Source organism: Cydia pomonella, chromosome 10 (assembly GCF_033807575.1).
Source record: "Cydia pomonella isolate Wapato2018A chromosome 10, ilCydPomo1, whole genome shotgun sequence".
Lineage (NCBI taxonomy): Eukaryota > Metazoa > Arthropoda > Insecta > Lepidoptera > Tortricidae > Cydia > Cydia pomonella.
This window is the reverse complement of record NC_084712.1, coordinates 504,657-648,835: the sequence shown is the minus strand read 5'-3', so window position 1 is coordinate 648,835 and position 144,179 is coordinate 504,657. Positions and strand designations below refer to the sequence as shown.

The following is a 144,179-nucleotide window of genomic DNA, read 5'->3' as shown; positions in this document are numbered from 1 at the left end:
ACAAGTGTGATACAGAATCAACAGTAGAGGATACAGGCATCACTTCACGCCTATAATATCGACTGAAAGTATTTTCCGAGCGCCAATTACCACGCGCTAGAATGTCGTCTACAGGGAAATTGTCCACCCAATGTTTTGATGCCACAGCAGAGCGAATGCTGCCCGGGGATGCAGTAATGCCTGCTTCCTTAAACAAGCTTTTTATCCATCCCGAAATGATCGTTCGGGAAGCACCTTTAACATCACCTCTTAGAGTAACAAATAAATCATATATGTTGGCTAACTCACGCCTACATTTCAATAAGGAAATAGTATGCTTCACCCAAAACACAGGATTCAAGTTTTGACCGTCAGGGTTCTGCAACAATTTCCATCCCGATTGCCTATAATCAGCGCAATCCGTCTTAGACCCAAATGTCGGCCAAAAAACAATAGCATCATCAGATTGCACAAAGTGTTGACAATCAATTTTCAACAATGTCAAATCATGAATTCGTCTGCCGGAACAAAGAAGCAGTAACATAGCAGTGTGCCTAGATGATTCGAAAGGGCTTTCTAAATTAACTTTACATTTATTCAGATGATCGAGAAGAATTTTAATATTCCAAATAGGTGGTTTTTGGCCAATAGGTTTCTGTAAAGCAATTGATTTAAGGACATGTTTAACAAGAATGTGTGAACTTAATAGGCCAGAATCCTCAGTATTACATAATGTTGACACTACTGACTTGTAAAGCAATATAGTTCTGTACGAAAGTTTATGTATCAAATGAAGGTCTGACAAATATTTAGCTACGTCTGAACCTGATGGCTTCTTATAGTCTACCTTATGACTAGTAGCCCAGACCACCCACTTCTTCCACGCTATGTCGTAAGTTTTTCTGGTAGACGTACGCCAAGATTGTTCGAGCAATTTTAATTGATCAGAATTCCAGTCAGTTAAGTTCGCTGACCACCCCCACACTTCCACACTTCTAGGACCATGTCCTGAACTTTCGGTGGTGCCAATCCCGTCGTGATGTCGATCAGGAACCTTTCCAGGGACCGCAGAGTGAATGGAGCTGCTAGAGCGCGTGACCTGATGTCCGCTCTCCAATAAACGCGATCCCATCGTGGTACTACTAGCAGATACGTGCCCGTTGCTTGGTTGAGATGGGCTAGTACTTTCGGCACCAGGTAAGGAGGTGGAAACACCCAGGCCAGGTTGTAATTCCATACGTGTGAAAAAGCGTCGTGAAATAATGCCTTCGGATCGTTTGGTCCAGTGAGACGTAGTTTGTCACTACATGCGCCCTGTGAGACGCAAACAGATCGATTTGGGGAACACCCCATTTTGAAAAAACTTTCTCTAAGGCCCCCGGAAGCAGATGCCACTCCGGGGCCTGGCGAAGCCGCGACAGGTGATCTGCATGGCTGTTGTATTTTCCCGGAATGTGAACTAAGTTCAGATGGATGCGATATTGCTCTAGGATGCAAAATATCTGAAATGTTAATTCCAGGAGTGGATTCGATTTTGTTCCGCCCTGATTGCGTAAGTAAGCTAGCACAGTTTTGTTGTCGCATTGGACAAGTACTGTAGAGTTGCTCAGGTACTGACAGTGACCTTCTAATACCCTTTGAACAGCAAGCATCTCTTTCTGATTGCAATGTAGCATTTGCTCCGATTTTGTCCAAAATCCAGTCAGAGCTAGATCGTCTAATTGGGCACCCCAGGCCAGGTCTGACGCATCTGTTGTTAAGAAGTGCGATGGTGGGGGCAGATGGATTGGCGAAGGCATATGACAATGATGCAACCACCACATCAAGTCCTCCTTTACCCTGTCGGGAATGGTATAAGTCCGGCTTGAAAATCGTGGCATAGAGTTGAGAAGGTTTAGTAGGGCTCGGTAGTTCAACCTCCCCTTTTGAACCGTAAAACTTGCGAAGTTTAGAAGTCCCACTAACCTCTCTAAATTTTTCCGGCTGGTTTTCGCAGCGGAAAGCATCAGTTGAATTTTGCCTATCAAAATAGCGATCTTTTCCTCTGGAAGTCGTTTCTGGTTTCCCCAGGCATCCCACCAGACGCCTAAGAATACCAGTGCTTTTTGGGGAGTCAATTGAGATTTTTGATAATTGATCAACCACCCTAGTGTTTCTAATTTCTTTACGACCACCTTGACATGCCTGGCCAGTGTATTCTTGTCTTGGTGAGCAATAAGGAAATCGTCGAGGTATACTATTATCCTTATATTCATGTCCCTTAGAACCTGCGCTACCCAATTGGTGAAGGTCGCAAAGGTTTTTGGCGCAGTGCTGAGCCCGAACGGTAAGCAGGTCATCTGCATGAGCTCTTGGCCGTAGATAAGGCGTAGAAATCGCCTGTGTGGTGGGCTTATCGGCAGATGGAAGTACGCCTGGGACAAGTCTACCTTGCATAACCAGTCCTCCGGCTGAATGAAATTTGGCACGCGGTGCACGTTTATCAATCCAAAATTTTCGGCCATTACATACCGGTTTAAAGCCTTCAAATTGAAAATAGGCCGGGGCGAGCCGTCGCTTTTGGGCACTATAAACATCGTTGATATGAAACTGGGAGACGGATCCACAACTTCTAGCACACCCTGTTCCTTCATTTGATTGATGATCTGCGTCATCTCGGCAGACTGCGGGCATTTGAGGTTGTTGCCGCAACAGTTTGGATAAACCAGAGGTGGCTTCTGAAAGAAGGGTATGCGATACCCCTTTAACATCCGTAACACGTGGTCCGGTGCGTTCATGTTCTCCCATATGTTGTAAAACTGTGCCAGCCGACCAGCCCTGAACCTCGTGTCAATATTTACCTTTCTTATTGTATCTGTACCCCGTGGGGGAAGCTCCTCGTTTTCGAGCGATTTTGGGCTGATGTTGGGGCCTTTGCTGGTATTGTCTCGACCGACGTCCCCGAAAGGAACCGCTTGACCCATTCTTAAATGCACTGTTACATCCTTGCGAAGGATAGTTATGATTGTAATTACCCCGCTGGGGAAGATATGGCTGCGCGGCAGCATTTTCTTGGCAAGCATGAGCATTACAAGAATTGCTTGCATGTGGATGATTGCAGTAGCCCTGCGAGGGCACTTTATGAGGCACTGCTCCCTGCGAGGGAGCGCCTGTAGTGGCCTTAAACTCATCTGTTTGCGAAACAGTGGTCTTTTTGAGTGGCCAGAAACACTTACGAACTCCACCATGGTGCTCAATCTTAGCGGTAAATGCTTCGGTGTTGAAAAGCGACGAACTGGATGGCGGTATCTTGCGTATAGCCGCCTTAAGCAAAGGCTCCTTGATATGCTTCGTGATTCCATTTCGTCTCATGTTTATCACCTCGGCTCTGTGTCCACAAACCAGTTGTAACATGTCTTCGGATACTTTGAAAAGGTCGCCGCCCAAAAGGACGCTACTTACCTTATCGCGGAAGCTTTCGTACGAAAACTCTCCACCTGACTTAGTATAATCAAGTATTTCTGCCACTGCAGCGTGCAGGGCTTCTTGTTGTTTTATCAAACAAAACGTAAGGGCGCCATACGCTTTGTCAGAATGCACCAAATGAGGATAAGTGTCGTACTGTTTAACCTCTTCATTAACCTCCAAATCAGTGTAACCTGGAGACCTACTATAGATTTTCTGAGTTTCGGAATAGCGAATGTCATTCCAGCCCTTACTATCGAAGCGTTGCACCTCGCACAAAAGTTTAATTTGCTGTTCTGTAGCTTCAAGAATTGTTGGTTCCTTTAATTTGGTACCGAGGCCCAAAACAAAAGGTTTGGATGGGCCCGGCTGAGGTTCCGCTTCGGTATAAAGTTCTCGACTGACATTGTCCGAAACTACGGAATATGCATCACAATCATCATCACGAGTGTAATAATTATCAGGATTAACAAGTGCTCGCAGCTCGTTTACTTGTTTAGTTAATGTATGGAGCCTGCGACGGGACTTTTTTCGGCCCCCCTTTTTTTGCTGCGATAACGGCACTTGCGTTTCGAATCCGACCTGGAAGAGTCTGAGGAACTGGAGCAGTCACTATCACTACTGCTTGACTCACTCGATACACGCTTATGTTTTGTTTTCGAGACATCCGGTTTGTCCTCAGGTTTTCCTTCTACATCATCCATAATCTACAATACAAACAACAATAAGAATCGAACGGTAAAAACCGTTTAAATAATTATAATTTTTCCACAAATTTGAAGGGTAGATTCGAAACTCTTTGTGCAATGGAGTAGAAACAAAGTAACAGCTACTCGAAGATTACTTACGTGAATAAGTTGTCACAAATAGGTAACCTTTTACTAGATACTTGCAGGTAATGAGCACGTAACTATAAACTTTTAAAATTAGATATTATGCTTGTACTTGGAGCTATAATTTTAAATAACTAATTTAACCAAAGTCGTACTTTTTGTTAGCACCCTTTAGGCGGGCCAGGGCAGATTCGTATTGAGACAGTTTCGTTTTTGGGCCCGAATCTGAGTAAGCCCGACTCTGTAGAGGCCAGATTCGCCATAGGTACCTTTCTGAACAAAACAATATCGACATACGACTTATGATATAGAAGTCACTTTCTTTTTAAAACAATTTCTGAGTAGGTCAGATTCGTATATGGTCCCGTGACATGACAGTAATACGTCTGATTGGTAATAAGTTGGGATCGGATTTATGCAGTTTCTTATCTCATCCGATTAGCAACGATTCGATTAAAATATTAAGCAGATTCTTTTAATGATGAATTCTGGAAATAACGCTTTCTTATTAGGACAGATTTTATGTATATTTAATTTCGAAAAGGCCAGGTACAATCAGCAGATATCTGAGATACTGGCCACTTTAAGATTAAATATGATAAAGTAATTAATAGATAGTTCTTAATGACAATGTCACAATGGTTATGTTATTTTCTGACCTACTCAGAATCCGGCATTATGAGAATCTGAAGAGCTAGGAATTTGAGATCTTAATAACCTGACATCTTAGGAACTTGGATAACTAATAAAATGCTCTATACATTATCGAACTTACTCAGAATCAGAATTAAATAGAAACTGGCAACATTAGAGTCATACTTACTCAGATTTTGGCCTAAAACTCAACTGGTTTAATACGAACCCGTCTTGCCCCGCCTAAAGGGTTAGCACGACCTATCGCGGCGGGAAACGAGACGCCAATGACGAGCCATTCTGGGATTTCATTTAAGTAAACCTCATCCCCACTGCCAGGTGGTGGTCCACTAATGGTGGGGGAAAAGAGCGAAATATAGCCATACGTTGAAAAGAGATAGCAATACAATGGCGGGAAACGACGTGCCTCTCTCAATTAATAAGCTTCGAATAACGGTCAAGTCAAATTAATTATTTATTAATTTAAACTTTATTGCACAATACATGAAGAGTACAAATGGCAGACTTAATGCCAGAAGGCATTCTCTACCAGTCAACCATGAGCCAAACCGAAAGATCCTAATTGGTGCAGGGTCAGAATACAGAGTAAAATGACAAAAAAAAAAAACACAACACAACTTATGTACAAAGTCTCATTCCAAACGCCACAGTATTAACGGAGAAATTAATGAATTACGATTTAATACTCCAGAACAGCCTGTATGAAGATACACGGTTAATTAAAGTGTATGTCATGTTACTAAGTGTCACTTTCACTTTCACTTTTAAGGTTTTACACTACGGAAGACAAAGGGTACATACATATTGACTTTAAAGGGAAGGAGAGAAAAGGCGATTTCGGGTTTAAAAAAATAGTTGTCGTCAGTCGCACTATTCGTATTCGTATTCATAAAAGAATTCGTTCATTATTATTTAGATATCATAATGAATTTACATTCAAATTTTTGTAAGCTGGTTCTATGATTAAACATAAATGTTATTTCGGTAATAAATACGATACGGTATCAGCAGCGACGGACGATCGTATAAAACTAATCTTTCTAATATCTACAACCTACAGAGAACTATTCTCAAAACAATAGTTCCGAAAACTATAAAAGTAGCATGTAACAATAACTACTCAAACCTCTTTGAATATTTTAAGGTGCTTCCCGTACAAAATATAGTTAAATTGTCCATTCTTAAAGAAGAACACCTACACATCGATAAATTAAATGAATATCACAGAAACAACAGATTAAGAAGTATCCCTAATAAACCCATTGATACTACCATCATAATAATAATGTCTACGGAACGAGAACTAATAATTTCATACTTAAAAAAATAATAAATAGCCTTCCGAAACACATACAAGATTTATACCTATCCAACTCTAAATTATTGCTTAATTAAAAAAGTTAAAAATCATTTCTTATCAAATAATTACGACTGTATTTTGTAAACATATATTTGCTTTGTTATATAAATTAGTTTAATAATTAAGCCATTCATGACTTTAGCAGTAAGTAGACATGGAACTCCGCGAATATTTGAAAATTTATTCGAACTTTTATAATAAAAAAATAATAATAATATATTCCATTCCATCATTATAATATCATTAGTCATGTTTTTAGGCATTGGCTATCTGTTCATCAGAGCGAGAACCGGAAATAATAATATTGAATTGTTTAATACTCATTATTTTCATTTTGTTAAAGTTAAGCTAGTTTATAGTTAGTTTTTAAGACATATATGGTTTTTTTTATGCCTGCAATAAAACATTTTATTATTATTTATTATTATTATTTGTATGTCTTTCCATATCTCGGGACCATGGGGTCCCGGACCTTTGGGAGGCATGCGTGGGGCCGAAGCCAACAGCGCAGAGGCCCTTTTAGACAAATTTGATGTTATGTAATACACCAGCTAGAACCCATTCACGGGTACAAATAGATACCCGTAAATCGGTCCCAGCTGGTGTAGGGGCTATTGTAAATAAAGTGGATAAGAGGGCCGGTTATGGTGTTGAACTTTGGCTGGTCAAAAGATTGGGCTATTGTAAAGAGGTCCGGACACCTGCCATAACAATGCTTAAACACGTTATCGAGGCAGGCGGTGACTTGCCGCTGACTAGATGGGCCCCTGAAACTGCCGTCGTAAAGACGACCAGGAGCAACACCGGTGTGAGCGGCTCAGGGGTGTCGAGAGGTGTACGCCGCTTTCTACCCAGTGGCTGATAACAGCCACTGTGCCAACTTGCGTCTTATGCATCTTTCACTTCCACCCCCGGAGCATATAGCTCTAACGATTCCCCTCTGGACAGCCAATGAAGGCAAGCCAGAGCTGAGAGTCCTGCGGGTCCCCTTGGGGTCCACTCCGACCGACAAAGACACGCCGGAGACGGAGACCCTGACCGACTCTCGGGAACACTCGGGTCCGTGGGGTCGTTACTCCCCAACAGCTCGCCACAAGCTGCCCTGCGGGCTTATTATTATTATTATTAACTGACTGTGCATGAATATATTTCTATATATTTTATTTTGTATTTTATCAAACTTTTCACTTGTTTTCGATAGTTCTGATAAATAGGTATTTCTTTATTTCTCCTTGCTTTGTTTGTACATGTCTCTGTTTAGCCCGGTAGTTGACTGGTAGAGAATGTCATTTAAGACATGAAATCCGACATTTGTACATTATCTTTGGATTTTGTGCAGTGTAGCTTAATAAATAAATATTCAAGTAATTTTAGTCATTTTTAAAATATCAAATTCCAGTAATGGAACCTGTCTAGACATTTCATTAAGCCCGTAATTAATAAAAAACACTCTACTACCAAAAAAGTTAAAGAAACTTAAGGAAATTTCCTCCGTAAACTGCTCTTGGCGTTTGTTACAAATTCAATTGACACCGATCAAATGTCATTAGCGAAAACTCCCGGTTCTTAGCGGGGCATTAAACTTGTTAGAATTTATGAGGCCCTGGTACTTCTGATACAGTAGCGGTTGTGTCAAGGTCGTTTTATAACAATAACAAACCAGATTTAAAATCTAAGACAAACACGTACGTATATATAAAGCCAAACGCACTAAATCTAACTCAAAAAATTAACTACTTACATTTTATATACTATAAACCCCATTCCGACCTCCACCCTGACTAAACGTACCAAAAATACGGCATTTTCGCGCTGGATGGCAAGCGATATTTGTTGGACTAAGTAGGAGCCTGGACGGAGATCGCAACCCTTATCGTGTAAACGCCGCCCCAAATCTCTTACCAACTTTTTCGCTTCCAAACACCGTTTGAAGGGCCCAGACGTTTCCACCGCCACCGGAACAGTCTTTTGAGTGCTTGATCCTCGCGGCATTTTCAGCGGCCTCGCCTGCGGCTGCAGGTGCAAATGTACTCGCGCAGGTAGCATCCCACAGTAGGCAGCGATCTTTGGCCCATGAAACCAGCATCAAGCTGGTAAGAATCAAGTCTGGGCGTTTGCCGACTGTATGACTTAAGCCTTGAGGCTCCAGAATGCAAGGCACGTTCGCCGAGTTGAAAATTATGTATCCAACGTACACTGACATCAGAATGATATTTAAATCATGTTATTTATTTATCCTGTGTATGGCCCGGGAAAAAGTACATAGATAACTAGGTTAGTGTCTGTAAGTCTAGAAACTAAAAATATTAATAACACATAGGTAATAAAATACACAAATCATTTTTAACTCATTAACCCATTATAGGCTAGCCATATGGTACCAGTATGGAAAAATGATAAAGCTTTAAATGACTTAAAATTATTTCAAGGACAATATACACCGTGTTTTTTTTTATTTGCGTTATTTTCGAGGGTGCATTCCTGAGCTTAAATTAAGTAACTTTCTCAAAGACACCGATATTCTAATTAACTCCATTTCGGAAATAATCAATCATTATTTTTTATCTTATAAGGCCCTTACGAGCGTGTATACTTGCCTTAGGGCCTGTTTACTTATTGATTAGTGTTTAGTGCGAGTTCATACATTTGCTACTAAACGTAAGTACTATCTCGGACGATCGACGTTCGAAATGACATTTACAGTACATATGGGGCTACTTTATAGCACTAGTGCGAGAAGTAGCATATTACGTTACTGTGTCGAACATTTAAAGGGCCATATGTACTGTAAAACGTTGTACGATACATGTGCGAATAGGTAATTCGCAACTCGTGTCGATTTAAAACACTCCCTTCGGTCGTGTTTTAATTTATCGCCACTCGTTTCGAATTTCCTATTTTTCGCACTTGTATCGTAATGTACTATTATATGTCACAGTTTTCAATTGTTTGGTTGAGTTAAATGTAATGCCCGTGTTACAACAACGCTATATGCAACATTTAGTTACTTTTTATAAAAATAAAAATAGTATAAAAATAATAATTTTTTTTTTTAAATTAACTATGCCATTTAGTTCCCTTAAACGTACTTACCGATACCCCGAAGTTAACGAAATTCAATAAAAACACGGTGTATAAGAAAATCATCAAATTCTGAGACTTAAAAAAGTTCAGTCTATAATGGGTTAAGGTTCATCTAAATTATAAATTTACAAAACAATTCAAACATAAGCATTAAAGTACCTTTCAAAACTTTATTTTAATGATAGGGATTTCTATCTGTGATAATTAGAAATATAAAGTCTGGAGTTGTGAAAGCCGCGGGAATAATAGAAGCAAAACTAGTTAAATGAATGGGACTAGTCTTATTACCGATATTAAGGTTCTTTAGCTTTTCTCAAAGCTTAAAGCGGTGGCTTTAATGAGCTTAACATTTTTCTTCAAATTCTTAGATTCTAGTGTTTTACAGTTTTTTTTATGATTTTGTTAATCGTTATAGCGTAGCGTTGTAGCGTAGCGTATACTCATACTTATTCTGTATTTTAATGTATGTTACATTTTAGGCCTCTATCAGATTGGCGATTTGCAAGCGAATTGAAAGCGAGGCGAGCGCATAAAGAGTTCGCAAATCGCCAGTGTGATAGGGTCTTTAATGCAAATAATTAGATTATTTGATGTTAATTAGCCCGTATAATTCCTGTGAAAAATATAAATATGATAAAAAAGCCTTTAATTTTCATATTTTTTTTAGGCCTCTATCAGATTGGCGATTTGCAAGCGAATTGAAAGCGAGGCGAGCGCACAACGAGTTCGCAAATCGCCAATCTGATAGGGCCCTTAATGCAAATAATTAGATTATTTGATGTTAATTAGCCCGTATAATTCCTGTAAAAATATAAATATGATAAGAAAACCTTTAATTTTCATAATTAACAAAAAACGCTAGAGGCCCCATCCGCAACCACCTTAATCACTAGACGGAGCATATATCATAATAGCGGTCACCACACATAAGCGCTTCCGTGCGGTCACAAACTTAATTGTTGACCGATTTACGGTCCAAGCTAATTTGGGTACCAATACTAACACTATGACATATCCTAATGTAAACCCGAACCCAACCCAACTCGTTAATGTAAATGGTAAATATATGCTCAACAATTAAAGTCCATGACCGTACAAATTTAGTGCCTATGGGAGCGGGACCGCACTCACAAACACGTCCAGTACTCATCTAAATTATTATTTTTTCCAAAAATGAAGCGTTAGGGGTGTACCTAGACTGTTATAGTATAAAATGGTGTATAATACAACTAGATTATTTTGCTCAGACCGTAGCATTTTGCAAGTAAAATTGCACCTACAATTATATGTGTGGTGACTTCATGCTCTTTGTAAAGCCCGACCAGAAATATATGTTCATTGTCAAAAGGCCGCTGTTACATGTATAGGGTGACAGTTCAGTTTAGTACGAAAAATTTAGTTCAAATGAAATTCCGCAAAATGGCGCGTGATCATATATTACTGGTCAGGCTTTAAATATTTCATAGTTTGGTGTCTGTGTTCCCCTCCATACTATTGATAATGTCGCAATAATAATAAGTATATAATTACAAAAAAACTATATTTTATTTTCTTTCTTTACTTTTTTAGTAATACTTCTTGTACCTATACAGTTTACACAAAAAATATATCTAATTTCTGATTTGTGGCGCCTACAAAAATAAACTAATACCTTCATAACAAAAGTTTGCAACAAATAATTCAGCATCAAGTGTTCGTATTATAAATATATATATCTATAGTTTATATCTTATATATATTATAATCAAAAGTAAGTACTAATAAAAAAACTTCTTATAGCTTTCGTGATTTAGACCGAACCACATAAACTCGGCAGACGTTTTGCATAAACAACGAAATAATCTACGCATCACAGACCCAATACACTTGTAAATGTATCCAGGTTTACTGATATTTCTTTATCTATCTATTCTTTTAAAATAAGTATATAAGTATATTTCTTACCTACTAGGAAGACCGAACTTTGTTGTCATATGCGTACTCAAAGTTTATGAAATAAATCATTTTCATTCTCAACTACAAATGACATAACTTATATCATAGTATTTTATACAATCGTTATATAATGGAGAGCTTTTACAGTCGAGTACCGTGTAAGGCCGTGAAGCTTGCTGATACTATATTTTACACTTTTCATTCACCATCCACGTATCATATACAAAGTGGATTTTTAAATGCGTTTATTACACCTTATAAAATAAAAGTCCCCTACCGCGTCTGTCTATCTGTATGTCCGCGATAAACACAAAAGTCACTGAACGGGTTTTCATGCGGTTTTCACCTGCCAATAGAGTGATTCTTGAGGATGGTTTTAATGTATAATTTGCTAAGGTTTACCTGTGAGAAGCCGGGGCGGGTCTCTAGTCCAAATCTATTACCGAGATCACTGAGTTTTTTTTTTAATGTTCAATAGCTATGGTTAATTTATAATACATTGTATACAAATATTTTCCATAATACTAATATCCAATTTGGCGACCGGTCTAGCCTAGTGGGTAGCCCTGCCTATGAAGCCGATGGTCCTGGGTTCGAATCCCGGTAAGGACATTTATTTGTGTGATGAGCACAGATATTTGTTCCTGAGTCATGGATGTTTTCTTTGTATTAAATTGTTTGTATATTGTATATATCGTTGTCTAAGTACCCACAACACAAGCCTTCTTGGCTTGCCGTGGGACTTAGTCAATTTGGATAAGATTGTCTTTATCAATAAACGAATTAAAAAATCCAGGGAGGAAAACGGTGGACTTCGTATCACTTACATCTTAATATAAACCATATGTATTTTAGAGCATTATTTTCATCTCCACATTACGAAGTTTCACTTCTTCCGCGCGGAGGGACTTCACTCACAATTTTTTTTATTGGAATTGACATAATGTATATACAATTAAAGATTGTAAATTAGTTTGTTTTCATTATTTGCCATTCCAATTGAACTCCACTTAAGCGTGTGGCGCGGCCGACATTTCACAGGTCACGCCCGTCAAGCTGTCATAGCAAATAGCACCTGTTTATAGGCCACCTGTCAACCAGCCTGCAGTTTGAAGTGGCCACGCAATATTACTCCTTATGACCGTTGAATACAGTGTATACTCATAGAGAAATTAACAGACGTGGAATTTTGTTGATATGATTTTAATATGATTTATTTAGTGGAGTGCCCTCATTCTGTTTGTATTAGTGGTGACATGACGTTAATGCATTGAATATTTTGAGGTTTAAGTGTTTAGAGTGTGAATAAATAAGTATTATAGCACATTATTAAATTATACAAATTGACTAAGTCCCACGTCCCACACAAAGCTCAACGAGGCTTGTGTTATGTCAACATTTTATTTACAATAACCATATACATAAAGGATATATACAGAGGATGACTATAACAATGCTAAAACATCTATGACTCAGGCACAAATATCCATGCTTATCACACGAATAAATGTCCTTACCAGGATTTGAATCCGGGACCACCGGCTGCATAGTGTCACTACCCACTAGACCAGACAGGACGTCAAAAGTGTGGAATGGAAGAAACGTGAAATTAGTTAGAGATCGTCCTAATTGTACTCGTGCAAATGCGCGATCAAACATATTGAACTCGAATTGATGTCGTTATTGGTCGCGCGATAGGCAATTAGCACACCCTTATTTGAGTTCAATAATGATATTTGATCGCGCGTTCGTACGAGTAAAATTCGCGCGAACTTGCGATAATCGCGTAGTCACGTTGTATTAGGACGACCCCTTATGCTTTAAAGTAAAAAATAAGTATAATGCGCGTTTTACGTCACAACGGCTATATATTTTTATCACAATAATGACCGTTGGGATTAGGGTCGCTGTTCGCTGTGTTAATAAACTTTAGGACCGACTGCATCGTAACTATCTAGTGCAAAATGAACGCAATCTCTTTCAGCGGTACATTTAATTCCAAGTAATGACTTCTTTCCTAAACATCGATATAAAAATAATGCATTTATTATAGTAACACAAATTTAAGCCACCGCGTTCCGTTACATACCGGTTTTTGATCCGATTTACTAGCGTTTCACGTATAAAAAAAATATTGTTAAAAAGTGTGTGATGTACCCTTTAAACGCGAGTCTGACTTACCCCTTCGGCCGCGTACGCAACCAGAGCTTCGTAACCAGATGCGATCGAAAACTATTTCTGCCTTGTACGAAACCGGTTGCGATCAAAAACTAATTTCGTCTTACCCGTAACCAGTTACGATCGAACACTTCTCGTTCTTATACGAAACCAATGTCTGGGCCATCTAGCTATAGGTTTTTTTTTTCAAATATTTTGTCATGATACTCATGATAATTTCTTATCCTGAATGTCAGTGCTCCATGTATCTTAAGCCAGTGTCTTTTAAGGAACAAGGTTACATTGTATTTGCCAACAAAGTATTTGAATATTATCAACTGGTACAATTTTTGTGTTCTGATTTTTGACTAGATATATAACGCGTACAGTACTTATACTGTATAACAAGGTGTATAAATATAATCTTAGCTGACTTTATCAACAGTCGACAGGTTTCGTACAACAAAGAAAAGTGTTCGATCGTAACTGATAACTAGTAAGACGGAATTAGTTTTTGATCGCAACCGGTTTCGTACAAGGCAGAAATAGTTTTCGATCGCATCTGGTTACGAAGCTCTGGTTGCGTACGCGGCCGAAGGGGACTTACACTTGGCCGGTTTTATTTTTTAATTAATATGTGTCGATCTTATTGTGAATGACATGTATTTGGACATGTTAAATTAAATGTTAATTTTCAATAAGCAACAAATGAATCTCAAATTCATATACGTGTAATTGAAGAGCAAGCAGCTGGAACGTCAATCAAATGGGACAAATTTAATGTACACTGCGCCAAATTGCAGGGTTCACAGATTCACCCGATTCAATAGAGAGCCGTCGGGCGCGAGTGCACTGAGTTATCGGAAAGGATTCCGTATACATTACAAGTTACTGGCAAAAATGTTGTGATACACCTTTATTACTGACTGTAATTCTTGTATACATGTTTATCAAGTACTTCTCGAGACCTTTCTAATGAGCCTGTGTTTGTGTTCTTTCATCGAGAAATTCCTTAGGCTATAGTCGTTCGATTTGAAGCTGCCCCGAAGCGGCTAATCTTTTATCTATTGGTAACTAAAACCGCGCATGCCACTACCTGCAAAAAAGGGTAGTATAATTCTAATTGGCACCTGAGCGCGGGCTAGTCCAACGCTCAAAAAACCAATGAAGGTGTGCTCTCCGATAACGCGCCTTTGTTACGCATATCGAGGACACTTTTTAGACTGGTTCGGTAGCGTTCGACTCGCCCGCACTCAGTAACCGTATAGGGACCACACAAGAAATCGCAAATTATTTTTCCATTTGTTCATTTTGAATCTTATTTAAATTACCATAGGAGTTAAATAGCCGGTTAAAGTGACCGGGCCCTTTTTTTGCAGGTAGTGGCACGCGCCGTTTTAGTTAACAATAGACAAAGGATCAGCCGTTGCGGGCCAGCTACAAATCTAACGACTATACCTACCGCCTGCATCAATTGCATCATCTAATCAGCTCCATGTTAGCATATTATTGCATATAAGTCCATACTCCAAATTTCTACCAAATTAGATATGAGCGAAAGTGACAGGTACAGCGACAAGCGATAAAAACGCAACCATGCTACCACTGCTGGAAACGTTGCAAATTATAGTAACAAGATTTGAATCAAACAGATACAAACAAAGAAACATACATATACGCAGTGAAGCTAAATAAAAGTATGCAAAAACTAGCAGCTCTGTGAGGTATAGATCTCGCAAACCCCCATCGCTCGGTCATTTAAAACAAAAACTAAAAAATCTAATCGACATAAGAATTTATAAGTACAGTTATCGAACCAGTACCCCTAGTGTAACTAAATTCGATTTCCAAACGTGACGTACGCGTTTGCGTTTAGTCTCATTTTGTATTGGATTTCGAAAGAGCGCGCCAAGCGGGACGTTTTGGAACCTTAAAATCCTATACAAAATGAGACTTAACGCAAACGCGTTCGTCACGTTATGATGTCGATCAAAGTTACACTAGGGGTACTGCTGACCAAATTTCACAAGAATCCGTTTAGAAAAGCGACAGGTAGAGAAGAACAGTAAGATATACGAAAACATTTTTGCCTAAGCTGAAATGACGACCTTTGCTATTCGGTCAGTCAATAAAGTAAAATAATCTAAGACGTGAAAAGAAAAAATAAATGGGTGCTTGGTACCATGTCACAGTGTGTGTGTTCACTCCACTTAACTAGCCAGACTTATAGAAATGGCTTGAATTTTGTACTTATAAACATTATATTGATCGCATAATTTATATAACGTCAACAGAAGTGAATAGAAACGTCTGGGGTGAATAGGAACAAAAAAAATGATTTACTTGACAATTTCTTAAAAATACTCACACAAAATGTATCATACAAAATCTACAATTTTCAATCGAAAAATACAATTACGGTAAATTTGGTAAATTCTCTAATCATTTTTTCCAAAAAATGTAACCGTAAAGTTAGCTCAATGTAAGCATGACTTACGACAGTTGAAACTCGAAGTATGGTACATTTTAAAATCATAATATATTAAATTTGCCAAACGGTACGTTTAAATGAGGCACTCACTGTAGTACCTTAATCTAAGTTATATTGTATTCTTCTTCTTTGTCCAGCCCATTTCCTTGTTCAGCTGGGGTCGGGCCTCCTCGTACGTCGGCGCCAGGACAGTCTATCCTGGGTTGTCCGCGTGGTCAAGTTTTGTGTCCTCGTCTCCCTTTCGACATAGGACCACCAGGTTGCTGGTCTTCTGCCTCTTCCTTTGGGGTTACTTGGGATGTTCATAGCCTTCCTCACTGTGTAGTTTTCGTCCCTTCGCAAAACGTGACCATACCACCTCATTCTACTCTCTTTGAGTTTTTCGGTAATAGGCGCTACCTTGAACGAGCCGCGTACATATTCATTGCGAACTTTATCGAGTCGCGTGACACCGCCCTAAGTTATATTGTATTATGTTATGATATAAGTATTTGTTGTTAATTAACAAGTAGCATACGTATAAGTGATGATGTGTTATTGCACTGAAACCTGAAAATTGTTAACTTAATTTGTTCATTCAATGCCGTTTTTACGGATCTCTAAAGTCATCAATAACGAACATCCGCGAATCGCGCAAACCGATTCGGCGCGCAAATACTGTGCCCGAATAGGCCGCGTTCAGTGCGCAGAGCAGAACAGAGGGGCCATTTTGTATTTTTTTCTTTTTAACAGCCTACATTGTGTCCCACTACTGGGCAAAGGCCTCCCCTGTTTTCCGCCAGTCGTCACGGCTTTGTGCATGCTCCCGCCAGTCGCCACGAAATAAGTCCAGGTCGTCTCGCCATCTCGTTTTTGGCCTTCCTCTGCCTCGGGTGATCTGTATAAAATAAGAAATTTATACAAATAGGGAGTATTACTGCAATGTTCTGCCGCCAGAGTGCAGCCCTGGCACCTTTTGTAAACCATAGAGTAACATACATATTGTGCCCTAAACTGTTTTTTGACAAGTTTTTACAAATAATAAAATATGACATTGATGCATCAAGGCAGTTTGTTTACAAAGAATCTACCGGGAAACGTGAAAATCGAAATTTAGTTATCTGCCTCTTCATCGCTCGAATATGCAAGAGTGATAGAGAGGTTAAATAACGTTTCGATTTTCTTGTTTTGCGGTAGACCCTCATTGTGATGGATTGTGATAGTGGCATCCCCTACACAGAGTTGCGCGTAAAATTCCCTATTAGTAAGTGACAACCGGTCTGACCTAGTGGGTATTGACACTGCCTATGAAGCCAATGGTCCTGGGATCGAATCGAATATTTATTTGTGTGATGAACATAGATATTTATTCCTGTGACATGGGTGTTTCCTATGTATATAAGTGTATTTATCGGTATAAGATAGATAGATAGATAGAATACTCTTTATTGGCATACCTCAGTAAAAAGATACAAGAAAAATAAACAATTGATTAAATGTAGAGGCAGACAACAGGCGGTCTTATCGCTAAAAAGCGATCTCTTCCAGACAACCTATAAGTATATCTTCGCCTAGTACCTATAGTAGGTCGATTTGTTTAAGATTATCCTCAAAATATTCCCCCAGATTGTGCCAAAGGAAACCTTTGGTCCAGAGAAAGTCGTATTTGGCATTTTTATGTAGTATAGACACACGACTACTATGCTTTTAGATTAAAACTAATATTAACATTCATGAAGCCACGTTATCTCTGTCTATGTCGGGTACCTCTCGGTCTCAGTATAATATTTTTATTTTTAGAAGAACCCTGCATTTTAAAATTAGTTTATTTATTTCTAGATTTAGTTTATAAGTTTTTGTATAAAGACACATAAGTTTTTTCAAATGATTAACTGTATCATCATCTTTAAAGTCTGAGAGGGTCTAAAACGTTCGGGAAAAACAGCTTTTTTCTGTGAACACAAAATAACGATTTGAATACATATTCTAAGATTTTAAATATTTAAATTTAAAGAATAATTAACTTTCATACCTATGCGTTAATTTCATGATGTCTACAGAAAAGACGCATTAACTTAACTATAGTACTATAAAAAAGTTTTTTACCCGATAGAATTTTGCAACTATATAGGAAATGCACAATCAGCATACTCATTTTCCATAAAAATGGACTCTAAAATTGCGTATAATCTTTAAACGTTTGCGTTAAATTCTAGATGATACAGCTACATTTCCACTGAGGAGAAAATAAGTGGATATGAGAGAGAAGACGTGTGGGATTCGTGGGACTCAACCATTGCATTAATTGTCTCCTCCGCTCCCGCACGTCTCTCTTCTCCGCCTCAGGAATAACAGATTAAAGGATCAAGTGACCTTTCTGTCTCATAACTAACCTATGTACCGAACATCGATTTTCTAAAAAATGAATCGTCAGATACCGGCCATCGAGCAAATGCTGCGACCAATCCGATTTGTATCTGACACTTTTCATACATAACCAATCAAATTGAGTTTTATGCTGACGTAGGGTGATGTCTATATGTATGATTGTCGGATATTTTATTAATAACTTTATAAACGTAGGTAATTGTCTGATTATTTTCTAACGTTAACTTGTCTAATGAATAATTTAGGAAATTGTGTAATCCCGACCATCATTAAAAAAATTACTTTTAATAAGTTGTAATAAGAGTCTCTTTTAGGAAATATCCGCCACTTTTTTATGTTTTTTTTTTTTCCTTTCAAAATACCTGAATACATTTTACTAAATTTAAATATTATTTTAATTCATCCCTTACAACAATTATTGTTTGTGCCAATGATAACAAGTCTCTTTACGGTGTTTTTCTTTACTGAAAAGCGACTGATGAATAATTATCAAATGTTATCTGCTGGTTACTACCGCTTCGTTTCTTATAATTATTACTAAGTAGAAACACCGGACCTTATTCCGCTTTTGGCTTCGAAACGAGTGTGGAATTTTCCCCATTAAATGTTAATTAAATTTCTATTTTCTTATATCATTTACACGACCTTCCTTGTTTATTTAATTATATTTTATAATTTGCTGTTAGCTCTATGTGATATCCGCAAGGATAAATTATAGGAATAATCTTGTTTCTGGTTTAGTATCCCATCAAAAACATTTGCATGTAAAATGTTGCCAAGACGAAACCATAAGGCTCACACTGTCAAAAAGTTATTAGATCTCTTGTAGAGCGAAGCTTCAACTCCACAAGCCTTAATTTGTCAAACCTTATTCAAAATATATGGCTTGGCTGTTATGCTACCGTCGCATGGGCGTAAGGTGATTGTTTTCCTTCCCCTTTACATCCTTACCGGGTGATGATAGGGTTGAAAACTATTCCATATCCTTCCCCATAACAAAAACTATCTACGTACCAAATTTCAACTAAATCGGTTCAGCAGTCATTGATTCCTCATACAAACCTTCCTTTTTACCCCTTTGTCTTTCAAGTCTTTGAATTTTTTCGTTGTTTGTGTACTAATACTATCCCACATAACAACACAAGCCTTATTGAGCTTACTGCTGTGGAACTTATTTATTTACTTATTTATTTATTTATTTGCATACCGAATTTCAGCTTCCTAGGACTTCAGGAAGTACCATAAGGGTTCTGATGTATCAGTGAGCGAGTGAGTGAGTCAGAAAAGAAATCGGGGATTTTTGGATATGAACAAAAAACTAAAGCTATGCAATTAATTTTTCTTATGCGTATTACGCTGTCTACTATTGACATAATATCCTGAGAATGTTGTTTACCCTACTCATAGTGTTGTGTTCCTGCCGGTGAGTAAGGTTGCCAGAGCTCAACGAGGGGGGGCGGGTTTAGGGTCGGCAACGCGCATGTAACTCCTCTGGAGTTGCAGGCGTACATAGGCTGCGGAGACTGCTTGCCATCGGGCGGGCCGTATGCTTGTTTGCCACCGACGTAGTATAAAAAAAAAATCTGGTATAATCCGAACTCAAGTTATGAGGGTTAAAAAAACGACGAAGCGCTTCGAGAAAAGGTAGGTAGCGCCCTTGCGCTTTGCTCGTCTTGGCGGGGGCCCCACATATTTTTTATATTATCTAAAAAGTGTTTGTCATAAGCATGATAATTATTTTATCTGCAATCGCCCACTGCTGTGCATAGGCCTCTTTTCGTGTACGCCACTTATCCCAGTCCTGCGCTAGTCTCATCCAGAAGTGTCCCGCGTGTTTTCGAACGCCATCCACCCAACGAGTCAACGGACGCCAGGCGCTTCTTTCATCCGAAAGCGGCCACCAATCCGTCAACGTTTTGGTCTGTCAGGGTTACGGCAGACCAGCGCAAGGTATCTGGCGCTTAGGTTACATAGAAATAATAAATCACCACGTAAATAAATACATTATTTATAATATGCAAGAAAATCAGTACACATGTCAATCAATGAAAAATAGTAAGTAAGAATAGAACACGTCAATGTCATAGAGGTAAAGCGGCCAGCAAGAAACCTTGCTTTTGTTATGAACCTCAAGATGGTCCAACTGCCATCACTCTGCCTGGCCACATGTCCCGCCCAAATCCACTTTATATTAGTCACATCACGTTACACGTTTCATACTGCTTATTATGAATGTACATCTAGATGTATGAAGAACATTTGTCTTAATTTATGGATTTTCTAGTGCTTTAATCTAGGTTGATCTATAATGAGCGTTGGATCCTAAAAGAATTGTTCTTTTTTCAAGATTCAGGAATGTACCGTCACGTCTGAAAATATCGATACGAAAAATGTGCCAAAAATATGTATACACTACCTTAATATATGGGCAATAAAGTCGTGTTTACATATATTTGGCACTTTTTTCGTATCGATATTTGCAGACGTGTACAGTCACGGATTTTAATTGTTGAGCCATTTACTTACTTATTTATCTATAAATGTTATCTATGCGCTGTGGATTTAGATGATGGTTGTATTTTAGTACTTAATTTTCGTTTAATAAAATATTATGTACATTCTTTTAAATAAAACTATAAACTAATATTAAATAAGCCGAAAACACGTCTAATACTATTAGCGAACACGCGTACTGATACGTGGTGCTGGTTGTATTTTACGGTATCATTTCCTTGTGAAACTAATGCTTGCATGAGGTGTGCTATAAAGAGTTGATAGCCGTACTAGCGGCAGTAACAGTATTAGCGGGCAGCGCTTCTCATTTCCTACTGTCAGCGTGAGGCGGCAGCGGCTCCAATGCGGTGCACAACTGCGATTGGCTTCATAGACTTATACTTCTTAGTTGGGGGCTATGTCGGGCTCCTAAGTTTATATTTTATTGGCTATATTAGTATTCGATTTGCATAGGTGTGCTTGTTATAAAGAGTTGATAGCCGTACTAGCGGCAGTAACAGTATCTATTAGCGTGCAGCGCTTCTCATTTCCTACTATCAGCGTCAGGCGGCAGCGGCTTCAATGCGGCGCACAACTGCGATTGGCTTCTTAAACTTATACTTCTTAGTTGGGGTCTATGTCAGGCTCCTAAGTTTATATGTTATTGGCTATATTAGTACTCGGTTTGCATAGGAGTGCTTGTTATAAAGAGTTGATAGCTGCACTAGCGGCAGTAATAGTGTTAGCGGACAGCGCTTCTCATTTCCTACTGTCAGCGTCAGGCGGCAGCGGCTCCAAGAGTGGTGCATAACTGCGATTGTCTTCTTAGTAATACACTTCTTCGTTAGTGGTTATGTTAGGCTCTTAAGTCTATATATGTTTTTGGCTACATTAGTAGGTACTCGGTTTGCATAGGTGTGCTTGTTCTAAAGAGTTGATAGCTGCACTAGCGGCAGTAATAGTGTTAGCGGGCAGCGCTTCTCATTTCCTACTGTCAGCGTTAGGCGGCAGTGGCTCCAAGAGCGGCAACAACTGCGATTTTCAGTCGCAGTAATGTCGCGTGACAATACTGCAGCAGTAATGCTGGTGTAGTCAGAATCCAAACGTTACCTTATTGTTGAGGTATTGACTTTTTTCAATATAACACTTTTTTTTAGGATATACGGTGTTATTAGTGCACTTTTATTGTACAGAATAGCGAACTCTAACTATCTCCAAATTTTTATTTCGTTCCAAAAAATTGACAATAATACATAAATAGGCTCTACTTCGTTGTTTCGTACTATGGGCCCAAATCAAACAATGCTTATAAGATGTCACACCGATACGATACTGATATGTCAGTGTCAAAAGTGACATTTCTTCAACCAAACACGTAACTTTTGACTCAGATCGGAATCAATTCAATAATATATGGTACTCTCAATATAATTAGGGGAGAGCGGGGCTAGAAGTTACCGAGGCAAGTTGTTAACACTCATACACATATACCGGGGAAATAACTTTGTAAGGAAGAGAGATAGCAGTATATTTACGCGGAGCTTTGGCAGCAATTTGGATTACATTGGCTACGGTTGGGGTCTGTCTCCAGCAGCCGTCAAAATGTAGTAGATAATGAGTGGGACATTTTAATTATGTAGATCGAAAAACTTACAGAATGTATAATGATGGTGGGATACCAGATACTTGAAGCTCGAAGAAATGTAGCCTTGGTACGGTTCTTTCCTCGTTTCAGGTTTCGTTTCAAAAGCAGGTAGCTCGTTTTAAAAAATTTGGTAACAAAAGAAGAAAAAAACGTGAAATATGTTGCAAGAAACATTTAAATTTGCTACATGACGACAGAAATAATTCATGCATATTTTATTCGTGCAAATCATAAAAAGTAACGTTTGTCAGAATCTAAATAGTTATATATTAAAGGAAAGCTATGTTAAACTAATAATTTACAGACATAATCGACATACAACTTGCCTCAAACGTGGAACAACATGCCACAAAACGGGACTAACTGTTCTTACTGTCACTAACTGTCAAAAAATTCCTTCTATAAGAATATTGTTGAGATATTAGTAGAAAATATAATACAAGGAGAGATGATAAATATCGCCTCAAAGTTTCGGTATAAGAAAAAAAAAAAAACATTTTTATATCAAAATAACCTGTTATTTGAAATTGGGAACTTCTAGCCCCGCTTTCCGCTACTTCAAAGCTTTTTAGGGTTCCGTACCCAAAGGGTCAAACGGGACCCTATTACTGAGACTCCGCTGCCCGTCCGTCTGTCACCAGGCTGTATCTCATTACCCGTGATAGTTAGCCAGTTGAAATTTCTACAGATCATGTATTTCTGTTGCTGCTATAACAACAAATACTAAAAACAGGATAAAATAAATATTTCTTTCCAATCTCGAGGTTCTCATCCAACCACCAAAGTTAAGCAGCGTCGCGCGGGGTCAGTACTTGGATGGGTGACCGTTTTTATAGATAATGGTATGGAACCCTTCCTGTGCGAGCCCGACTCGCTTTTGGCCGGTTTTTTTTATATGTCATTGCGACTAAAAATCGCACGACTGCGCCAGCTCTAAGCCTCAGTTTACGAACCAGCTGTCATGTTATAGATTTTTCTAAAGGAAATATAATGAAATAGAGCAATAAAATACAAAGACAGAGCTTTGATACTTTTGTAGGATTAGACAGCATGAATTTTGATGTGAAATTGTAAAGCAAAGGATATTTCTAACTATGGTATTATTACTAGATAATTTTTAGTCGTAACTACATAAAGAATTTTTGACAACCGGTCTGGCCTAGTGGGTGACCCTGCCTATTAAGCTGATGGTCCCGGGTTCAAATCCTGGTAAGGGCATTTATTTGTGTGATGAACATTAATATTTGTTCCTGAGTCATGGGTATTTTCTATGTATTTATATATTATATGTATCGTTGTCTAAGTACCCACAACACAAGCCTTATTGAGCTTACTGTCGGACTTGGTCAATTTGTGTAATAATGTCCTAAAAAAAAACAAAATCCCTGCTATTATTACAAATGCAAAATTTATCTGTATGTTTTTCTGTTATATCTTCACGAATAAACCGCTGAACCGATTGAGATCAAATTTGGTATATAACTAGATAAGATAGTTTAGGCCCCAGAAAAGACATCATAGTCTTTATTAATCATCATTATCATCAGAATGTCGCGTGATGTATTTCAACGATGTCCGTTATCGTCATTAACGAGTTTTAGTTGACAGTGATTATGAATAAAATGTTGCCAAAACGAAACCATAAGGCTCACACTGTCAAAAAGTTATCAGATCTCTTGTAGAGCCAAGCTTCTAACTCTACAAGCCCTAACTTCACTAACTCTACATCTTAGTTAAAATATGTGGCTTAGCCGTTTCGTTACTACAAAAAGTATTGTATAATCAAAATTAAAATTAAATTGTGAATAAAATGTTTCACCTTACGCCCACGTGACGGTAGCGAAACGGCCAAGCTATATATTTAGACTAAGGTGTAAAGTTTTAAGTTAGGGCTTGTATTTTTTTTTGTTTTTTTTTTTTTTTTGCTGCAAATACACACAGGCAAACAGAGAAATACATAATTAACATTTTTGACATTTCGAGCCTTATAGTTTCGCCTTCGCAACATTTTACATGATTTTTTTTTTGATGGGATCAGTTTTACTTGACAGTGACACGTATTGCTGCAGTACTTTTATTTAACCCCAGTTATTTTAAGTCCTCATTATGTGAAATTATAAAAGGCCTTATTATTTATTAAATCAATATTTTCATTTACTTAATCCAATTATATATAAATTATATTTTCTGCATAGTTATGCTCCAATATGCCCCAATCGTCCGTCGTAGTAACAAAGCGTAGCTGTTTCGTAGCAACGCTACGGCGTAGCCGCTTAAACTCTTAAATGACTCACGATAGACCGGCACGGGGCCGGGCCAGAGGGCCTACCGCGAACCACGTTCGACGTGTTGCCTCTCTGTCGCACTTGTAAATTCTTACGTAAGTGTGACAGGGAGGCAACACGTCGAACGTGGTTCGCGGTAAGCCCTCTGGGCGTCCAACACTTCGTTTTCTATGACGGGTGATCGGTGATCACGCGATTTCGTCTACAGAATACAAAGTGTCAGTCGCCCCGGCCCAGCTCCGGGCCGGTCTAATGTGAATCATACTTAAGTTCGTGTCATCCACGATGACGCGCATATTTATCAAATCTAACTTTTAATAACATGAATCATGATAATACGAGTCAAGGCATGCATATATTTTTTTGACGACCGGTCTGGTCTAGTGGGTAGTGACCCTGCCTACGAAGCCGATGGTCCCGGGTTCAAATCCTGGTAAGGGCATTTATTCGTGTGATGAGCATGGATATTTGTTCCTGAGTCATGGGTGTTTTCTATGTATTTAAGTATTTGTAAGTATTTATATATTATATATATCGTTGTCTAAGTACCCTCAACAAAAGCCTTATTGAGCTTACTGTGAGACTTAGTGAATTTGTGTAATAATGTCTTAAAATATTTTTTTTTTTTTTTTAATATATACAATTTTACAAAAATGAAATGTGTTTATCAATCAAGATTATTTAGGTAATTCTAATTAATTAACTATGAATTTGCACAAGTATTAGATTGCGTTTGTTCAGAATGAATATAAACACAAAACAATTCATAAGGATAGAATGACAATATCAGAGTTAGAGTACTAATATTAATAAAATTTGGAAGTGTAAAGGCTCTCCAAATATCAAAATGAAATTTTTCGTTTCAGGACTGTACCTCCGGTGTCCAAAACGTCTTCTCGCCCGCGCCAATAAATGTACGCACAAGTACGAGCAAGACGCACGATAACTAAATAACATTATTTTGAATATCATCCTGATATCAATTTACGTTCGAATTTACCTTTTAGTCGTTGATATGACCGATACAAACATATTTTTTGACTATTTTATTTGAAATAATGTGCGTAACATATTGCCATACATATAAGAACTCTTCCCCACTGACCAGTTTTTGCGGGTACGCTCTGCAGGATACCATTTTACGACCGGATTCGAAGAATGATTAAGACACGTTTAAGATCTTGGAAAGATTTTTAAAAGATCAATAACTAAACGACATGTCAAAATTGACGTTTATTTCGATTCCGCTGTGATCCCAATACGATCTATCTACGATATTTCTAATGTCAAAGTGACATTGGTTGCCCGAATCGAGCTGTTTCTGTCAATTATACGACATACAAACGATATCTAAATGACTAAACTTATCGTTATCTTATCTTAATCGTATCTCATTCTTCGAATCGAGCCGTTAGTAGTATAAGTCCTTATATACTAACTTTCACACGAGAATTCTGTTTGCGGGACACGACTACAGAAAACTGGACGTCAATGGGCAAAGAGCTGATAGCGACACTAACTCAGGCCCAAATATGATCTTATCAAGCTTTAAAAACATCTTTTTATCCACATATTTACACAGATAATGCAGAATTGTTAAAGAGTAAAGACAGTCCGGGAGACACTGAGATCTAATTACGCTTCCCCCCGCAGTCGCGGCTCGGAGGCTGCGCGGACCGCACGCCCGCGAGTGATGTGAGCAGAATGGCGGTGCTGCTCGTGTTCGGTCTTTTCGTTGGTGAGTTTTTAAAAGAATCAAGTTTGAGGGTTTGAACAGTGAAAAAAATGGTTTTTTGGTGGTAAGATGAGTGTTGGATTGTCCGGAAAAGGGATAGTGATTACGCATTTAGAATTAAGGTTTGAGATCCTTTTTCAGGTATTTCGAAAGTGAACGGCGAACAACTGATAATAAAATAGAAATATTAAGCATTAAAAAAGGTAAAACTTTAGGAATAAATTAGAAAAATTGTTTTACTAATGTCTGGTAACACAAAAAGCATAACATAAAAAAGCCAATTAACACAATTCAAAAATTCCGAATACCGAAGCGGTAATGCCTTGCATTAATTTTTATAATGTTAATAGTGAAAAATTTAATGCTCTTGCGAAAATCAAGTATCTCACCTCGAAAGCCCCGGTAGAAAATTCGTGCATATATTGTTTTTTTTTTAAAGTTAATAAATGACCAACACAACACAAACATTGTATTTTATTATATTGTACAGATTAAGCGAATATTTGGCGAGGTTTATTCGATTCAATATAATGAAGGAAGCAGGAGGCTAGTAAGATTACGGACTTCATTTTACTCTCATATTATTTGCTAATGTCAATATTTATCTTGCTCGCATTTGTAAAGGTATTGGTGCAAGATTTTTTATTTATTAAGAGGTTGTCAATACCTAAAGCGCGTACACTGTCTATTTGTATCGGAGTAAATGAGATAGCACTGTCGCATGTTACTGGGCCTGGGCAAGGGAATAATAAGAAAAATATTTAAATAAAAAAAAAGTGGATTATTAGTGTAATATTTTACTCAACCACGGTTTAGATATAAATGTTTTGAAATTGTGATTTTAATTGCAGACCCATAAGTCAAAACAATAAAGACATAAAACCGTTTAATTGTGATTTTAAGACCAATCTTTGCAATTATTTTCTATCGAGCCGATTTCGTTCAATCATGTATCGAGTACAACCACGGTCTTTGAAATATAATTAATATGAACATATATTTTTCTTACTTGACTAAAATAAATAGTCTTTCTTAAAAAACTGTTTAAGTAACATCAATTTCAAGGACATTGGGTGTTGACAGCCTCTTAAGGCATCTAGAGTTCAACCAAGCTAAGTTGGCAGCGAATTTGATAGCCCGGACGGTGCAAGTGTTAAGTTAACGAGATAATTTCATAGAAGTTTGACGTATAAAATAACATTTGAGACGTTTGGGCCTCAAAATTGCTGCATATTATCTTGGTATGACTCTAATTCCTTCATTAAAATAATATTTATTAATGAAATAAATATAAATTAATTAAATATTAATATTTATTAATTAATTATCAATAATAATTAATTAAATATTAATATTAATTAATTAAATATTAATATTCATTAATTTAATTAATTATTAATATTGACTGATTAAATATTATTAAAATAATTTGCATGCATATTCAAATTGTTAATAATTTCATTTTTTTTTTAATATTTTTATTAATAATGACCTATTGATTTATGTCCTATCTGATGTAATCAATATTTATTTTTTCTCGTACAATAAAGTATTCACTTAATATTTACTAAAGGCCTCCTCCATTTGACTCCACATTTCTCTGTCTTGGCCATATTGTCACCTACCAGTGTGGGATAGTCGCAATTAAATTACGATTAAAAAATCGTGCCTATTCGAAAATAAGAAAAGAGATAACCCATTCGTATTCTTCGGGCCCCTCCCCAGAGCACCTACGCCCAAATCTACAGTAAAGGCCCGATTCGAAGAATGATTAAGACACGTTTAAGATCACTAAACGACATGTCAAAATTGACGTTAATTTCTATTCCGCTGTGATCCCAATAAGATCTAGTTACGATATTTCTAACGTCAAAGTGACATTGGTTGCCCGTATCGAGCTGCTTCTGTCAATTATACGACATCCAAACGATATCTAAATGAGAACTTATCTAAACCAGAACTTATCGTTATCGTATTCTTTGACGGCCCGATTCGAACGTGCCTTAATCATTTTTCAAATCGGGCCATTTGGTTGAAATATCGAGTTAAGTCTAAAACACCTCCCCCGAGTAAAAGTCCTTGAAATAAAACCGCGCGTCCAGAACAGAATAGTAAAAAAATCGCTGCTCAGAAATAGGTACTCGTATACGCGTCAGATTAACGTGTAGTATGTAGTGTATTATAGTAATTACTTGTTAAAAAGTGTCCATTTCAATACTCTGAGGATTTCAGTGATCCGTAAGCGAGTGGCAGGGTCAAAAAGTAAAAAAAAAACCGTGACCTTGACTTACTTAAGCGCGGTCGAATTTTTTATTTTATTTTGAAACGAATAATGCAAGAATGACGAAATAAAAAATCTGCCGATTTGCACAAGCCGAAGTAGCAAAATACGTTAATTTTTACACTTACTAAAATTACATTCAGCCTTCGTTGTGTAACATATTATTGCAGGTGACTTTTGTAAATACTAACACCTTTTAATAGCTTGATTTAAACTTTATCTTATTCTTGAAATATCTATTGTTGTTCCTTTTTCTAAATTGTATGCTGTTTTACTTTGTTATAACATAACCTCATTATCTTTGATCATGAATCTCTTACCTTGTTATTGTAATTAATAATTATATTTAAGGGGAGGGGCACTGTTTATCCTAAATCACAGGTTCGCCTACTTAGGAAACAGACCTTCTGGTTTACTTTTAAGAATCCTTTTGTACAAGTTTTGCTTATGAAATTAGTTTTTTAAGAATTCTTTTGTACAAGTTTGTTTATGAATTAAAATTAAATCTATTTAAATCCAAAGAAAAAAAAAATCAAATCCAAATATAATAAGAATAATAAATAATTAATTAATATTTTGTACTCACTTTCATGCAATAAAAATTATGAATTATGAATAGTAAGTGTAAAAATAAATTCCCGTTAGTGATATTGTACCTAAATCTATGACGACTCAATGGATCTAGTTGATGTATAGTAAACTGCAATAATCTGTTACACAACGAAGGCCGCAAAAATATCTAACACGACCTTATTTGTAGCACCATTAGAGCGTGTCACATATTTCTGCCTTTCTTCTACTTCTTCCTCGCGTTGTCCCGGCATTTTGCCACGGCTCATGGGAGCCTGGGGTCCGCTTGACAACTAATCCCAAGATTTGACGTAGGCACTAGTTTTTACGAAAGCGACTGCCATCTGACCTTCCAACCCAGAGGGTAAAACTAAGCCTTGTTGGGATTAGTCCGGTTTCCTCACGATGTTTTCCTTCACCGAAAAGCGACTGGTAAATATCAAATGATATTTCGTACATAAGTTTCGAAAAACTCATTGGTACGAGCCGGGGTTTGAACCCGCGACCTCCAGATTGCAAGTCGCATGCTCTTACCGCTAGGCCACCAGCGCTATATTTCTGCCTTTGAAAAGTAACATAATGGGAGATGACTGTACAATACAACTACACAACTATACAACATAACTCTAAGCCATTTAGTTTCCGACTAACAGCGAGTAAGGGATAATATATCAAGGGTCTGCCTGAAAACCAGCGTTGTAGTAAATACACTGCAACACTATGCTGAGGCAAGCTCCTTTTTAACACTCATGAATATTTCTCCCTCATATATACAACTCAATTTCTTAGTTTTTAAGTCTGAATTTAAGGCTTATTTGTATTAAATGTCACTGTCTGTTAACTCTGCCATTTCATGTGATGTTGAATAAAAATTTTCTATGTCTATGTCTTCTATGTCTACAACGATACTTCCTCGGATAACGACGCCAATAAAAAAGTAAAACTGTTGACCCTGCAGGGCATATCTGAGGGCCTACCGCGAACTACGATCGACGTGTTTCCTCCCTGTTACACTTACGTACGATTTTACAAGTGCGACAGAGAGGCATCACGTCGAACGTGGTTCGCGGTAGGCCCTCTGCAAACTGAACCTGATTGGCTTTAGGCCGGTTTCCTGTTCATGTTGTCCTTCACCGAAAACCGTGCCTATTCGAAATATTAGTAGTATCATTATACTAATATACTACATAGATTACATATATAGATAAATATATATATATATATATATTATTATTTATTTTCACAAATAGTATGGTACATTTTAAACTTGTGTTAGGTTCGCCAAACTTACGTCTAACGGCGAAATGAGGCAGTCAATTTCAACGTTAGTACCCTGTACGTTTCTCGATATGTAAATAATCGTATGTGTGACCAATATATATAAACCTATGCTAGCTCTTTGAGTAACAAGCACGGAATAATGGACCCAGCGCTAGTTTCAAATTTGATAAACGCCGACCAACTTCCTTCCGACTGTTAATCTTTGATGGCTCTCTCCAAGTTTCGCTTGTGAAGTTTGTCCGGATAACTTTACCTTAGCTGTAACTATGGGACGTTTACTATTGCTGAAATGGACAGCAACGCAAATTTTTGGGTCAAACGCGCATGTAAATAACACCCCTAGAGTTGCAGGCGTCCATAGACTACGGTGACCGTTTACCATCCGTATGCTTATTTGCCATCTACGTGAAATTAAAAACCATTTCACAAATTGTAACTACGTACAGGAAATCTTATTGCAATAAATATATTTTTATTTATTAAAAAGTAATTAAATGTAGGGCACAATAGAAATAAACTACTTAACTTATCGATTAAATAAAACTAATTATTGCAATTGATTAACTTATAAACACATACTTATGTTTTATATTAATTAAAAACTGATTGTTAATTTAATTATAATACAACACTGTAAAAAATTTAGTCGTAATGGTTGAATTATGATTTCGTATATCAAACTGTAATTGCTTTCATGTATGGGCTCCCAACTCAACTATAATATTCATAAGCAAACGCTGTAGTCAACTATAAGGAAATTGGCATACCATCCATTGGTAAAGACACCAACGCGTGACAATTTCATGAGTAATATCCATATAATAATATTATGCACGCGTTGCTTTCTTTTGTACTACTGAGATATTTACCTAATTACCTTTAATCATTTAGGTTTCATAGTAGAATAAGTGTTATTTTAGATGACTCGTAGAAAAAGTAGGTATTGTTTACATTAGAGATATAATCAAGCTTACATTACTAATATTTCGTACGAAATAAGTATTCTGTAATGTGGAATTTGTATCTTTGTTGTATAAAATTGTTTTTTGACTTGTACCAGTACGCTACCAATAAAGTTTATCTTATCTTATCTTATCTTATCTTATCTTTTCAATCTCGTACTTTCATTAGGCCACTCAGCAAGCTTTGTGGCCTAAACACGGTACTCGACTAAAAAGCTCTCTATTACAACACGGTTGTATAAAACAATAACTATAGGTACCTATAAGTACCCTAGTGCAGGGATCGGAACCGGTTTTTTGGAAAAACTTTGAAATAAACATATATTTCGGTTTATTTTATACTCCAAATATAGGACTCGGTTGTGTTTTTAGATAACGAATTCGTATTATTAGATTGCCCAATTAGAAAGGAAATAATTAACAAAGAATGAAAAAATACCGTTTTCGTTCCGATACAAAAAATACCGGTTTCCGATCCCTGCTCTAGTGTTTGATATCCTTCGAATCTTCGTCAAATCTTTCATCATTCAGTGATAGTTAGAATTTTATAATTTTTATTTACTAAAACGGGATTTAGTTGCGTATAGTTAAGTTTTTTTGTTTTTCCAATTACTTTTGAGCGTTTACACTGCATTTACTAGAGTTAGGACCAAACCACTGGATTGAGCTGCATAACCCTATCTACAGGTCGTCGTTTCCAATCCGTAAAAATCGTAAAATCAGCGTTAGAATTTCGACTTGAATTTCTATAACCATTTTGTATTGTCTCATATTGTTTATAATCTAAAGGTAGACAAATATGACAGAATCGTGATATCTATTTGATTGAAATATGAATAATCAACATAAATTTACAAAAAATATAAGTAAATACAATGTTTAGAGTGTAACAGGCGTAATCTGATTTTAATAAAAGGTTTAAAATTAGATCAGATCCATATCTAATCCAGATTTTAATCAAATTAAATTAAATTTAGTTTATAGTCCATTTAAATGTATTTTTTTTCTGAATTGAAATAATGCGTTTTTATATTCCTAGATCTAATTCTAAAAATTCTGTCGACCGCCATTTTGGTGATAGTTCTTTGTTTAGCTCATTAATTTTATTTGGCAAGTTTGGCCTGTTTGCTGAGGTCGCCGTCATCGAAATCGATGTGGAGGACTATATATATATATATATATATAATTTTATTTAAAGTGTAATTGTATTTTGAGTTAATTTGGGGGCCTAAAATTAATTTAAAACCACCAACCACCAAACCCACCAAAGTGTACCAAACTGCCGCGCTTCCCCGTTTGAAGTCACATGAAAACGCTAGAAATACTTTCTTCCGAGTCCTACCAGCATAAGTGCCAAACAAAAGGCGCATTTCCTTAGAACAATCAGCAACTCACATTACGACGATCGCTCCAATTACAAACTCGGCAAAAAGAATCTAATTCAATTGCCGTGAAGTTCCGAGTGTCAAACAAATATTTTAAAACGTCTTATGTTACTAGAAAACACTTGTTACTTCAGCCGTCTTCAAACCGGTTGGAAGAACTGGAGATTTTTCGCAATTTAACGGTTAACGACACTCGTTTAAACAATTTGGATGTTGATGTTGTGTAATTTTCGAATTTTGTTTGTTCGGCAATGGAGTTAGAATAGTTTTCGTACACAATCTTAACATTTTACACAATTTTATAACACAGAAACGATTATTAGAATTATTTTCGCATCGCAATTTGACAGTTAAGGAGGCGGGAGAAATTCTCGAAGTAATATTATTTATAAAGAAATTATTTGTAAAGAAAGCAACATAAGAATAATACTGACGACTAATTGTATGAACACATCTTCCAAAAACATTGAGAACTTCGGCCTTGTAATTATGAATGAATAATTTGAACTAAAAATATCAGCAGAGACTTCGTAAGTTGATAATTACAACCTAAACTTTTTGGCCTTTGTATGGAGGGTTTTATTACTCAGACGACCCGCTTCATAGAAAAAAAACAACGGGTTGCATTCCGGGAGTGCCGGCAGAAGTGAAAACTTGAATATTAACGTTGTGCATTTTTGATATTTTGGAGAAATTGAGTAGCAGTTTTATAAAAAGAGATAATTCTCTATTATACCTACGTTTCAAAAAAAATTGAGTGTGGAAGATATTTTCTAATGCGAATTTTAGTGTTAAGTAACATATATCATATACAGAATAATTCATGAGACGTGAGCACAGCAGGACTACAGCCTACACAATCAGTAAATGTTAATGAATCGTTCACCATTATATTAAGTTTAAAGGGTATAATTTGAGTATCAACAATCATGGACATCCAACAACACAAAGATACAATACAACACAATTAACAAAGATTAAACCTCTTTAACCGTTATGACAGCACTTTAATTATGAAGAAAATAAAATGGCACACGAGAATAAGATACAATGTTTCAAAAGTAACCAAGCTTCAATTACATTAAATTGCACGTCACCATGATGTCACGTCTTACGAATCTTACGAATTTTCAATCTGTCGGTCATGTGACCGGTCGCGAGTTTAACATTTTTTCCTCATCACAAAAAGTGCACAGCGCGCTAAAGAAGTTTTCACTTTAAAAATAAACCTTCTAGTTTTACCTAATTAGAACACGATACCAAATATTATTACTTTAAGACGGAAACACATTATTAAATCACGGCGCAACCCGAGGGAACGCGTCGCGTCGGATGTTCATTGTGTGATTCTGGCGATAGAAAATAGTACAATTTGATTCGATTCAACACGCATTGCGTTTCATCGGGTCGCTTCATGTTTTCATAATGTCTTTCTGGCTTTATAATGTAACATAGCTGATTGGCGATGAGTAGCCGGGGTAGCTAGGATAAACCAGGGCCAGTTGCCAAGATGCTATTGGTCGCTTCGTCGCACCTGTCATGATCAGGAAAAACATGATCTTTTCCAGGACACATTATTTAAGTCCCTTAATGGAATTGTCTATAAAAATTCACTTAACTATTTTCCAAGTACTACAATGTACTTATTGGTATAAGCGCGGTTTATTTTAATTAATTACATTATTATTCGTTCCTGATATTATCTCCAAAACGCCTACACGCATTATTTACTGCCTGTTATGTTGGTATCGTTTTGTTTATATTTTAAGTAGGCTTTCCTGTTAATATTTGAGGTGGGTTTAAATTGAATCCTACAGCCCACGCTTACTCAACAAGACGGAGATCAAAAACTGTTGACTTAAATTATGTCTGTCAAGTGAGGGCAATTTCATAAGAATAATATACCAATTTAATGGGATAAGTAATTATCAGTGACGAGCTTCTGTTTTCCATACGGTAATAGGAAAAACAGCAACTGCACGAAACAGTTTGAAATGCCATTTAAATTATTTTTGAGTTGCTTTCCAAATGTATCCATAATCCTTTTTACTTTAACTCGATTAGTCTTGTAACTGATTCTATTATCTTATACCTTTAAACGAGCAATTCTTGTATATATATATATATATATTTTTTTTTTCTGTGATCTCGGAAACGGCTCTAACGATTTCGCTGAAATTTGGTATATGGGGGTTTTTGGGGGTATACAATCTATCTAGATTATTCTTATGTTTGGGAAAACGCGTGTTTTCGAGTTTTCATGCGTTTTTCTTTCGACGCGGAATATGGTCGCTAATTTCGTGTTGCCAGCCACTGTCCGTCTGGTCCAGCGGGTAAGACGCGGACTGCTAAACGAGTGTTACGGGTTTGAATCTCGCCCAGGTACTATTCATTATAGTAGTGTCAGAATAGAGATGACTCACATTAGATCACTCACTTCGTTTTCTATAACGGGTTATCGGTGATCACGTTATTCTTTCTACAGAATGTGTCGGAATGTATTTATTCATATTAATACAGCATAATTGTTAAAACTAAAGCAATGTGACATATTAAATCTATATAATCTAAACATACCGGGTGTTTCCCGTTACAGGAGCAATCAATTAAACTGTAGGTTGAACTCCTCAAACTCACTAACATTTGTTCAGCAACTAACTTATAAATAACTTATGTTTTAATTTTTATTACACATTGAAGTTGATTCTAAGACGCAAAAGCGTGACAAGCAACGTCAAACACACTGATGTCAGCGTACAATGAAAATAATATTAAATTTGAATGAAAAAGCTAAAATGTAAAGATTTCATAATTTTTAAAAGTTGTTAATCAAAAGCTATAATGTTTTAGGAGCACAATATATGGTTTAATTATTTGCTCATGTTAGAGGAAACACCCAGTACAAGTACATTGAGAAAGTGTTCAAACTAAACATATATAATAATAGTATTACTAGTGAATGGTGACAGATGTCAAACAGAGGAGGGACAAACATCCATCTTCTCACTGAACCTTAGACTAGAGAACTAGCATACTGGCAAACTATTGTTTTTATATTTTTACAGTACATATGGTGCTACTTTACCGCACTGGTGCGAAAATTAGCATATTACGTTACTGTGTCAAATATTTAAAGTGCCATATGTACTGTAAAACGTTGTACGATACGTGTTTTAGTTTATCGCCACTCGTTTCGAATTTCTTATTTTTCGCACTTGTATCGTAATGTACTATTGTAGATAACTTTTTAGTCTTGTCAGAGAGTTGATCATTTGAAGATTCATTTTGAATGATTCCCTGTATTCATTTTTCTTTAAGAAACAATACAAACTTCATGAAAAATATCACTACACCTTATTAAACGAAGTCCCCCGCCGCGTCTGTCTGTCCGTATGTCTGCCTGTATGTTCGCGATAAACGCAAAAACTACTGAATGGTTTTTCATGCGGTTCTCACCTACCAATAGTGTCAAATCCTCAACACTTAATGTGTTAAAAATTTGTGTAAATGGGTTAAAATATGACGATGTTTGCTAATGATGTCGGAAAAAACACTCGTCGAGGGGCTTTATAACATAATTAATGTATCGGCGCGATTCAAAGAATGATTAAGACATGTTTAAGATATTGGAAAAATCTTTAAAATATCGATAACTAAACGACATGTCAAAATTGACGTTTATTTCGATTCCGCTGTGATCCCAATAAGATCTATCTACGATATTTCTTTTTTCTTTTTACGAGGAGTTGCCTCCAGTGGGAGGCAATCGAGCAGACGGATCACCTGATGGTAAGCGATTTAACGTCTAACGATTGATTGATTGATTTGATTTCTACACGTGGAGAAAAATTTAGTAGACACAAGTAAAAAATATTAATCATTAGTAAAATTTCAGTGAATCCCAGGACAAGGAGATTATACTAACGGTTATAAACCAGTTTTACTAATAGTATTTACTAACACCAAAAAAAATTCCTCTTTGGAAAAACAATACTGTTTACTTAAAAACAAGCAAACTTTTATTTGAATTCAATAATGTAACATACTTGCTTTTAACATTTGTCAAGAATAGTTTTTTTTTTTATTTCTAGTAAAATTTTTATGGGTTTTATTATACTTGTTACTAGGAATTATAAAAGAAAGTCATGGAATTTATCAAGCCGAGAAGTTTTATCTAGTGTATTGTTTCTTGATGATACGAATCCCATAACTAAAATTCACAATAGTTTGCTTGGAAACAATAAAGCAGCACTATTATTTTCAGTAATATTTTTACTAAAAATTACAAATCTATAGATTAATTCATGGGATTCAGTAAGCTGCGATTTAACTTCAAGTAACCATAATTGCAATGTACAGATATGGCCGCACCTGATCCTGATCCAAGCGATCCAAACGCTATCAAAACACACTACTTACACATATTTAGATCCCGTAAGGAACGATCACTTACGTGATCTAAATTTGCGTGGCTAAACACACACACACACACACACACACACACACACACACACACACAGAGATATACACACTTCTAGATTATTTCTAATATTATTATAGATTATTAGAAATATTTCCTAATCTATGTGATTGTGTATTTATACATAAGTTATAACTTTCTTTACAGTATGATTATAAATAACACCCGTCTAGATATATACCTATTTTAAGTATCAACGAAAAACTCTTGGACAAAGAATCCTATGTAATATATTATAAGAAATTATGTATTAGGTGTAAACTTAATAAACTTATCTTATCTTATACCATTGTGTTATCAGTGTACGTTCAAAATGGCCTGTAACGCCTTTGCCGTAAAACTAAAGGAACTGTTCAAACAAGGCTTCAAGGTTATATAAACATTGGAAACTACAATGTTTACATCATAACAAAATTACTGCTTCTTTAACGCCTTTGTCTCGAGGGAATTGTTCAACTTAAGAAATAAGGATTAAAAATATAAAGTAAGGGGAAAATGCGAAAACTCGGTAAAAAGCAAGACTTGCATTCAAGTCTTATAAGAGCTACTTCAAACATCGCGTTTAAGGTGTCTTTAAAATATTTTTCTGTAGCTTAGCCGAGTAGCTACCCTAGGAATATGTTGTGCAGAAGTTTTATTTTATGAATTATAACACTTATTTTTTTTCAATCGACAAAATAATAATTATCGAAACTAGGCAGTTTCGATTATAATCAAACAAATATTTATTTACAATAACAATACACATACTGGATATATACAGATGATTACTATAACTAGCTTATATCTAAAATAGGCCCTTGCGGCATTGTACCAAGGATGCTGGCGGCATTTCCTCGTAGTATCGCAATACTGATACGTTGTGCGAGGAAGCCGCCAGCTCTTCGGTCACCAGTTACGTCAACCAGACGTTTCGCGATTTCTCCAAAAAACTTGTGCGCGCTGCGACCCCATGGACCTAGAGTTTCAAAACACACACAAAAAATAGACAATAAGCAGCTATTCTACATTGTATCCTAATATATTTATAACTGTTTACTTTGTTTAGATATCAAGAAAAAAAAAAGAAATAAAATATAATTTGCTTAAATATTTGCGTCGAAACACAAACCAGGAGTTCCATAATTCGAATATCAAAACTTAATTTATAATTGATATGATTTCACTTTAAATCTCAGTGTGCGAGCAAATACATTAGAAATATCATGTGTCACCCGTGTACTAGATATTCTAACATGTTGGATACTTGTACAAAGTAGGCCTGAGGCACGTTTTAAGTATTTTAGCTATAGGTACATATTATGTTTTGACTTTGCCTTTCAGTGTGAGGCGAAAACGTGTTTGACGGAACCCAGCGTAATGAGTTTTTTATGTTGGTTTTAGATTCCACTCGAAAACTTCGTGCGGTTTTATTTCAGTTTTCAAAAAACCTGTTTGACGAATATTATTGCTTGTAATAGAGATTTTCAAACCAAGTTTTCATTTCAAAGTTTAGTAGTTTCGAAAACTTGATCGCATTTTCTTTTTTAAATAAAGTAATGCAATTTATTGAGGAAAGTTTTTTAGATTCCATGTAAGCATGTGCTAATATATACCTATTAACACTATTAACACATGCTTTATATAGAAACAAACGGATGGACCTGAAATATTAAAGGGCTGTGTACACCGGATGCGTGTGCGTAGACGTGCATGTTCGCGTTGTAACATACAGATCCTTACGAGAGATGGCACACTGCTTGCGTGAAATGTACGTGCACGGCTTTAACAAATTAGCGCACACGCAGCTAGTGTGATCTGGTCATAAGGGCTTAACGTTAGTACGGAACTATGAAAAAACTTATTTACAATAAATAAAATAATGGGACAAATCGGCCGATACCGCCATAAGCTCAATTGATAAGGCTTGTGTTGTGAGTAAGAGGATAACCATAATAATAGATATAGAAATCATCCTTCAGTCAGGAACAAATATTCGTGGTAAACACACAATAAATAGGTACCTTTATCAGGATTCGAGCCCCGGCCTTCTAGCTTCGTAGGGCGGGTCACTAACGGCTATGCTAAGACGCAATAGGATAGTTTCATCTGTTTTTTTGTGAAAATAAACTATTTGTATTTGTATATTTGTATTATTCCTCACGTTGTCCCGGCATTTTGCCACGGCTCATGGAACCCGGACAACTAATCCCAAAATTTGGCGTAGGCACTAGTTTTTACGAAAGCGACTGCCACCTGACCTTCCAACCCAGAGGGTAAACTAGGCCTTGTTGGGATTAGTCCGGTTTCCTCGCGATGTTTTCCTTCACCGAAAAGTGACTGGTAAATATCAAATGATACTATGGGCTCGATTCGAAGAATGATTAAGAGATGCTTAAGATCTTGGAAAGAGATTGAAAAGATCGGTAACTAAACGATATGTCAAAATTGACGTTTATTTCGATTCTTCTGTGATCTCAATAAGATATTTCTAACGTCAAAGTGACATTGGTTGCCCGAATCGTGCTGCTTCTGTCAATTATACGACATACAAACGATATCTAATTGAGAACTTATCTAAACCAGAGCTTATCGTTATCTTATCTTTTCTGTATTTCATTCTTCGAATAGGGCCGAATTTCGTACATAAGTTCCGAAAAACTCATTGCTACGAGCCGGGGTTTGAGTAGTTTGAACCCGCGACCTCCGGATTGCAAGTCGCACGCTCTTACCGCGAGGCCACCAGCGCTTCTATTTCATCTATCAAAATTAAATTATTAAAATACGTTATTTATATAGTTTTTTGACAAGAAATACAAATAAATATTGGTATAAAAACATGAGATTTATTTTTAATTCAAAATTATGATCGAAGTTTTATTATTTGTAACGACGGCGAAAAGTTTGCACTGCATATATTTGACGATATTCTGTTAAGTTCTTGGTTGACTTTTTTGGTTGAAGAAATGTCACTTTTGACACTGACAGATTATTCATCGGAGTCAGATAGAATAACTAAAACTCGAATTGGCCTGATAGTTTCTTTGTTACTACTATTATGACGTCATGATAATGGCGGCTGCTGTTTCTATGTACATATTAGTTTTGGCATGGATTATCTATTCAGCCATGCTATGTATCAGACGCGGGCGTTTTTTATGAATGTAATGTAATTTTATTAATGTACCTATAATATAATATATAAGAGCCGATTTTTGGTTTACTGACGATATTTTGTCAGATTACGAGAACAATTGGTGGATATCTAGAATTCTCTATTCTGTGCAATATAAGCGCAATTTCACCGTAAGTACTTAAAAAATCTTCCCCTGAGTTACGAAAACTTATGATACTATCGGAACTCAACGAAAAGTGACTAAATTTTTTTTTGGGACGTCCAGAATGAGGAGCTCTTTATACAAACCAATTTCATACAAATCTAAAAAATAAATTGGCACAAATTTCATTTTTGATACAAGTTCATCGCTGACTGTACCTACTTTTCTTTCCACAAGCAACTCTCATCGAGGCAATTCTAACAACCCCAAACACAATTAGTTAGCGTCGTTTTATCCCAGAGTTCCCATTGTCACCTCCTGTCTCCACCATTAGATCAGCTCCACGTCATCATAATATCTACTTCATTGCCGCAAGAAAAGAAACAAACAGCGAAAAGCTATATTTCCAAGTTCCGTAGAAGATCAGAAACCTTCTCTTCACAGAAGCGAGTCAAAGTATAAGGACGCTCGAAAACTAATCTCAGCGATATAACATTAGCAAGTCGAGCAAGTTTTGACAGACGGACAGACAGAATCCGCAATAGTTGCTTCGTAACATCTGCGGGCTACAGAAAATACGGTAAAGTTATGTGTCAGGTCGCACTGGTAGATTCTTTGCGATGATTGATAAAGTAAAGATAAAGATGATGATGAGATGAGATGAGATCAGGTGAGATCGTGGTCAAACGCTTGCCTATCGTTATAAAAAAAAGATAGTTTATTATTCAAGTAGGCATATTACAATGCGCTTATGAACGTCAAATAAAGCTACACCGGCTCTAACCCTACACGTCTGCCCGAGAAGATTTAAATTCCCCCTCAATTGGACGAGGGTATCCCATTATGGACCGGCAAGAAACTCGGCGGGACACATCTTTTCAAAACATTGCATCTTACTTATAATTAACATGCAATAAATAAGAAAAATAAAATACCTACAATTCAGATTACTATACAAATCATGCAATTACCTACAGTAGCTACTATTCTTTATAGAAAATTGATAAAAAATATGTATAAAGAAATATGAATAGATGAATATGGTGGGACAATCTTTCACAAATCGACCATCCCAGCAGTAAGCTCAATAAGGATTGTGATGTGGGTTAGACGACGATTTATATAATTTATAGATGTAGATAAATAATTAAATAATATATGGACATTGAAAACATTCATAATTCAGGAACAAAAAACTCATTTAAGTCTGCGTAGGTACAGTCAGCATCAAAAGTAGCGGATGAAACAACGCGTCAAAAGTATCTGATATTTCGGATAACTTTTCCAAATATATATATTTTTTAAGTCGCGTTAAAAAGTGTATTTTTTACAGTCTTAGATCTTCTATATTACAGACATCACTTTTTGTTCAGCTGTTACAGAAACTTATGAAGCGTTGTTTGATCCGCTACTTTTGATGCTGACTGTACGTATATCGTCGACTAGTACCTTACATTGATCTATAAAAGATACTGATTATTTAATAAATTTTATTATAGGATCGGCAACGCATATGTAACACCCCTGGAATTGTAAGTGTCCATAGGCTACGGTGACCGCTTACCAGGCAGCACAATTGTTTGCCAGCGACGTGGTATAAAAAAAATGATATCATGTTTTACGTAGAGGCGTTGAAAACTTAAAATTCGCTCGACCAAAGCGTGTAAAACTATAATCTCAATTTAAGAATTCGGAAATATAGTGAAACTCTCTAAGCTTACATATCTGAGAGGTAAATATAGATATCGAATTCAATCGACCGATCAAATATCGCTATATAACGGGTAATTAACTCGCATGGTATTCTCACACCGTTTATTTAGCATCGTCCTTTTCTCGTAAGTAACAATAGCTGTGTGATCCCTGAATTCTGTAGACTCAGCATTGTTGAAGCTCAGTGCGTGTCTGGGGATCGTATTCTTCTCAATGCTCGTTAGAGAGAAATCGGGTCAAGGTAAATCACTGTTGATCTAAAGTTCTTTAACATACGTACCAGTATTATTATAAATGCGAAAGCAGATCTGCATATCTGTTATATTCCACGCGCTCGGTTGCACTAACAATTTTAGGAATAGGTTGCTTTGCTGAGGACAGACAGAGGAAACAGACAAGAAGAAATAAATAAATTTAAAATTTAAGAAAATCAGAAAAATAGTTGATTTTATATTAATCAAAACTATTACATTAGTATAGTTCGGGACATCAACGATGACGCGCAGGTTTGTCAAATTTAATCTTCGCCTTCGTCTGCTTCGTCTTCGTGAATGACACGATCTATATTGATGCCATGATACAGTAAAATACACATAAAATGGTTCGACTCGCGCATTGCAGTCGCATTTAGCGCGACATATTTCGAATTGTTCATGTGTATGTTTTTTATGGCCCGATATATATTTTTTCGTTAGGTTTGGATATAATTGGTCTGGTTTGAAGATTTTTATTCTGGGGGGATAGTTAGGAAATCACAACTTGTACCAAAACAAATGTATGTAAATTTTCCGTTGAATTACAATACTTACATACCACATTTTTTTTGTAATTCAATGGAATATTTTTAGACATATGGGGAAATGGCGCTTAAATTGTACAGAATAAAGAACCACCAAATTCATCAAAATCTGTCAGAAAAAAATCGACAACGAATTAAAAATAGGCACTAAAATCAATGTGACTCCTTTGGACCCGGGTACGTCCTTAAACTACGTCCACAAGAGAGGTATGGGCATTGTGAATGTCATCTCGCTTTGTGTGGTAGGGCACAGCACAGCGGATGTCATTCCAGATCTAGAGCAGAACCCAACTGGGGAAGTACCTCCACCTTACAGAAAACCGCAGCCAAATAACACTAGACCCTACTCATAGTGTTGTGTTCCTGCCGGTGAGTAAGGTTGCCAGAGCTCAACGAGGGGGGGAGGGGTGTTAGGGTCGGCAACGCGCATGTAACTCCTATGGAGTTGCAGGCGTACATAAGCTACGGAGACTGCTTACCATCAGGCGGGCCGTATGCTTGTTTGCCACCGACGTAGTATTAAAACAAAATCTTAAATCCGTACATGCGTAAAATGTGATAATCATAATGGCCCTTTCGTTTCGCTTAATTTTAGTCCCTTTTCCCTACACGTGCCCAGAAGAGATGATGTTTTCACAATGAATTACTCAAATAAAAGGGATCCTTTGTTCCAGTGGCGTTTTCCTCGGTTACATTTTATCAGGCGACGGAATCGTCAGTTTTCGGCTGTTTCAATGTATTTGTCTAAATCACAAACAAGAATGTTGTGAAATATTATACTTTAAAACAAACGACAGGGTCAGGTGCGCCGCAACAAGTCGATTATAGCGAGTAAATACGAGTACTTTCACGTGAACAATAAAATTATTCGCTTAATCGTAATTATGTTTTTTCTGAGAATTCAGAAAAGACAAATATTCATTATTAATGAAATAATAGGCAAGATACAAAATTACAATTATAGTACACAATTGTATTTTTTTCATAGCCACTCACATGATTCCAGCAACTAAGGTTTCAACATTTCGCACCTCTAAAATGATCGTTGCAACTCGAGTTGCGAACGGAGTGTATGCGGTTTTTTATTTCTTATCTGTGAAGGGCTGTACAGATATGGTGTAAACATTTATTAAAATACAGAATACCAACGTGACAATATTTAAAAAATGTTTCAACCACATAGACATAACCACAGTATTTTTTATCTATGTTACTTTGCAAGTTGTTCGGGAAAGTGCGAGTGTTAAAAGTTGCTGCGTGTTTTAAAATGCCGTAAGTATTCAAATTTACATATTTCTGTTAGTATTATATATTAAATTACTCCGCGTTTATTGGTCTATTAGATTAAAACTATATTTTAGACCTACTTAATATTGATGACCATAAAATCTCACTTCAAACCAATAACTCTGTAGATTTTTGGCGTGTTTCCTATTTTAATGCCCTAGATTTCTATGATTACCAAATATATCTTGAGCAACCTATAGTCATTAAATAGTTCGATTATTAAATTACATTAATAAATAATAAAATGCATTAAATCACTGTGTATTATCCAGGATTAGCGAACAAACCATGTGACGGAAAATTGTAAGTACAAACACAGCAACTGTGGTTGCTTAAAGCATTTTTGCACATCGTAAGGCATGTGGTACACTAGACGTTGCATACGCGTTTTGGGGTGTTTGTTACTACTTACTTATAATTTCTATTTAGTAATATTTCTTATATATATTGCCCGGATACCTGGGGTAGCTTGCCGTTTTTCGTCTGGCAGTGAATGTGTTAAAAGTTCCTATTTCTGTTGAACATCTGCACCGCGCGACTGTTGTGCTCCGCCCTAAATAGGTAGCCATCTTTGTTTTTGACATGGCGCAGGTCAGTTTGCCGGCCGCCGTGTTGTTTATTTACGTTTGTAATCAGTATAATTTTATGTGTTAATAGTTACTATTTACTTATTGTGCTTAATTTGTTGTGAAGTGTATGTTATGGTGCATATATTATACGCGTTAGTGTAGTTATAAGTTAGTTCGGTTGTTGGTGATCGGCCGTTTTAAAAACACCAAAGTTTAGTAGGTATGCAAATACTCTTTTGTTATTTTAAGTTATAAAGCCACTATCATTGTCATAATTACATAAATTATGTATTTTATTTCAAGGTAATTAGTGTCCTAAACGGTTATTTACTATATTTTTGTACTTCAGTGTCTAAATTAGCCACAAAAAAATCACGAATATAGCACATAGTTACACGCCAGGTGGAGCAATTCGAAAGTTCCTTATCAGAATTTGAATCAGTTTTACTCTGCAATTTTATAGGTGAGCTATCAAGGTGTTTCATATCAATTAAAAGCTTATTAAGTCTTCTTTAAATTGAATTAAAGATATGTTATCGATTTAGATTTTTTATTAAAAATAGTTATCTACTATAACTCGGAAATTATTCCTTTGGGTAAACTTCGTGAATTTTTAATAATTATTTTTATTATAACAGCAAATAGCTAAAGTAAGAAAATATTTTTTTTTGTTTCTTTACCATTATAAAACCGAAAGAATCATTCCAAATGCTTAAGCAGAAGCAAAGTTATCGATTTTTGAAGATATCACGACACTGTGCCGTCGTATCTGCGAAATGGCAGAGCAATTCAGGGCACCTTTCGTTAAAATCGGAATCATGTGAGTGGATAGGGTTTTACGTTATTATAAGAATTTCCGCGAGTTAGTAGAAAAGCCGGTTATCATGATTTATTTAACTTACTTTTTATTTATTATTTATTTTTTGTCTATAAATCAATTTATACTAACATGCAAATAAAAACGCAATCTTCTTACAATATTATTTAAGTAAATACAGTTAAAGACAATGCAGAAAAATTACAAAATGATGACCAATGGGCGAGCGCGGCGAAAAACTTGCCGAAAAACATTTACCCTGCAGCAGCATTTACTTACTTGGACTCTGTTGCCTAGGTAATAGGGGTGACGATACAGTTTCTATTTGCGAGTTCCTGTAATTGGCTCTGTACTACTATCTAAAAAGTTTAATGTATTTTTTATAGCTGTTGGAATTCGTTGTACAAATAAATGAAAATATCTCAGTTCTGCAGTGGATTTCCGGTTGGTGCCCATAGAACGAAATAAAGCACATAACTATCTAATGACCTAACTCTCATTTCTGTTGGTTTTTGGACCAGGCTCCATATAAAGTTGCCCATGCTCCTTTGGGAACAAATATTTGTTTTATTCCCAAATTTACTATTGATTTCTGTGTAGGTCCTATTGAACCTTTTTGCTACGATGTAACCTTTCTTTCTTTTCTTAATATAATAAAAAATATGAAGGTATTTATTGTAAGTATTTTAAAGCAAATGTATATCATCTTCTTCTTTATTCGGCATGCCCTAACAGACGTCGGCGACCACCTTTGCAATCTTTCTCCTGCTCTGGGCCATACTTGCCAGTATTTCTGCGTTATTCACGTTCGTCCATTTTATTATATTGTCAAGCCAGATCAACCTCCTTCTTCCCCTTCCCCTCTTACCATCAAGTTTTCCTTCCAATATTAGTTGTAGTATATTATATTTGTCATTTCTGTATATATGTCCAAAATAAGATATTTTCCTTTTTTTCACCGTAACCAAAACCTCCAACATTTTCTTCATTCTTTCAAGGACTTTCACATTCGTAATTTTATCGGTCTAGGATATTTCTTTAATATCATATTAGTGTGCAATTGCTAATTAGTGGATCGTTCACCAAATGCGGTTGCCAAAGGCATGGAGTTGCCAGGCAACCGACAATGTTTGATGCGGTGAGCGACCCAGAATTGAAGCAGTATAATTATGCCAAAGCTAGCATTTGTATTTCAGAAATAAACCATGAAAAACAACATAATTACGCGTGTATTTTTTACACCGCAAACTGAAACGAAGCGTAGGTTTCAGTGCTATGAAATGATTTTAATATACATTTTAATTTAGTTCTCCTGTAGAACAGCCAGATAGATAATACTAAAGCAATTTTGGTTAAACAAAGACGCTTCGCTCACGCTGCGCACTCGCTCGGTCAAAAATCAAGTGGGTAACCCACAATCTAAAACGACTCCAGATAGAATACGCAGCATACATTTTTGATTAATTTTGTGGCAGAGATAAAAAATGGAGGTTGTTATTTTGAGACAAAAATAACGCTTTTGGTTGGTTAGATAATTACTCAACTGAAAACCTTTTTTGTAGGGATGTGCCTAGCTTAATTTGCGATGCTTTTAAATACGAATAACTTAAATTATATAAGCATTAGTAATAGAATAACAAACTATTTAATTAATTCGTCTAAATATTTACCGTAAGAGTTACCTGCCCATTAATATCATTATTAAGATATTGGTTGAGAACTTAATATTATAAATATCAGGGAGACCGAGCTTTGCTCGGAAAACATATTGAAACTCAAAAATGCGCGTTTTCCCAGAGATAAGACCTAGCTATATCGATTTTTCACCCCCGAAAACCCCTATATAGCAAATTTCAACGAAATCGTTAGAGCCGTTTCCGAGATCCCCAATATATATATACAAGAATTGCTCGTTTAAACGTATAAGATATTAAGCGCAATTTTGTAGTTATGGTTGATATCTAGACCCTCATTTAATTTTGACAGTAAAACTACTCCATGGAGCATAACAACCGTAAGTGTAATTGAAAAGGTCAAACGTATTCATACTGCTTATATACATAAGGCTCTCCGAAATATGTTGAAGACGAAACGAGTTGAGTTAAACCGTGAACTATATTTAAAACCAACTTAACCTTGGATTTTTTAAAGTTTTCTCCCACACGTTATCAGAAACCCTCTATGTGAAGCGTTAAAAACTTGAAGGATTTAACAACTGGAGATGCCTTGTCTGTTTAACAACTGGAGATGCCTTGTCTGTAATTTAACAACTGGAGACGCCTTGTCTCTAATTTAACATCTGGAGACGCCTTGTCTGTAATTTAACATCTGGAGACGCCTTGTCTGTAATTTAACAACTGGAGACGCCTTGTCTGTAATTTAACATCTGGAGACGCCTTGTCTGTAATTTAACATCTGGAGACGCCTTGTCTGTAATTTAACATCTGGAGACGCCTAGTCTGTAATTTAACATCTGGAGACGCCTTGTCTGTAATTTAACATCTGGAGACGCCTTGTCTGTAATTTAACATCTGGAGACGCCTTGTCTGTAATTTAACAACTGGAGACGCCTTGTCTGTAATTTAACATCTGGAGACGCCTTGTCTGTAATTTAACAACTGGAGACGCCTTGTCTGTAATTTAACATCTGGAGACGCCTTGTCTGTAATTTAACATCTGGAGACGCCTTGTCTGTAATTTGACAACTGGAGACGCCTTGTGTGTAAATTAACAACAGGAGATACCTTGTCTGTAATTTAACATCTGGAAACGCCTTGTCTGTAATTTAACCACTGGAGACGCCTTGTCTGTAATTTTACAACTGGAGACGCCTTGTCTGTAATTTAACATCTGGAGACGCCTTGTCTGTAATTTTCTGTATAAAACAATCTGCCGATTTTTGTGAGGGAGGGGCACGTCAAATGTATGGCTATTTGTATGTTACGTACGTGTCCGATAAATATCAGTTCGTACAGTACATAATATGATCATTGCCCGAGGTTTTCGACAGAGGGGTAAGCTCTTAAAGGCGACTACAGATGTTAAATCCTCCAAGGTTCAAAAACAACAAGGTTTTGTTACAAAAATGTCTATCTGTGTGATGAAATCTATTTTATAATATGTTTTTTTTTTTCTATTTTATGATATTCAAGGTTTGAACATCTGTGAATAACAAAGGAATTTGATTTGATCTATATTCTTATATCAGTCAAAATTATTTTTTTTTTCGAAATGAGATATTCATATCGAACGATATAACGGTTCGGGCTAACTCTAATTTGTCTCTGACTTGAAAGCGAACTACCTACGATTGTGTGACATACGTGAAAAAATAATAATTTCTCACAATTTAACGTTCAGTTAATCTTTTTTTTTTTTTTTTTTTAGTTACATACATGCGTGGCATCTCGACAGTAGTCGGAGACGTACTAAACGCAGTGAAGTGCCGGCACTTCATTAAGGTGCGGTAACATTTTGTTAGAGATGGCGACTCTAGTACTATACCTAAATGTTTAATAAACGATTTTCCCTCATAATTTATAAACGTAATCGTTACTTAATCGCGTACGCTACGTGATATTCGTGACATGCGACAGAGCAACGCCGCAATGCCGATCGTAACAGGCGCTTAATGAACACATTATAGAGGGCTTTATAATATGAGTGTATGTAACTATACATAATTTGGCATTAAAATAGTTTTTTTTTATGTAGCACAAACTTACATTTTGTAGGAGTCACATAAACTATTTATTTTATATAAACTTTATTGCACACATAAAGAAAAATGTACAAATGGCGAACTTAATGCCAAAAGGCATTCTCTACCAGTCAACCATTGGGTCAAACAGAGACATGTATGTTGGTGCAGGAAAAAATAATAACAAATAATAAGGAAAAAAATTAAACCTGAAAAAAATTTAGCGTGAACTATGTACTTATTATACCTCCTTAGCCATTGGACAAACCCTGAAATCCCACGTAGGGTTACTTCTCAGGAATGCTCTGACGTTAATATTTTTTTAATTATACCAAAAGATAAAAAAATATTTTTTTCGAACACAAGTTATTTGCAATAATCGACAACAAAAAGAAACACACTGTGTTAATCTTTGGCAGTGTTTTTGACAATTTGTTCGAAATATTTGATTATGATGACATTTTTCAAAAGTCAGAAGCTTATTAGTGTCATAAATAAAAAAAGATAATCAAAAAGGTTGAAGAAGGTTCCATACTATTCTTTGAGGATATTACCTTAGGAGCTACTAACACATACAGGCTGTTCCAAAGTAAAAATTGGTAATTTGTTAATTTCTTCGAAACCGCTACACCGGCTGTTATGATACTTTCTACACTGGTTCTAAATACTCTAATGTATGTGTACCTTTCGGCATTGTCCAATGGCTAGGGACACACTGTATATCTATAATAAGTTATTATGCATCGTATGGTAGATATACATTGAGACAAGTGAATAAGCTTGAAGTATTTAGAACGCAACTTATGTGGTATATTTACTGTGACATTTAGTGATTTCTCACTACCTACCTTTTCACCCCTAAATACTAGCCTCAATCTAGTTTACCAACCGCTGCCAGCTTGATATATTACCCGTTTTAACTTCTACAACATTAGAGAAGTTCCAAGATAGATAGACCCCACTTGATCAAATTATTCGCGTCTTGGCTTCGCTTCAACTGGACCGCGAAGCGAATTCTTTTTGGTGGCTTTATTCGTTCAACGACGTGGTTATCTCCGCTGGTAATGAACACAGACATAATGTATGTATCTGTAAGTGGATCACGCAAGTCGCGTGCCAACTGCCATCAAAAATAGTTACCAGATTTGTGGTTCGAATTAACTATGGCTCAGGGCTCACATCATAACTGGTATAATGTACGTTTCTCTGCTAGACACAAGATTATTCTTAAATTTTTAGAGCACGTGTGGTAAGGGGCTGATTTTTAAACGCAATTTATAGGTATGTATTTTTTTAGTCCTATACCCTATAGAGGGGTTCTCGTACACCCTTTTTATTGTTAATTTTATCACATGTGTATTATTTTTATATTAATTTTTTTGTGTTCGAGAAATTGAAGAATTTTTTTTTTAGGTATATCTTAAAAAACTTCTTCTGAACTAAAAACGTATGGTATTTTCGTAACACAACCGAATATTATAAGTAATTTTTTTTTTGGCCAATCATCGGCACATATATAATTTCGAAATTGCATGGTGTATTAGTATATTATTGTATAGTTATATATAAGGGAATTTACCTTCTCACCACCACTATCTCACCATCAGTACCATCACTATCTCAGTGTTAGAGGTATATCTAGGATCCACTGCGTTACCGAACACCAGCAATAAAGACACTAGTTTTTACGACAGGGAACATCTCTGTAAATGTAACGCGTAAAAGTTTATCTACGAGGAGGGAAAACTCAACATGAAACCTACAAATGTTTTGTAACGAAATGGATATTGTTATTCTATTCTAGATATTATATAATGGACGCTCGATATTGGTCTGGTCTGTCATTGCCTTTTAGTTCGTGTAGCTACCGTTGGCGCTTGTTGCGTATGCAGCTGTAATGTTCAGCCAAGGTATGGTTGGACCGGACCGATACAGTGTTATGTTTACGATGCTTGATATAAAAATAAATCTTTACTTAATTTAGTCGTTATCTTTTATCTATTTTTTAATTTGTTCACTCTATATTATTTTATGTCTTTTTCCTTCTTGTCTGTTACCTTTCGTGATTTTTCTCACTTGATGGTCTCATCGGAAGATCAGCGCTGGAAGCCACCAGCAACATGCCGAGATGAGGCCATTTCGTGGCACTTTATACTTCCTTTGTTTTTGTTATATCATGTGTCTTGTTTGTGTCTACGAATAAAAAAATATTACATTCTATTCTATATTCTCGATAAATAACGTTGAAACTAGCCCAAAGCCTCTTGTGAGAGGCCTGTATTCATGAATTTGAGATATATCTACGAGTATATCGATGATTAAAATGGTAAAAATTTACCGATAGGATAATGGTAAAAATCTAATTGGCGTTGAAACTCTAGGTCCATGGGGTCCCAGCGCGCACAAGTTTTTTGGAGAAATCGCGAAACGTCTGGTTGACGTAACTGGTGACCGAAGAGCTGGCGGCTTCCTCGCACAACGTTTCAGTATTGCGATACAACGAGGAAATGCCGCCAGCATCCTTGGTACAATGCCTCAAGGGCCTATTTTAGATATAAGCTAGTTATAGTAATCATCTGTATATATCCATTATGTATATTGTTATTGTCAATAAATAGAATAATAATCAAAATCTAATCGTGATATTCTTGAGGTGTTTTCGACATTCTCGTCAAGAAGACTCTCAAATCGGTACAACCTACCATTATTTCCGTCCCTATACGTACACGAGGAAAAATTTATGGAGCGATGATTTTTTATATCCACTAGTCGAGTCGTAACGTCATGTTTAATGTAGCGGGAAACTAATAGACTGGTTAATTGGTACAACGTTATTACATTAAGGTAGTAATAATTCGAATTAAGTCCATATGGGATAACGGATGTAGGTTATCGTAGACTAGCTCCTGTCTACTACTTCGTCTGACGGCCCGATTCGAAGAATGAGATACGATAACGATAAGTTCTGGTTTAGATAAGTTCTCATTAAATATAGTTTGTATGTCGTATAATTGAGCTCGATTGGGGCAACCAATGTCACTTTGACGTTAGAAGTATCGTAGATAGATCTTATTGGGATCACAGCGAAATCGAAATAAACGTCAATTTTAATCTTTTAAAGATCTTTCCAAGATCTTAAACGTGTCTTAATCATTCTTCGAATCGGGCCGTGAGTAGTACTGAGCTAAACGCCCTACACATTAAAGAAAAAACAAAGTTTTGAATTAAGAATCTTTTGCATAAAAGTCGTCAATAACCCTCAAAATTCAAAATTTTATTCTGCAAGTAGGCCTCAAGGGCTCTTTTCAACCTCAACCCAGTTTTTATCTCTCAATGATAAAAAATTGATCCAACTTTGTATGGGGAAAAACATGGTACGTCCCTCCCTCGCAAGCCGCTCCCTCGCCCTTTATTCTGTTATGAAGTTGTAATCCATGTGTCAATTTTGAACTCATTTGCTAATGATGTAGTGGTTGCCATATTTTTTTTTTGATATGTGATAATCACACACAGATAAAAAAATACAAACTAACCCAAAACTAAAAATATCGCTGGCATATTTTTTACATATCTATATAAACGCCACTTGTAACCAGCCATTATTTACTCACAAATTACGTATAACCGAACACACATTCACAGACATATACTTACACTCGTACACAAACCCTCGGGACAGACACTCAGAATGATATATGGGCATATCGCGAGCCAGATCGCAGCCGAGATCACTTGCCACATTACTTAGATTAGCAGCTATTGTTACACGCATGGACTTTGTCACAAAGGAAAGGGAGGTTCTCAAACTATAATATCGTTAATTCTAGGGTTTACAGAACATATGAGACGGAAAAATATAATCTAAAAGCCATAAAATCCTCTTTTTTATTTTATTTTTTTATTTTATTCGGAAAACCAACAGCATAAATATGTATCAGGGAAGCCAATTACAGGTTTCCACAGACAGGATACAAAGGTAGTCATATTACAGGTTAGCACAAAATTAAAGACTTTACAAACGCCAAAACATGCTATGAGAAAAGAAAGAAGTAATTTGTTTCTTATTTAAATCAATAATTAAAATTAAACCTATGCTAATCTTCTGCAGGCAGGGGAGCAAAGAAACTAGATGCCATGAGGTTTTTAATTATTGCAGGTTTCATTAGATGTAAATCCAGTTGATCGTTGCTATGACACAATTCATTCATTGACCTCGGAGCTCGGACAAAGTATGAATTTTGACGATAGTTGGTTTTGGTCGGTGGAAGTGACAAAGGTAGTGTCTAGAAGAAGCTCTGGGGATACGAAAACTAATATTCATAACCAGTCACTTTCTCACTCATGTTATGTTAAGTTAGGTCGTGTTGTTCTCTCACTCTTACCGAGCGTATGCATGAGCGAGATGGATGTTTGTGCTCGGGACCGCGGATATCATGTTTTATGAATTTTCATTTATTCTAGGTAAGTTTTATAAAAAAAGAAATCGATAAGTTCTACCAATTAAGTTTAGTTAGTAATCGATAATAGCGAACTTCAAACAAAATATAATTTTGCTCACTGTTCAGCAAAGTACGATCCTTGTTTGAGCTGCTGAGCTGCTTATTGTCGTATCTACTTATATAGTAGTAGTAAACAGGATAAACATAAAAATAAATTGCGTTACATAATAGTAAAGTACACGGTTATTTTGGGCTTTATTTAATTTTCATGCTGACACTCCATGTTAATTATTGATAAACTGTTTCCCGCTTAAGTAGCTTTTTGCTTATTTTAGTCATTTTCCTCCTTCGTTCACCATTCGCCTTCGAGATAACTAACACATTTCTATTAACGATACAAATTATAGATACATTCCGTTTGAAATAAATTTATTTTAAGTATCACTTGTCTACTATAACAATTACGTTTAAAATTAAAAACATTAAAATTACAAAGCCCACGACTAGTTAAAATATTACACACTAAACCTTAACTATCTCATATCATAAAAATAAATTCCCTGAAGCCTAACATAATATATGAAATCATATTATAATATTAAACTAGGGCTAGCACCTGAGGGCGTTGGCGCGAACTTTGGCTCTGTTGGCCGTGGGCGGAAAAAGTTGAATGAGCAACCCTAACGAGGGTCGACCCTTTGAGTTGATGTCGTGAGTGAGCATGATATATTTCAAAGTAGACTGTTAGAAAGGCAAGTGTTTCTTGTTTGCAATTTTGCATGTGATAGATTATTATTTATCAATAAGGACTGTTTTTAGTACATTGTGCAACGAGGGGGGGTAAGTGAATAGTTTGCAATATTCTTACACACAATGTTTTTCATTACACTTGCGAAGGAAAAACTAAATTTTAAGCAAAATAATTCTTAAACACGTTGACATATCAAACATACGTGTCCGCCATTTTGTAATTTCTTGGCAGGTGAGGCATCGAAGGCACAGACCTATTCGGCATTCAGCCACGATTGAAAAGTATATAAAAATATTTTAAATGGTTAACAGCCATTTTTGTATTTGTATTTTTTAAAATATTAATCAATTTAAATAATTCTAAACATAAACAAAAATATTTAATTACAAACGTCAATAGTTTAAAAGAAAAACTCATTTATGCTACTTGGTTTGTATGAATAAGTGACATAATTAAAGATAAAAGCTATAACTCTAGGGAGTTATAACTTTTTTTTTCACAATCCATAACTCCCGCGGAAACAAAATAGGCCTTTGTCCTTCAGAATACCTACATGAAATAAAATCTTTTTCCAGCAAGTGTGATGAAAAAAATATTTACTGCCAGCAACCCGCCAGGCGTATTTTTGTTTTTAAGTGGAAAATAATTATTTGTTTTACAAGGGGGCAAAGTTGTTGTTTATTCACTCTCGATACCCGAGTAAGCGAATGATTCCATAATTGAACCTCGAGTGTAATGAGTGTTTTATAAAGTGAAGTCTTGAACGTGGCGATGTTTTTAGGCACGTAGGTTAAACAAATTTTCCCACCTACAAAATGTTTTGCCACACCAACGCGATGAAAAAACCAACTTTATAATATCAAAAAAACTCAAACCAAATTAAATCCAAATGTACGTTATTGAATATTAATCATTGAAAATCATCGTTTAAAAGTCAATTCTATACCAGCTAACATAAGGAAACAACTTTGCCACACATGTGGATAAAATGAAATTTTATGATCAGTTTTAGAACAATTAAGAGAGCCTTTTCCAGCTAGTGTTGTGAAATAGTACATTACGATACAAGTGCGAAAAATAGGAAATTCGAAACGAGTGGCGATAAATTAAATCACGACCAAAGGGAGTGTATTAAATCGACACGAGTTGCGAATTACCTATTCGCACATGTATCGTACAACGTTTTACAGTACATATGGCCCTTTTAATATTCGACATAGTAACGTAATATGCTAATTTTCGCACTAGTACGGTAAAATAGCACCATATGTACTGTAAAATACGTTACCGAATACACAAGTAGCGCGTAGCTCACGCTAGCCAACCTCTAAATCACACAAAAAAATTGCTTTTTCATACATTTTGGCAGTCTGACCTTGACATTTTCTATAGGAGAGTAAATTTTGTTTTCGCGATTTCGGGTTTGGTCCTATAGCAAAAGTTGCTCGTAAATTATTCCAGGTTACTAAATAAAGTAGAAGAGAGAGCTGGAAGGGGTAGACCTCGGCGGACTTTCTCTGATCAAATCGGGGAAATCCTGAAGAAAGCCCAGGTCAAGTGCACCCTAAACCGACGAGCGTGTATGAGGAATGTCATGAAATTGAAGGAAGCGAAAGAGGTATGTCAGGATCGTAGCAAGTGGAAATCCGTGGGCTCTGCCTACCCCTTCGGGAAATAGACGTGATTATATGTATGTATGTACTAAATAAACACCCTGAAAAATTAAATAAACTAACCTAACCTAACGACCATACAAAAAGTGGAGGAATATTAAATCTGTTGAGTATTACCAGCTCACGGTGTATAGACTTTAGGTTACAAATTAATTTACTTTAAAAGACACTGCACCTACTTAAACTTTCTGATATAACCCATTGGTTGACTGGTAGAGAATGCCTTAAGGCATTAAATTTATACCTTCATGTATTGTGCAATAAAGATTACATGTGCTACAAGGACGTGCTTAAATGGCATCTGAGCGCTTGCGCCTTCGACCCTGAGCATTTGGAGGAGCTTTCTGGAAGGAGGTCTTGTTGACGTTCTACCATCCATAACGGTGTCAAAAGTTTTGAAGATAACCGTGTCACTAGTCTAGACATAAAACCCCAGTTACGAAAATAGATACCTAAGCCCTCCTAAGTGTACACGTTCAACGCAGCTGTAGGGCTAAGATGGTCGGCTCTTTATTATTTGTCACCATGCCTGTCACGTTCTAACAACTATGTAAGCGCGAAAGTGACAGGCATAGTGACAAGTGATAAAAATGAAACCATGCTGCCACCGCTGTGCAACTTTATTGTCATGCGTACAATAGAGTATTTAAGAGCAATTTCGGCCTAACCAGGCACATTGGGGCTCATGCTAGGCAACGTCCATAATGTTTATTTAGGGTCGCCGTCATCGAAAACGACTATATAATAGAGATACAATAAAATAAAATAAATCCAGGGTCGTGGATTAAATTTCCAGCATAAACCATTTTCATTTTACAATGTCGAAGCGAGAGGTAAGGAAGTTCATAACAAAAACGCTAACAGGAACGTATGCATCAATGAGAAAGCACCTGTTGAATAGGTTCTCGACCTTGTATGGGATATTGTACTTCAACAAAGACATGATTCTATATGATTCTGACATCATTACACCTGTGACTAACGGCTTGATTCGAACTTTAATATACGTTAAAAATGTCCTAAAGATACGATATGGATTGAATATGTCAGTGTCAAAGCTGACGTTTTTTGTTTAAAGAAACGTCACTTTTGAGACTGACATATCTTATCCATATCGTATCTTTAGCAAATGTTAGACGTATATTACAGTTCGAATCGGGTCGTAAGACGAGTCATATTGTCATTTAAACACCAGAATAGCTTTATATAGTTATCACACATAACATAACATTACGTCTACGTTTGTAACTTAACAACAACTGTTTTCAACGGTCGTAAATTATAGTTGAGAAGGTTGAGATGCACAAATAAAGATAGAGGAAATAAATAATTAATTAAAAGAGAAGGTACATTATTACTAATTAATTAATCACTGATGACTTTTTCTGTCCTTCCTCTGTAAACCTCCAAGCACAATTTCTCAGGCTTTGAAGTGAGCAAAATATGAGTTTTTGGCAAAAATATCATTTTTGGTACAAGCTTTTATCGCTGACTGTATTTTTTTCCACAGGCAACTAATACTCATTGAGACAATTCTAAAAACCCCAAACACAATTAGGTTGCGTTGTTTCATCACAGAGTTCCTATGACTACCTCATGTCTCCATCATCAGATCAGCTCGATAGTACCATAATATTGCATTGTCACCCGACTTACATATGTATGCAAATTTTCAGCTTAATTAAAACAAGAAATATTACTTTGCTAATCCGCGAGAAAATAACGTGTTAGTCAATCAGTGCTAACCCGTTATACTTACTTGCGTATTTTTACATGCAATTAATGTTCCCACCCTCCCACCGCAAAAATAAATACGCAAATAAATATAACAACCCACCACCAAAAGTACAAAACTCTTTTCTTTTGAGTATAACGGGTTAGCACTGATTGACTAACACGTTATTTTCTCGCGGATTAGCAAAGTAATATTTCTTGTTTTAATTAGCATGGATTTCCGCAAAGTAACGCCTGATTCTATTAATTAAATTTTCAGCTTCATCGGAAACCGGGAAGTGGGTCAAATTTAACTTGCAAGATTTGTCCCATACATACTAACAGGGCAAGTTAAATAAAAGCTTGTAATGATACGTTTCTGCTTTAGACTACTGTACATTCTAAGCTCTTTTTTTTCTGTTTTTTACGATAAGAAATTAATAATTTCGTTTTAAATGGATGTGTTGTACAATTTTCATTTTAATTATTAACTTTCCATTCCATAAATAACGATATTTTTACCTAAACTGTAAGAAACTATCCTCAAGAAATTGAAGAAATACTACTGAAGTTTATACTGAGCCGTGATTTTTCCTCGTATTCGAAATGAAAAGTAGAGTGTTTAAGTCGAGTGAAAGGTACAATTTTATTCCCTTGGTTAACAATATACTATTGTAACAATTGTTTTACTATGAGGTCTGTATCTGCAATAATATGTTGCACAAGGAAGGCCGCAAAAATATCTGACACGATCTCATATGTACAGACATAAGAGCGTGTCACATATATGTGCGGCTTTCGAAGAGTAATATATTACAGGTGATTGTACCTTAACTACGAACATAAGCAGTATAATATATATTTGTTAGAATTACAAGTGGGGTAATGTTACCGATCAAAGCAACCGTGCAACCCTTCTCGAAGAGATCGATATCCCGGGAAGAATCCGGAATCCGTTCCCAGATCCCAACCCTTACGGGTTTAAGAAAAGCGATACAGGAGGGAAGCTAAAGCTTGTCCCAAGATTTCTCTTTAAGGAATAACGTTACGGGCTTAAGTGGAGCGGAGGTAAATTGACATGTTAAACACTATTTCGGGATTTTTATTTATATTAGTACTGTTATATTTGATGAAACATGGTATTACTTTTGCGAAAAAAACATAAATATCTGCGTTTGTGTTGTAAAGGTTATTTTACTTTTAGATGTTGAATAACTTCAACATTTATTCAGCAGATAAGCCACAAGGACACTTTTACACGTCAACATGGAACGAATACACAGAACTTATACTCCGATGTGGATAAGGAGGGATTCACACTGGTGGAAAGGAAACGCAAGGCGCGCAGGGCACCTCGTAAGACTCTGTGTAGCTCTGCGGAGCCGGTTAATTCTGGCCTACGAGTAAGGCGCTTTACGTGTCACGCCTACATTTATTCGCCGTGGCCGACGAGGTGGTGGAGTACGTTCGTCGGAAGACTGGCTACACGCTGAGGGTACAACAGCTTCAGTCGCGTCACTATGTGCACTTCAGTTCAGTTGTGGTGCGCGTACCGCGGCCGCTGCAGGACACCATCGCAAGCGCGGACTTCTGACCGAAGGGTGTGGTGTTTTGGCGGTTCCGGGGCTTCGCCGAGTCAGACGACGCTACGGAGCCACGCTGTTACGTCGTCGCCCAAATCCAATGTTTAAATTGTATTTTGTTATTATTTGTTTTATCTCGTATCTTTGTATTTTTTCTTTTTTATATGTTTTGTAGTTCGCAGTGCCTTAGTAGTAATACTGTAATGCTGTGTAACTAATTTTAATAATAAATAAAATACTTTATACATACAAAAAAAAGTACTTACATCAACAATATTATAAAATTACAGTCTTTAAATGTCCAATTACAACAGAAAACAAAAATAAATAAATATTAAATATTATAGGACATTATTACACAAATTGACTAAGTCCCACAGTAAGCTCAATAAGGCTTGTGTTGAGGGTACTTGGACATAATAATAATAAAGTAATAAAAATAATAATAAAAAAAACACAAACAGATAAAAAAGATCTAAAATTATGTAAATGTCTCTAAGTGTCAGAACTAAAAGAGTATATCGTTTATTAAATTATCATTAGACACATCTAGGTTCTCCAAGAGTGAAATCCCATATAATTAAAGCATTTATTAATATTAAATAAACACACGAGAATGGAATGAGGTGCCCGTGATACTTACTTCAAAGAGGATACAAGGTTATATATTACTCGCGACCATTCTATTAGGTTTATGTATTACATTTAAGCAAAAAAGTTAAAATGATTCTTCAATTGAAACAAAAAAAAATAACCAATACGCTGGCCCGATTCGAATTATGATTGAGACACGTTTAAGATCTTGGAAAGATAGATAACTAAACTACATGTCAAAATTGACGTTTATTTCGATTGCGCTGTGATCCCAATAAGATCTAACTACGATATTTCTAACGTCAAAGTGACATTGGTTGCCCGAATCAAGCTGCTTCTGTCAATTATACGACGTACTTACAAACGATATCTAAATAAGAACTTATCGTTATCATATTACATTCTTCAAATCGGGCTGATAATCTGCAATAATCTTGTATGAAAAACACAAATTACATAATTAATGATGATGTCATTACAGTTTTGATTAAGAAAACCTGCCTTTTGAACGAAATGTTTTATTGTGTGCAAAAAATGTAAAATTAACAAAGAAACTAACATCTTGCAGTTCATTATAAATGGAAAAGGTGCCCTAAATTCGCGTTTAGCATATAACTTTGCCTTAACTACTATTAAATCATAATTACATTAAAATAAATAAATAAATAAAATAAATATTATAGGACATTATTACACAAATTGACTAAGTCCCACAGTAAGCTCAATAAGGCTTGTGTTGAGGGTACTTAGACAACGATATATATAATATATAAATATTTATAAATACTTAAATACATATAAAACAACCATGACTCAGGAACAAATATCCATGCTCATCACACGAATAAATGCCCTTACCAGGATTTGAACCCGGGACCATCGGCTTCGTAGGCAGGGTCACTACCCACTAGGCCAAACTGGTCGTTCTAGACCGTTCGCAATGTAGACTAAAAGCGATATAGGCAAAATATTACACTAGTCATTTTGCGTTTTAGACCATCCGCGAATAACCGTTTATAACATGTATTCGTCCATACAAAACGAGAAAATGTTTTTTCACTTCTAAATATTTTCCATCTCCATGTTTTTTTAGTATGTAATTAACACAATGAAAAACTAGGTTTATAGGTTTTATTTTTTCATAATTTGCTAAACAAAAATTTTTTTTTCTTCAGAAAAGCGAATCCTATAAACCTAGACTAAATTATACTGAAACGATCGACATCAAAATCAAAGTGATTTGTCAAGATTAAGTTAGTGGAAACCGTTACCTCCCGAAATGGAATTTCACAGAAATAGCACCGTTAATTCGTTAGGATCGCAAAGTTATTCTACCCTCTTAAAGTTTACCGCAAACCGGTGGTAAACAGTTGTTAGAACTATCTTGAAGGTCCAATAGATTATCGATTCTATTTATATAATTAGAACAATATATTTTATTACAAGTCGAATAATAGATGAAAGCCTACCCACGAGCGCGTCGTCCTGACTACCGAAAGATAGGCTTTTATCTATTATTTAACCTCTTCATTCTATCTGACTTTTGCTAAAAAAATACAAAAAAATACATATCCATACAAAGCTAGGATCGGTTACTAATACAAGGTGTAACAAAAAAAGTAGAGATATGTTTAAGGACATATCGTGTTCTGATTAGAAAAATGTAGAAGAATTTTTTTTGACGCGTAATAGTTATTTGTGCAACAAGAGAGGAAAGTTGTTTTTTCGTGCGAGTGTTGATTTTGAGTCCTGAGTAAGCGAAAGATTCTAAGGTAGAATGTTGAGCGTAGCGAAGGACTCAAAAACACGAGATATAAAATAACTTTGCTCTCGTGTGACACATACAACTTTTCACCTCAGTAGTGAGAACATATTAAAGGTTAATAAAATTCAACATCAAGTAAAGTTAACCACATTTATTTACATTCATGAATGAAAAGCATTATCATTATGAAGAAAGCTTGTCTCACTCCCTGGAGTGAGGAAAGTCGCACTTTTGTCACTTCCTAGAGTGAGGAAAGTCGCACTTTCGTCACTTCCCGGAGTGACGAAAGTAGGCCTGTTCGAGCTGCTGAGGTGAAAAAAAACTGCATCTCTACTTTTTCCTAGTCAGAACACGATACCGAATATGCACTTAAACGGAACCCCACTGTTTTTGTTACAGCCTGTATTACCTACATCAGATAAAGTCAGTTAGAAAGTCAATTGGTAAGTAATTGGCAAACCGGTAAATGAAAACTATTTTCATGCATATTATTTGATATCACGAAACCGTAGTTTTTTTTAAATTCAGAGACAAACTAGAGTCGGCCCCAACTGTCATATCGTTCGATATATAAGTAACATGCAAGATTTGTTCAAATTGTTTCCAAATTGACCCATATTCGCAACTTAATTTCAACAGTTTCACTCCTTGTTAAAAACCACTGTCGCCAATTCGGCTTAACGAAACTTGTTGTGACTTGTCGGAGCTCCGTACTAACAAGAACACTGTTGACCTAATATGGACCTTAAGGCCTAGGGATGAGGATTACAAATTGTCAGTCAACAGTGTCTACCTAAACATAACTTAAACGCTCGGTTTTAAAACCCGGGTAACGTCCGAACACCCGGGTATTACCGGGGATGCCCGGGCTTGTGGCCGCAGCTAGAGTTGAGCTTTTATTTTTATACAAGTTGAATTTTTTATTTTCATTAGATTAGAGTAATTTTAAAATTACTTGGCTAGCGCGATGACCCAAAATGAGTCATGGCGTTTAACACGAAGCATGCCATTTTGTTCGGTTCTGCGTGGATGCACAACAGCTTTCGGAGATCTACCTCCGATATTTAATTATTTAGGATGACGGCGTCCAGTCGGTCGACCCAAGTATGCTCTTTTGACGGCCTGAAGCCCGATCATTCATACATACAATTGACATTAAGTAAGTAAATATTCCTTATTGCACCGCAAATAAAACAAATGTAAAAACAGATTTACAATGTAAAGAAAGGTAGCAACAGACGGACATTGTAATGTTTTGTGAATTATGTTGACTTTGAGACATTTATTTTTTTACAATGATGTGATTAATTTAATACAATTTTATGATACGATTAACAATAGGTTAATATTGTAATTATAATGTTTATTAACCAATTAATAAATAAATTTATTCAATGCAATTTAATATGAACCGGTTTTCTAATGGTGGTATAGGGATAATTTTTTACCTAATATTGGCATTTATTTTCATAGGAAGATATTATAATTAAAAGTACATATTTATATTACTCGTAACTTCCGGGAAAATAAATCTAAAATGATAGCACACAATGTGTGTGAGACGCAGAATAATATTAAATAAGATATTTTGATCATCTTCCTCGCGTCCCCATCACTAGCGACAGCCTCAAAGCTTAATCCTCTGTCCGTGTATCATTTGCATACACAATATAAAAACCCTACACATGGGATACTTCGATCCAGTTTTCACAATCCGACGTCGAAACATTAATATGAATAACATTAGATTTACAGCAGTCATGAAATCAGCTCAGTCAGCTCGAAAATACGAGGAAAAATGAGGCTTATTCTGCTTTTGACAATGTATTTATAACTAATCCAGAATATTCAGAGCTTCATATTCATTACCTGTTATTAAAATAAAATAAACGACGACCAGTTTGGCCTAGTGGGTAGTGACCCTGCCTACGAAGCCGATGGTCCCGGGTTCAAATCCTGGTTCTTCAAACACAAGCCTTATTGAGCTTACTGTGGGACTTAGTCAATTTGTGGAATAATGTCCTATAATATTTATTTATTTTTTATTTATATTTATAAAATCAGAATACGCCTTGAAGTAGAACAATACAGGCAATACATCTTTTTATATGATTTTATACAGGGGGATTAAGGAGATATGGACAGGATCAACCCTCCATATTCGGTAAATTATATTGTATTGATAATTAAATTTGACCTAACGAAAAAAAAAAAACAAATCAGGAAGAAGGTCTGATTGTTTCACTTCCATTAACATTTACTGAGTGTGTACTTGTGTAGGAGTGGTCCAGCTCGACGATAACCTCAAAAATAATAGTTGTTATGACTTAATCAGAAAATAGACTACGAGTATTACGGCGGAAATGTATTTTATTTTGACATGTTAAATATAATGTAAATTTTTAATGAGAAATTAATGAATCTGCTCTAATCTGATTAAATTGGAAGTATTCTGTAATTTTGTACCTTTTTATACTCATTCTTAATTCTAAAGAACTTTCGACCCAATTCGATCAATGCTTATAAGATGTCACACTGGTACGATACCGATCTGTCAGTGTCAAAAGTGACGTTCTTTGGTTGAAAAATGTCAGTTTTGTCATTGACAAATCAGTATCGTATCGCTGTGACAACTTTTAGGCATTGCTAGAATTGGGCCGTTTAGAGACAACTTTCGGGCTATGTCAATACTACGTCTGCCTGGCGCGGGCGTCCCAGATACCGCTGGAGTGCTAAAATACCTGTCTGCCCTCGGAATACCCAACTGGCGTGAAGTGCTGCAGAATAGGGCAAAGTGTCGCTCTTTTGTATCAGAGGCCAAGATCCTGTTTGGGCCACTGGGCCAGGGAAGTTAATAAGTAAGTATATGTATATGTGTAATTGTGAATGTATTAAATTTATATCTATATTTTTCTTAATGCTTCAAATTTGTAAAATAATGTAAATGTTATTTTAAAATATGTACCTAGTGTATATTTTTGTTTGTATTAATGAAAATTGTGTAATGCTATTGAAAAATAAATATATCTGAATCTGAATCTATGTCGGTATACTTTTTGATTATTCACGAAAATGTGTAAATTTGACGGAGGATGAGTAAGGTGTGAAAATTTATCAAGTTGCTTATTAAGATAAGATACATATGTGGTAAAAAACCTAAGCCCATTTTGATTTTACAAACAATGTAATTTCCATGTCACCGGTAGCAATCTCCATTACACCAATTGGTTAATGGGGGCGAGTGATGTTCAAATAAGACCAATTTGTTAAATTTGGATAGCTTTTAAAAAGTTTTATCCTTGAAATGTATTATTTGATAGAAACAATATTTAATAACAACGTTAATTTATTCATTTTCTTGTTTCAAAGTTCTGAGTTTTACAGCTTTCGTGGAAATTATGTTTTACATTGTAAATGTGACTTGTTTCTACCTAAACATCAATTGGATCTTGATTGTTAATAACTTCCTTGTTTCAATCTAACTTCAATAGACCCTTTACTTTAAACGCGAATTAAAATTTCAACTCAAAAACAAATTTCTTCTTGACAAAAACCGCGCTACCAATTTTGTCGTTTCGTTGACAAAATTTAAAATTCTCTCGCCTTGCGAACTCACTTACCTATCCTATATTATTTTCCAATAATGTCCTTCAGCACTTTCAGCAAGTTGTTATTCCCCCTGAAAAAAACGTGTTTAGCCCCACAAAATATTTAATGGTTGCTTTACGAACTTCCGCGCCTTTCACGGGCCATTTCTCTTATAAAATATTCATATCCTTAAGTTACCTGCCTCGTAAATTACTTGACTTTTATGCTAGCTGTACAACATCAAGATGGCGTCTCCCAGTAACCTACATATTTTATGGAGGAAGTTACCTACCTTCGGCGTAAAACCCTATATACTTTCCCATATGTGTATTATTTAAAATATACCAAAATTCACTTCTTTATAGCTTTGGTGGCATTGGAAAATTCCGACATCTTAAAACGGTAAAGTTTTAAAATACCTGAATCCCACAATGTATTTTTTTTTCTTAAACCATATTCTCAAACATTTTAGCTATAAATCGCCATATATCATATCACCTTTGTGTGTTTTTGTATGAACGTGTATAGAGTCCACGATATAGGTTAGTTTAAAGATTGCATATTTGACTAGTAGTTTTATACAAATATACGATGAATACTACAATCAAATACTGTGAATTACAATAGGCGACTCAGCATATAACTAAAAATTAATAAAAAAATGAAACATTTATTAAAACAATAAAACCTCTATGAAAAAACCAATACATGAGACCAATTTTTCTCATCGCTCGTACAAAGGACTTACTACTACATAGACTACTGCAGTGAGGTGGAAGTCACTCACAAATATAAGAAAAAAAATTATACCGTAAAAACATGGAGGTGTTGTATTATTGGCCGGTACTGTAGGTACTTAATCTTCGTCTTAATCTTAATCTTAGGAATCTCGGTGTCATGATGGACCAGAGTCTCTCTTGGGCACCTCAGGTGAGTGAGGTTAGTAGGAGGATGTTTGCTGCAATTGCATCGCTCCGCAGACTTCGAAATTTCTTGCCTTACGCCACTAAAATTGCGCTAGCTCAATCTCTCTTACTGCCCATATTAGATTATGCTGACATTTGCTATCTTGACCTTGAGCAGGATCAGCTGAATAAGCTTGAGCGCCTCCAGAATCTCTGTATAAGGTTTATATTTGGCTTGCGCAAATATGACCATGTGTCTCAGTTTCGTTCTCAGCTCAAGTGGCTTCCTATTCGTCTTCGCCGTGACTCTCATGTTCTTGCCCTCCTTTATGGCATTCTCTTTAACCCCGCTACACCACCTTATCTCAAAGAGCGTTTCAAGTATCTCTCTTCTATCAGATGTTCTCAGACTCATATTCTTGCTCCTCCCTTATCTACTTCAAAATTTTATAATAGCTCTTTTACCTTCCGGGCTGTTCGGTTATGGAATGCTCTGCCAGTAGAATTAAGATTAGCTAAATCTCTCCCCATTTTCAAAAATCAGCTGAAACTATACTTTCTATCTCTATCTTAAGTTGCCATTTATATATTGTATATGTGTAAGTATAAATATATATATATATATATATATTGTATTATATTATATTGTATATTTATTAGTATATTAGGTATTGTTTTAATACTTATATAAGTAGTATGTGTGTTTGTATTTAAGTCTCCATATTTAGCTCCTTGCACTACCTGTTGACTTTTGTATGAGTTCGAAATTTCCTGCTACCTAAAGGTTGTCTGGAAGAGATCGCTTTTTAGCGATAAGACCGCCTGTTGTTACCTGGTTCTATTTTCCATTAAAATTCATTTGTAGTTTTACATGTATGTAAAATGTATAATTGTTGGTGCAATAAAGAATATTTACTTACTTACTTAAATCTCAAATAACCGACATTAATGATGTAATTATTCTGATTTCATCTTTGTTTCCAGCAGACTCTTATCGGGCACTTTAAGAAGGAAACAATGTGACATTTAGACATTTTGGAAACTAAATATTTTGAAAATACAACTTGCTTACTTTTTTAAGTCGGTAAAATGATGGTTTTCCACTGGTTTTAATAATTCCTTTATGTAAGATGTAGGAATTACTATAATACTTCTTGGGGTTAATCCATGTTCTGATGAAACCAATCTGATAATCTGTTATTTAATCCACTAATCATGTTATGCGGTAACCGCCACCGGTAAAACATTCATTAGTATATAAAATGTGTTTTATCTATTATTTTAGTCAAAATTATTAAAGACAAACTTTTATCATTCTCATCTAATGAACGCTGCTTTATTATTTACTTATACAACATCCATTAAAAAGGTCAATTAATAATTATGTCACCCAGCACTTAACTAAATCTCGACATGCATTTCCCTTTACGTTTTTAGAAAAGTATATAGTTATGATATTTTTACACACCAACATGAAACGGAAATGCATACAAAGCTTTGTTAGGCCCTAAATCCTTCAAAGGAAAAAGGGTTTTCTCTCTTTATATCAATAAGGCGCTTACACCCTTGTTTATTTAAGTTCTGAATTTATGCAACATAATATATTATCAAAACGAACGCTTTGTAACGTCAGAAGTCTTTGTGACGTCAGAGTAGGTTAAGCGGTTTAAAGCTGCTCGGGGAGAGATACACACTTTGGTGGATAGCCTTCGAAATTGTGGCACTTTAGCTCTCTGCTATAATAAAATTTTAATATAAACTTGTGTGAATATTTTTTTCATTTTTACACAATGGGTGTAAAATGCTTCGATTTTTAGAACTGGATGCTTGTAAAAAATAGAGAGAGTTAAGAAAAAGTCAGTTTTATAGGAGATTATTATTACCTAAATTGTAGATACATACATACAAAAAAAATTGGTCAAGAGCATGTCAGGCTATGTCTAGAGTAGGGTTCCGTAGTTATCATTCTGTCAGAATAGGCTAAACGGGGGCTATTAGTAAGTATCATGTACTTTACAAGCATAATAAGGGAGTACTTACCCTAGCGCTTTGTACGTCTTATACTGAGAAAAGAAGGCATTGCAATAACTCTAAAATGGCTGGATCGATCATGTTCGCTATAATTTTTACTGAAAGTATTTACTAAGCTTTTATATTACGATTTTTTTATATTTTTTGGATCCATGTTTCGGAGGGGAGGACATATTTTATCAAAAATTGGTCGTTGGACTCGTTGGAGACCTGCATTGGTTTTGAAAGACCTATTCAACGATATCTCACTCCAATTAATGCGAAAAAAATATTTTGTATACATCACAATCGGTAGTCTTATCTCTAAATTTGAAAACAAAAACGGCTGAACAATTTACTTTGACTAGCACACGCTGTATCATGCAAGTAGACTTCTTAATCACTATATTCTTCTGATTGCAACGTCGTAGTTGTGATGGAATGGACTTATTTCAACGTGTTTTACTCGTACTCTAAATAGAATACCGTTCGTTCAGATCCATTGAAATCAACACCGCGTTAAAAACGCAACGTCGTCGGTGGGAATGAACGTTGTTTGAATGGTAAACTACCGGTGGAGTGACACTGTTTGCTCCGGCGACTCCGCCCTGCCATGATGCGGGTCGGGGAACGCAAATTTACCTGGATGCTTTGTTTAGGCGTTTACTAACGAGAAGGCCTAGCTGAGTAACAGTTGTTTCTGGAAATATCCAAGGCTTTAGTATAGAAATGAGGTAAATTACGTCGTATCCATCCTTAGCTTATTTACTATAGTAAAAAGTTATTGCAAAAAGTCTTCTTAGTGTTGGCTACCGTACTACAGTAAATAAGACAATGACATGGAAAATGTAAGTTACGTCTTTTTGCTATGGCAGTTTTCGCATAATGTAAAGTTCATTTGTTTTCTTTATGAGGGGTAATATGACCAAATAAATGACGCGGAACCTTGTTATCAGTAACTCAAGTATCAATTATATGATATGATATGATATGATATTTATTGTTAAATATTTACATTTACAAGTCATTTTTTATACAATTATCTTGTCACAGATTTTACATTGTATATCTATTACATTATTTGATTATTTACTATATTCATGATCATATATTAATGACTTACATAAATTTAAAATAGTTACATCAATTTGTCATGACACTGCCGTATCAGGTCTACCTCTGTTTTTATTAAAAACCATTTTGAGAAAATCGATTTTGAAGTCTTAACACAAATAAGCGCATACATATTACGTATGTTGAAACACGTAATATATATGTAAACAAAAGTATCATTTCTATATAAATGTACACCAACAAAGTAACAATAGTAACAATTGACAGCCATATACCTAGAAAATGTACAGGTTGTTTTTTACTGTGGGAGAAACCACGAAATCGTTAAAAAAAAATCGTATGTAGGTCGAGTTTTAATTTATCGCCACTCGTTGCAAATTACCTATTCGCACATGTATCGTACAATGTTTTACAGTACATACGGAATGTGTTAATTACCGCACTAGTACAATGATTAGCACATTACGTAGCTATGTCGAAAATTTAAAGGGCCATATGTCAGTACATATGTATGTAAATTTTCGATGTATCGTACGTTTTACAGTGAAAACTTACGATACATGTGCGAATAGGTGATTCGCAACTCGTGTCGATTTGAAACACTCCCATCGGTCGTGTTTTAATGTATGCCCCTTATTTGTAATTTCCTATTTTTCGCACTTGTATATACGTGATCTAATACCTCCTCTTGTTTCATGGAATAAAGTGAATCCCGTGAAACTAATGTAGTAGTAATAGAGGTAATACATAAAGTTAAGTAGTATATAAAACAGAATTGGTTCAACACGAATGTCGCTAGTTTGAGATAGGTCCTCGGCTACGCGTTAATGAAAAACATAGCTCGAATGGTTTTAAAATTGTAAAGGGAAACGCTAGAAAGTTTAACCAATATGGTTTAACTGCTTCGTGCATTCTACCACTCAGGTAAAGCTGCAAAGCTGTGAGTATCTTATTCCAATCGCCTCATCACAGTGTTCCTTTCAATAAAACAGTAATAGAAGATTGTGGCACAAGGAGGTAAAATGACATTTACGGCGTCATTTTGTGCCCTTGCGACTGACTCTTAAATAGAATCCTGAGGCGCTCGAGGTGGAAATAATTTTGCTACTATATGACACAACTACTTTTCACATCATCTATGAGGAAATTATTAGGTATGTTTCAAAATATCGAATTTAAAAATAATAGTGGGTATGCACGGAAGCCACTATAAAGAATTTGTAATCGATTAAGTGCATACTACTTGTATTTTCATATTTAATTGTTTTAATATTTTATACTGGCAATAAAATGTCTTAGGATAGAAAAGTGCAACTTTGATCCCTTCTAGCAGGGAAGAAAAAGCTCTTTTCCGAATAGGTGATGTGAAAAAGATCTACAAACCCAAAGAGCAGTTTTTATGGATCTTAAGGTCATTTGTATAGTCACGTCTGAAAATAGTGATACGAAAAAAGTGCCAAAAATATGTATACGCTAACTTCATATATGGGCAATAAAGTCGTGTATACATATTTTTGGCACTTTTTTCGTATCGTTATTTTCAGACGTGACCGTACGGTGCCCAAACATAAGAATCAACTTTTCGATACAATTAGTGTGGTAGCGTAGGTACTTAAGTTGGGACATCGACCGTACATTGCTTTGAGCATAATCTGTCTCAAAGCGATAGGAATAAACTAAATAAATAAATAAATATTATAGGACATTATTACACAAATTGACTAAGTCCCACAGTAAGCTCAAAAAGGCTTGTGTTGAGGGTACTTAGACAACGATATATATAATATATAAATACTTAAATACATAGAAATCACAGGAATAAATGCCCTTACCAGGATTTGAACCCGGGACCATCGGCTTCATAGGCAGGGTCACTACCCACTAGGCCAGACGTCAGAGGAATAGGAATACACCCTGTTGACTTTACTCAGCTGCATTAATATGCGTGCTCGAAGTTTCTGTTTTGTGCTCTTCCAAAACACTCTAATTAAAAACTTATTCGAGAACGAAATTAACAAAGCGCCGTGCACTAAATTCGTTTGTTAACGCGTTAATAATTAGTTCCGTTAATTAATTTGATGCTAATTAATTTAAATTGTTAAATGGAGAGGGATAGTTAATTAAAGCGCTGTATACACAGGCGACATAATTGAAGGAATATTTGTTAATGGACTAGGTAATAATGTACGAGTAAAAGCATGCATTTGAAAAAACAATAAGAAAAAAGATATTTTTTTTTCCTTTTCTAGTATCAGATTCAAGGAGTACTATTATATTCCTAATTTTTTATTGCATGAAAAGGAGTAGGTACAAAAGGTGTTAAACATTTACAAAAGTTCATCACAATCTGTCGAGATCCAGCACGCAATATACATTAATTGTACTAGTATATAATATAAAACTACGAACTAAATTTATTTAGCTATATCTGTAAAATAGCAAATTAATGAATAAATAACAAAAAAGTCATGAAAATAGTATTATTCTGGTGTTCTATTCAGAGAATAGAAAAGTTCCAACTACTTCCCTAAATATAAATATAAATTGTTTATTTTTGAAAATTATTCACATGGATACACTTTTTATGACCTCTAAACTAGGAAATGCCTGCCAAACATTTGTACATTTCAAATTATATAAAAATAAGTAGTTTAACAGGGCTTTAGAGGCTATAAATTAATTATGTCTTAATGATATTAATTTAATGATCACTGTTTTCCCAGTGGACATTGGACCCTTATTTGTTTTTTATTTGTTAAGTAATTACGATGCTTTAATTTGACAAGACATTCCACCCATAACAACAATTTTAACAAAAAAAAAAAAACCATAATTGTAGTGTTCGCTTAAAAATATCTTCACAGAATAATTTAATTTGTTGCAAAAAAAAACTCAAAACATTTATTCAGTAACTAGACCACAGGGACAAAATAACAAAAAAAATATAAAAGAGTATTACATATACGGAATCAATGAAATATTCGATAATTTATTAGAGATGTATACCTATAAAAATACAAACGATAGATAATTTCAAAAATATCTAAAACTCATCTGTTTACTTACCTAATAGTCTGAACGATTCCTAATAGTATCATCTTTTTGTTACAGTGATCGCAACAGCGCACAACATAACCTTACTAGAGGTACCCCGCTACGGAGATCCACGGAGAGACGCCAATCTCGTGTGCCACTATATGAATGAGAAAGGAGACCCTCCTCTTCACTCTGTCAAGTGGTACAGAGACAACAATGAAATATTCAGATACACGCCGGGGCAACAGGTAAACATATTGATATATCCTTTAGTTTTGATTAACAAATTGACTACCAGCAACTTGCTAGGCGGATTCTTTATTTATAGGCACTTTACGCTTCAAAGCGGAAATCCCACGTTGCTGACAATGGCAGTGAATGCATTAAGAAATTTTGGCTCAAAGTTGGGCGTCACTTTCAATTGACTGGCACCCAATGTCACATCGCTAGATGCTTCCGGCTACGAAGCTCTACGTACTTACGCTAATCTCGTCTGCCATACGACATGGGAGACCCAGCGCCTCACTCAGTCAAGTGGTACAGAGACAACAATTAAATATTTTGATATAAGCCGTGACAACAGTTAAAATATTCCATTTGTATTTTGATGGTCTACCACGTATCTCAATTCTCAAGCAGTTGGTAAAGTAGTTGCGTGGTAGTCTTCAAGCAGAAGTTACCTTCGTTTTGATGCTGAATCTAGTTTAAGCATTAAACCAAAATTAACCGGACACACGCAGCTAAACCTCAGCCTGTAATTAAACATGACACATCTTAGTTAAGTGCTACACAAATAGTTTTTAATCATTCCAAGTTGGCCCCACGTTGGGTGCCAGTTCTATTCATCTGTCGATCTTCCCCCATCAACTTGCTAGACAATCCTCGTTATGGGGATCCGCAGAGAGACGCCAATCTAGACTGAATCATTCCACCGTTACGTAATCGACATTTAAACTAATAAGCTTAGAAATAAATCGAATGTGGAAAAATTTACTGTCTTGGGTGGGACTTGAACCCACAAAATCTGGATCAATAATTCAGTGCTCTGCCATCTGAGCTACCAAGACCGTACCCAAAATAATAAATATTTACACCATATAATATTTCAATATAAGCGGTAAACAGTGTATTTGTCCCATGTTGGGCGCCATCTTTAATTCCTCATTGTTGTTTGTCAAGTCTTACAACTTCCCGGGTACACATTTGCTTCACGTTTCTAACATTTCAAAACATTACCTTACTTATTACTTAGCTGCCACACTTGGGACAATAAGTGAAATTCAACTTTTAGAATTTGAGCATGTAAACAAAGCTGGCATGTAAATCATGGTATCTAAAGAGATTAATTTTCTAAATGTCTCAGCCAAAATTGCATATCCACTTTATGAACTATTTATTGCTTGATGTGTCCAATTTTGTAGCTCCTTGTACATCATGGACATTTGTAAACGACAAACATTTTCTACAATAGAAAATTGTACAGTGGAATAATGAAATTGGATGCGTTTGTTATTGAAGTGAACATTCATACTTGCTGCTTGCAACCCGGAAATGAGTAGCCAGCACAACTTCCTTTGTATGGCTTAAATTACAAACTATATTCAGACACTAAATTAGAGACACGGAAATGAAAAAAGTTTCCTCCCATTTCTCTAATTCTGTGTAATTTTAGTTTTATACTTAGAACAAAGAACTGGAAATGTGTAACTTTTAGTTTACTTTTTGTTCTCTTATTTGAGGACCTTTATCAAAACAGCTACATACATTTTAGAGCAAGATCCCAGAGCCGCCAGACCTTATTTATTTTCTCAGTAATAAAATGTATGGAATAATAATTATAGTGTTAGTATGTACTTTCAATGTAACTTTTAATATGGGTTAACTGGAAGAGATCCCTCTTAGGGATAAGTTCGCCTTTGTACTACCCAATTATATTCCATCTGATGTAATATTTAATTTTCTCGTACAATAAAGTGTTTACTTAATGTCTGCATAATTGCTATGTTGGCCCGAGGGCCATTTGTCCTGTATAGGTAAAAACATTACTAACTTTTCTTAAATTCTCATGCTTGATTTTTATGTATGTTTTAGAAGTATTGTTAAAAATTGATGATCAACATTGCCAGACCATTTTCGCCGGCGGTAACTTTTACCAGAGGCTTTAAGTTTATTTGTGTGTCTGTGTGAAACTTTATGTGGGTCTGGGGAATGGTTGGGCCCCTCCAATCGGTCTGGCTACTTACAAAATGGTTTGTAATAGTTTCCTGAGTATCATATATAAAAATCAAGAGTGAGAATATAAGTAAAACTACAATAATTTTATGACAATTTTAAACCGTCGGAAAAAAGTTACCGCCGGCGGAAATGGTCTGGCAATGTTGATTATCAATTTTTAACATAATTTTCTAAATCATAAATTAAAATCAGCCATGAAAATTTAAGAAAATTTAGTATTATTTTTTACCAACCTTTAATACCTTGTACCGGACAAATGGCCATCGGGCTAATATAGCAAGTATGCAGACGTTAAAAGTACATACTAACACTATATTATCCCATACATTTTATTCATGAGATAATAAGTAAGGTCTGGCGGCTCTGGGATTTTGGACTATTTGAAAATGGTTCAAAAACAAACGTCATATATCGTTCCTAGCACATATCAATTTACCTCCAAAAAAAAAAACAATTTTTTTGTTTAGATTTATAATTTATAATCTTATACCTTTAAACGAGCAATTCTTGTATATATATATATATATATATTTCTGTGATCTCGGAAACGGCTCTAACGATTTCGCTAAAATTTGGTATATGGGGGTTTTTGGGGGTATACAATCTATCTAGATTAGTCTTATGTTTGGGAAGTATGAGTTTGCGCGATCTTTTGGTAAACAGAACTTGATCTTCTTATGGTGCCGTCTACTGCTGTAGGTTGGCTATCATTAAGGTTATTATTACTTTTTCCTACTCCTCTACTGTTATCTGTCATTTATGCATTCATTGACACGAATATAAGAACATACATAAAAGGTTTCACGAAAAGTCTATATTGTCTATTCCTCATAAAAGCTCTTGTGCTTTTAATCGCTATAACGTTACTGCGATTAATGGCTACCAACCTAACAAAACCAAAACGAATACAGTTTTAAACTAAGTGCATTGCTGCCAACTTACAAAATATTCATTTGCTTGCATAGTAAAAATAATTACTTCATAAGTCAGAAACACGCATGTGACACCCGTAATATAGCAACACCCATAGACTACGAAGACCGCTTAGCGTTGCTTGTTAGTCTCCGTAGGCTACGGTGGCCAAAATTGAGAAAAAACTGTCCAAAAATTTAATTTAGCAAGTAGCAAGTACCAGGGCCTCATGAGTTACGAGAAGGTGTCGCTGACCGGCCGACCGCGGCCCGGGGCGGGCCGGGCGCGTAACAAGGTATGCTCGCGCGTCTTGGCTATATACTTTTGCTTTGTTTACCTAAATTAAGATTTATTTTTGTTGACTCGTAGGAAAAATATTGTATGCAACGTTGTATAAGTAGGTCAAAAAATGCTCGTGGCGTATTCCTTTACAATGTTCGCCTACGCCTTCGGCTCCGGCTCACATTGTAACTCACGCCACTCGCCTTTTTTGACCCTTCTTATACAACTGTTGCATAAAATACTATTGACGCTGCATCTCGAGACAGCGATCTGGTGTTCATGTTGAACCAGCACCTGATATTTTTGAGCATCGAGGTACATCTACATCCAGGTTGTCGGTTGCCTTAGATATTCCCCAGTATTATCTGGAGAAGGTGGTAATTCTCGTTTCGAAAAGCGTGATCAAAAGATAGCAGTTCCCGGGTTTTTATAGTATCAAAATTTCTTTTCTCTTTTGCTCTCTCTGCAGCACGCTCACATTTGATACGAGTACTCTATCCATCCGTGAGATTTTCAATATTCTCCTCTACACCCACATTTCAAACGCCTCTAGACGTTTACTTATAGCTTTAGTGTCTTGATATCGAAATGCTAATTTTACTTTTCTTCCTAGCCGGAGACCCGCACATTCAACACGACAGCCGGCACCATCACTCGTGGCGACTGCAATAAGCATCGCTGCTCTATCAACGTAGTGTTACCCAAACATTACACCACCAGGATATCATACACGTGTGAGGTGTCCACTGAGGGCCCGCGGTTCGCTGTTGTGAAGCAGACGAAGAACCTGACAGTCGCTGGTAAGTGAAATAAAGCTCTTTTAGAAATAAAGGAAAACTATACTCGAGGACTCGAGCTTGTAGTCCTGGGATACCCTGAGAGGGACTTATGAATAGATTATGGTTTGTATCTTAAAGGCATTTGTGCAGGATATCATACACATATGTGATGTCCAAGGACGGTCTGAGATAAAAAAAAAATCTAACATTTATTTATCAAATAGGCCACACGGGCACTTTTACATATTTATTCAATAAAATACTATGACCACTTAGAGATGTATAAAGTTTCTAATTGTCGAATTACACAAATTGCACAAAAATAGGTGCTTAATAAAAAAAAAAAACACTGACTAACAAAATATACTAAAACTTGTGAAGCATACGATGAACCATAGGTACAATAGCTGGTAAGTAAACACATTTTTTTTAAATAAAAAGCAAGGAAAAATGCAAAAATTTACCTCATAAAGCCAGCCACCAACTTGCAATACTGGAGCTCTGTGTAAAAGTAGTAACTAGCTATACTTAAATAACATTATAACGGCATCATGGTTTATAAAAAAAAACACTGAGAATAGGTGTGCAAGAAGAAAAAAATGTAAAAACAGAAATATTAGAATCTCATAAAATCCTATTCTCCTCGGTTTGTATCTAATTATGAACTGCAAAAATGTCGTAGTTAATCCGAAAATACTGCGAAATGAAGAGATTACAAAGAGGAACAAACTAAGAAATTGTCGAAGCGCGAATTCCAGCTATAGGTACTCTATACATAGTGACTTATGGATGTGTTTAATTTAAGACAAAGATTCATAAAGTTTAAAGCCAAAATAAGAGACTATAAACCTGCTAGTATACATTTTTCAAGCCAACGACCCTCTAAATGCCAAGATCTGAAAAGCATCCAGCGGGAAATGCATGTGCAGCAGCAATCAGTCAGTGTCGAGGCAATTCGCGAGAGCGGGACGGGGATGTATGGCTTGACTGCTCTCATTGGGATCGGAAAATGAGATACTGTCTTGGCTAGCTGAGAAAAATTGAAGATCGGGATTGGCTGTGTTTATTGTTCGGAAAGACAAAAGTAAGGCCATGCTTCACTTCAATGGCATTGATCAAAGATTGAAGTTTGATTATCGTATCATTTTTCAACGAAAAGGTTGTATGTTTGTGGTATCAGACGCAATACTTCATTTTTTTTTTGGGTGTTAGTTAGGCGGAATTTACGATCGGCCGCCGACATGTCCACCAGGAGACACGCGAAAGTAATTGCCGGGTGTGATAAATTAGGTTGTATTTAAAGCGTTGTATTTAAAGGACATCTTTTCCCGGATAGGGTAAAGGCCCAGGTAAACATTTTAGACAAAGGTTTCTGCATGAAGGTTATTATTTTTCCCTATTGCTATATAAGTAGTTATTCATTTCGCCAGAAACTATATAACAGAGAAGAATATTAGACGAACTATTTCAACCACGCTTTAATAAAAGTACCGCTGGCACATTCTAACGAAATTCTTCCTTGCGAGCCGACACTGAAAAATGGTGCTAGCATCAGGGAACCATTTGCCAGATATACTTATATTTACGTCTATCTTAGTAATGCTTTTTTAACTTACTAACTTTTTTTCTCTGGAGGCTTTTCTATAGACTGGCGTTTGACCCCTAGTTTCATCATAAACAATTGTTAATAGTTTTTCAACCCACCCGATTTACCTAGTTGTTATCATAAATTCAATTCAATAATATTAATAGTCTACAGTTTGTAACTTTAGGGGTGCCCCACGCCTTTTTTATCATTCTACGGTCACGTCGGAAAATATACATACGGACGACAAAGTGCTAAGATATGTGTACACCTTAATATATGGGCAATAAGGTCGTGTATACATATTTTTGGGACTTTGTTCGTATCGATATTTTTAAACGTGACTGTACCTAGTGTGTTTTAAATGCCTACTTTCTAGTAGTTTTTCTTTGTCTTTCAAATACAGTCAGCCTAGTCAGTTATTCTCCTACAAGTAAAATTCTATACAAGGTGGTTCATCAACTATCTCTAGAGGTTGTCTACGGACATTTAAGGCTATGAATTCATTTACCTTAAAGTAATCACTTAAATTGTATGTCTCATTAAAATATCTATATTTTCTCTTTAAAACATTAATCTTAGTCAAGTCAAAGTGTCAACAAATCAAGATCAAATACGTAAGTAACATCACAGGGCACTTAAGTAACTCAAACGCTGCTTAATATTCTGCACATTTAAATTCGCAGGCGTATTCTGATTTTATAACAGGTTATAAATTAGATCTGGATTCGTTATGGATCTGATGTCATTGTCAAAAGCGACGTTTTTGGTTGAAGAAATGTCACTTTTGAAACTGACTGACCTGATCAATAACTAGTCCAGATAGAATTTATTACCTGTTATTAACATCAGAATACGCCTGTATCCTTCGGGAATGCAAATAAATGTCTCCAGTGATATCTCCGTCGTTAAATGCGAGATTTTATGGATCATCTTGGATTTTCCTTTCATCACAAAATTCGAGGAATTTAACGATTATTTTTTATAAGTCAACTGTTTTACATTAAAATAAATAACAGAACGTAATTAAGATTGCTATTGAATCCTCTGCGATTTTAGAGACTTCAATATTAAATGATTGTGAAAAGCTTATAAATTTAGATAAAATACTCTTATTATAAGTGCTGTAGACAAAATGAAACCTAATAAAATGAAGTTAATGTGGAGAATACTGTCTATAGGCGAAGATCGTCTACGACCTGGGTCGCTTTGACTCTTGCGTTTCTTCAAGTATTCTTATACAAAGTCAGTAAAGTAGGAAAGAAGCTCTTCAGTTCTGACTGTGTCTGAGCGATTTAGGTAGCATATACAATTTTATTTGGTTGGGAAGACTGTCATATCATAGGCAAGAAGCATGACATGACAGAAGTTTTTACGAATACGATAGAATTTGTATCTGGGTTCTGGGTAGTGTAGTGTAGTGTGGTAGTGCCCCCGCCAAGACGAGCAAAGCGAAGCGCAAGGGCACTACCTACCATTTCTCAAAGCGCTTTGTCGTTTTTTTGAACATCCATAACTTGGGTTTGGATTACACCAGGTAAAAAAAATCTAGGGATATAATGTCAATAGTAAACTTATTAGGCATACAAAATTTCAGTTGCATAGCTCGAATCTTTAGATGTTATTCATATATAAAAACCCCGATTTTGTCACTGACTCACTCACTGATGATCATCAAAACCCTTAGGGTACTTCCTGAAGTACTAGGGTGCTGAAATTTAGTATGTAGGATAGTATTCTCTCTCTATTTCTTTGACGACCGGTCTGGCCTAGTGGGTAGTGACCTTGCCTACGAAGCTGATGGTCCCGGGTTCAAATCCTGGTAAGGGCATTTATTCGTGTGATAAGCATGGATATTTGTTCCTGAGTCATGGGTGTTTTCTATGTATTTAAGTATTTATAAATATTTATATATTATATATGTCGTTGTCTAAGTACCCTCAACACAAGCCTTATTGAGCTTACTGTGGGACTTAGTCAATTTGTGTAATAATGTCCTATAATATTTATTATTTATTCTCTACCGTATTGTAAGTAGAGTACCTATCTGTACAAGGGTAAGAATTAGAAGCGATGAAGAGCTTGTAGATGGTCTTCTCCACGTTGATTTTATGTTAAAAGTTGTCTCATGTATTATCCTTTTCCGATCCATTTAGGGTTCAGACTAGGGTTTGACGACGGACTTGAAATGAATGGGAGGATCCTCGGATCCAGATCCGGATAATTTCATACATTCGGATCCGGATTGCAAACCTGAGTTTAAGCTAATTTCATTGTCAATACTAACGGTATAAAATGTAAAACCGCTAAGTATATTAGGTACCTATAGGCATATAGGTGTAAGCAATATTCTGAATATTCCTATATCCATTATAAATTACACGTTAGTTTCATTTATAGCCTCATTACAGTCAACGGCAACCAATTTCACATACCTACCAAAACCACGCTGTTGTTTATCGATCGTCGGAATTATGCCATCCCTTTTCCTTTTCAACATCGCTTAATTAGTGTGAAAGGGATGGCGTGATCGAAAATCTGTTTTCAATGCACATTCTGGTCGGTATGTGTTGACGCACCGTATATTGTGGAACTTGTGAAAATCGCCGGCATAAAGTGCTGCGGTTTCGGCCACATTAAGCTTTCATGGCAATTTGCTGTTGGTCAATTAATGATTATTCGGTCAGCGTGTCAATTATGATTTTAATTATTTATTAATCATGTTGATCATGTTATACAATAGCATTTCTTCAACCAATAACCTCACTTTTGACACTGACAGAAAATTCATAACCTGCGGTGGGAGCATGGCTGCTGTTTTATCACCTGTCACTTTCGCACTTACATACTTGGTAGAACGTGACAGCGGCAGGTATTTCGCTCGTACTTTTCCGTACATGTATTGATGCTAGCGATACGCACGGCTGAATGAGAATGAAATGACATTATTTACGAGTAGATATCATTTTGATGTGAAACTGTCGTTCGAACTAGACTCTAGAATCTGATTAAATACCTACTAACTAATTAACTTACTACTATTTAATCAGTATTTCATGTCCTTATTTATGTACTTATTAGCTTCCTTCCGCGACTTTGTCTAAAATTTCCTTTTTTGTAATGTGTTTATTTTATGTTTATCTATTTATTTATATTTACCAATTTTGGGCAGAGTGACGGTAAACTCTAGCAGAATAAGGTAATTAATACCTATTTTTTTTGTCAACAGTGACGCTGAAACAGGACCCGGTGATAACCGGAGTCCCGAGCACCGTGCAGCTGGGGGAAGACGTCATGCTGAACTGTTCGACGGGCCCGGCCATGCCGCCGGCCAACATACAGTGGTTCATAGATGGCAAACCTGAAATTGTAAGTATAATAATAATTATTATTATTATTTATTATAGACAACATAATGGTCCACATAGTTGTTAGTTTTGAACTTAATCTACATGTTAGTTTACTAACGCTAATAATAAATTAATAAAAGTGATTTAGTCCTCTGGCTCATTTTGCACATAAGAGGACAATCAAACTTATTGGCTATCATGCTTAAAATGCTGTTGCCACTCCCGCGCACCCTGTCAAGCAGTGAGGCAGTTTTCTTGCGCCAGACGGCATCGAAGCCATCTGTGCGCGCCTCCGCAAACATGGAAGACGCGCTGCAGAACCGCGGGAGTCTCAACAGCATCCTAAACGCATTATTGTATTGGATGCGCAGGGCATCGTAAGCACGTTGAGTATATCTAACCCACAGACTTGACGTGTACAGCGATGTACAGTAAGCCTTGAAAAGTGTAGTTTTAACTTCAACTGTACATCGAGCAAATCTGCGGGCTAGCATGTTCGCTCGAACTGACAATGCCCTGCGCTCCCTCTCCATATCTACATCGTCCTTCAGGTCGTCAGTCAACAAATGCCCCAAGTACCTAAACTGTGTCACTCTTTCTAAGGGTACACCATTAAGTGTCACTGGTGGAAAAAAGAAAGGACATTTATTTCCCGCCCTGAACACCATGTAGCTGGTTTTATTCACATTGTAAGACAAACCATGCGATGTCGCGTACTTCTCACAGACACCAATAAGCTGACGCAATGCACTGACTGACGGAGCCAGCAGCACCATGTCATCTGCGTAACTCAAGTTATTGACACAGACTCCGTCAACAAAGCAGCCGACATGAGTGCTACTGAGCTCCTCAATCAGTGCATTCATGTACAAACTGAAGAGCAAGGGCGAGCTTAACCCTCCCTGCCTTACGCCGCACTCCAGCCGACATGGCGTCGAAAGCTCGTTTGCCCACTTCACTCGATTTTCCTGATTCAAGTACCAGTACTTAAACAGCGAGATCAACTCTGGTGGCAGCCCCACACCTTCCAGTTTACGCCAAATAAGGCATCGTCTTAATCTTAATACAACATGACCACGCGATTATCGCAAGTTCGCCCGAATTTAACTCGCGTGAACGTGCGATCAAACATATTGAACTCGAATAGGTGTCCTAATTGAAAATCGCGCGATCGAGGAGCGCGGGGTGAGCTCCGACACGGCAGGGCACCGCGCCGGCCACGCGATAGTCGTATCGCTGACTTGCGCAACATATTAACGTTCTATTAGAACACCCAGTTTTTCTTATCGCGCGATTATCCGATAGTCGCATCGCTTACTTTCGTGATAATCGCGTAGTCGCGTTGTATTAGGACGACACCCTAGATGTCATACTGTAAGCTGAACTTAAAATATAAATGCCTATCACCAAATAGATACATTAATATGACCATAAAGTATGACAAGTTATCGCCAGATTAAAGTAATGTGATGCAATGTTGACTTTATGTTACGTCTTTGCCCACGCTTGAAATGCAAATAGGTTGTCAAAGTTGATGTGTCACAAAGGAACTCGAATTTACGAAATTGTTACTAACAATTATCGCTAGAATAGACACATGCGTGCTTAGAATAGACAGATACTTTTCACAGCTATTTGGCTTTGTTTACTTCAGCCACGTGAATCCTTGGGTCATATAAAGTCACCTATATTGGAATGTAGGTACGTCGCGCGTTGCACTGACCTTAATAACTAAACCAATTTTTCTTTCTCCTACCAGATTCAACCCTGGGAAGGCAACACAGAAGTAACAGTGGCCAGCGAGGAAGGTCTGCGTATGAGCTGGCGGCCCCTACGGTTAACGATAAGCACGCCACGAGGCGTAGTGGCGGTGCGGTGCGAGGCAAGGCAACCGGTGCGGCCGCCGTACGTGCGGTCGACGAATGTTAGCCTCGCCGTGGCGCGGTCGCCGCATTTATCCATGTTCACAGCTTCGGGTTAGTAACTGATAATGAAAGTAATTGTATTGACTTCTAAGTGACCTGTTGGGTTATATAGGAGAGGTGCGAGGCAAGGCAACCGGTACGACCAACCGTCGTGTGTGCGGTCGATTAACATGAGCGTTTACTTACGTTAAGAGTTTCGGGTGAGAAACTTATATTTACAGAGCTAATACATTTACCATTTCCTAATACATTAGTAACATGACGATCCTTATTCAAAGAGGCAATTATATATTCTTTATAATGTGATGTTTAACGATCATGATGAGAATAGAAAAATAATTTTGACATTGATGCAAATACAGCGTAACTTTTATAATGAAATAAAACATCTAAATCTAAGAGAATTGTTGGACTACTTAGGTAAATGGAAGATGTGCGAGGTGAGGCAACTGGTGCGGCTGCCGTACCGGTTGCGTTATCCATGTTTTGTCGATCAAGGTCGGTTTATATAGCTCGTTTTTTTTTCAATTAGAATGAAGATAAGCGATCTTGACGTGTCATTTTATTAAAAAACGCTTTTGAAAGCGAAGTTACAGCAAATATGTAACTATGTAAATCACTCACGATTAATTATATATTTTGCTTTCATAATATAAACTAATTTTTAAAAAGCGTTTTTCAAAAATTTTCATTAAAAAGATACTTCAAGATTGTTTACCTTTTTTCTAATGTTAAAAAAACGAACGATAACGAGAAAATAAATTTGTTATAAACAGTGATGTAACGTATTCATATCTATCGTCACATGGCCGCGCAGACGTCGACAGACAGACAGATAGTAAAAAAATCTCTAAAGTAAAAAACGAGTCTGGCACGCTCGATATCTGTAGATATAAAACGACCTTCATTGAAGATGTGGCGTCGGAAGGTGGGGTGTGTGGCGGAGTGGCCTAGGAGTCCATGACATTAGCTGTGTTAGCTAAAAACGCCGGTACGAAGGAGTTTACCACTGGAAGGCTTCGTCGCTCTTTTTCTGTAATATATGACATCTATTACAATTCTTACTAGTGTAAAACTATAGCAACTGTGATGTTCCATAGTCTTTTTGAATGTATGCCTTTTAACATTGACAGATTGTTTTACAACGTAAATACAACGACATAATAATGTTGTCGTCAAACAATAAATCTTCTCACCACACTATAAACTAAATCTATCATCATTCATCTCCTCGCAGTCTGTCCGTCCGTCTGTCCGCCCAATTATCGTCCCCCATCCATCCATCAACGGTTTTGACGGAGTGCCTGATTAAATATCTTATTAATGTGGATTTACGGAGACTTCAACTGGAAACATTTTCCCGAATGAGTTAACGGGTATTTGCTTTGAAATATTACGTTCGCAGCCCTAACCTTTTTTGATATTGGTGTTTAATTGCGTAAAATGTTTGTTTTAAGGTTCGTCATGAGTGAGTACAGCCAACATCAGAATAATATATGTATATATATAATGCCATTTAATGATCGTGCGTATCGAGAAAATTACGGGTGAAATGCACGATAACTAAATGATATCATTAAGATATCATTCCGGTGTCAGAGTACGTTTAAATTCGCCTGCAAGTATATAATTATACTTACAGAAGATAGCAGATCTTCCAATGTTCAAAGTTCCTTGGTATCAGAAATAAATCGACAATTGACAATGTGTCCGATTGAAAGAATCAGCGCCACCTAGCGTCATTTGTTATTACTGTTTCTAAAACATTTTTTTTTGTCAACAGGCTCGAGCACAGCGCATGCGGCGCTGGCGCTCCTGGCCGGCGCGTCACTGCATCTATTTTGTAAAAGTGCCTTGACTGAAGTATAGTTTAGGACTAATATTTACGGATCCGTTACCGTTGAGGATCGATCGCAGCTGTGTTCTTTAACATAACAATTTAAACTTACATTTGACATGGAAATAATATCTAATTGATGTCTTTTTGTTCTCATTCACGTGCGTTCTGCTCACACTGATACGATTGAAATGCACGCACGAATGATAAATAAAGGACATTATTTGAAAAAATAAATTAAAAAATTATTTATTATTACACACACAAAAATGCAACCAAAAGGCAACCAGTTAATAAATTAAAATCTAGAGAATTATGCCTAAAAATAAAGGTAGTGTATTTAAATTTCGCTACTAGGAATTGTCGTTAGTCAGTCTGTCAGTCTAGGGACTAGACTAAGTGGATAGTATTTAGGTATTATTTAATGTCAAAGTGTACGTTTGAATTGACCTCATAAACTATTTTGCTGATTTGAAATTGGGGATGTGTCTTTACAGGTTCAAATCGTGACCTAGTCGATTTTTCGTTGTTTTAGTTTTATCATAATTGCTTAAAAACAAACTCGTGTCATAATTGCTTTGTTTTATGTATAATAGAATGTAGTAAAACAAGATAACACATAAATATCTTTTTATCTCATTTAACTCAATTACTCTTATTTCACTGCCACATTTAATACAGTGAAATAAACAGATTTACATGCATAGGTTTAATAAACGAAATCCAAATCTGTTTGCGTCGTAAATGAATAGGATGGCAACAGGAAATTGATAAGTCCAGTTCTATAATTAAATTATAAATTATCAGGATCGAAAAGGTTGCCTACCACTGCCGACTTGCTTACTTACCGTCCCGCTGCTAATTATAATTACGTTGTGACGACCCTTCTTCGGCGGGATCAGGGATGGCAAACAATGGGTTCGGGACAATAGAGATTAAAAGATTTTGCCTAATTAAGCGCATTACATTTCAAGAAAATGGCGTCACTTAAAGAATATTAACTCAATTAATTTACTTATCCAGTTAAGTCTGATTTACAGGGCTATTTCTAATACAGTTTTTACACGTCCCTTCACATTAGTAAAATTAAATAATCCGTAGCCATTAATAAATCATACAGAATGTTTAACCTGTTTCTACTGTACAATTTCAGTGAAAAACGTTACATCAATGTGAATAAAAAAATACTTATAGAATAAAGTTATTTGTGGCTATGCGGATTTAATTGTTATAAAAAAATAGCTGCGATTGACGTTCGGTGTATGAAAAAATAAACCAGTACTGCATTGTGTATTTTTTACAATATTTTCATCTACCGCACACTTTATTTAGGATTTTATGATACTGATTTTTTTTTTAATGTTCGTAGTAGTTCTCAAATTAATTTTTTACTTTTATAATCGCACTATCATTTAAATTATTTTACAGTACATATGGTGCTACTTTCCCGCACTAGTGCAAAAATTAGCATATTACGTTACTGTGTCGAACATTTAAAGGGCCATATGTACTGTTAAACGTTAAACGATACATGTGCGAATAGGTAATTTGCAACTCGTGTCGATTTAAAACACTCCCTTCGGTCGTGTTTTAATTTATCGCCACTCGTTTTGAATTTCCTATTTTTCGCACTTGTATCGTAATGTACTATTACAGTTTGGAGCAAATAGCAAAAGGAAAAATATACCTATATTTTTTTTGTAAACTTAAACCATGCTTAACGATATTCATCACAAATAAAAAATATAGGTAGAAAACGTAGATAATACAAAATATATTTTGTAAAAAAGTACATATGCAGTTCTGTTCAAGTCTATTATAATTTTGAATAAGAAAATATATGATAGAATCAATTTACTATTTAAATATAGCAAGCACTGAATTTGAATGTTCTACGTCACGTAAATTTGTAATTATTTACATATGTTGGGAAGCTAACTAAAATAACGTGTCTAAATTAAATGAGTGTATTGTAAAGTCTAAAAATTACGTGTAAATTGTTGTTAAGTATATTAATTCGATAATGTTCTAACTATTTTTATTAATGTTGGTGTGCATTTGTTTTATTGTATTTATAGATAGTTTTTTATTCAACTTAAGTAAAATTATTAATATAGGCGATTTAACTATCAAACATGTCTTAGTAAAATGAACGAATTTTGTTTAAAATAACATTATTAGAACAATTTAATTTAAAACATTTCGTAGTATTATGAAAGAGAACGAATCAACTTTTTGTTATTTTTGCAAACCGTTAAAAATGGTCTTCTGTCTTTGAAACCATTTAATCACCTATATAATATAATAAGGTTTCTCTTAACTCTAAATTCAAAGCAAAATCTTGGAATTATAATGCAATTTTTTATGGAACCACATTTTTATCACCAGTATTCTATTTTTCAACACACTTGCTCAAAACGACGTTTTTATTCCACCGATTTTTGGCTCATAATCCTAAATATTAAACACACGTGCTTTTTCAGTATATTATAACACTCGTGATTTTTCATTATATTATCCGACTGAGATAAGAAGGTAACTGATTGCTAATAATATGCATGGAAACGGAGCCTTCTTAATTTGGTCGAGTAATACATTTTTTTTAACCAACTATTGGTTTCAAATGTTAGTTTAAAGAAGTTTTATCACACCAAACATAATTTACAGATTAAATTATCTCGTAAATTACATTAATTAATAAACAACATTTTATCGATTTGATCTCCATCCGTCGAATAAAAATACGAAAATATTAGCTTTTTATATTTTTTTAATTGGCTGTTTGTCGATTTTGTTCGCGCCTTTGCCTTGCGCGCGCATTACAATCGTGCGTAAAAAAAAAATAACACGCCAGCCATTTGACGTATTTGTCATAAAATTGGAATAGTTTGGCATATTTTTAGTTTATATATTGACGAAATTTCAAGCATTGAAAATGCAGAACACTTCAAATTGACGCTGCTAATAATACTAATAGAGCCTTTTACCATCAAAATCGGGTGAAAAATAATTGGCGGCATATGAAACTTTTATTCAATGGAAAATCAGCAAAAACGCCCAGTCTTTCTTGGAAAACGTGTTGGTAGCTTACTTCAATGAACTGGCGAATAAGTGCCTACAAGCCCAGCACGCTTTGGTGCAATTATTCGATGTTAAAACTGTTAGCCATCATTTTGAAAATTGTACTTTTACTGTTTTGACAAAAAAAAATCTAATTCATAACTTTTATAAGTTTTGTTTTTTCCTCGCAAGTGTGTTGAAGAACGTCGTATGAAACGCGTGTGCATTGGTCATTACCCACATCGGCTTTCTTATTGCACAATATCGCCTCGTGTGTAATGACCAACTTAGCACACTTGTATCGTAATGTACTATTCTGTTTTTTTGACAGAAAAATAAAAATTAACAGGTTATCTTATGAGTATAAAGTATATCGACGAAAACTGTCGATTACCCCTGCTTTAGGGGTATCGCCAAGATATTGTGCCGAAGTGAAGTGCCAAATGTTGAATGTATGAGCGAACACCGTGTTTTGTTTTTATATGGATGAAGATGAAAATATAATCATTAATATTTTATTAATAACACTCTTTAACTCTTATCGAAAAGGTGTATTCGAGTAATTTCGGAAATTGAATAATTCCGAAAAATAACACTCTTATTTCGTCGTAACAAGACTCTTTTTTCGGAACTATCCACTATTTTAGTGTGTTTTTTTTCTTTCGAAATTACCCAAATTTACCTCACGGTTACTTTACTATTAGTGACTTATGAGAGCAAGTATTTTATTCATAGCATTATAAAGACATGTCCTTATTTATTAAATGACTTTGTGACTTGTTTTTGTAAATTATACCTAAATACTTATGATTTTTTATTTTAATATTATTTAATAGCATATTACTTATTAGTAAATACAGTCTACAGATTTGTAAAGATTTTTTATATATTTGTCAATATCTCAAAGAAACTTATTATTCTTAGTCAGTCCCTCAACACTGAGGACCGTGACATCATGTCCTTCTGTTGAAGACCAGATTCCTCCATAGGCCTCTATTCCTCGCCAAGCGCATGGCCTCGTGCAGTTTTAATTGCATAGGTGCAGTGATTTGAGCACACCATCTAGTAGGGGGAGGGCCCTGAGGTCTGGTGTCTTCATCTTTGCCCGTCATAATAACTCTCTCTAAGCTATCCGGGGAGCGGCGTGATCGCGTGAGAGATGAAATGAGGTGAGAACTTATTATTATAATCACAAGAAATTATGCTTGTCCAATTTTGTTCAAGTTTTAATATTTTCATGATACATCCTTGGTGTGACTCGCAGTGCATCTTGCTCGCACCAAGCAAGAGCAGCCATATCAATATAAAAAATAATAACAAAAAAAATATTTATTTTAAAACGACTAAATTGCTCAGAAACTTTGTACTTACAATAGGATAAGGTATATCTATGTCTGTAATTACATAGCTTCAGATACTATACTAAAACAAAACTTGGTTTATTAGTAATTTTTCCACTGTTCAATTTATTCTAAGCTTAAAACTTGGTTTTGCTTTATTTCGTTTGTTTATAAGCTGGAATCAAACAAGTAGTTTAAAATGAAAACGAGACTCCGTTTGTATGAGAAGGTGAAATTAGACCGTGCTTATCGCGGACTCTTGTGTGATCCTCTTATGAAACTCACCACACACACTCGTATTTTAATGCCCTTCATTATGTATCAGTTACATAAACTAAGTAAGTACTATAAGTACCTTATTTTCAATTAAGTACCTACACTTCAGAGCAACGGAAAGTTTGTATCACAGACTAATTATAATAGAATCTTACGAGTGTAAATGATTTATTTTAATTAAAATTAATATTTAACGTGTTCAAATTTTAGTTTTAAATGGTAGACTGTGTATACTAATCGTCCTTCGGAATCTTAATCTATACTCAATAATATAATATACGTGTAAATACTTATTAAATATATGTAAGTAAATCGTCGGAACTCTATATTGTACATTGAAATTTAAGTCCTATTTTTTTTTTGTTTTGGAGGAGAAATGAGAGATATCGATATTTCGTAATTCGAACTTGAAAAACCTTACGCAAAAATTTAAGTACTGCTAGCAATTTAAAATAATAATCAATAAATATTGGACGTTCTTACACAAATTGACTAGGCCCCACAGTAAGCTCAAGAACGCTTGTGTTGTGGGTACTCATACAACGATAAATATAATATTATATATTTATACTTAAATACATAGAAAATACCTATGACTCAGGAACAAATATCTGTGCTCATCGCACAAATAAATGCCCTTACCGGGATTCGAACCCAGGACCATCGGCTTCATAGGCAGGGTACCCACTAGGCCAGACGCCCGTCTAACAAATCTTAGATATTTCCTGCCCTGTACCCCGTAGGTGCAGTTAAAATGTAGCCCGCGAATTTTCCAGACCAATATGACATTCAAACAATAAAAAAAAATGTTTTGGAATGTACAATCTGAGCTATTTCAAATGATACCCCACTTGACCTAGTCACTAGACTTTGAAATGCCCCCTCTTTATATTGGGCATTTTCCATTTTTAATAAAAAATAAATAATAAAATAATACTCTTAATGTATTTGGGTTAGTGTTTTACATAACTATTCCAAATTTCAAATCGATAGCTTCTTTCGATAGAAGTGGTTCTCGAGATATTTAGCGATGTGACAGACGGACAGACGGACAGAGTCGCACTATAAGGGTTCCTTTTGTACCTTTTTGGTACGGAAGCCTAAAAAGAGCGTAGTTCCATCTCAAAGGCCCGCAAAGCACTTATTACCCCTCTGGTGTTACAGGTGTCCATGGGCGACGGTAATAGCTTACCGTCAGGTGGTTCGTCTGATAGTTTGGTTCCTATATCATTAAAAAATCGATTGAAATTGAAATCGAAAATCGAGCTGCAATTTCTTTCTTCAAACAATAACGTCACTTTTGACACTGGCATATATTAAACGATCCCTATCGTATCCAGACCTAATATTTGACGTATCTTGAGGTTCGAATCAGGCCGTAAATCTTAATTAAAAATCAAAGTTTCTTTAAAAAAGTTATTGCCTGAGTGGTCGTATTTAATTTAAATTAAATATCATTTATTTTCAGGCACTTAAGGCCGTTATATACATACCTTATTACCTACCTATGTATACCTTACAAATTAACATACATAGAACAATAAAAATCTTAAAATCATTTTGGCGACTCAGTTTTCTGTTACGCCACCTGTTCCGGTGCGGGATTCGGCAGGTTCCCACGAAACCAACGAAATATCACACCCTTCGGCCAGAAGTCCATGCTCGTGACGGTTTCCAGCAGCGGCCAAGGGACACGCACCACAAACGAGCTGAAATGCACGTAATGACGCGATCGCAGCTGGAATAATTTCAGCTCGTAACGGATATTCTTGCGGACATATACCCACATCTTCTGTTGCGCCGGAAACATGCAGGCGCGATACATATAGCGGCGTACTCGCGCGGTGTGGCAAACGTCAGACCAGAAGCAATATCCGGCTCTGCAGCGCCACACTGGCTTGCGCGGTGCCTTGCGCGGCCTCCTCTCCTTCGACGCCTGTGTGAATCCTTTCTCGGCGCGGAGTGGCTTCTCATCACGAGAAACACGCGCAGGCACCCTTGAAGGTGCTTTTCTCAGTTTAGCAGCAGCAGCGTAATCGTGATGAGAAGTCGCTGATACACCAACTAAAGCAGTTGAGTATTGCAGACCGCGCGAATTGTAATGCTGGTATCCCGGAATCGCGAGTACGAATCTCGCCCGAAATATACTTTTCAGGTTTACCTTTATATCAAACATTGTGGCACGCTATACACGAATCAGATTTTTTATACATAACACACACAACAACAACAAGAACAACACCAACAACAACACAACACAACAGATAACAATAACAACAATAACAGATTTTTTAAACATAATAATATAATTTATGTTATACCACAGAATAAGACTAAGTAATAGTACTAGCGTACAGAAAATAAACTTCCTACAAAACCGAAGTTTGACATGACACAAGCCAAGTATGCCCGAAAAGATTAGTTTCGCCCCCTGGCTATACCAAAGTGTTATTAATAGTAGAAGAGGTAAAACATTTAAGAAAATTTCGTGCTTCAAATTTGAGAGCTGAAGTAGATGTCGCTATATGGACTGGCTCAAAAAAGTCGCGGGCTCTAATCTCGATAGCAATACTTTTTTAAATCTGGCTTTATGTTGAAAAAAAAAAGTTTGCGTTTGTATAAGTTTCATTAAAATATTTGTGTAAGGAATTTTATTTGTACCCGTAATAAAAATTAGCATTTTAATTTTGCCACACTATTGCTAGTCCGACAGCTCTTTGTAAAAATAAAATATCATTATCTCTCTTATCTCCTCAGGGGCCAATTTTATAAACTGTAAAGACTAATGTTTTTAGTCTAAAAGCAATCATCGTATGGGTTTCCATGACAACACACTAATAATATTAGTCTAATACCGTAAAATCATTGGGCCCCAGATCTCCTCAGGGCCCGATTTTTTAAACTGTAAATAGACTAATGTTTTTAGTCTAAAAGCAACCATCGTACGGGTTTCCATGACAACACACTAACAATATTAGTCTAATACCGTACAAGAATTGGGCTCCAGATATACTCCCGTTAGATTGTGTTCTTGTGATCACCGTTCAAGTCAATTTTGAGCACTATCAAATGTTCTGTGATACATGTGTTTTTTTGTTTATGTATAAAAACTATATAATTTGTCATTGGGTCTCTTGATGGCGATAATAAACGTACTTAAATGAGGTTTGTGGTTTCATTTACATGTTTTTTAAAAGCCTATAAAGTGTCCCACTGCCGGGTAAAGGCCTAACCCCGAGACATCCAATCTTTCCGATTGGCTGCAGTATATCTGTTACCGTAAAATTGTAGATACTCGTCAGTTTATAATCTCGCTAGTTACATTATAAACTGAAGGTAGTTAGATTACAAACTAACCCAACCTAACCTACGTTCCGTATCCGTCCAGTTGCTGAGAAATGCGTACAGGGGCCCATTTCTCGAACGGTATTAGTCTAATATTATTAGTGTGTAGCCATAGTAAGGTTACTATGGCTACACACTAATAATATTAGACTAATACCGTACAGGTGTACTTGACTGTTCGTGGACTAATAAAATTAGTCTAAAACTGTTTGGGAAAGGGGCCGCAGATCGTCACACCATCTCCTCCTAGGCCCACTACTCCGGTGTTTGTGTTGTGGTACCCACTCTGTGGCTAGTTTAACCCACCTCTGTGGGTGCATAGTGCATACATGTGGTCAGTTCCCTAAGATAAGTATCCACTATTCTATACAATTAGTATGGCTACTTGGTTAATTAAGTTCGGGCACCGACCGTACAGTCACTATCTGATATATCGGAGCGGCCAAGCTGCTTATAAATATCTAAACACGCCTCTATTATCAAGGCACTAGAGTGCGTGTTCAGATATTTTTGAGCACCTCGGCCGCTCCGATATATATGATGGCGACTCCAATTTATATTGAATGACAAAAGACATTGATAAAAACCGGCGGCTATAAGACCGTTGCTTCGTACCAAATTTCAAGATTCTGAGTTCACGGGAAGTACCCTGCAGGTTTTGATTCCCTTGCGAGAGATAAACGGCTGTATCTTATGATTGCGTTGGCTTAGAAGTTTAATTTTTTTACAGCTCCAAGGGTATTTGATAAAAATTCCAACTTGATACCTTTACGCGTTCCTGAGAAAAAGGGTCTTGACAGACAGACAGACGGACGGACGAACAACAAAGTGATCCTATAAGGGTTCCGTTTTTTTCCTTTCGAGGTACGGAACCCTATAAAGGACAAAAGAAAGAATGGTGGAAACGGATCGATTTATTAATGACAAAAGGTAGTTTTCTGACTGAGTTATTATTTGTATGTCTTTATCTAGCAAGAAACATTGGTGTTCTATACATTTGGGAGGCGTGCGCGGGGCTGAAGTCAACACTGGGTATTCGCAAGGCTCACAACGTAACTAGTAATATGCAATTGCAAGGTAAATCGGCGGTCGATTACAGTTTTGTGCCCAGTCATACCTATTTGTAAATGTGAACATAATAAATTGATTTGTTTCACTAAAATAGATGAAAATTCACTAACTAGATTTACCCGTACTATCAGAAATGTAATAACGTTACAGTTTCCGTTAGCTACACTAAATTGGACCTTATTGTGTAGAGTGGAGGTTGGTTTTGGATCGTCGAGCGAGCGAGGACCGGACACGTCGGCTGCATCCGTCTGAAATGGCCGTGCTCCCATGAGTCCGCAGTTAATATAGTTCTACCAGTATTGTACAGTCAAATAATTTAATATTAGTACTGAACAATATAATAGGGTGTTTATTTTGTCACCTGCAATAATTTACGGGGTGAATATAGAAGTCTTACTGAGCAACTTTTACTATGGCACCTACCCTGAAATTGCGAACAATAACATTTGTAAAATCAAAATAAGGGGTAGACTGTGCCAGCTAACGGCTAATATCGATATAAATAAATAAATAAATATTATGATCTATGAGACAGTCGTACACATTACCTAGTCCCAAAGTATGCTCAGTAAGGCTTGTGTTGTAGGTAAAACTCTTCGTATAACTAGTTAAATCACTATAATGTTCACCTACTGCAAAAATCTAGCATTAAAACAAATTATGGCTTAAAACTGAAATTTCAAAGTCGCCCCTGCATTTCAAAGCCACTTCGTTTAACGGTACTATACGAAGATATATATGTAGATACTTAGATGCGTAGAAAACATCTATAACTCCTGAGTTACCCTCTCTTGTCCCACTGCTGGGCAAAGGCCTCCCCCCAATCTCTCCACTGATCTCTGTTCAGTGCTGTGTCTGGCCACTCCTTCAAGTGGGAGTCCAGTTCATCCCGCCATCGCCGGTGAGGTCTGCCAGATACCCATTTCGAGTTTTCGGGCTCCCACTCTGTAGTGACTGCCCCACAACTCATTCGGTATTCGGCAGACGTGACCAGCCAATACCATTTTAGCTTGGCCGCTTTCCGACAATTAGTGTATAGGTGCGCAGCGTGGTGTTCCGGACTCGATCCACCAATTTGACACCTAATATGCTTCGCTTCATGGCTCGTTAGCAAGCCCCGAGTTTGGACTTCTGAGCTTTAGTCAAATACGAAGTCTGTGCACCGTAGGTTAGAACTGGGAGTATGCACATGTCCATGAGCTTTGAGAGATATCGGAAGATTACGATTATTTTCAATCCGTCTTTCGACATTTTTTTCCTGACGTGTCTGGAAGGATACTAATTGGCCCAAATAAATGTACTCATGGACATATGCAATGTATTCTCCATTTATCTCCATCTGTAATAAACACACAAATATATTTCCTTACCGGGATTCGAACCAGGGATCTCCTTCTTTGTAGGCAGGGTCACCAGCACCACCTATTAGGCACGGTAAATATCATGCACATTGATGCACATAAGGTAACTAACAATATTTTTCTCATAGAGAGCAGAAAATAGAAACTTCCCCTAAAGGGCATGTAATTTATACATTAAAATAAAAATAAATATATAAAAATGATAAAAATATAAGACCTTCAAATGTATATTTTTTATAGTTCCAAAATGCAAGACGCACCTGATCGACTTCACTGTATTGTATTAATTAAACCTTGTCATTCAAGTCATAGCACAGCCTACTCTAGTTAAAATGCTGTTACTAACATCAAACTGTGCACATTTCCAGAGTAGAAGGAAGTCCATTGGTCTGACGTGTAGACTTACAGCTCAGTTCCACCAGGACCAGAGTTATATCAGCACGTTTAGACTGTCGTATACAATGGCAATTGTATACGGAAGATAATTTCTGCCAAACGTCTACCTCTAGCAGACGGCAATTTTGTATCAAATGTTTGTGTTGTTTAAAACACGTTATTAGCTCGATTAATTTTGAAAAAATATGACAGTGATTGGCACCCAAATTCCCCAAATTTTGCAGCTCCTGACTTATTACTGTGGGGCTATCTAAAATGACGTGTCTATGCTAACAAGCTGATGAAATTTAAACTGTTAAAACCGACCATCTGACACAAATTTACTTAGATAACGCCGAAAATATGCTGAACATTGCGATGAAAAGGGTTTACATTTGCCTGCTGTTAGATCTTGATATATGTCAGATATTATGTTCCGCATGTATTTGCCAACCCTGAATAATATATATTTAAAACAATACTTAATAATCTTTGAACTTAATATAGTTAAAATTTAAACACTAACAGCTAAGCTTCGTCATTACATACAGAAAACATATCCACCTTATGTTTCTTAAAAATAAAACATGTATAAAATTTACACGCCATCTGCAATATGCATCGTAAATATATATTAATTCTTTTTGATACACTGTAGTCTACTATCAAAAAAAATTACCTATCATGTGCCGCCGCGCTCCCATACAAAAGACTAAACGGGGGACGGGCGGGCGGGGGACTTCGCGCGTTTATGTCTCTTGTTCTAAATGTTTGTCTACTACTGTACTTACCTATTTTCATTAATTATTAAAGTTTTATAGTAAAAAAGTATTAGTTTAGATGACTCGTAGAAAAATTATTGCATACAATAGTGATATAATATAGCTTTTCAATCTCTTACCTTAGTTAGGCAACTCAGCAAGCTTCATTGCCTAAATACGATACTCGACTGAATAGCTTTGTATTGTATCACAATTGTATACAATACTATTCTTATTTAATGCACGTTTTGAAAAGATGTGTTCCGCCGAGTTTCTTGCCGATCCATATTGGGATACCCTCCTCCAATTGAGGAGCCACCCTCGCGCCAATACATGTACGGATAAGTACGAGCGAAATGCGTAGCTAAATAACATGCTTCAAATATGTCAGTATGTTAGAATTGGCCTGAATAATATGGAGCAAAATATTAAAATAACAAATGACAACGCCATCGCCAATCTAGAATGTCTAAATACCTATATAAAAATGTCCCAAAGTATACAGTTTCATACAAAAAGAAACGTTAAATCACATTTTTGGAATAAAGAAGCTTTTATAATGAACGCAAATTCTACACACTATTGTGTTGTTGATGTAAATCGAAAATGGCGTATGTTGTTATGAATCTAGTATGAAGATATGACGTTTTGGTTTAGAACGGCTGTGTGTAGCCACAGATTAAAGTCCGTAGATTGGGCATTATAACATATATTTTTTATACGTATAGTCGCGATTATAACATTAAGCACGATTATGGTAATGAAATACTCCAGTCCTACAACACAGTGGCAACCCTAATTGACTTGTAACAAAAATTACATTTTAAAATATTTCCCGCCGCTCTATCCGCTCTAGAAATCCTGGAAATTTTAAAACAATGAAGCAATAGAGCATATAAATAGAGCAAGTAGAAGTTTTGAATATAAAAGGTTTAGTCGCTCTATTTTCTCTTCTTCTTACATTCTCAATTTCTTTTATGATATTTTTTAACAACGAAAACTACTCGTAATACCAGACGGACACATTTTACTTGATTGATGTATATGTCAATTTAGCATGTAAAATTAGAGTGAAACCTTAATTGTATGGCGGAAGCTAACTCTTAAATGCCCAATTTAGTGCGTATGTCACCTGGCAGGATGATGAAACAATCCAATTTTCTTTATTATTGGGGTGTTGCGGACCTTTGAGTGCCACGTCGACCAAGCAGTGATATATTGTGACGGCCCTTTGAAGTTCATTACGAATGCCCGTGGAATCCAGGAAGTTCCAGATTCTTTGGGCCGTAATTTTCTGTACGTCATAGAGTTGCAATACATGCCGCCCTAAGTAGTTACTTCTTTTTGACATTAGTGATCCACAGGAACAGGGAATGTGCATTGCAGTCTCCTCGGACTCCTAGCAGAATCTGCATGTCGTATCTTGTTTCTTTCAAATTTGAAACATGTGTTTGTTGAACTTACAGCGTCCAGTTAATATTCTAGTCACCGCGCAGGTTTTGTGTCTTTTGAGCTCTAAAAGCTCCTTAGCAGTTTTGCTGTTGAACCCTTTGTTTAGAGCTTTTGAGTGTTCTTGTCCTTTGACGAACTTCCACCAATCGATTGCTCTAGTTTTTTCTAAGTTGCTGAGAACAGAATATGCATCCCGTTTTGTGATTCCACAGAACGGTTCTGGGCCAACCAGGGGTGTGTCTGCGCCCTTTCTAGCAAGTTCGTCCGCTTCTTCGTTTCCGTTAATGTCGGAGTGCTCTGGTACCCAATACCCATCTAAGTACGACTTTGTTGGAGTTAGCCAGTGCATTTATGTTTATTTTACAGTTCTGGACTAGTTTTGAGTTTGACTCAAGGGATTCTAGTGCCAGAAGAGCAGCCTGGCTATCTGAGATTTGTGGAGACCGGTCTGTTTAAGCTTACACGGGGTACAGGTTATGTTAAAGTATGTAACTTTACTTTTTGAGTGACATTAACGTGAGACACTTCATTCGGTTCTTGTCTGTTTTAATTTTTTTGTCTTTTAATTATTTATATAAGAATTCAAGCCTTGGCGACCCTCTACATCTCTAAGGATAATTTAATATATTTTTTATATTTTATCTCTGACACTTAGAGACTTATACATCTCTAAAGAATTTTAGTATTTTATGGTTTTATTTTTTTATCATAGTTTTTTTGTGTAATTTGACATTTAGAGACAGTATACATCTCTAATAAAGTATTTATTATTTCATAGATTCGATATCTGTAATTGTTTTTTTTTTTAATTTATTGTTTGTAAAAATGGACATGTAAAAGTGCCCCTGTGGCCTATTTGCTGAATAAATGTTTGATATTGATATTTGATATTTGAGTTGATGTAGATATGTCAGTGTCTTCGATTTCTATCCAAGTTAATCTCCGTACATTTGTTGATGGCGAAGACTTCTGCCTGAAAGATTGAGACCTGTCTGCCAGCTGCCTGCTGAACAATCCAGTTGGACCTGGGGCCAATGTTTTGAACGATAGTAGATTAATATCATTAGTCCACGAACTGTCAAATCGTATGGGTTGCGTTGATAACACACTAATAATAGTAGACTAATATCTATCGAGAAATGGGCCCCTGAACACGACTGAAAGTATTTTATGCTCCATCTACAGGGGTAATCTGCAGGGATGACGAAGCAGTTTGCGGTAGAATAGGCGCGTTCACGGGTCGCGGGGCCCGAATGACTTTTTATACTGTATAGACATTTCCTGGTACTTGGTTGAAATATAACATGTATTAAAATGTTTCTTAGTGAAGCATTAAGAGTCCGCAGTAAGCTCGGCCGAATTTCACCTTCCCCTATAAACTGAGTTTCGTTCTCATTTTAAAGCTAAGTTGATTGTAATGAAACTTTGCACATTTTTTTTATACCACGACGGTGGCAAGCAAGCATACGGTAAGTCTGATGGTAAGCAGTCACCGTAGCCTATGGACGCCTGCAACTCCAGAGGTGTTACATGCGCGTTGCCGACCCTTTAAAAATCTGTACACTCCTTTTTTGAAGAACCTCATACTGTAGACCCTCGGGAAAACCTCGGCAGGGAGCTCATTCCACAACCGGAGCGTGCGCGGGAGGAAGTTCCTCTTAAACCGCACAGTGCGATGACATGAGGTATATCTATGCCTGTAATTAGTTTATATAGCTCCACCTTATAAACAAACGAAATAAAGCAAAAATAAGTTTTATATAAAAAACTTAAATTCGCTTATTTTTTACAAGCTTTTATTTACTTTCACCTGACCGTTGTCTGTTTGTAATCAAATCTTGCAAGTTAAATTTGATCCACTTCCCGGTTTCCGATTGAGCTTAAGATGTGCATACATATGTAAGTCGGGTGACAATGCAATATTATGGTACCATCGAGCTGATCTGATGATGGAGACAAGAGGTGGACATAGAATCTCTGTGATAAAACAACGCAACCTAATTGTGTTTGGGGTTTTTAGAATTTTGAGCAGCGGTGTGGGGAGCATGCGTCATAAACAGTACACATACGACGCGTCACTGCGATTCCGTATCGTGACCGTTTTTTAAGCTGCGGTCTGGTCGCACCTTAAAGCTACACCGGCTCTAACCCTACACCTCTGACCCGAGACGATTTAAATCCCGCCTCAATTGGAGGAGGGTATCCCAATATGGACCGGCAAGAACGGCGGGACACATATTTTCAAAACATTACATCTTATAATTAACATGCATTAAATAAGAAAAAACAATTTAGATTACTATATAGAAATCATGCAATTACATACAGTGGCTTCATGCTAAAGGGGCGTATAAGCAAGAACCTTACTTTTCAGGAGAGACAAAAAACTGAATAACTTTTGTTACAATGTACCAATTGTTCTACAATTTTGCATAGAGTATTTAAATTACTGTCTGTTTCATGTGTCATGCCTAGTTTCGTTCTACGTATTCTAAAAAGCAGTAATTATGTAGTTACGCCTCTTTACCACGACAGTAATTTCCGACATACAGGTTGAAATTTTTTGAAAAATACTTGAGATTTATGGTCGTATAATTCATTTTTTTTTTCTATTCGATAATTTAATCATGAAAGGTGGAAATACTGTTAATAATGCGAAATACTTTAATTTTACAGTAATTTAGTCATCATTGTGTAGTTTCTTCTATTTTTTCTGATTTTTATACGCCCGTCTGGGCTGACGAATCTATCGTGTAAGTATCCTTTATTTGTGGCCGTATAATAGGGCGCCAAATTATACTTTGACTAAATATTCATAAATTCATCTAGATTTTACCATTAAAATGATTCCTGATGGTTTTGATAGTGTCACAACTGTCCACGATTAAGCAATGTCGACTCGAGCTGGTTACCGATTGGGTAAGTAACTATTTTGAATTGCCACTTTGAGCATTTCAGTGTTTCAATAGCCTCCGTGGTCTAATGGTTAGAGCGGTTGTCTCTCGATTTGGAGGTTCCGGGTTCGAATCCCGGTGGGGACACTGTCAAGCAAAAGTCGCTTTGTGACTTTGTGAGACTATTCCCGGTTTGGCTAGGACATTGCAGGCTGAATCACCTGATTGTCCGAAAAGTAAGATGATTCTGTGCTTCGGAAGGCACGGTGTAAAGTCGTTGGTCCCGACTGCTATCTATCCGGTGGTGCTCGTCATGAGAGCCATGTCAGAGGCCTTTGGCGACTCAATAACTCTAACACCAGGGTTTTTAAGGTACATCAATCTTACAACCCACACGATAAGAAGAAGTGTTTCAAAAGACAATCACGCCGCTTATTCTGATTTTTGCCTATAATAGCAGTCGTTTAGCACTTCGCTGGGAGCTAGAGTTAAGACGTGTGGGCTTACTTAAGAAAACTGACTTAACTGAATTCCAATAAGATCATTTTTACTATTTGTGATAGTAGGTAAATGGTAGTCGCTCAAAAGTCAAGTAGTACAAAACGATTTAATAGAAAATAATAAAATTGAAATTGGTAGTAAAGGATGCATGGAAATTGCTAAGACAACACAATGACAGCTTTACTAAAAAAGCAGTCAAGAAACAATCAAACGATTAAATTTAGAGTGCATTAACTAAAACAAAAGGTTAAAGTTAAAACGTATCAAAACTTGTATTCAGACAATAAACATTACTCCTTCTTTAATGGTACCACTGGTAACAAAATTATAACTATCTTAAACAATAAAATATTAATCAAAACTTCTAAACAAATAAATACGACATCATTTATCGTCATTCCATAAAAAGAAACAATATTAAATCTTCTGTACTAATAAACCTAAAAGTAGTTTAGCTAACAACTTAACTCATTTACGTCTCCATCAAATTATAACAGAGGAATGTTACACTTAAGAATTACTACCACCCCGACGGAGGACGAGTGGCTACAGACATATGAGGTAATCAGCCCGCAGCGCACGCAGTGGACCTTAAACAGCTTTGACTCCTTCAAATCTCCAGGAACGGATGGGATCTTCCCTGCGCTTCTTAAATGGGGCGGGAAGCATCTCACTCTGAAGCTGACCATCGTTCTGCGCGCCTGTCTGGCTCACCGGTACGTGCCGAAGCAATGGAGGGAGGTCAAGGTTATCTTCATACGGAAACCAGGTAAAAACGACTACTCGGACCCCAAATCCTTCAGGCCCATCAGCCTGACCTCTTTCATGTTGAAAACATTAGAGAGGTTGTGTGACAGGTACCTTAGAGAGAGGGTGCAAATTCATGTGCCATCCATGACCATCCAAACCAATATGCCTACAGCCCTGGCAAATCTACAGAATCGGCACTTCACGCAGTAGTAAGTAAAATTGAGGTGGCGGTCAAAAACAGATCCATGTGCTTAGGAACCTTCATGGATATAGAAAGGGCTTTCGACAGGACCAGGTTCAGTAGCATTACAGCAGCACTGGTAAGACATGGCGCGAATGCAGTTATGACAGAATGGATAAACAACATGTTGAGCCAACGAACCATCAAACTTGGGACGGGCGAAACACAGCAGGCATTAATGGCAAAAGGATGCCCCCAAGGAGGAGTCCTATCGCCACTACTATGGAACCTTGTGGTGAATGACCTGATCACCACACTAAACAATAATCACTATTACACAATCGGCTATGCTGATAGTGATACTGACGAGCGGCAATCATGCAGGTACGGTATGCGATGTTACCCGCTCTGCACTAGCCGTCGTGGAACGCTGGTGTTTTAACAACGAACTCTCAGACAATCCCAACAAAACTGAGCTGGTTATGTTCACCAACAAACACTTCCGCCTGTTCGACACTGAACTCCAACTATCTGCGGAAGTAAAGTATTTAGGGGTAATACTTGACAGCAAATTAAATTAGAGCAATCACCTAAACGGCAAAATTGACAAAGCCACAGTCGTAATCTGGCAATGTCGTAGGATAGTGGGTAGAACCTGGGGGCTAACCCCAAAGATAACTCTATGGCTTTACCAGGCAGCCATGCGACCAATAATAAGCTACAGTGCGATAGTTTGGTGGCCACGCACCACACTATCCGTAGTTGAAGCTGAACTACAACGAATCCAGAGGTTGGCCTGTATGGCGACCACGGGTTGCATGAGGACAATACCAACCGCGGCCCTGGAAGCCTTGCTGAGCCTGCCGCCGCTGCACCTCTTTATACAACAGGGAGCGCTAGCTACGGCGGTACGTCTCAAAAAATCTAATCTCTGGAGACCACCTAGGGTACCACACACCGAGATCCTCTACGAGGCGATAGGTAAGGAACCGCTAATAGAAGCGGTGACTGACAGGATACCCAGACAATTCGTCTTCGACAAGAAATTAAGATACAGTTACACGAAGAACCTCGTGAAGGACTCAACCCATGAGAGCTGAGAATCTTCACGGATGGATCAAAGACAAGGTCAGGCACTGGCGCTGGAGTATTCTCAGAGGACCTAAACATACATATCTCAACACCACTAGGACTTGACTAGGTGCCCACAACACAGTCTTCCAGGCAGAATTGGCATCATAATGGCAGCACACGCAATCACCTCAAGGAAAGTATTGGACTACTCCATCCGCATATTCTCTGATAGTTGGTCAGTACTACAAGCTCTGCAAAGTTATACTTTGACCTCAGGGCTAATCTACAAATGCCATAAAGCTCTGTCAGAGGTAAGCACCACCACCGGCTTAACTCTGCAGTGGATCAAGGGACACAGCAACTCGCGAGGGAACGATGCGGCCGACATATTGGCGAGAGGATGTTCGGAACTGAGGGTGGCAGGACCGGAGCCAATTATACCTCTGCCTTATGCCTGGCTCCGGAACATGCTGCGACACAACACCAAGGTAAAACACCAACCGTACTGGTCTAACCTAGGCACGTGCAGGCAGGCGAAGGAAGCCCTCCCGACAATCGACCCCGGTTTGTCGAGGAGGCTGAGACAGCTGAAGAGGCCACAGGTCCGGCTTTTGACTGGGGCCATAACCGGCCACGCCCCACTAAACAAACACCTACTAACACTACGTGTTACAGATAGCCCCCTCTGCAGAGAGTACTTGGAGGCAGAGGAGACAGCCGCCCACGTCATTCTTGAATGCCCAGGGCAGAGCCATCAGCATCAGAGCGCTCCACTTTATTGTTATTATTCGCACGAGATGCACACCATACTGTAACGCACTAGACACTGACTGAGAGACAGGAGGCCCTAGTGCGCTTACCCGCTTGACAGAAAGGGATAGCAATATGCGGCAATCAAGGACGCTGTCTCCGCGCCCCTTTGGCCCGGTATTATTTGAAGGCCAACGTAATTTTTGTACGGTCGTATGTTCATACGCCTCTTTGCCGCGACGCACTTTGAGGATAGTTGGTAAAAGTTTATGGTCGTATGTATATACGCCTATATAGCGTGACACTATTTGGTGGTTCGCACTGTCACATGAGAGAAGTATGTACGTACGCCTTTATACTCCGATGAATATCGGGGACTGAATGAAAATATCACTTATACGCCTTCAGTACGGCTTTTTGGAACGACATAAAATTATGACTGTCTGTTATACGCCAAATGATTTTTTAATTATTTACTTAACTAATTGTTATGATAAAATTATGAAAAAAATTGTGCTTACGTATTGTTACAAGACGAATACGATGCCGTTAAAAACCAAAAATGGCATTTTTGCGTATACGCCCCTTTGGCCTGAAGCCCTCGACATACGACGCGTCACTGCGATTCCGTATCGTGACCGTTTTTTAAGCTGCGGTCTGGTCGCACCTTAAAGCTACACCGGCTCTAACCCTACACCTCTGACCCGAGACGATTTAAATCCCGCCTCAATTGGAGGAGGGTATCCCAATATGGACCGGCAAGAACGGCGGGACACATATTTTCAAAACATTACATCTTATAATTAACATGCATTAAATAAGAAAAAACAATTTAGATTACTATATAGAAATCATGCAATTACATACAGTAGCTACTTTTCTTTATAGAAATATGATAAATATAGATCGAGTCATTCACGAAGACGCGTGCCTTGACTCGTATTAACATGTTATTAAAGGTTATATTTGACAAATCTGAACGTCATCGTGGATGACACTAACAAAAAAAAAATACCCAATACCTGCCCACTATAAATGTATCCGATTATGGTGTTATTTTTAGTGTTCCGTACAAAACTTTGTTGACGGAACACTTATGGAATCACTTTGGTTTTGCAAATTGGCTATATGCGATTTTTCAAATATCAAATAAAGTCATCTGTCAGATATATATAGCACGCTCCCTTTCTTTCACAAGAAGAAAAAGAGAGTGTCATATTTATACCTAGATATTTTTGTAGCACGAACGTTGACGTTAAGTGTTTGACAAAATAAAAACATCGACAGTCCTGTTATCAATAAGTGCCACTTCAACGTGATAGAGGTAATACAAAGAAAAACTATAAATTTATTTATATTTTACATACTTTAGAAAACAAATTGAAACCCTTTTGTAACTTTCTTTCTTCGTGTCACTGAATTAATTATCCCATAAGTCACTCCATGATAAACACACACCCAAATTGTCTTTCAAATTGACGCAGAATGATACAACATGTAGTATATTAAACCCATTTTTGATCCCATAGCAAATCTGTGTCTGTGTCTCTGTATATGGCTACAGTGTAGGTGTATCTTAGTTTTTTATTATTAACAGTATCGCACTGATGTAGTATTAATGACCCTCTTTTTCTTTTACTTAAATATGTATACTTCGTTGAAGTAGTAAGTATATATGTATGTATGTATGTATGTATATACTTTATTGTACATAGAAATAAAAACACGAAAAACACAGTTACAGAGTAAATTAAATACAACAAAGGCGAACTTATCCCTGTATGGGATCTCTACTCTCTCTCTCTCTGGGGTATATACTTATCGATAACAAGATTGTTGATTAAAAATATCAAGTGGTAAGCACTAAGCAAATTCTGTTCCTGTTAGAAAAATATCTAGGTATAGTCATATTTATCTAACAGATAACTTTATCCGATGATAGAAAAATCAGACCTAAATAAGTTCTAAATCAAATTACAAATCGTAAATAATTCCAAGTCTTAAGCCGTCTATAGCTGAGAAACAAAGAGCATTTGCGTTGAAACTATTCGAAACAAAAGCGTATAACACAAAGGAGTTTTCATAATGGACCGTTATTTTACTGTCTCGAGTGTTCTGTTGGCTGTATTTGTTGAATTACCTCTATTATTGCGTGGATATATTATTTCATTTAATTCTAATGTGAAATTAAGGCAATATTATAGTAAACGATCGCTTCTCCATAGAAATGTCCCGATTTTCCTCCCTGGGTTGACATTATAGAAAATATTTTTACACGGTTTGATGTAGTTACACTGGCCATCTCTGCTGCATCATCTGGCTTGTTTATTTGTTTTTTTTTCGGTTATTTAATTATTATTAGAGCTTCGAGCTTTAAAAAAATTGTTGAAATTGTATTCGCTCCTAACTCTTATAATAGTTAAAAATCGAAACAATGGTTGATATATATTAAATTATGTAAATAGGTATTTGTGCGACAACAGAGGAAAGTTAGTTTTTTTTGCGAGTGTTGATTTTGAGTCCCTCGCTACGCTCAAGATTCTAAGGTAGAATCTTGAGCGTAGCGAGGGAGTCAAAAACACGAGATGTAAAATAACTTTGCTCTCAATGACACAAACAATTTTTCACCTCAGTGAGAACATATTAAACATTTAAAAAATTCAACATCAAGTAAAGATTTTATTCCTCTATTCATGGCCTTCACTAAATTAAAAAGCTACTTTGTCTCACTCACTGGAGTGAGAAAAGTCGTACTTTCGTCACTCCCTGGAGTGACGAAAGTAGGCTTGTTCGAGCTGTTGAGGTGAAAAATATTTTTTTCACCACACCATCTGTTAAAGGGCCTCTTGATTGATCAAAAACTAATGAGAAAGTTGCATTTTATCCACAAATCCACAAGTAATCAGATGCAAATTTTGAATTGTGTCCTTGCGTTAGCTGGTAGAATTTACTTTTAAATGATGATTTTGAATGATAAGTTTTTTATTACTTCATTTGGATTTGATTAGGTTTGATTTTTTTTGGTATTTCGTAGTTAGTATTTTCCTCGCGTTGGTGTGGTGAAATATTTTTCATCATTTCAATATCCAAGAAGGAAAATAGGAACTACATTTGTATTGACAGGCGTAATAATTCTAGTCTTAAGCCGTCTATTGCTGAGATTCAAATACTATTTGGACTTATTAAAACAAAAGCTTAGTTTAGACGGTCCATTATGAAAACACAAAGGAGTTTTCATAATGGACCGTCTGAGTTGTGTTGGCCGTACTTGGCCGTACTGGCCATTATTTCATTAGTTTTTAGGGTTCCGTACCTCGAAAGGAAAAAACGGAACCCATATAGGATCACTTTGTTCTACGTCCGTCCGTCTGTCTGTCTGTCAAGCCCCTTTTTCTCAGGCACGCGTGGGAGGTATCAAGCTTGTATTTATATAAAATACTCAGGTCTACTGTCACTTAGAGCTGTGAAAAAATCAAACTTCTAAGCCAACGCAATCAAAAGATACAGCCGTATATGCCGCAAATTTTCGACACTCGCAAGGGAATTAAAACCTACAGGGTACTTCCCGTGAACTCAGAATCTTTAAATTTGGTACGCAACGTCTTATACTCGTAAAATTGCGAAAACCGTAAGTTTTTAGTTAAGTACATCATATAATAATAATAAAAAATAATAATTGATATGACTCGATTGTCGTAATGGGTGAACTTTTAGTTATATACCTACAGGTTTGTACGGAACCCTCAGTGCGCGAGTCCGACTCGCTCTTGGCCGTTTTTTACTACATCTATTAACATATGTATATTTGTTTTATTTTATTTATTAGGAGAACAACCATAGTTAAATGTTCATAAGGTTCTATTAAAACTGACTTACACATAAAACATGTATTTTCATCCACGACAGTCCTCACCGAGATACACATTATTTCATTAGTTCGTGAACGGAACGCAACAATATAGTCTATCTCTATACGAAATTTAAAATCGGACCAAGCTGTTTGTGTACAGTCAGGATCAATATCGCATGAAACAATGCGCTAAAAGTATCTAATCTACCACCCTCGATTACTTTGACAATAACTCGATGTTCCAGGCGGGAACAAGGGTTTCTAGAAATTCGAAAAATTTAGAAAAGCTAACCACAAATGAAATAGAAAATACTGTTTAATAGAGTTTTAAGTACAAAGATATGAAAGTTTGATAGAGATTAAATAGCAAGTGTGGGAGCTGAAGGCCCCATATGTGTCGTGAGGATGCGGAACTGTGATTGACTATTTATACATATCAACAACAATTCATTTAATCATTTTAACAAACACAAATGGGTGGAAAAACAATTAAAAACTTTAAAAAAAAATCAAGTGATATTTAGGTGTTATAATGGGTGCGGTTAGATACAATGCAAATATATGTGCTCTGTGTAGTGGATATAAGGTTGAAATTAGTTTAAACATAAATTTAAGTAGTATACGTAGCGGAGCGGCGTGAAAACTAAACAGTTATGGATCGTGTCTTATAACCAAGACGCTTGCCTTGACTCGTATTGTCATGTCAATAAAGTTTAGATTTAACAACTCTGCGCGTCATCGTGGATGACACGAACTATAGCGTTCAAACCTTACCTACTGCAAAAGTTTAATTGGTCTATATACATAGATAAATATCTCTTTTTGTTAAGCTATCACAGTATGAGAGATATTTTAGACGTATAGTTTGATAGCCTAATTTGACGCTGACTTTAGGTACTTTACAATGACACTGCCACAATTTGTCACGTCGAAAGTCGGTGCAGACTTTGCTTGGTCCGTATCGAGCATTCATCAACTTAATTAGAAAAGAAGGGACATTGGAAATAAGTATTAAAAATACTCTATTCATGAATATTAAAAAAATGTTCTGCTTTTTTTCTGAAGTCTGTGGGAAAATTAACATGAATAATTTGTGGGCTCATTAACTCTTTTTTCGAACGTGTGTCTGTACAGAAGAATATAAAACTACATTTTATTTATTCCAATCCCTCCCAAGCCCCCAAGCTTCCAAGCCCTCTTGCGCATGAGAGGAGGCCTGTGCCTAGCAGAGGGACGTATATAGGCTGAATTATTACTATTATTATTATTATTTATTCCACATGTTCAAAAACGAAAAACGACACAGAAGTTCAACACAAGCACCTTGCAGTTCTAAGGCACCCTAATAAAAATATAAGAAAAAAATATAACTCATAGCAGAACAAACATTTTTACGGACTGTTAGAAAAACTAAGAAGTATTGAATAATGTATGTACAAAATACACGCCGTAACGCGAAAAGCCGTGACAGCCAAACAAACAGGATGAATAGTTCGAAATTGGAACTTATTGCCCTAGAATACGATAAACAATTGAATGAGAATCGAATGGTCCTTACGATCATTATACTTGGTATAAGCATGTCACATAATGAACTAGGAGCTGGCTTCAGAAAATTCAAACTTAAAAAATAAGGTAGGCCTCGAAGGGCTTTTTGACAAGCCAATACAACATTTAAAGTGACATCATATAGTGACATGAAATTATATATATATATATATATTTCATGATTTGAACCTTGAGTTTTTGACTTTCGCTCGATAGAAAAAAAATAGGATTATAGGCCTAAACCTTAAATAAATAACTGCTACAATATACGTAACATAGACGTACCTATGTTTTTATTGAATTCCTTTAACTTCGGGGTATGACTATGAACGTTAAAGCAAACTAAATGACGTAGTTAATTTTCGAAAATTTGTATTTTTTTTTCATGAATAATTAATAACAAATAATTAATAACATTTCGAACATCGATCGGTTTAGGTAGTACTTGCGTTAAGCAGCTAATGTATAAACACGTTAATACGAGTGTATACACTCATAACTGTCAAAATGTACTTCTGAAGGTACAGTAGATTTAGAAACTGCAGTTTTCGATAAGTCGCAGCGTTTTTCTAGATCTCAATACGGCTGCCAAAATTAATTAGCTGTCTCGGGGCTTTTCTCCAGGGACTCTATCGATTTGAATCCTGAGTTTTTGACTTTCGCTCGATAGAAAAAAAACGACTATAGGCCTAAAATGCTCTTTAGAAATTTGTAACAAAGGGTAATAAATATGAAAATTGCTTCTAAAAATCGTTAATATTATGTTTGAGGGAACTTAGAAATACTACAAAAAATTAAAAACATGATTAAATATGATATCCACGATAAATGCAAAAACATGATATCCGCACTCCTACGCACGCACTTTCATCTCACTTACGATTACGTTCAGAGAAAAATAAGAACTTACTGGGCCTTAATGTGACATTATCTATGAAAAGGGACCTTATTGTCGATGGCGCTGCGCGGCGTTGTTTATAATATGGGAGCATCGTTGATAATGGCGTAAGCGCCACTGACGGTAAGGTCCCTTTCATAGATGTCACAAATATTATCTAGGTACTCATATTCGATGAATACAAGAAATGAGTTTAGAGCTAGAACAATCTTATATGATGGGTGAACTCTCTTTTATGACTGGCGAATGTGTGCCATGAATACAAGTGGATCTAGCTCTAGATTTCTTGTAGCGATTTTAGAGTAAGTTGCATTTGCCCCGTAGTTGCAATTACCCTGTTGAATTGGGTTTTTATCAAGGGGCTGTATGGGGTTGTGCATGTGACGCCTTTGGGGTTGCATGCGTCTTTAGGCTACAGTGACTGCTTACCATCAGGAAGGCCGAATCCGTTTGCCACCGACGTGGTGTAAAAAATCCGGTGCTAGCTCTTCGGCTACTAAGAGCGTGACATTCACGGGTTCGCGCAAGTATTAGTAATTTACCAGATACGCAACTCCTGAATAAAGTATAACGTATACGTTACATTAGAGGGCTTGAAAGAAAACGAAATTACGACCGCAAGGATAAAGGTTAGGACACAACCTCTTGTCGAAATCACGAAGGCTTTTCTCGAATCGAAAAAACAAGACTGTTCTATAAAAACTCCCATTAGACTTAAATGCATTATACATGGAGTCAGACCAAGCTAACTCTGCAGCGATTTTGAAAGCACATACTGTGCAAGTTTTATTGAAAACGTCAAAATTTCATAAAAGTTTGACGTTTAAAATAACACTTGCACAGTCTTTGCTATCAAAATCGCTGCAGTAGCTTGACTGCCTCTAAAAAGGTGTTAAAGAAGTTGCATAATGGTCTAAGATAACAAGAGATCAAGTTACTCTGAGAATAAACGTTGACTTGTGGGTATATATTGATTGACAGTAGACAGGAATAATAATAACAAATAAATAACATTAAAACTCTGCAAAGGGCCTCTACGTGCTGGATCTATTCCCACCCAAACCTATCAAAAGACCAGTATTTATAGGCCCTTGAAATCCGAAGAGATATAAATAATAAACTTAGAGCTAAATGCTCCAGCGGTGGAAGTAAAAAATTGCATAAGACGCGAGTTGGCACAGTGGCTGGTATCAGCCATTGGGTAGAAAGCGGCGTACACATCTCGACACCCCTGAGCCGCTCACACCGGTGTTGCTCCTAGTCGTCTTCCCGTCGGCAGTTTCAGGGGTCCATCTAGTGGGAGGCGAGTCACCGCCTGCCTCGATAACTAGTGAAAACATTGTTATGGCAGATGTCCGGACGTCTTTGCAATAACCCAGTCTCATTTTCCACCCAAACTTCAGTTCATAGACCGTTATACTGTTCACTTTTTGTACAATAGTCCCAGTTCTACCGTAGCCTGCTGCGACCGGTTTATGGGTGTCTATGCTTGCGCCTGTGAATGGGTTCGACATTAAAGCTCTCCAAGGGGCCTCTACGTGTTGGATCTTTATCCCCACGCAAGCCTATCAAAAGACCGGGATTTATAGGCTCGTGAAATTCAAAGAGATACAATAATTATTAAAATAAGATTTAAGGATATAACAAACTGTTGATAAACTCATGGTTGTCCACAAAAAGTGCGAGATTACGAAGAAACGAAGGTAAATTGGTTTGTTCACATTATTTGCCATTTCTAGTGCGTACGAGTGCTAAAGTTACGGTAAGTCAGTCCCGTGATGATGGATCTATCCCCTAATTAGCCACCCGGGCCCGGTCGCAAAAGTCGAAAGAAAGGTCAGTTTGACTGAGAAGGGAGGCCGATTGTAATATAACAATTTATTTATATTTTGAACCGAACCCCTAGTGTAAATTTATTCGATAGCATGACGTGACGTACGCGTTTGCGTTGTCTCATTTTGTATGGGATTTAGAAACACCGCGCCAATCGGGACGTTTTGGAAACTCAAAATCAAACGTGTACGTCACGTTTCGCTATCGAATAAATTTACACTAGGGGTACTGGTTCTGATACTAAATCAATTTCGTATTAAGCAGAAACGTCTGCAAACGATATTAAATAAAAAATCGATATCAAAAATAAAGGAGAAGTGGAAAAACTCACTGTCTCGCGTGAGACTCGAACTCATGACTCTGGGATACCAGTCTATCCAAAAGGGATAGCAGCATGGGATATGGTGGAGATATAGGGGAAATTCGGAAGACTTGCCCAGGTGGGAGACTTAAACCATTATATAAAGAAAAGTGCCAAAACCTAAATATATATTTTTAGCATGCATGTGTCATGTCCAGATAGGTATCGTTAGGTGATATTGGAGTGCTAAAAAATAAATAAATTGATTTTAACACTTTTTTAATAAAATGGTTCAAGCCTCCCACCTGGGCAAGTATCTCGGACTCTCCCTAGTCTATCAACGGGTAAGTCTCGGTAGCTCAGTTGGCATCGATGGGCTGGTATCCTATAGAGTCACCAGTTCGAGTCTCACCCGAGACAAAGAGTTTTCCCACTTTTCCTTTATTTTCTAAGCATTGTGGTTTTGATACCACCTTGACTTTTGTCTTAGTAATTGGCGAATAAGATCAAATCAGTAACAAAATCCGTAAATCAGAATCGAGTTCATTTAAGCAGTGGAAAGGCCAAAGGAAAGGTCACGAGGTAACAAAAAGTTTATTTTTACTAAATATGTAAGCAAATAATTATTTTGTCGACTTTTCCAATCAAACTTCTTAGGCATCAATACGATAAAAAAGTTTAAGATTGAATATAATTGATACATACTTTCAAGAAAATTCAAAATCAATATCTGCTAGACTCTCAACTCTGAAATTTAGGTCATATACATGAGATGAGTGCGAAAGACGTAGAATACAAATAAATAAACGTGACCTTTGAGTTACATAGCGGCCGCTAGCGGCCGATGAATGCATCAAACCGTAAGGTTAGCGGACTAGAAATTACAAAAAGCTATATTCATGAGATACGGTGGCTGATTTCTTCTTAGAATATACTGTTACAAATGTTACAATAGCAAATCACATTATTTTTTAATTCAATACTTCCAATGACTCAATCTTTGGATTTAAGAATATTGCCGTGCCCTACCAGGGTCCATGTAAAACAAACTTGTGTAACACTTGTGTAAGTATTTACATGGTAAGTACCTATCATGGATGAAATAAATATATTAATTATGAAATCTTGTACGTGGTTTTGTGGCAGGAGAGGGCCTACCGCGAACACCGTAGTTCGCAAATTGCGGACATGATTCTCCTGACTTTTACTCCAAAGGCGTAATGAGAGTGACAAACAAATCCCATCAAAAACAATACTTGTCAAAAAAACCAAGTCTCGCAACTTAGTTGTTCTGCGGTAAAAAGTTGTGAGATCCATGTAATACCAAGTCGGTTATTAATTTATTCAGTCTCTACTTAAGCGACTTTCTGTCTTAATACGTCCAGTCTCTAAGACCACGATCGTGGTCCATAACAATTGAAAATCAATTGTGTCTGGAATCTCCGTACTCGAAGCATTAAGTTGTTACGTAATAATTAACAGCATCTTATAGTGACGCATATCAATATTAAAATTCTTTAATGTTTTATATAAATATATTGAGACTTGGCCATCGCACTAAATAATTGAATTTACATGTGTTTTCAGGCGATTGAATTTACACGTGTTTTCAGGCGATGGCCAAGTCTCAATATATTTATATAAAACATTAAAGAATTTTAATATTGATATGCGTCACTATAAGATGCTGTTAATTATTACGTAACAACTTAATGCTTCGAGTACGGAGATTCCAGACACAATTGATTTTCAATTGTTATGGACCACGATCGTGGTCTTAGAGACTGGACGTATTAAGACAGAAAGTCGCTTAAGTAGAGACTGAATAAATTAATAACCGACTTGGTATTACATGGATCTCACAACTTTTTACCGCAGAACAACTGAGTTGCGAGACTTGGTTTTTTTGACAAGTATTGTTTTTGATGGGATCTCATTTCTTTTTGTATTTACATAAATAAAACATCGTTACGAATAAAGCCAATATTGAAAAAAAAAAATTAACTGAAGACTTGGCTGTATGGGCTTAATTTTCTTTGCGGTCTTTTCTAGATTTTTTAGTTTTTCCTTGATTCATACACCAAACACTACTTATATTCCAAATTTGAAGCTTCTAGGTCTGCTAGAAGTGCCTTAGAATTTTGATGATCGGTGAGTCAGTGAGTGACAAAATTAAGAAATTTGACCAGTTATAATTCTTAAAATACTGGTTCAAATTGAATGAAATATACCGTGTCTTTACAATGCCTGCATGGTTACTGAAAATTTCAGTCTTCTAGTTTTATCCACAACGAAGTTACAGGGGGTCGAAAATGGTCTGAATTGCTTCGAGAAAAGGATGGTACGGCCGTGATGCTTTTTTGCTCGACTTGGTGGGGGCACTGCCGTGCCCCCAGATATGCCCGCAAATTGCGAACTTCGGCGTTCGCGGCAGGCCCTCTGAATCGTCAAACGTAATGTACGAACCTATGAGATAGCGCCATCTATATTTTATATCAAATTCGCAGCATGAATTGTGTAAGACTTTATACACCTTATATAAATAATCAATGAATTTTTGCTTGTTGAGTACTGTTAGATAAGGTCAAGGTATTGAATGTCACTGTGTACTTTGTTACATGACAACATTATGAGATCCCTTATGGCCATTATAAGGAAGATATAGAAACTTCCGTGAGACACACCCCATATATTAATGGGATAATATTATTATACCTATATTATCTACAGAAATATATGGTCATAAAATAAACACAAAAATATATTTATACATTTAATATTTTTAAATATATTAAAACGAGTCGATTATGAGCAACTCACGAGTTGAAAATTATTCGACTTGTTTCACTCCCTACCGAGTAGCAGCGGGAGCACGTGTTGGCGGACCGACGCAGCTCGCTAACTGCTGCGGGCTGCAACTTTCCAATTGGGGTTTTAATAGTCAAACATCATTTATTTATTTAAACTTAATTGCACAATAAAAATAAGTACAAATGGGGGCGGGGCGAAGGCGGCAGGCTGTATGATAGATGCAAGACTGCATACTAACCAATTTAACAATTAGATTAATATGAAAAAAAAATCCCTTACAAGTGTATTGAAAAACGTCGTATGAAACGCGTGAGCTATGGTCATCGGCTTTCTTATCGCCTCGTGTGCAATGACTATACATAGCACACTTGTATCACAATGTACCTTTACAGTACATATGGTGCTACTTTACCGCACTAGTGCGAAAATTAGCATATTACGTTACTGTGTCGAACATTTAAAGGGCCATATGTACTGTAAAACGTTGTAAGATACATGTGCGAATAGGTAATTCGGAACTCTTGTCGTGTCGGTCGTGTTTTAATTAATCGCCACTCGTTTCGAATTTCCTATTTTTCGCACTTGTATCGTAATGTACTACTGTGTATCTGACGTTCATAAGCGCATTGTAATATTAACTTGAATAATAAACTATATTTATCTTTAATAAGAGATACCTAGTTTTACTCGTACACGCCTCTACTAATAAATTCTGACCTGATTGATCCAACACTAAAACGGAGGACAGTAAATCGTTGTTCCATCCCCAAAGCAATACTTGACCGTTATTTAATAGTTCCGGAAAATCTGGGGCCGATATTTATATGTATATTTTATGGAACACAAAGCTTTGGGATAATAACGAGACCTTTAGTGGAGTTTGACACATTTTTCCTTTTAACATTCCGCTTCAAAGGAATAGTTTTTGGAAATAACAACTAAATAAGTAAAGTAAATCGAGGTATTTTGGGAAATAAAAATAAAAACTTAAGGGGGTCCCTAACGCCAATGACCTTCGATCTGAATCCCTTAGTTTTCTAATGTTTTTTGAAGCTTATCATATTAACATCATCGGCTGTCAACAGTATGGTGTCACATATTTACTTCAAAGTTCACTGTCTTCGAGATATTTGGCATCAAATTTGTACAATTTTAAGACGAAAGAACTAGTTTACGTTAATAAAGTTTGTGTTAATTAGTTTAAAATTAAAAACTCTAACCAGTTTTTAGAGAAGTCGAAGACGAACCCAAATGTGTAGATTTCGTACATGTGAAATCCTTTACAGCAATCGAGTAGCGAAAAAAGTGTTTTTTAGAGACAATGTTTAAAAAATATATAAAATAATAAGTGTTCATTTCTTTCAAAATCCAGCAGACCAGAATGGAGATAAAAGATTTAAGAACAGTACCCCTAGTGTAAATTTATTCAATAGCGAAACGTGACGTACGCGTTTGCGTTGTCTTGATTTGTATGGGATTTAGAAACAGCGCGCCAAGCGGGACGTTTTGGAAACTCAACATCCCATACAAAATTACAGTTAAGTAACGCAAACGCGTACGTCAAGTTTCGCTGTCGAATAAATGTACACTAGGGGTACCGATAGCTGTTTGTCTTAGAATTTTATCTATAGTGCAAATGTAGGAGTAACGACTCAAAACTAGTCAAAACTCGATGTAAACCGCGGGGAGCCCCTTAAGTTACGTACTCGTATCATAGTAACTAAACCAATTCAAATATTTATATGTTTTACAAGCGACCCGCCCCGGCTTTGCACGGGTAAACCTTAATAAATTAATTACACAAAACACTGTATTGTTAGGTGAAAATCTCATGCAAATCCGTTCAGTAGTTTTAGAGTTCATCACGAACGTACAGACAGACAGATGCGGCGAGGGACTTTGTGTTTTATGGTGTAGTGATAGGCAAGGTATAACATGTTTTTCCTTCACATTACAGTTACAGTTTCAAAAAATACAGTTTCGGAAGCTTTACCTTATCAGGATTTAGGGTTTTCAGATTCCCACCATACGATTATCTTGGGTCTATTACAGTGGCGGATCGTTCAAAGAACTCGATTCCCATCGGCTTGTCTAATTTCAGCCCGTTGAGTACTTTCATGATCGGTTCATGGACAAAAGGAAAGCAAAATTAGGTCCGGGTTCCCTACGAATATTTGTGACGCGCCGCCACTGGTCTATTAATTAATTACTTCAGGATTTTTTAAGAAAAATTATACTTTTTTTTATACTACGTCGGTGGCAAACAAGCATACGGCCCGCCTGATGGTAAGCAGTATCCGTAGCCTATGTACGCCTGCAACTCCAGAGGAGTTACATGCGCGTTGTCAACCCTAAACCCGCCCCCCCCTCGTTGAGCTCTGGCAACCTCACTCACCGGCAGGAACACAATACTATGAGTAGGGTCTAGGGTTAATTGGCTGCTGTTTTCTGTATGGTGGAGGTACTTCTCCAGTTGGGCTCTGCTCTAGATCTGAAATGACATCCACTGGCTGTGCCCTACCACACAAAGCGAGATGACATTCACAATGCCCATACCTCTCTTTTGGACGTAGTTTAAGGACGTACCCGGGTCCAAAACACTTACTGAAACACAAACTTATTGAAACAAAATAATGTTCTATTTATCCGAATCCAATAACTTACCGGGTATTTCCTGTAATAGGAGCAATAAATTAAACTGTAGGCTGTACTCCTCAGACTCACCAACATGTTGTTCAGCGACTTTTAAAAATAACTTATCTTTTAATTTTTATTACATATTGAAGTTAATTATAAGACGCAATGTATTGCGTATTTTGTTACGTTTAAAGCGTGACAAGCAACGTCAAACACACTGATGTCAGCGTACATTGAAAATAATATTAAATTTGTATGAAAAATATGAAATCTAAAGATTTCATAATTTTTATAAGTTGTTAATTAATAGCATCGTTTTATAAGTAAAATATGTGGTTTAATTTTTCGCCCGTGTTACAGGAAACAACCGGTATATTGTAGAATACCTATAATATGATTTCCTCGAAGAATTTTATTTTTCTCTGCCTATAACCATAAATGGCTATAAATGGCAACAATCCACAATGAATTTTAATATATTGAGTTTATAACAACTACCTGCATTAGCACGTAATACGATAAAAATATATTTACGGCCCGATTCGAAATTTGAGATATGTCAAATATTTGAAAAATATTTCTTTAAATAAAAACGTCACTATTGACGCGGACATATCCAATCTATATCGTATCTTTAGGAACATTTTTACGTATCTTAAAGTTAGAATCGGGCCGTTAGTAAAAAAGTGAAATAAGTACTTATTTACATACATACTACATACAACTTATTTTATATGTATTTTAATGAAATGAAAACGTAAATTTTAGCCTCCTATCTTCACATAACAAATAAGAAAGTCTAACTAAACTTTAATATTTATGTTTACTAGCCACCGACCGCGGCATTATCCGCATGGAAATTGTTAAATGGCCGATTTTTACATCAGTTTGCTGTTGTTTTTACAAATTTGGTGTATAAATACGGTTCTCTATTCTGTAATATACTTCAACTTCAACATTTATTTAGCAAATAGGCCACAAGGGCACTTTTACGCGTCAACATGGAATACATATATAAGCAATTTCATGCATCGTTTGTCCTACAAGTGTCATTCTCTCAGAATAATATTCTGAGAGAGCAACCGCAGACATATTATGTCTGCGGTTGCGTCTAACAGCGCGGCTTACGTGGGCGATGACTCGTGAATGTGACGCGGCGCGGCGCGGCGGCCCAACGGCATTCGGAGATCGCCCACGTAGCACACTTCCATAGGTATCAAAGGATTGAATTCGCCCGCGCCGCGCCGCTTCGCGTTCGGGAGTTACGGTCCGATTCGAAGAATGAAATACGATAACGGTAAGTCCTGGTTTAGATAATTTCTCATTTAGATATCGTTTGTATGTTGTATAATTGAGAGAAGCAGCTCGATCCGGGCAATGTAAAATACCATTTCTGTAAATATCGTTAACTAATTTATTGTACCTACTCTTTAGATTTTCAGAATCAACTTTGAGATATAACCGGCGCGGAAAACGTTAACAACATTGCCGTTTTATTTTTTACTTTTTCTCAAAAATCCTAGTATGTCCAATGATGGATACATGCCATTAATTGTTGTGACGTCACAATGAGATGATGAATGGGGCCCCCAATACGCGGCTTTGGGGACGGATTTACGTAAAATTGTTAAGAACAGGAACGGATGTAGGATTTATATATTTAAAATGACAGATTTGATGTATGTTTCGGTGATTAGATTAACATAATACTTATGTGGTTCAAATGTTAATTTGATTTTTATATATCGATACCTCTTAAGTATTCAATTCGATATTTCATATGTATTTCAGGCACACACACTATACAGTATCGTCTTCGTGGATGACACGATCTATATACTGAGGCAAGTGACAATTTAACGATTTTAGGTTTTTCTAGTAAGATGGGGTGAGTAGGGACAAAACTGACATTCAAACCTTGATAAAACTTTATTTTTACAAGTGGCAAACTGATTTTTATACATAATAAATATTCCAGTCGTATGAATTTTAGTTTTTTTATTTTGTGTAGTTCCATTTCATAAATCATAATTTTAAAGATAAATACGAAATAGTCGGGAACCCAAGCTCACCCTAGAGGAGGGGTGAGGAGGGATTTCCTACTAAGGTGAGTTTTGAAAATCGTTGGATTATGAACATTATATAGCTTGATTTGTTATTAGAATATATAATTTACGTAGCAGTAGCCTGTAAAAACCAACTCACACCTCTTATCCCTCCTCACCCCATTCATAGCCCAACTGCCCTCGTAATCCCCACTCACCCCATTTTACGGTACCTTAATGTTTATGATTTAATTATCATTATTTACTTTGTAGTAAAGTTTTCGAAATGTGGCGGAAATTTGATACTGACGGATTGAAACGTAAATCTTTTAGTTCTTATAATAATATGTTCACCAAAGTGTCTATAATAAAAAAGTAGTCACCATTATACAGTTTATTTATTCATTAAAAACATTTACTCAAACTTGTAATAGTTGCGAGTTGGTTCGGGGTTGGCTGCATAATTAAAGTTGCTCAGTATGTCCTAAATAATAAAATAAGAGTTTGAGTAATTTTAGTTAATAAACATACTCTATATTATACTTACTATTTTTTTTCATGAGATTTTTATTTAATCGTATGGCATAACATAATACAGAAGCATATATTTGACGACCGGTCTGGCCTACTGGGTAGTGACCCTGCCTATGAAGCTGATGGTCCCGGGTTCAAATCCTGGTAAGAGCATATATTTGTGTGATGAACATGGATATTTGTTTCTGAGTCATGGGTGTTTCTATGTATTTAAGTATTCATAATTATAATATATTATACATATCGTTGTCTAGGTACCTACAACACAAGCCTTATTGAGCTTACTGTGGGACTTAGTCAATTTGTGTTATAATGTCCTATAATAATATTATTATATAAATATTTATATTATATAATAACCAAAAATGTTTAAATGTCAACACAAAGACCAGTCAGCCATTTGACGGCTTTGTCGCACAGGGATATCAGGTCTTCTGGAGCACCGGCAATATAGCGCAATATGGGGCAGTCTTTAATTATGTGCTTCAATTATTTCATGAGATTATACGCAAAAAGTCGGCGTCCGTTTTTCGACGTGTGCGAGCGAGCGGCAACAGTATCTTGCAGATGATCGCGGACATGTTGGACTGGGCCGTCCTCGGCCGTTTCATGGATCTGTATGTTAGAAGGATGTCAAAAGTTCCATGAGGCATGGTCGGCAATTTAATAAGAATTTTAATTTTATTAAATTTTATGTGTTCATTTTTAGCTTAACATAGTTATTAAGTGTTACTAACCATAATATTGAACCTAATGAGGGAGGGATCACGCGGCTAGACAGAGTCCGAAACGAGTACGTTCGTGGCAGCTTTAAGGTGGCCCCAATACCTGAAAAGCTTACAGAAAACCGTCTAAGGTGGTTTGGGCACGTGATGCGTAGGGATGATGAGTATATCGTCAAAAAAGCTCTAGACCTGCCGGAAAAAAAGAGAGGCAGAGGACGCACGCCGGCAACATGGTGGACCAGCATGGCCACGCTCCTTGATAGGAATAATCTACCTGACCCGACAACCCTCGATAGAATGTCGTGGCGCACAATAATTAGGAGAGCCGACCCCACCTAAAGTGGGAAAGAGCAAGGAAGAAGAAGAAGAATATTGAACCTAATTTATTGTGAAATCAATGATTTTTATTTTTTATTTATATCACCCGTAATCAAAGTAGAAATATCTTTCCACGTGTGACGTTACGAGTTTTGAACTTAACTCCACGTCTCACTAAGAAGTCATAAACACTCAGAACGGCCGCTTTATCACCGCTGCAGATGCGACCTTGCCAGGTTCAGAGACAGGTTCATAATAAGGACTGTTATGCTTCATGCAATGTGACTTTCGTTATAATTGTTGTAGATGGAGCCACGTGGCCAGATGGCGAGCTCACAAATCATAATTTTGTTTTGACTTTGCCACCGTAACGCTATGTAGAATCTGACCAGGCTAACTTTGCATAAATTGCACATATCCCTATAAGCGTGAGCGTTATGCGAATCTAGTAAGCAATTTACAAGAGTGAAATAGATGGCAGTACCTTGTCTACGAAAATTTATCTCAATTTAATGGCGAGAAGTCCCAATTTCAAGAATATGTTTGAACACACAAAAGTTTGATACTGCCGATAGTTCTAAAAAACAAATTTTTACTACTCGGGATTGGAACCCGCGATACTACCTCTGGTTTGAAAATCGCACGCTTTACCGCTAGTTTACCAGCGTTCTATTCACCAACTCTTATTCCATCCAATAAGTTCAGATCAACTATTGACGCAGTATCAAACACAGACATTCTCTTAATTTGATTTGTTGTGTAATTTTTTCACGTCACCTTTTCATCGGAAGATCAGCGCAGCGCCTGGAAGTCGTCAGCATCATGAATTATATATTTCTCATTTTTGACAATGGTTACAAGTAAATTCTTATTACTTCTTTCCACTCTCAATTATCTTATTGTCTCTGTCACCAAGAAACCCGCGGTAACCTTTTACCCTCATGTTTTGCGGCAGAAATCGTAATGTGGCTCCGGAATTTGGCTACAAGATATACCGTTGTATAATGCATGGCTTTTTAAATTTATGACCAGTGTGGACCTGAACCTTCATATACGAAGTTGCCGCCGTATTCTGAAAGTGCCACGCAGTTTATTTTCTTTTTAAACTTCTGTCTTTATTTAGAAAAACATAGTCATACATTTACATTGGGCTAAATTAAAAGAAGTACTTATAAAAGAATAAGTCCTTATTTCTTATGACTTCTACCCGAATCGTTTTCCTTTTTTCTTCTTTATTCCTTTTTTATTCTGTTTTTAAACTTCGCTAATGAAGTTTTGTGTCCGACCACGTATATTTTAACTCTTAAACGGGCAAACTTCGATTTTACGTGTCAAAAATGACCAACCTATAACAATAATTTTAAACTTAATTTCAATGGGGTTCAATTTTACGTAATTTCTGATACCGTTAAAGGGTTAAATCCCAACCTATTCTAAATTTCAAGTTCAAACATTTTTTAAATGTCGCTTACCGTTTTTTTCATCCAGTCCTTCGTGCCACTGCTGGGACAATCCATCTACAAGGGACTTTCGCATTAAGAAAAATAAGAAATCAAAATCAAAATTTATATTTCATTCCAGTCTTATTTAATATTTATGTTTCGCTATGTTTTAACATTAAAATACTAGATCGAGAAGATTTAGATCACAATACGGCTGGCAAAAATTTAATAAACAATATTAGGGACTTTTTCTATTAATTTCATCGATTAGACTTATAGGACTTTCGCACTATGGAAAAAAGAACATAGGTCTAAAATGCATCTTAAAAATGTGTAACCAATTTTGCACCAAAGCTTCAAAATCCTTATGATCTCTAACACATAAGCATCTTATTACGATTAAAATACGCCTGTAAGAGCCACCACACACTAGCGTCTTTTGAGCGTCAGCGTCTAGTCAGCGCTATGGAAAATGGCGTCGCTGCGCAGTTGCGTCAACGTTGCATCAAACAGCAGGCATCGAGGCTAGTCAACTAAACGCCGACGCCCGGGAGACGCTAGCTTAGAGAGGCTCTAAAAAAACCCGCTGATTACCAGTTCGCCGGACGATATCGGCCTGTCAGTTATTCGCGATTGTCAGCTGTTGCGAATAACTGGCGAACTGGTAATCAGTGGGCCCCTTAAGAGGATTCCGTACAAATGATTCTCTTGAACCAGTGTTTTTCTCACCCCACCTCATGGCTCCTCTCCACGATGGCCCAGCGCAGGCCAGTCCAAGGGACGCATTTATGCGTTAGAGGGAGTAAGTGACAATGCTATGTCATTCCACCGCATAGCTACGTCCCTTAGACTGGCTTACGCTGGGCCATCGTTTAGAGGAGCCCTCATACTTTTCTAAGTCCAGAATACGCTTCAATATTAATATTGCATGACGTTTCGCGTCTCGCATCGAGCGGTTACGGCCAACTTGGCACGTTTTCGATTCTATTTAAAGTCGATGAATTAGTAATGAATGCCTTTAGCGGAGCTCGCTATCTTTTCCGTTCAATAATGTACGGATGGATTCAAAAATGTTTACCCGCGTAATAGTGTTCGGGGTTTGTTATCGGCATGTTCATTTTAAATAAAACGAAGGTTGGCACTGAAATAGACAGACTTTTAATATATTGAAACGATTTCAAAGTAGATTGAATCCATTTTAAATAAGATGACAAGTAATGATTTGGAAAGGACTAACAAGGGCACATACGAATAGGCATCTTAAATCTATTTCTATACAAAAATATTAATGTATAAACTGCTAAAAACGTAGGCACATATTGGCTGCTAAAAAGCCTTTAAAATAGTACAAATTATACCCTAATAATACCTATGTTTTACAAATAAAGCATTCTGATTTTGTTTCTGATTTTTAAAGTAAGTATTCAATATAAAATATAATTTTAATCATTAGTATTATCTACTGACCTTTTTTTCTTTCGATCAAACTCTTCAGCAGCATACAAATCTGCTAGTTCATGAGACTGATTGGATTTACAGAATTTAAGCTTAATTAATGATTTTCGCAAACAGTAAATAGGACCGATACTTACGATACAAAATTGCTTTATTTGCATAGTTTAATTAAAAATACTTCGTTTGCGTACAGATTCCATACATTAACCCAAGCTCTTTGTAAACTCAATTAACTTCGAGAGTTTTTGCAAATCCCGGGATTGCTTTTATTTGGGACGTAATATTATAATCGCATTTGCAATTTCATATAAACTTTGATGCATACATTCGTTTGCACCATCAGTACTTACTTACTGCTGTGGCGCAGCGACCCGAAGTGGATCTCGGCCTTCGACACCAAAGACCGCCGCTTCTCTGTCCAAAGCCGTTTCTGTCCAGTCGACGGCGCCGAGTTCGCTAAGGTCTTTTTGCACTTCCGGCCCGATTCGAAGAATGAGATACGATAACGATAAATTCTGGTTTAGATAAGTTCTCATTTAGATATCGTTTATATGTTGCATAATTGACAAAAGCAGCTCGATTCAGGCAACCAATGTCACTTTGACGTAAGAAATATCGTAGATAGATCTTAATGGGATCACAGCGGAATCGAAATAAACGTCAATTTTGACATATCGTTTAGTTATCGATCTTTTAAAGATCTTAAACGTGTCTTAATTATTATTCGAATCGAGTCTTCGGCAATTCGACTGACGTTATTAAATACAATATCATAATTATGTGATATCGGATAAGCTGATTAAAAACCAACCGACCCTTGTTTAATGCAAAATGGAGCAATTAAATGGTCTATAACATATTTATTAAAAAAATATTCAATTTACAGTTTGCCGCTGTAAAAAATGTTTCCCAATTTTCGCGAAAACTAAATCCACGCAAACATAAAATCGGATTGAAAAACTATAATCAAACGAGTGATTAATCTGGCTATGTCCGGATACATATACAGGGATACGAGTTGTATTCATCCAGTGGGCACAAAAGGTGAACCGTGAATAGCGAGCATTACTAGCGCTGGTTTGAAATGCAGTTTAAACACACAAACGAGTTATATGCAGAAGTTTATTAAGTATTACATTTTGACAAATATGTTTACGACCTTTAAGGGCGTGGCCACATGTCCACGACAAGGCGCCGTAAACGTAAAACGACGCGGTGTCGTGTCGGAGCGCGGCACGTTATCCACCGTGCGAATATACGTTGCCGCGTCGTGAAAACACACGTTACTGCACCGGGCACCGCAGGTCGCGCCGCGCGCCGGGCAGATGTTGAGTTGAGTACGAGTAGATGCAAGGTGCGGTGCCACGTTCGATTACGACGCCGCAGCTTCTCGTACATCTTTAAAATATTTTGCGATCAGTTTTCAATTCGACATGGATCCTATCACACGTATTCTGCTCTTGTTGCTTTTAAGAAGAAGCATGAAGAAAAAGCAGAGGAAAAGAAAATATTGGATTGGGATTCATGGCAGGAAACCGCGCTGGATCGGGACAGGTGGCGTTCTCTCGTTTCGGAGGCCAAGATCTTTTTTGGATCGCTGAGCCAAAGCAGTTAGTTTGACGACCAGTCTGGCCTAGTGGGTAGTGACCCTGCCTACGAAGTCGATGGTCCCGGGTTCAAATCCTGGTAAGGGCATTTATTCGCGAGATGAGCATGGATATTTGTTACTGAGTCATGGGTGTTTTCTATGTATTTAAGTATTTATAAATATTTATATTATATATATCGTTGTGTAAGTATCCTCAACACAAGCCTTATTGAGCTTACTGTGGGACTTAGTCAATTTGTGTAATAATGTCCTATAATATTTATTATTATTTATAGTTAGTTAGTTGGATAAATCCTTATCTTTCTATTATGAATCATGATGGCAGTCATTTCAAAAGGAAGTACGAGACTTTAAAAATAAGTGATCACAAGTTTTATGATTATTTTAGAATGTCTGTGTCAAGTTTTGAAGAACTATTATGGAAGTGCCACCCTTGCCTTGGGCACTATAATACAGAAATATTACAATATCTTAAAAGTTATTACTTTTCGTTCGCTGTCAATTATTAATCATTACCTAAAAAGTAGTTTTTCCATTACCTAAAAAAATATGAGTTGTCTTCACTACCTAAAGGTTGTCTGGAAGAGATCGCTCTTAGGCGATAAAGTTTTCCTGTTGTTTACCTATCTTTATGTATTCTGTGTGTTTCTTGGTAGGAACATGTATTTTGAGGTTGTGAAATGAAGAGGATTCGTATTGTATTGTAAAAAAACATCTCGTAGAATGCTTCACAAATATAATTACTAACCTGATAGAAAAAGTAAGAAAAAAATTAAACACTATAAAAATATTTATAGTGTTTTTATACCTCAAAATACATATTCCTACCAAGAAACACACAGAATACATAAAGAGAGGTAAACAACAGGAAAACTTTATCGGCTAAGAGCGATCTCTTCCAGACAACCTTTAGGTAATGAAGACAACTCATACCTAATTTTTTAGGTAATGCAAAAAACTACTTTTTAGGCAATGATTAATAATTGACAGCGAATTAAGGTCATGATTATTTTTTAAGTTCTTTATAACAGAAAATAAACGAGTGCACCTGTGGCTGTAGCACGGTCGCATTTTTATTACTTGTCGCTATGCCTGTCACGTTCTAACAAGTAAGTAAGTGCGAAAGTGACAGGCAGTAACAAGTGATAAAAATTGCCACCGTGCTACAAACGCTACATTTCTTCAGAAAACTCACGTGTGTCCGGGACAATGGTTGGTAGCGTATCTTGCGTGGAAAACGTACCTATTATAAGAATTTATCTGTACTGCTTACAATATTTTTTGCCGGTATTTTTTAATAAAATAGCAAGTTTCCCGCTAACCTAAATACTTCCTCTTCTGTACCCTTATGTAGCTATTTGTCGACGGTTATTGCCTTGTTTTCGCACTAGTGCCATAAATAGCCGCGTTAAACAGCCTAAACAATAACATTCGGTATTTATGTCCATACAAATTATGCAAGCGCGCGCTGGGCCGCGGACCGACTTTTGTATATGTAGTGTGTACCTAGATACAATTTAGCCAGGACTAATAGAAAGTTAAAAAAATGTAGAATGAAAGGAATAAAAAAACCGGTCATGTGCGAGTTGGACTCGCGTTGAAAGGGTTCCGTACATTATATGATTTTTCTCTCTCTGCATCTCTGCAAACTGTAAACCTCACGATGGACTTTATATAACTAAAAACCGACTACATAAAAAATCCGCGCCACGTACCTATATCAGGCGTCGCCCGACTATATCAACTACCTACTACGAGACGAGAGCATCGGATCACGAGCAGAGCGCCCTGTAATTTGCCCCTTTAATATGAGGGTGCCTTTGGTACCCAGGCAGGACTTTATGTCGGCCTTCGCCCGCCTCTTTGAATAGGTATGAGGACGCCGTAACCACCTGACACTGGGCTGCGCGCAGCGCGTCTCATACGTCAGGCTTATCAGTCGAAGGGTTGACTTCAAGCGCTGCAGGCGAGGGCGCCCCAGGACAGGAGCGCTCGCAGCGGGCTTAGTTCAACTTTGTAGCATGTGGGCGCCGCGCCCGAGAAGTAGTTGTATATACGCCAGCGGCCCGTGGTTGGAAGACAATATCATAATTAAAACATCCTACGTATACCTATATAACTGTATACAAAACCATATTACTTATTCTGCTTTACCAAAATCGGACTACGCGCGTAGGTATGGTATAGGAACATTAGGAACCCGACTACGACGATTGCGGATTCAAAATCTACTTTCCCTGCAAAATCCTTGTTTTAGTGGATTTAAAGAAGAGAAAGTATTAAGACGCTAAATATTCTAGCTCGTTCTTCCCTGTTCTTCTATAGTTTTATTTTCTTTGGTTTTAACAATTTTTCGAGCAAATGCGCTATGTTTTAGTATCACCTTATTTTTATCCGTTTTGGTAACGAGTAAGTGCGCGTTGTGCAAACGTCGAGTTGTTTTTTGTGGTCACCCTGACGATACAAGAAAATGAGGAGGGACTGAGGACGTGGATTCCCTTTCACTCCTATTTATTACAATACATCCCTGCGTGTAGAGAGGACCACGGGGCAAGATGGTTTATTTGGCCCTGCCTATCACCACCTCAACCCAGTACTTTGTGAGGCGGCAATCGGCACGTTCGGACAATGTCCTCAGGAGGCTGTTGCTACTGCCACGCACGCGCTTCAGCAGAGACGCTATTCTTTTACGCCTAATGGCGTAAAAGTCATCTATTCGCGCCTCTGCAAACATGCCCGAAGCACTACAGTGCTTCGGCAGTTTCAACAGCATCCTCAGAATGTTGTTGTACTGAACTCTCAGCGTGTTATAGGCCCTTTGTGTAAATGTTGCCCACAGACTGTACGTGTAAAAAGTTTAAATATATATATGTAAATATATAGCTTCTTTGTCTTTTAAATACAAGACGCGGAAAATAATAAATATAATATTTTTATTAGTAACCTTTAGTACCTTTAATAAAAATGATGGGTTTATTTCATTTCTTATAACTAGTGCCGTTGGTTGTGCTTGTGCCTTGATCCGAGGAAAGCGACTTGTCGCTGACTTCTGAACTTGAACTGCGGATGTCTTTCTTCGTCTGCAAAAAGAAAAAAAAACAATAATTTAGAAAAATACCAATTTAATAAAGTATTGCGTTTAGTTTATACTGCTTGACTAACAATGACATTCGAATATATTTAGTTTGGACACAATATTATAATCCTAGGAACTCCGTATTTTCTATAACTAAAAAATTATTGCAGCATTGCTAACGCAGATTTATAGCCACCCCATATTAGCGTCTTTTGAGCGTCGGCGTCTAGTCAGCGCTATGCAAAATAGCGTTGCTGTGCAGTTAAGTTAACGTAGCGTCGAGCAGCAGCCATAGATTTGACTACACGACGACGCTCAAGAGACGCTAGTGTGACGTTTCTACATAGACGTTTGTACAAAAGACGTCGACGTCGCCCGCTACTCGCTGTGGCAACATTGTCACAGCGGGTAGCGGGCGACGTCAACGTCTTTTGTCCTTGAACGAATTGAACGTTTTAATCGCGACAGCAATAAGGCAACGCCAGCAACGCTATTCGTAAACGAAATTAACAGCGACATTAAGATGTTACACCAGTAATGTTATAATTCTTGACGACACGCAGATTTATCAAATCTAATCATTAATAACATGACATTACGAGTCAGGGCATTTGTCTTCGTGAATGACACGATCTATATAGCAGTGACGCTGCTGCAATTACAATCCAAATGTAACTAAGTTTACACCGATACGGCAATGACAATTTTCATTAGTTTTTGTAGCACTTGGCTTGCAGAGTTTAGTGTTGGTTATACTCAAGTCCTTTGAGTTCTCTGGTATAAGACTCGACTCAGTTTCTCAGGCTCTCTTTAAGTCGAAACTTGAGTCAAGTCTACTTGAGCATTTAAAAAGAATTCTCAATGTACGAGTATATACAAAAGTTTTCTAAAAAGTATTGTCTCCACATTATATTCATGGCTTATGCACAAATCATTAAAAAATTACAATTTTGCTTTATATTACTCGTAGATAAAACCTATAAGATTTTATTCTTTATTCGAAATCTAAAGTCCTTTTAAGATGCAATTAATAAACTCAATAAAGGAATCGACTCGGGACTTAAAAGACTCGAAAGATTTTTGAGCGCAGAGTCGCGTAATAACGCCTTGAGGTCTTCAAATATAGACTTAAAAGACTCAAGTTCTTATCAACTACTCTGGCAGACTTATCGTAGCGTATCTCACGTCTTCACTTCTAAATAGAATCAGTCCAATACACATTCAGGGCCAAAAGTAGGCAAATCAGGTAGAGCAATACATAGGGCACAGGAACCTAAGCATCCAGGTATAGATCAATGTGTCACAGCAAAAAAACTGACCTTCTTCTTCTTCTTTGTCAGGGGCTATGTAAGGCTCTACAGTCTACATATCACTGCGACCATCCCTAATCTATTGTGATCGTCACCTACTACAACTCTCGATCAAAACCTGCAACTTCAAACAGCTGCACGATCTTCTTGATCTCGAGAGACCTTAACTCCTTCGGGCGTTAAGGTCTCATCTAGAAAAACTGATACGGGCTGCGTCTTGCCGTAACCAGTGAGTTATGTCGATAGCAAAAATATCTGGCTATGCCATCTCCACCCAGGCCTGTTCATTGAGGCAAACCCTGAATGTATTGGCTTAAGTTTAAATACCAGCTGAGCCCTTCTTAGATTTGAGAATTTTAGGTAAATATCTTCGACAGCTCCTAAAATTAGTGCGATAAGAACAACTGCTGCATCTTGGGCAAAAAAACCTGCGTAGAAATCTTAGAAATCGAGGTTTTGTTTTCAACATTTTCTCTCTCCGAAACTAAACCAATCGCTACGAAATTTTGTGAACAGATTAAAAAAGAAATTATCTGTGTTTAACCGTTTTGATGTTTGCGTTTATTGTTGCCGGTTTTATACTAGGCGTCTGTTTAAGGAGCATTTTTGGCCGTTCTTAGCGCTGTTTCAAGTTCTTATTAAAACGAGCAAAACCCACAGACATCGATAATGATCATATTGAACTCATGTACATGAAATATTCATCTAGAGGCAAACTAGATAGGTAAATGTCGAGACTATTTGCATGGAAAAAATATCACTCTAGGAAACATTAGCGATATTTTCCATACAAACGTTACGCCGAGTGACTAGCATGTCAATGAAAAAATAATCTCCTCCACTTTTCCGCAACATCAAATCAAAGTAGGTTGCCCGTCCCTGTGTCTAGGGATGAAATTATCAGAAAGCGAATCCTGGAAAATGATAGCTGAAGGTGCAGCAGGGATAAATACTAAGATGAGAGAGAAAGATCAAAACTATGACTCACTTCACCATGCACGACTGCTTTGTACGCGACTTGTAGAATTAACCGCGTCCAATACACGTTCAGGGCCAGAAGCAGGTAAAGCAGGAATACTAATATATATACTATGGGGAACCTGCGCACGTATAACGCCCCACGGTTTGGTATGCTGGAAATGTAAAAAATCTGTTATTTTGGTAACAACTAAAAATATTGATAAAGAAACAGATAGTTCATTCATCAAGTAAGCATATTACAATGCGTTTATGAATATCATATAAAGCTACACCGGCTCTAACCCTACACCTCTGACCCGAGAAGAATTAAACCGCAAAAAAAATTCGGTGGGACACATCTTTTTTAAATCATTACATCTTATAATTAACATGCATAAAATAAGAAAAATACCATTTAGATTACTCTAGGCAAAGATAAATTGGAATAGAGGTGGATTATCAAAGAAAACTTTGTACCCACAGTAAATTTACTGCCATCTTTCGACACATGATTAAAACTTTTAGAACGCCATTTGACTTTGATCTTTATTCGTTCACTGATAGGTGTTTAAGTGGCGCCATCTAAAGATCAAGGGCCAAAGGTATACAGACGTCACAAACTTTCGCCGATGCCCGGTAATAAGGAAAAAAGTTTTCTTTGACAATCCACCTGTATTTAAAATTCTCTTAAAAAAAAAAATTATCTGTTTATTTCATATCAAAAAAACATGCATTTTTTCTAACTTAACTACTAATCTTAAATTAAAAAGATTTTTTGAGTTAAGGAGTCTAGGCGTGTAGAATTAATTATACAGTACACTTTGTAGGTACATATACACATTTCACATTTACACTTACACATTTTCCTATACCTATATTATATTTATACATTTCCTAAACTTATATACACACCTACGTCAATATCGATAAACCGTATCGACTATCGATACTATCGACCTCACCTCCGCCCTAAAGAAAACTGGTCTTGTAGCTAGGCCCGGCGTTCGCGCAGCAGAGGTCATTTGACAGTCATTGCCATGATACGACGCGGAACGCATGTCTCCTTTGCTGCGACCTTATTGTTTTGCTTTTCGCTTCCCGCTTGTTTACGTTACCTATTTCTATCTTCTGAACTGTTCTACTTCTACTTTAAAACTGTGCCTGTGTGTTCTACCCTTCTGTGCCTTCTGTATTGCTTGTGTATGGATTTTCCGTGTACTTTAATGAAGTATACCACTTGAACTGTAAGTCTGCATTATTATTTACGAGATCCCAGTGGATAGTACATAACCCTGACCATACAACCATACTGGTGACCCCGACGTGACCCCAAATATGAGCCAAGATAGGGAATTTAAAGATGCACTGGGTACGAGTGAGGCATCCGGAAATAGTGCGGGGACAGGGTCGACAGAGTTGATAGAATCGACAAACGTTTTTAAGGTTGGAGTGAAAGTGCCACCGTTCTGGGCAGAAGAACCGGAGATATGGTTCGCCCAAGTAGAGGGTCAATTTCAAAATTCTGGTATCACCAGTGACGTCACAAAATTCAATTATGTGATTTCCCACCTCGACAACCAGTATGCTCGCGAGGTGAAGGACCTTATTATCAACCCTCCCGCGTCACAGAGATACGACAAGCTTAAAACCGAGCTGATCAAGAGACTGGGTATTTCCAATGAGAGGAAGACCAAGCAGTTGCTGATGCATGAGGAGCTCGGTGACCGCAAACCGTCGCATTTCTTCCGGCACCTGAAGGACCTGGCAGGACCTGCAGTGCCAGATGATTTTATCAGGTCTATTTGGATGACCCGCCTTCCTCACGGTGTGCAGATGGTGCTCGCGGGCCAGCCATCTTCGGCTTCGCATGAAGACGTCTGCGACCTAGCTGATCGTGTCAACGACTTGGCCAGTTCTTCTCCGAAAGTGGCCGCTGTGGGTAGCGGAGCTGCGAGTTCAGTTCCCAGCGATATTGCCAGAGAAATCGCAGAGCTAAGGAAACAGTTCCAGCAGTTCCAGGCATCCGCATTGGGCAGGAGTAGCAGATCCAGGGCGCGCGCACCTCCAGGCAAGCGTAACGCATCCAGGCAACGATCCCAGTCGAACTATCGCAAATATCCTCTCTGCTGGTACCACGGGAAGTTTGGAGACCAGGCCAGCAAGTGTGTTCGACCATGCGACTTCAAGCCGGCGGAAAACGAAAGGGGCAGTCGATAATGGCGACTGACGATTGCCCATCGACATCTACTGGTCGCCTGTTCGTCACCGACCGCACTTCAAAGACGCAGTTTTTAGTCGATACTGGAAGCGACCTCTGCGTCTATCCACGGTCGGCGTTGTGTGATCGTCGTTCTAGGACTGGGTATAATCTGAGCGCTGCAAATGGTTCTAATATTGCTACCTACGGCTATTTAACTTTAGATTTAGATTTTGGCTTGCGCAGATCTTTTGTATGGCGTTTTGTAGTGGCTGATGTTACCAAGCCAATCATTGGTGTAGATTTTCTTAATCATTATAATCTGCTAGTAGATTGTCCCAATAAGCGCTTGATTGACATGTTAACTTTAATAGCTGCCATCGGCACCACAGCCAATTGTAAAGACGTGTTTTCCGTTAAAGTCGTAACTGGCGAGTCCCGGTATCACAAAATTCTTGACGAATTTCCCGAAATTACTCGACCAGCTGGCAAACAAAACACTAACATACCCCATAACACAGTCCACCATATACGCACCACACCAGGTCCCCCAGTTTCCTTACCACCCCGTCGTTTAGCTCCTGACAAGCTGAAAATCGCCCAGGAAGAGTTCCGGATTATGCTGGCTTGTGGTACAGCCAGGCCGTCGGAGAGCTCTTGGTCGTCACCCCTCCACCTGGCCCCGAAGAAGGGCAACGGATGGCGGCCCTGCGGAGACTATCGCAGCCTAAATGCTCGCACAGTGCCTGACAGGTACCCGATTAAGCACATCCATGATTTTTCGTATGATATAGCTGGTTGTAAAATCTTTAGTACACTAGACTTGGAAAAAGCTTACAATCAGATACCTGTCAGTCCCGACGATATCGCGAAAACCGCCATCACGACCCCCTTCGGGTTATTCGAGTTCCCGTTTATGACGTTTGGTCTACGCAATGCGGGTCAAACGTTTCAACGGTTCGTCGACGAGCTTACCAGGGGCCTCGATTTTGTATACGCTTACCTAGACGACTTCCTAATATATTCTAGGAGCGAGGCAGAGCACGAGGAACATCTGCGCGTAATCTTTGCTAGGCTGAAGCAGTACGGCATGCTGGTAAATACCTCAAAGTGCGTCTTAGGAGCTCAAGAGGTAACATTTCTAGGGTACCTGATTTCAGCCACCGGATGTAAACCCCTCGAGTCGAAGGTTCAGGCAGTCATGGACTTCCCACCACCAACTAACATCAAGCAGCTACGGGCCTTCTTGGGCATGATCAACTTTTATAGGAGGTTTCTTCCTCGAGCAGCCGAGATACAAGCCCCGCTGCACGCACTGCTGACAGGTTCTGTGAAGGGATCGCAAGCAGTCAACCTTACTGGAGATACGTTGAAAGCATTTCAATCCTGTAAGGAGAGCTTGTCGAATGCAGCGATGCTGGCGCACCCTGATTGCACTGCAAATCTAGCGGTGGTCACGGATGCTTCCGACAAGGCTCTTGGTGCGGTACTACAACAATTTAAAAATGGCGCTTGGGAACCGCTAGCCTTCTTTTCCAGAAAGCTCAGCCCCTCTCAGGCCAAATACTCGCCCTACGACAGAGAGCTATTGGCCATATACGAGGCGGTAAAATATTTCAGGCACATGCTCGAGGCTCGTCACTTCACTGTGTACACTGACCACAAGCCAATCAGTTTCGCCTTCCATGAAAGGAAGAGTAACTGTTCGCCTAGGCAGTATAGACACCTTGACTTCATATCTCAATTCACGACAGACATCCGCCACATAAGTGGCAAAGACAACGTAGTCGCGGATGCGTTGTCGCGAATTGAGGAACTAGAAGCACCTGTAAGCCTCGAGACAATAGCCCAACACCAAGCCTCCGACCCCGAACTTCAACAGCTCCTGAGCAGTGGTTCATCACTGCATCTGCAGAAACTTTATGTTCCTGGAAGCCAATCCCCTTTGTACTGCGACGTCGGTACACTGGCTACCAGGCCTTACGTACCTAAGTTTCTACGGAAGAAGGTCTTTGATAGCCTCCATTCCCTAAGCCATCCTGGTTGTAGCGCTTCGGCGAAGCTAGTTTCCGAGCGTTTTGTCTGGCCAGGTGTTAAAAAAGATTGCAGGGAGTGGGCGCGTTCCTGCTTGCCGTGCCAGCGAGCTAAAGTCACCCGTCATGTGACTTCCTCGCTGGGCACTTTTAACTTACCGCGCGCCCGCTTCAAACAGATCCATATAGACCTGGTCGGGCCTCTCCCGCTTTCCCAGGGCTATCGGTATTGCCTCACAGCAGTAGACCGGTTTACTCGCTGGCCAGAGGCAGTGCCGATAGAAGATATCACGGCAGAAACCGTTGCAAAAGCACTGCTGTCCTCCTGGATTGCTCGGTTCGGCTGTCCTACAAGCATTACAACTGACCGTGGCCGTCAATTTGAATCGGCCCTATTTCAATGCTTAGCTAGGATGGCCGGATTCGAGCATAAAAGGACGACAGCATACCATGCTGCTTGCAACGGTATGGTGGAACGGTTCCACCGTCAGCTGAAAGCGGCTATCGTCTGTCATGCAAATGACAGATGGACTGAGTCGTTGCCGTGGGTCCTGTTGGGAATACGTACATCCTTCAAAGAAGACCTGCAAGGATCTTCGGCTGAACTGGTTTATGGAGAGCCATTGAGACTCCCCGGGGAGTTCTGGGAGCCGAGCGCTGGTACAACTTCGGATATATCCGACTTTTCCGCCAGACTCAAAGGCTACATGGAGAAGCTACGACCTGTTCCTGCTTCACGACATTGTAAGCCCAAGGTATTTGTACACAAGGAACTGGAAACCTGTAGTCATGTCTTCCTTCGCGATGATACTATTAGAGGTTCCCTCACTCCAGCTTACTCCGGCCCACATAAAGTACTCGTCAGAGAAGACAAAGTTTTTAAAATTCTTCTCAATAACAAGGAAGTGACAGTGTCCATTGACCGGCTCAAGCCAGCTTTTATGCTTGACAATGTCAAGGACACTACCGCTCCTGTGACAGAAACACCTCAGGTACCTGAAACTAAAAGAACTCGTTCAGGCCGTACAATACAATTTCCTGATTATTATCGTCCCTGAGGGACTCTGGTGGGGGGTGGTGTAGGTACATATACACATTTCACATTTACACTTACACATTTTCCTATACCTATATTATATTTATACATTTCCTAAACTTATATACACACCTACGTCAATATCGATAAACCGTATCGACTATCGATACTATCGACCTCACCTCCGCCCTAAAGAAAACTGGTCTTGTAGCTAGGCCCGGCGTTCGCGCAGCAGAGGTCATTTGACAGTCATTGCCATGATACGACGCGGAACGCATGTCTCCTTTGCTGCGACCTTATTGTTTTGCTTTTCGCTTCCCGCTTGTTTACGTTACCTATTTCTATCTTCTGAACTGTTCTACTTCTACTTTAAAACTGTGCCTGTGTGTTCTACCCTTCTGTGCCTTCTGTATTGCTTGTGTATGGATTTTCCGTGTACTTTAATGAAGTATACCACTTGAACTGTAAGTCTGCATTATTATTTACGAGATCCCAGTGGATAGTACATAACCCTGACCATACAACCATAACTTCATCTTTGTATAAATGAGTATGAGTATGAGTGTGTAGGGTTTCGTAGTCACCTAGAAACCCTTATAGTTTCGCCATGTCCGTCTGTCCGTCCGTCCGCGGCTTTGCTCCGTGATCGTTAGTGCTATAAAGCTGAAATTTGGCATGGATACTTACATAAATCATGCATGCCGACAGAATGGTAAAAAAAAAATTAATTTTTTTTTTTGTGTACCTCCCATACAAAATGAAATATTGTGAAAAAAATTGCTTTGTTCCAATACGATAAGTATATTAAAACAAATGAGGGTCTCCAAAAACTATTTTTTGATAAATTTAATATTTTCAGAAATAATCGCTCCGGAAGAAAAAAAATATATGCCCCCCCCCCCCCCTCTAACTTTTGACCCATGGGTCCAAAAAATATGAAAATAGCTTAGTAAAAACGAACATGATTGGTCCAGGCGTTTTAGAGTTATTGCAAAAGTCTTCTGTTCTTAGTAAAAGACGTACGAGGTGCTGCGAAGGTGCTTGCAATGTACATGATACTTACTAATTAATAGCCCTCGTGTGGTCTGTTCTGACAGAATGGTAACTACGAAACCCTACACTGTGCATGGCCCAACATCATCTTTGCCGACTTTTTTATTTATATGCTGCAAAAAATCTTCTATCATAACGAATTCGGTAAAATGTACAGTTATTTATTTAATTTTTATGACGCATGGATTTTCTTATCATTAAAGTGCAGGTTCGATGGACATCGGTCTGTTGCCACCATCAATGTGCAGGCACATTCTCTTCTTGAGCCGACTAGCATTATCAGAGATGATGGCAAGAGGCCTGATGGGGTGTCCCTAGTTCGTTGGAGCTTGGGACGCACGTTAGTGTGCGATGCTACCTGCGTAGACACACTGGCACCGTCCCACCTCCAAAGGACTAATGTAAAAGCGGGCGGAGCGGCGCAAAGCGCCGAAATTTTAAAACTTAATAAACATAAGAGCCTCTGTAAAGAGTATTTTGTATCATTTGGCGTAACTCTAGGTCCATGGGGTCCCAACGCGCACAAGTTTTTTGCAGAAATCGTGAAGCATCTGGTTGACGTAACTGGTGACCGAAGAGCTGGCGACTTCCTCGCACAACGTGTCAGCATTGCTATACAACGAGAAAATGCCGCCAGCATCCTTGGCACAATGCCTCAATGGCCTATTTTAGATTAAAGCTATAGTAATACCACTGTATATATCACTTGTGTATACTGTTATTGTAAATAAAATTTTCAATTTAACAGCTATTCTCATAACAAAAAGCACGTTTAAATGAATACGTACCTAAGTCTCTAATCCACCTCGCTGTTGTCAATTTCATGATCCAACATTCATGCTTCAGAAATTGTGGAGTACATATTTCACGGCTTAAGCGTAAGCCTCGGGCTTTTTGTATAAGATCCTGGCCATTTACATTGGCCTTATGGATACGGGCTCTGGGGCCTGTCTTTTATGAATACATCGTGTAATTTAGATCGCGGGAAGGTTAATGCCGTGTGTAAACATAGTTTAAACCTGCTTACAAAGAAGAATAAAAACTCAGTCAACATAAGAGTTGAAGATATTTTTATTCTACTATGTAACTAATCGAAATGTAAAACAAGATTGCTATAGGTACCTGAGTAATGAGTATTTTATTATTGTTACGCACTAAAACGGATATGAATGAAAGTTAGTAGACAGAGAGCTTACCGCGAACCACGTTCGATGTGGTGCCTCCCTGTCACATTAACGTACGAACTTACAAGTGCGATAGAGACGTAACACGTCGAACGTGGTTCGCGGTAGGCCCTCAGATACCTGTGTTGGTAACAGTTTACGGTTCAATTTGTAATTATTAAATTTAATAATTTTTAATTCTAATCAACGTTCGGCCAACACAGTATATGATCGAAATTTTTACATTCAAAACTCCAAAGGAATTCCTTCCTTGGAAGACAGATGTTTATTTATAGCAGGACCCGGGTTTGTCCTTAAACTACATCCAAAAGAGAGTATGGGCATTCTAAATGTCATCTCGCCTAGGGCCCAGCACAGCGGATGTCATTCCAGATCTAGAGCAGCGCCAAATGGAATAGTACCACCACCTTACAGAAAATCGCAGCCAAATAACACTGTAGGGTCTACTCATAGTGCCTGCCGGTGAGTAAGGTTGCCAGAGCTCAACGAGGGTGCAGAGTCTTAGGGTCGGCGACGAGCATGTAACTCCTCTGGAGTTGTAGGCGTACATAGGCTACGGAGACTGCCTACCATAAAGCAGGCCGTGTACTTGTTTGCCACCGACTTAATATAAAAAACCGGCCAAGAGCATGTCGGGCCATGCTCAGAGTAGGGTTCCGTAGTTACTCTTCCGTCACAATAAGCTAAACTGGAGCTTAAAGTATGGTAGATTGTTAACCAAGGGACGAACTGTGGGTGTACGTCTTTTTACTATGAAGGGGAAACTTTTTGCGATAACTCAAAAACAGCTAAACTGATCATATCCGTTATAGTTTTCATTTAATGTCTTTCTTAAGCTCTACTTCCAAGATTTTTTTCATATTTTTGGACCTATGGTTCAAAAGTTAGAGGGGGGGACATTTTTTTTTTTTCGGAGCAATTATCTCCGAATATATTCACTTTATCAAGAAACGTTAGTTGAAGACCCCTATTCGTTTTGAAAGACCTTTCCAACGATATCCCACACTGTAGGGTTGAAGCAAAAAATAATGTTCACCCCCACTTTACGTGTAGGGGAGGTACCCTAAAAAAAAATTTTTTTGATTTTATGGTACGACTTTGTCGGCTTTGTTGATTTATAGGTATATCCATGCCAAATTTCAGCTTTCTAGCACTAACGACCACGGAGCAAAGCCTCGGACAGACAGACAGACAGACAGACAGACAGACACGGCGAAACTATAAGGGTTCCTAGTTGACTACGGAACCCTAAAAAGTGGCTGTGACATAATCGGACAGACAGACGGACATGACGAATCTATAAGGGTTCCGTTTTTTGCCATTTGGCTACGGAACCCTAAAAACCTAGAGAAAGTCAAAACAAAGCATACTTACTTTTATACTTTTTAGGGTTCCGTAGTCAACTAGGAACCCTTATAGTTTCGCCATGTCCGTCTGTCTGTCTGTCCGCGGCTTTGCTCCGTGGTCGTTAGTGCTAGAAAGCTGAAATTTGGCACGGACATATAAATCAATAAAACCGACAAAGTGGTACAATAAAATCTATTTTCTTTTGGGTACCTCCCCTACACGTAAAGTGGGGTGAATTTTTTTTTTGCTTTAACCCTACAGTGTGGGATGTCGTTGGAAAGGTATTTCAAAACTAATAGGGGTCTTCAACAAACATTTTTTGATAAAGTGAATATATTCGGACATAATCGCTCGGAAAGAAAAAAAAATGTGTCCCTCTAACTTTTGAACCATAGGTCCAAAAATATGAAACAGATCGTGGAAGTAGAGCTTAAGAAAGACATTAAATGGAAACTATAGCGGACATGATCAGTTTAATAGCTGTTTTTGAGTTATCGTAAAAAGTTTCCCGTTCATAGTAAAAAGACGTACATCCACAGTTCATCCCTTGGTTAACAATCTACTATAAGTACTTTAAGCTCCAGTTTAGCTTATTGTGACGGAAGAGTAACTACGGAACCCTACTCTGAGCAGTGCCCGACATGCTCTTGGCCGGTTTATTATATTATAACTATAATTGAAAATAAGAAACCAGGCCACATTTCTAGCAATATCAGTGGGCCGGTATGAAATATTTATTAGATTAAGACGTTTCCGCAGAGCGCTCTAGTGATGTCCATATTTGGCCAACTGTTGGTGACAGACGAATTGGTGAAAGTCGCGGGAAACCATTGGTTGAGGGCTGCGAATGTCCGTTCGTTGTGGAGATCCTGCCGGCCTTTGTCCAGCAGTGGACGTCTTTCGGCTGAGATGTTGAGCGAAAATGGGAGAGACAACATCTATTCATTTCGACATTTTCATATTTATCTGACTGGTTACCGTAGCATATGGACCCTTGCAAATTCCGATATGTAACATGCTCGTTACTGACTCTTGGCAAAAATCAAAACGTGAAATAAAAGTTCCGGTTTCGGCTAAAACGCTCAGCGTTAACCGAGTATCATAGACTCAAATTGTACCAAATTATTACAATTAGAATATTTTAGCATCTGTTTCGCTCTTAGTGAAAATGTTAATTTTGTGACAATCTTGTAGATTAAAACGACTGTAAATTTATGCTATGTAATTCGTAATGCAGTCTGATTTTACTAATTTAGGGTCATACACATTTTTTAGCAAACTCTTTCGCGTTATTCCTGCAGACATCGCAAAGTTAAGGGAACCTGAAGCTAATTTTTACGTGGCACCTTTACAGGCGGAATACATTTTTTCAGTACTTGTGACTCAAATAAGAAATAAACCGGTTAAGTGCGAGTTCTTTTTACTCGCACACCGAGGGTTCCGTACAAACTTTGAATTATCTCGTGTAACTATAAAGGCGAAAGGCTTTTGATCAGATGTACTATTTGTAAGCATAATTGTATATAGCGCCATCTATCGGCAAATTGTTTAACTGATGAAAATGATGAAAATGTAATGCACGTATGTTGGTTTTTGGTGGATAATTCTCTATCATGTGAACCGATTTCAAAACTGTTATTTTATTTGAAAAAAGGTGTCTTTAATATCGTCGGTATACTTCAAAAACATGATAACTGACAGAAACATAGTTTCGAGAAAACGCGAGTTGAAAGTTTGATCCTCAAATGTGGGTATTTAAAAACCGAAGCTTTACTAATTTAGTTTAACACTTAAAATTTTGGGATGTAAACATTGTCTTAAAATGGTACTTTTTAAATTTTTTTATCGAAAACTATAAAATATTGACCTATAAAAAAATGGGACGTGTTAGTTATTATGTTTTGCCTGTATGTAAAATAAATAAATTTTTGTGTATAACTATTATTTAAAATAAAAAATATTAATGGTGTGCAATAAGTTAGTTAATAAGGAGTGTTTTGCTGTCCATATTTATTCACGTATGGAGGAAATAGTCAAAAATTGCTAGAATAGGGTCACTTATATCTGTTTACCTGTAAATAAAAACACGTTGGATGTCATTTATTATTTTTTATTACTACGTTAGTTTTTATAATTTGCTTGTAATCTATGAGAAAAATATATTTTGAAAAACTCTTGTTTTTTATAAGAATAATGAATATACATATTTAATAGAGATTTAGAAAAAAAAACGAAATCGGGAACTCTTAATAACAAAAATGAATATTACTCTTATACAAAAATAGGTATCTATAAAACGAAGTTTCTTCTTTATTTTATTGTTCATCATCTTTCGAACACGAATCATCATCGCCGGGTTCTGGAGCAGGGTCTATTGCATTAATAGTTTTTAATGCCATGTAATACCCGTGGTACTCTTCGGGTATCACTCCCTTTTTGCACAAATTAACGAGGTGATCACTATCTTGATTTATATGTTGAAGACTAGATTTTCTTGTCAGACGAGCAGGAGTACGAGTATTTCCACCACAAACATTTATACAGGAAAAGTCGTTCGACATACTGTACCTATAGTATATTTAGTCAGAGTGTCCTTTCTTATACCTCAGTTGCTTAATTTTTAACCATTGTACATTTTTTCCATCAGAATCGGTTTATAATAGTGTTTTCTGCGAGATCCTTCAGGTCGTAGAAATCTCATCGTAAAACATGTAAACGTTACTTTATATCTTTTGCTTGACCAGTTTTATGGGATAGATAGTTTTAAATACCCTTATTATTTTTACGTGAATATTATGTTTCATTTTTTGTCTGTTATTATTTTTTTACACTCTGTAACTTTGTAAATAATACAAATAAATTAAAAAAAGCCACATATACATTTAAAACAATAAAAATTGAACAAAACTGTATATACAACTAATTCTTGATCATTTTGTCAGTTATCATGTTTTTGAAGTATACCGACGATATAATCTCATAGCAATTTCCAGTGAAATGAACACAAATAAACACAAATAGTTGGTCAAATTGCAAACTGAATTCGGAAATGTTTTTTGTTAATTTAAAAAAAGTTACCAAGATAGAGGTCTGATTATATTTTTCCTGTAAAATTTATAGTAATGTTAATATTATGTAAAAATTTCATAATTTTTCATTCGTAAAATTCGGCGATAAGGGGGGGGAA

At 37.0% G+C, this 144,179-nt stretch overlaps 1 protein-coding gene, 1 long non-coding RNA gene and 1 other non-coding gene across 3 annotated transcripts in view; 1 reads left to right on the top strand and 2 right to left on the bottom strand.

Annotated features, from left to right (window-relative positions):
• Positions 1–25,366: 25,366 nt before the first annotated feature.
• On the top strand, positions 25,367–89,469 carry LOC133521789 (uncharacterized). Its single transcript, XM_061856856.1, has 6 exons — positions 25,367–26,465; positions 72,770–72,942; positions 76,737–76,923; positions 81,717–81,856; positions 83,597–83,813; positions 85,546–89,469. Exons 1-6 carry the CDS (start codon positions 26,432–26,434, stop codon positions 85,629–85,631), a joined length of 837 nt encoding a protein of 278 aa, XP_061712840.1. The 5' UTR covers positions 25,367–26,431; the 3' UTR covers positions 85,632–89,469.
• Trnan-auu (transfer RNA asparagine (anticodon AUU)) lies at positions 73,689–73,761 on the bottom strand. Its single transcript has one exon. It is a non-coding gene; the product is annotated as a tRNA-Asn (tRNA).
• Positions 89,470–125,030: 35,561 nt separating the features above from the next.
• The window catches only part of LOC133521794 (uncharacterized), a 48,324-nt gene continuing 29,175 nt past the window's right edge, over positions 125,031–144,179 (bottom strand). The window contains exons 5-7 of the long non-coding RNA XR_009799934.1: positions 132,171–132,315; positions 129,750–129,876; positions 125,031–126,585 (exon numbers count right to left, since the gene is read on the bottom strand). This is a non-coding gene — a long non-coding RNA (uncharacterized LOC133521794). The remainder of the gene's footprint in view (positions 126,586–129,749; positions 129,877–132,170; positions 132,316–144,179) is intronic.

What these genes read in the sequence shown, in the direction of transcription:
- LOC133521789 (XM_061856856.1), top strand. Translation starts at nt 26,432, where the DNA reads ATGGCGGTGCTGCTCGTGTTCGGTCTTTTCGTTG. An exon ending in CGTGTTCGGTCTTTTCGTTG is followed by an intron (nt 26,466 to 72,769) that starts GTGAGTTTTTAA and finishes TTTTTGTTACAG; the next exon opens with TGATCGCAACAGCGCACAAC. An exon ending in GATACACGCCGGGGCAACAG is followed by an intron (nt 72,943 to 76,736) that starts GTAAACATATTG and finishes TTTTCTTCCTAG; the next exon opens with CCGGAGACCCGCACATTCAA.